General features: G+C 44.6%; 5 protein-coding genes across 10 annotated transcripts; 1 reads left to right on the top strand and 4 right to left on the bottom strand.

Annotated features, from left to right (window-relative positions):
* Positions 1-6,968: 6,968 nt before the first annotated feature.
* Positions 6,969-13,838, bottom strand: LOC118943890 (cold shock domain-containing protein C2-like). 2 transcript variants are annotated; one of them, XM_036960605.1, is made up of 4 exons: positions 13,242-13,838; positions 11,171-11,576; positions 8,558-8,680; positions 6,969-8,246 (listed from the first exon to the last, which is right to left on the bottom strand). In XM_036960605.1, the coding sequence occupies exons 2-4, from the start codon at positions 11,359-11,361 to the stop codon at positions 8,084-8,086; spliced, it is 477 nt and encodes a 158-aa protein (XP_036816500.1). In that variant the 5' UTR covers positions 11,362-11,576; positions 13,242-13,838; the 3' UTR covers positions 6,969-8,083. The 2 variants fall into 2 exon arrangements, with proteins under 2 accessions (XP_036816500.1, XP_036816501.1); XM_036960606.1 differs by having other exon boundaries at positions 13,361-13,835.
* A 1,329-nt stretch (positions 13,839-15,167) lies between these two features.
* On the bottom strand, positions 15,168-37,513 carry LOC110502871 (aconitate hydratase, mitochondrial). Of its 2 annotated transcripts, XM_021581214.2 has the most exons (17): positions 37,394-37,513; positions 35,965-36,107; positions 35,468-35,726; positions 35,017-35,109; positions 34,619-34,777; positions 34,355-34,505; positions 34,039-34,143; positions 33,710-33,801; positions 33,516-33,621; positions 33,128-33,285; positions 32,553-32,626; positions 32,211-32,322; positions 27,294-27,575; positions 26,965-27,156; positions 24,942-25,074; positions 17,173-17,294; positions 15,168-16,985 (listed from the first exon to the last, which is right to left on the bottom strand). In XM_021581214.2, the coding sequence occupies exons 1-17, from the start codon at positions 37,427-37,429 to the stop codon at positions 16,854-16,856; spliced, it is 2,349 nt and encodes a 782-aa protein (XP_021436889.1). In that variant the 5' UTR covers positions 37,430-37,513; the 3' UTR covers positions 15,168-16,853. The 2 variants fall into 2 exon arrangements, 1 of the variants encoding a protein (XP_021436889.1); XR_005039218.1 differs by lacking the exon at positions 24,942-25,074 and having other exon boundaries at positions 37,394-37,497.
* Positions 37,514-37,862: 349 nt separating this feature from the next.
* LOC110502870 (PHD finger-like domain-containing protein 5A) lies at positions 37,863-49,779 on the top strand. Of its 2 annotated transcripts, none has more exons than XM_021581211.2 (4): positions 37,863-37,969; positions 48,902-48,925; positions 49,113-49,279; positions 49,573-49,779. In XM_021581211.2, the coding sequence occupies exons 1-4, from the start codon at positions 37,918-37,920 to the stop codon at positions 49,660-49,662; spliced, it is 333 nt and encodes a 110-aa protein (XP_021436886.1). In that variant the 5' UTR covers positions 37,863-37,917; the 3' UTR covers positions 49,663-49,779. The 2 variants fall into 2 exon arrangements, with proteins under 2 accessions (XP_021436886.1, XP_021436888.1); XM_021581213.2 differs by lacking the exon at positions 37,863-37,969 and adding an exon at positions 48,497-48,624.
* Positions 49,780-54,252: 4,473 nt separating this feature from the next.
* LOC110502868 (thyrotroph embryonic factor) lies at positions 54,253-67,181 on the bottom strand. 2 transcript variants are annotated; one of them, XM_021581210.2, is made up of 5 exons: positions 66,884-67,181; positions 58,039-58,413; positions 57,252-57,472; positions 56,698-56,909; positions 54,253-56,459 (listed from the first exon to the last, which is right to left on the bottom strand). In XM_021581210.2, exons 1-5 carry the CDS (start codon positions 66,960-66,962, stop codon positions 56,438-56,440), a joined length of 909 nt encoding a protein of 302 aa, XP_021436885.2. In that variant the 5' UTR covers positions 66,963-67,181; the 3' UTR covers positions 54,253-56,437. The 2 variants fall into 2 exon arrangements, with proteins under 2 accessions (XP_021436885.2, XP_021436884.2); XM_021581209.2 differs by lacking the exon at positions 66,884-67,181 and adding an exon at positions 59,162-59,563.
* Positions 67,182-80,604: 13,423 nt separating this feature from the next.
* Positions 80,605-99,486, bottom strand: zc3h7bb (zinc finger CCCH-type containing 7Bb). Of its 2 annotated transcripts, none has more exons than XM_021581207.2 (22): positions 99,243-99,486; positions 98,405-98,465; positions 98,263-98,299; positions 97,896-98,093; positions 97,266-97,424; positions 96,999-97,079; positions 96,834-96,893; positions 96,577-96,619; positions 96,199-96,461; positions 93,391-93,691; positions 93,035-93,093; positions 92,692-92,791; positions 92,334-92,495; positions 91,960-92,165; positions 91,771-91,871; positions 91,407-91,588; positions 91,224-91,300; positions 90,907-91,133; positions 90,515-90,620; positions 85,037-85,145; positions 84,790-84,923; positions 80,605-84,696 (listed from the first exon to the last, which is right to left on the bottom strand). In XM_021581207.2, exons 2-22 carry the CDS (start codon positions 98,461-98,463, stop codon positions 84,661-84,663), a joined length of 2,700 nt encoding a protein of 899 aa, XP_021436882.2. In that variant the 5' UTR covers positions 98,464-98,465; positions 99,243-99,486; the 3' UTR covers positions 80,605-84,660. The 2 variants fall into 2 exon arrangements, with proteins under 2 accessions (XP_021436882.2, XP_021436883.2); XM_021581208.2 differs by having other exon boundaries at positions 96,199-96,434.
* Between the last annotated feature and the right edge of the window lie 5,908 nt (positions 99,487-105,394).

The following is a 105,394-nucleotide window of genomic DNA, read 5'->3' as shown; positions in this document are numbered from 1 at the left end:
ACTCCTGAGATCCAATTTTGTGAAAAAACGTGCCCCGTGCATTAACTCAATAATCGTATTGATCAGAGGTAGCGGGTAACTATATTTCACTGTGATTTTATTAAGACCTCGATAATCAACGCACGGGCGTAAACCGCCATCCTTTTTTTTCACAAAAAAGAAACTCGAAGAGACGGGTGAAATGGATGGCTGAATGAACCCCTGATGCAGGGATTCAGAGATATATGTCTCCATAGCCTCCGTCTCCGCTTGCGACAGGGGATACACGTGACTCTTGGGATATGCAGCGTCTACCAGGAGATCTATCGCACAATCCCCCAGTCGATGGGGTGGTAATTGAGTCGCCTTCTTTTTACAGAAGGCGAGAGCCAAATCGGCATATTCGGGGGGAATGCGCACGGTGGAGACCTGGTCTGGACTTTCCACCGTAGTAGCACCAACGGAAACCCCTAAACACCTACCTGAGCATTCTCGCGACCACCCTGTGAGAGCCCTCTGTGGCCAAGAAACAGTGGGGTTATGACAAACTAACCAGGGTAGGCCTAGCACCACAGAATACGCAGGAGAATCAATAAGGAAAAGACTAATCTTCTCCTTGTGACCCTCCTGCGTTATCATACACAAAGGTGCGGTTACCTCCCTGATAAACCCTGACCCTAATGGTCGACTATCTAAGGCATGAATAGGGAAAGGCATATCCACAGGAACAATAGGGATCCCTAAACTATGAGCTAGACTTTTATTAATGAAATTTCCAGCCGCACCCGAATCTACTAGCGCCTTATACTGGGAATGCAGTGAAAAGTCAGGAAAAGAGACAGAGACAAACATTAGTGCAGCAGAGGGCTCTGGATGAGAATGGTGCCTACTCACCTGGGGTGACGCCAGAATGCCCTGCATGCCCTCTCTATTCCCAGAGGAACCAACCCGGCACCGACCAGCAGTGTGCTCTCTGCGACCTTGAATGGTGCTCGAGCGGGAACCCCCTCCGGTCTCCCTGCGCACCATCCCTCCCAATTCCATAGGTTCGGGAGAGAGGGTGCGGGAGGATGGAACAACCAGACCCCGATCTAGACGTCCACGAGTAGCCAGCATGTTGTCCAGCCTGATGGACATGTCCACCAGCTGGTCGAAGGTGAGGGTGGTGTCTCTACAGGCCAGCTCCCGACGGACGTCCTCGCGTAGACTACAACGGTAATGGTCGATCAGGGCCCTGTCGCTCCATCCAGCGCCGGCAGCCAAGGTCCTAAACTCCAAGGCAAAATCCTGTGCACTCCTCGTCTCCTGCCTCAGATGATAGAGAAGCTCACCCGCTGCTTTGCCTTCAGGTGGGTGATCGAATACTATCCGGAATTGGCGGGTGAACTCCTCAAAATGGTCCAGCGCCGCAACCTCCCTACTACACACAGCGCTGGCCCATTCCAGGGCTTTCCCGGTGAGGCATGAGACGAGGGCGTAACTCTTCTCACGGTCAGATGGTACTGGGGAGGCCGTGGCTAGATACAAGTTCAGTTTAAGGAGGAAACCCTGGCAGCCGGCAGTATCTCCGTTGTATCCCGTAGGTAGGGATAAATGGATCCTCGATTCCGGAGAGGAAAAATCGTTCACGGGAGATTCCGGTTGTGGTGGTGGTGGCGCTGGAGAAACTCCCTGTCTCTCCCAGCGATCCATTTTCATGGCAATGTGATCCATGACGGAGCTGATAACGTCAATCTCCCTAGCTTGTTCCTGAACGCGTTCCTCCAGCTCCATGGGCATAGTGTCCTCTCCTGCTGACTTCATATATTTGGTCAGAGATTCTGTCATGCGTAGATGTAATAGGTGGCAGGGAAGTTTGTTTGAATGCTAAATGACGAGACAGAGGCATTGATGCGAGTAACCAGTCTTGTTCAGTACATCACAACCCATCCGGGTATCTCAAGCACCCCGGTAAAACACAAGAGTTGCAGTAATGAACATTTACCAACAGATGGCATCACTGTGCCATCTTACACCCATAACATCTTCCCTTTAATAAAATAGGACAGGAGGTGTCAATTCACTAACAAAACAAACCTAGTAACAATTTCCAACATGAACAGTTTAGTATTTTTTTTTTTTTTTTTTTTTTTTTTCAGAACAACAACACATTTTGATATTCTCTTCACTTTTATCTCTGTCAACAATCCCTGATGGGAAACCTACAGATTAAGTCTTTTTGGTGGCTGGGACAGACGCCCGCATCGTGAAAAGACAGGGGGCTTGTCTGCGAGGACTGCGGGTTCCCGCACAGGCGTGTCACCTGAATGTCTAAGGGGAGAATTGATGGGTGAGGGAGCGGCCGACCTGTGATCCCCTGGCTCTTCGCCCAGTGCCTCAGGCCCCATGTGACTTGCTGGGGTTCTGTCTTTTGTCATGCGACCCCTTTGACCATCAGGGTTCTGAGTAGGTGCTGGCTCAGCAATCCGAAGGTCAACCCTGTTACGACGGTACAGTGATCCATTCACTTCGACCAAGTAGGAGCGTGGTGCCACTTTCTGTACACAGGATCCGAGTCTCCAGAGGCCTGCCCGGTCCCCTGGTAGTGGCTTCATTCGCACCGTTTCACCCACCCTGAGCTCAGGTAAGTCTTTTGCTGATTTGTCGTAGATTAACTTGGAGACCTGTCTTCTGTGACGTAGCTTCACCAGCACGTCTGTCACCACACATGGCTCCAGGAGAGTGCTGGCTACTGGCAGAGCTGCTTTTAAGCGCCGTGCCATGAGGCGCTGTGCCGGGCTGCTGTCCATGCCTTCTGTCGGGGTATTGCGCCACTGCAGGATTGCTTTCCAGGCATCTTTGCCCTCTTGCAGAGCCTTTTTGCAGAGGTTCTTTGCGATTTTTACTGCGGACTCTGCCTTCCCATTAGCTTTTGGGTGTCGTGGTGATGAAGTGACGTGCTCGAATTCCCATCCTGCAGCAAATTTTCGGAACTCAACTCCTGAGAATTGGGGTCCATTGTCTGAAATTACCCTATCTGGCTGTCCATAGCGGGCAAACTGAGCCTTGCAGCGTTTGATCGTTGTCTCTGCTGAGAGGTCGGGGAGGAGGTCGATCTCCCAAAAGTCTGAGTAATGATCGACTACCAGCAGAAAGTCTTTGCCACTGTGCTGGAAGAGATCTAGACTTACTATCTGCCAGGGGCGCATCGGTAGCTCGTGGGACATCATCGTCTCTCTCTGTTGCTCAATGGCATATTCATTGCAGATTGTGCATTTACTGACATAGTCTTTAATTTCACTCTGCATTCCTGGCCAATACAGTGTGTCACGTGCTTGTCTGTAACAGGCCTCACCTCCTATGTGACTTGAGTGCACGCGTGCCAACATCTCAGGGCGCAGAGACCGGGGAATAACGACTCTCTGACTCTTGAATATCACTCCGTTTTGAACACTGAGCTCCTCTTTGATTGGCCAATATTCTCTGACGGCTAAAGCAGTTTCTTCCCTGCAGTCGGGCCAGCCCATCAGAATCACAGACCTCAATGCCTGGAGTTGCCCGTCCCTGTCTGTGTGCTGTCTGATTTGTATAAAGCGCTGGTCCGTAACATTAAGGTAGTCAGCCTGGTTGATGTGTTCAACATCCACTTGCTCTGTTTGCAAGCTGCACACTGCGTGTTGTTCATGCATGGAGCGTGTGTGAGTGCCTGATGCAGTAGCCCTGCTGAGCGTGTCACTCACATACATCTCTGGCCCTGGCTTATACACCACCTTGAGGTTGTAGTTTTGTAGGGCCAGTAGCATGCTCTGCAGTCGTTTTGGGGCATTCAGGAGAGGCTTGCTGAATATAGCAATAAGGGGCTTGTGATCGGTCTCTGCGGTAATATTGTCGCGCCCGTACAGGTAGTGGTGGAAGCGTTGGCATGCAAACACAATGCTGAGGCACTCCTTCTCTATCTGGGCATAGTTCTGCTCTGTTGGGGTGAGTGCCCTAGAGGCGAATGCCACAGGCTGGCCCTCCTGCATGAGGCAACAGCCAAGTCCATACTGGCTTGAGTCACTCTGAATCGTGACAGGTTTTGACACATTGTAGTATCGCAGTACAGGTGTCTGGGTGACCAGTTGTTTTATTTCCCTCACCGCTGCGTCATGTTTTGGGAGCCAATGCCAGATGGTGTCCTTGTCCATGAGCCTCCTCAGTGGCTCACACACTTCAGAGAGCCGCGGTAGGAATTTGGCCAGGTAGGTGACGAATCCGACGAAGCGCTGCACTCCCTTCACGTCAGATGGGTGGGGCATTTCCAAGACAGCCTTCACTTTTTCAGGATCCGCCTTCAATCCGGTGGAGGACAAGATGTGCCCATGAAAGCGGACCTCTGGCACTTTAAACTGAAGCTTTTTTATGCTTAGCCTTAGCTTGACCTGTCTGCATCTGACCATCAGGGCCAGCAGCTTGGCGTCATGGTCACATTCTGCCTCCTCATCACTGTCCCCACAGCCCACTACGAGAATGTCATCTGCTATGGGTTCCACGCCACTAAGTCCCATCAACAGCTCATGCTGTTTCCGCTGATACACCTCTGGAGCCACGGAGACACCAAACGGAAGCTTCAACCACCTCTTCCTGCCCCAGGGTGTCCAAAAGGTGGTCATGTAGCTGCTGGGCTCGTCGAGCTTGCACTGCAGAAAGGCATCTCTGGCATCCACGAGCGTGAAGACTCTGGCCTTTGGGAGCTTGTAAAGAACATCCTCCAACGTGGGCATAATGTAATGTGAACGTCGCAGAGCCCGGTTGAGGTGTTTAGGATCAATGCATATCCGTAGCTTGTCTGGTTTCTTGACGATAACCATATTACTTATCCAGTCCGTAGGCTCGGTGACGGATATGATGTGGCCATCTGCTTCGTATTTGTCAAGCTGAGCCTTCGTAGCTGCTTTCATGGCCACTGGTACATTGCGGGGTGCACACTGGACAGGCTGGATTTCTGCGTCCAACTCAAAGTGGACTTCCCCAGGAACTGACTCGACCGGTGCGTTGAAGACATCATGGTACTTGCTTAGGAGTGTCTCCTTGCTCAGGGGCCCAGCCTGGACTTTGTCTATAATGTTAAGATCAGCTGGGATGGTGAAGTTAATAAGTCCAAGGCGCTCGCATGTAGAACCTGACAGTAATGGCTGTTGACTAGCCTCAACTATTTCAAACTCAAGGGTGTATTTCTGGCCACGTAAAACACACTCTGTCACAAACAGGCCTAAAGAGGTCATGAACTGGCCTGAATACAGTTTCAGCTTGGTGCTACTCTGTGTGAGTTTGTCTCTGGGCGCAAGCCTCCTTTTGTCTTTAAGGCTCATAACGTTGCATGTGGCCCCTGAATCTAGCTGGCATTGCTGTGGTTTATTATTAAGTAGCAGAGTGACAAACCACTTTTGTCCTTTTGCCCTCACTGCCCCTATGCACTCGCTAGCATATACATCCTCTGTGCTGTCGTTCCCTTCATCTGTGTTTGTTTCCATGGAGTGCACTTTACCCTCCTTTCTCTTGCTTTTCATGCAGACCCTTGCGAAGTGATTAGCTGTACCACAGGATTTGCATATTTTTCCATAGGCTGGGCAGTGTTCTTTTCCTCGTCCATGAGAAATGCCACAATATCGGCATGTATTGGGGTTGTCTACTGCAGAGTTGGCTGTAGTATTAGCATTAGCTGTGGCAAAGGGGAATTTCTTTACTGGCTGCCTGAATGTAGCATTTACATTGTCCGTATGTTGCCTTTCTAGCTCCATGGACCTCATCCGTATATCAGTAAGCTCTGCTGCACGGCATGTCTCCACTGCCAAGGCCAGCGTCAGGTCACGTTCTCTCAGCAAACGTCTGCGGGTGCCCTCATCCGTTATGCCAAGCACAATCGTATCTCTGATCAGTTCATCTCTTAAAGCACCATAGTCACATGTAGCTGCCTTTTCCCTTAACCTAGTGACAAAGCTGTCAATGGACTCCCCGTCCTCCTGTTTGCAACGACCGAAAACATAACGCTCGTAGATGACGTTCTTTGCTGGCGTAAAGTAATGTTCAAGAGCATCAAGAATAGCTATAGCGTTACCTTGCTGTGCTGCTGTTAGGTTCAGGTTGTGTTTGTATACGTGTCGGCATTCAGTTCCCATTATAGTCCTCAAAGTGGCAGCCACTACCTCATCTTCCTTTTCCAGAAGTCCCGTTGCTAGCGCATAGTCCTCCCATTCACCTCTAAACGTATCCCAGTTCCAATCCAATCCCCGCTGAGCTTCATAACGGCGGGAGGGGGAATGTTCGCTGCCATGTCTAACCGGTGCTAACAACACTGAAGCTAACTAGCAAACTCACTCTAGCTTAAGGCCAATTCCTGGCGAAATTTTACACAAATAAGCATTTGTTTGTAAACCAGAGCAGGTGACTCTAATTTGCGGAAAGCATGGTTAGTTATCCCACTTCTGACACCATGTTTGAATGCTAAATGACGAGACAGAGGCATTGATGCGAGTAACCAGTCTTGTTCAGTACATCACAACCCATCCGGGTATCTCAAGCACCCCGGTAAAACACAAGAGTTGCAGTAATGAACATTTACCAACAGATGGCATCACTGTGCCATCTTACACCCATAACAGAAGTCAGGCGCAGGAGAGTCAAATGGAGTGTAAAATGGAGTCTTTTAATAAAGTCCACGGAGTATGCTCCATAACACTAAATGTACATAAACATGGGTACAAGGACCCGACGCACACCTATACAACAATCACACTACACTGACAATAAAACAATCTCTGACAAAGACATGAGGGGAAACAGAGGGTTAAATACACAACAGGTAATGAATGGGATTGAAAACAGGTGTATGGGAAGACAAGACAAAACCAATGGAAAATGAAAAAAGGATCAATGATGGCTAGAAGACCGGTGACGTCGAACGCCGAGCACCGCCCGAACAAGGAGAGGCAACGACTTCGGCAGCAGTCGTGACAATAGCATTGGTTTTAATGATAAAAAGACATGTCTGTTAATCTGGATAGCATTGGTTTTAATGATAAAAAGACGTGTCTGTTAATCTGGATAGCATTGGTTTTAATGATAAAAAGACGTCTGTTAATCTGGATAGCATTGGTTTTAATGATAAAAAGACATGTCTGTTAATCTGGATAGCATTGGTTTTAATGATAAAAAGACGTGTCTGTTAATCTGGATAGCATTGGTTTTAATGATAAAAAGACGTGTCTGTTAATCTGGATAGCATTGGTTTTAATGATAAAAAGTGGGGTTTGAACCACATATAGCAATCATCAGTAACTCTGTTACAAATATGAATAAATGGTCATTGGTCAACATTAGACTGAATGAGTAGGTGTTACCAGGGCAGTATCATCAGAGTGAATTGTGTAATGGGTTAGACCAGGTATACATTGGCACAAAAACACACATTTATAAATAATCTGATCAACAACATCTACCTCACCTGTCATAACAAATGGAAAATAAATAAGTCAATCAATCAAAAGTATGAATAAAAACAATACAATTTAGGAAGGTTTGATGCTCTGTTTCACGTTTTCCCTACAACAGTGATTTATTAAACTTACTCGACTCCCGCTATTTTAAATTGTCTTAAATAAACCATCAACCTTTAATCTTAAATCAAAGTTAACCTTGATATTTTTTCTTAAAATTAAATCATTTACTTTTCCTCATTCACATTCCAACTGAAACCTACGTAAAACCATCTTAAGCCTTATACCACATTCCAACCCCTTTACTTATTCACTCCTTCCTCTGCTCCCCTTGCCCGTTTACCTCTCTAGGCTCCTTCCTTCCCTGCCTTCTCTCCCTACCCTGGACTCCACTTCTCCCTCTTCCCTCCCCTTTACCTATCCAGGCTCCTTCCTTCCCTGCCTTCTCTCCCTACCCTGGACTCCACTTCTCCCTCTTCCCTCCCCTTTACCTATCCAGGCTCCTTCCTTCCCTGCCTTCTCTCCCTACCCTGGACTCCACTTCTCCCTCTTCCCTCCCCTTTACCTATCCAGGCTCCTTCCCACCTTCCCTCCCCAACCCCACCCTCCACTCTTCCCCACACCGCCTCTCTGAAGGTGCAGGTGGAGGTCTAGGAGCTGATGATCTGTCCAGACCAGGTCTCATGCTTGGTTCCTGGGGCCAGGTGGGTGATGATCACTTCCACCGCCTGCATCTTCTGGTTCTTGGGGGGGATGGAACAGACTTTGTACGTGACCTCGTCGCCTTCCATCGGAACATATTCCCCATCGATACTAACGAGGGAGATAATTTTTATGAGAGACTGCAGACCTCTCTAGGTCTCGGACATTCTAGGTTCAATTATAATCTACAGCAAAACACTTTAGGACTGACAATTATAATCTACACCAAAACACTTTAGGACTGAAAATTATAATCTACACCAAAACCCTTTAGAACTGACAATTATAATCTACACTAAAACACTTTAGGACTGACAAGTGTTATACCGCTATGCGCTGTACATAATATCAGATATTATAATCACAATATACCTTATTGCTTTATCATACAATTATAAACTTAATGCTTCAGAACCACTCACTCAGAGATGTGTACAAAGATATCCTCTCCACCGTTGGAGGGCTTTATAAAGCCATGACCCTGGCACCTGTAGAAGGTCCTGCACACGCCCTTATACACTGGGCCTGATCTGGCCCGCACCGTCCTGAGACACACAGCAGAAAAACAACATACATTAACCCTTGCAGAATATTCTCAGACCTCCCTAACATTATCCCCTGCAGACTGTTCTCAGGCCTCCCTAACATTATCCCCTGCAGACTGTTCCCAGGCCTCCCTAACATTATCCCTTGCAGACTGTTCCCAGGCCTCCCTAACATTATCCCCTGCAGACTGTTCTCAGGCCTCCCTAACATTATCCCTTGCAGACTGTTCCCAGGCCTCCCTAACATTATCCCCTGCAGACTGTTCTCAGGCCTCCCTAACATTATCCCCTGCAGGCTATTCTCAGACCTCCCTAACATTATCCCCTGCAGACTATTCTCAGGCCTCCCTAACATTAACCCCCGCAGGCTATTCTCAGACCTCCCTAACATTAACCCCCGCAGGCTATTCTCAGGCCTCCCTAACATTATCCCCTGCAGGCTATTCTCAGGCCTCCCTAACATTATCCCCTACAGGCTATTCTCAGGCCTCCCTAACATTATCCCCTGCAGGCTATTCTCAGGCCTCCCTAACATTAACCCCCGCAGGCTATTCTCAGACCTCCCTAACATTAACCACTGCAGGCTATTCTCAGGCCTCCCTAACATTATCCCCTGCAGGCTATTCTCAGGCCTCCCTAACATTATCCCCTGTAGGCTATTCTCAGGCCTCCCTAACATTATCCCCTGCTGACTATTCTCAGGCCTCCCTAACATTAACCCCTGCAGAATATTCTCAGGGCTTGCATCCAAAATGGCTCCTTAATCCCCAATAGTGACCAGGTCACTCTCAAGGTCATGCACACACACACACAATCACATACACTACTACTTACAGTGCCGTGCGAAAGTATTCGGCCCCCTTGAACTTTGCAACCTTTTGCCACATTTCAGGCTTCAAACATAAAGATATAAAACTGTATTTTTTTGTGAAGAATCAACAACAAGTGGGACACAATCATGAAGTGGAACGACATTTATTGGATATTTCAAACTTTTTTAACAAATCAAAAACTGAAAAATTGGGCGTGCAAAATTATTCAGCCCCCTTAAGTTAATACTTTGTAGCGCCACCTTTTGCTGCGATTACAGCTGTAAGTAGCTTGGGGTATGTCTCTATCAGTTTTGCACATCGAGAGACTGACATTTTTTTCCCATTCCTCCTTGCAAAACAGCTCGAGCTCAGTGAGGTTGGATGGAGAGCATTTGTGAACAGCAGTTTTCAGTTCTTTCCACAGATTCTCGATTGGATTCAGGTCTGGACTTTGACTTGGCCATTCTAACACCTGGATATGTTTATTTTTGAACCATTCCATTGTAGATTTTGCTTTATGTTTTGGATCATTGTCTTGTTGGAAGACAAATCTCCATCCCAGTCTCAGGTCTTTTGCAGACTCCATCAGGTTTTCTTCCAGAATGGTCCTGTATTTGGCTCCATCCATCTTCCCATCAATTTTAACCATCTTCCCTGTCCCTGCTGAAGAAAAGCAGGCCCAAACCATGATGCTGCCACCACCATGTTTGACAGTGGGGATGGTGTGTTCAGGGTGATGAGCTGTGTTGCTTTTACGCCAAACATAACGTTTTGCATTGTTGCCAAAAAGTTCAATTTTGGTTTCATCTGACCAGAGCACCTTCTTCCACATGTTTGGTGTGTCTCCCAGGTGGCTTGTGGCAAACTTTAAACAACACTTTGTATGGATATCTTTAAGAAATGGCTTTCTTCTTGCCACTCTTCCATAAAGGCCAGATTTGTGCAATATACGACTGATTGTTGTCCTATGGACAGTCTCCCACCTCAGCTGTAGATCTCTGCAGTTCATCCAGAGTGATCATGGGCCTCTTGGCTGCATCTCTGATCAGTCTTCTCCTTGAATGAGCTGAAAGTTTAGAGGGACGGCCAGGTCTTGGTAGATTTGCAGTGGTCTGATACTCCTTCCATTTCAATATTATCGCTTGCACAGTGCTCCTTGGGATGTTTAAAGCTTGGGAAATCTTTTTGTATCCAAATCCGGCTTTAAACTTCTTCACAACAGTATCTCGGACCTGCCTGGTGTGTTCCTTGTTCTTCATGATGCTCTCTGCGCTTTTAACGGACCTCTGAGACTATCACAGTGCAGGTGCATTTATACGGAGACTTGATTACACACAGGTGGATTGTATTTATCATCATTAGTCATTTAGGTCAACATTGGATCATTCAGAGATCCTCACTGAACTTCTGGAGAGAGTTTGCTGCACTGAAAGTAAAGGGGCTGAATAATTTTGCACGCCCAATTTTTCAGTTTTTGATTTGTTAAAAAAGTTTGAAATATCCAATAAATGTCGTTCCACTTCATGATTGTGTCCCACTTGTTGTTGATTCTTCACAAAAAAATACAGTTTTATATCTTTATGTTTGAAGCCTGAAATGTGGCAAAAGGTCGCAAAGTTCAATGGGGCCGAATACTTTCGCAAGGCACTGTATACCACCACAGATTATTACTACTCACGCTGAGTATGTGCGGGTGCGTTTGGTGGGCAGAGGGCTGGGTAGCTCGCCTGGCATCAAGGGGGGTTTCCTCTCCCTTTCCCACACCCGACTTCCCTGCCTGAGGAAGGGGAAGGACAGGGAGAGGGGAGTACGGGGGGAGCTCAGAGGCTGTGGTGGGTCGGAGGGGGACGAGGGGTCGGAATCAGCCATCTCTGTGGTGGTTCCCCTGGGGGTGTGGAGCTCCGTGGGAGAAGCTGCCTCAGTCTCGAGTGGGACACAGCTTGGGAGACAGGCCTAGACTGCCAGCATGATAAGGGTGATGTTGGCGTGTCAGTGGTGGAGGTGGTGATGGTGGTAGTGGAGGTGGTGGTATTACTGTTAGGATGCGTCTGGAAAGCGGGACAATGGAGGAGCTTGGAGGTTTCCTGGAAAGAGATGAAGAGAGAAAGAAAAAAAGTGTAAGAAATAGAGAGATAAATATATGAATAAATCCTCAAAGACTGCAAAACAAGGAGGGACGACAACACAACAACACGCTCAGTGAAATAACAATAACACAGTGATTTGGTTTGAAGCACCAACACTGACCTCAATGTTTTCAAAATATCTGTCTATACAACCCAGCCTCGCCGAGTAGAGCCTTAGCTCCAATATTGAATACATTATTATAATACCAAACCCCCTATTCACATAGAGCTGGGTAGCATTACGTTACTGCTCTTATACTGTATTTTGTATTCAGACGTCAAATCAAATGTGTAGCAGACCACATCCCTAGGGCTTCTCCATGTTTCTATGTGACAAGTGGCACCATCTAAATATGGCTGCCTGCATGGTGGAGTAGAGTCTGCCCCATTATTGACTGGAGGGTCAGGGTGGAGACAGGGTGGATACCAGGGTTTAGGGAGGAGGGTTTAGTGTGGTAGAGATCAATAATGATCCAATAACGAGGAATGGGCATCCTTTATTGTTTATTAAGTAAGTAAGAGGTGTTCTGTTTTATCCCAAAACTCATTTAAGGGAAAGGGATTAATCAAATGTCCCTCATCCATGTGTCAAAGAAAGATGGCAGGTTTTATTCTGATGACAACATCACATAGGCTGGTGCAATGTTGACTTGAAGGTGTACACATATCTGTCACAATTTGGCACAGAAAAAAGACACCGTTTGAAAACTATTATTGACTTGAATTATTAGCTACTAAATGACACATCATGATATATTGATAACAACTACCTTAATATAACAATACAGTTTATCTAATCGTATGTGTCTCATGAGGAACATTTTATATATTCCCGCTTGTAAAAGTAGTGAGAGTGACTGTAAACCTATCAAAGAGATAATGGGATTATAGGTGAGAGTGACTGTAAACCTATCAAAGAGATAATGGGATTATAGGTGAGAGTGACTGTAAACCTATCAAAGAGATAATGGGATTATAGGTGAGAGTGACTGTAAACCTATCAAAGAGATAATGGGATTATAGGCAGTACGCTGATATTTGGGTCGTTTTGGAGCACTGGAAACCCCAAGGCGGACCAGAGTGGCTTCAACTAGACAGAAAGGCTGTCCCAACTAGCCTTGCGCCTCCCAAAATCAGAAGGGCACTGTGGCTGCTTGTCATTAGCATCATCAGCATGGGAGACACGTAAATATTCAGTACACTACACACACAGACAGTGACACTCACGACGCTGCTCTTTTCCTTTCTGGACGCCTTTAATTTGTCTAATCCTTTTTAATTTGTCAAATAGCGGTTCCAAATATAATGTTGTCTAGATTCTCACTGGCTCCCAAAATTAATCCCACTGGCATCTTGATTCCAGAACATTCTCATGTGTAGCATACCAGCTGAGACAACAGGAGAATACATTGATCACTCAAAATAAGGTACAAGCGGCACAAAAAAAAAAAAAAAATGTAAAGGCTAGTCTACTCATCATAAAAGATTCATCAAGATAACAGTTTACATAGAATATAAATATTTAACCCGGGTGGTAAATTGTATATAAATAGGACCGATAAGAAAATATATAGCCTAAAGCGCACTTTCAAACTAAAGGCTATTGATTTATCGAGCTCTTACCGTAAAATGTCAAGCTGTTTTCGGTCAAACGTGCAGATGTCTTGACTCTTAACTGTTATATAACGATAATTATATAATTAAATAAAAAATAAACCTGCACAGACATGTGGAGAGAATACCTATTGCTTGTGGCTGGCTGGCGGCGCGGCACAAGCTGGTCTGTCTGGATGATTAGGGAGCAGAAAGAGAAGGGTACAGGGGTTCCTGTGCCGACAAAATGAAGACTGCAGGTGCGTTTATGTTTTGTATATTGTAATAGGCCAGGCGACTATAAATTCCTAGTAGTCCTAATCATAGAAGTGGGCTAACAATTGTGAACATCGGTGAGCTCTGATCAAATAAATATTGTTGAAAAATAACATAAAACTGTATGAGAGCAGTCAGATAAGATTCTGATATAGTCACTGTGAGTGAAAAAAATATAACATGATAGGTCTAATAGACCATAAGGACTTCTAGAGCAGAGAGTCAAATTAATTTTGCATTCGGGCTTCAACGAGGCCCGGATGGAGGGCCGCTCTGACAATGTGTTCTATTTCCTCGACATCAAAATCTGCAAAACAAATTGCCCTCTATCCATCGGTTTTTAAATGTTCGATTCTCCCTGACTGTCTAGCTTTTATTATGGTGATTATTAGCGAGCTGGAGAACTGTGAATGTCGGTCCATTATCATTTCTACAGTTTCGATTTTGTTTTTGTGTTCCCAGAACACATATTTTATGTTCTTTAAATGTTTCATTGGGTTGTGGCAAATGTTCTCATAACATAAACACTGTCCAGTCTGCTGATGATTATACAATGTTTGTATAAACCATTCACTTGATGTTGCAAGAATGTTCCCAGAACACATCTCGTCTGTTCTTTAAAGGTTCCCAGAATGTTTCATTAGGTTGTGGGAACATTGGGTCAAGGACATAGAGAGGCAGGTGTTACCCAGACTAGTATTCTAGGCCCACTACAGGGTGATATAGACACTACATTTTAATTTTATTCATAGGACATTTGACCAGCATTTAATCATACAAACATATGGACATATACAACAAAAAAGGTCAATTGAAAAAAGGTCAAATGAAACACAGCTTATTTGCAGTCTTTCCAGCTTCAATTTGAAGTGATTGTGCTACTGTAGCTGTGTTGTTGGCTAGCTCCTCTGAACAACAGCGTTCTGATGAGAGAGCACATTCTCTATGCCAGGCGAAATCGCACCTTATTAGCTCATTGTTATGGATGTATCCAAATAAATGTCACTAGAAAAGAGCTTAAACAATTGCAAACGCAGTTACTTTGCTGTTATTCTGGCTGAACTTTTTGACATGACTAAGTTAGCCGTAGTTGCCTAGCTAGCAAGCAAGGGATAAGAACGATGCCTCGACTTCGTCTCAGGCCTAATTACCTGTGCCAATATCCTCCAAGCACCGGCTTCTGAGGCATTATCACGTAATTGTATACCCAGTGTGTTCTAGGAACGTTCTTGCAACATCAGGCAAAAGTTTTATACAAACATTCTATAATCATCAGCACGACTGGGCAGTTTTGGTGTTATGAAAACATTTGCCGCAACCTAACGAATGTTCAGGGAATTTTTGCAGAACAAATGTTGGTTTGCTGGGTTCTCGCTCAACCCCACATGTAACAGTATAATTTTAGACCGTCCCCTCGCCCATACCCGGGTGCGAACCAGGGACCTTCTGCACATATCAACAGTCACCCTCGAAGCATCGTTACCCATCGCTCCACAAAAGCCGCGGCCCTTGCACTGCAAGGGGAACTACTACTTCAAGGTCTCAGAGCAAGTGACGTCACTGATTGAAACGCTATTTAGCGCCCACGCTAACTAAGCTAGCCGTTTCACATCCGTTACACACACACAAATGAACAAAGGAAAACTCCAGACAACACAACTTAACCCACAGAAGCAGTGGTCTATATTCATTGAAATGTCAGTTTATTTTACAACCCACCGTGACTGAATAACACTCATTTATTCAACATCAGAGAAAAAAAACAGGAAAACCAAAAATATTTAAATATACATGATCCAGACACGTTCAATACTGTAGACAGGAGGGGAGTGGTGATGGTATACAATGGAGATTATTACAAAGCAGAACACACCACAACAGACTCAGAAAGTTGCTGCCCTTGGTCACAATTTTAATGCTGTTGGAGTCAATGTTTCAATGTGGTTAATAACTTGACAGAAATTCATAATTCATTGTTGAAATGTTTCTAGGCAGAGTTAGCTAGTGTGTTTGAGAGAGTTCCCATTCACTGCCAAGCAATGGGAGTTGTGCAGTGGTTTCTAACCTTTTTCGGTTACTGTACCACCAACTGAATCTCTCTCTGCCTGGAGTACCCCTGGTTGGGAACTACTGGTCCAGCAGTATCTAGCTTTGACACAGGGGTTCACTTCTGTGATAAAGACACAATGAAAAACACATAAGGGCCAGGAGTTATTCCCTGACCAGGACAAACTCTGCACCCCCCCAAAAAAAAAGAAAAAAAGAAAAGGCACTCAAATACACAGGACAGCAGGAAAGAGTCTGGTAGTCCAAATAACGTTTCTCCAGAGGAGACCGAAATACAAAACGAGCAAAACACCACTTTAATGCACATCCAAGCTTTTAGAGGAAAAATACATAAGTAATCACTCTAAAATATTGGAAGCTTTGACCAGTGTGGTAATATTCAGTAAGATCCAAAAGCACAGGGGTGTTATGGAGATTGGCTGTTGTTACGAAGAGTTAACGCATACACACTAATTAATATATAGACAACACATACATACACAGATGTCCGTTTGCTGTGTGTTAACCAGTCTCTGTGTATTCTAGTCTGTGAGACTACAAGAAAATGAACAGCAGCTTACAGGGTGTGGATGGAGCTGAAAGGACAAAGCAAACACTCCATCACACAATCACTAAAGCAGATATCTCATGCAGCCTGTGACAGATACAGCGTTAGACTCAGAGACCAGGTGAGCGACTACAGTTTGGATGGACTGTTTGAACAGCTGTGATAACTGGAGGAGCTGCAGTTGGCAGTGTGTTAGGTTACCGTTCCACTCAAAGAAGAACGTGTTGGTGTGTCTCAAAAGCAGTAAGCCTTCCTTTGCATACAGTATCTGAGTCTACTACAGCAATTCACACTACCTTAAACTGTACAGTAGTACTGGTCTGTGTCTACGCACTCCTGTCGTCTGTACTGCGAGGTTAAACATGTCTCTTACATATGAGAAGTTGTTGGACTCTACGGTGTGGGCAGTGGATGACACATGCAGTGGTTGATGATTGGACTGGACCGGAAGCTTCATATAATCTGAGGGGGTGTGGCTTTTATTCTTTACCATGGCCAAGTCTCAATACTCTTTAAATAGTTTCCTCTCCTCCTTTCCCTACTTATCACTGATTGGTTAAATGGAGCAGATAGTCATTAAAATGTACCTTCAGATCAGGGTAACGAACATAAGGAGAGGAGGAAAGGAAGCCGTTCAAGATTGAAACACATCCCATGTGTTTAAACACTGAAAACCTGCCCCCATCTCTGCCTAACCAGTGTCCCCCATCTTCTCCACGCCTCCCCCTGTATCTGTAGATCTCCCTCTCCAGTTACTGGAGTTCCTTCATCCTGTTGAGGGCGGAGCCAGCCTGGAACCACTCGATCTGTGTCTCGTTGAAGGTGTGGTTCAGCTGGAAGTCATCTTTGCTGCCGTCACTGTGCTTCACTACTGCAGACAGGGGCTGGAGGGGGCAGCAACACAAAGTTAGACAGACATACATGGTGAACCTTATCTGGAAACAAACTTCAAGCCTAAACACTGGACACTGGAGCTGGCTGGTTCGGATCTTGTCTAATTTAGACCATGATTAGTTAAATCAGATGTGATCATGAAACTAAAGCCTACAGATTGGCATTTACACCACTCACTTTTCCTGGGGTGAAGTTTGCGAGTCCTTTGATGGAGATCTTGTCGTCTGGTCGGATCTTGTCGTAGTCAGCAGGGATCTGGAAGGTCAGGGGCAGCATACCCTGTTTCTTCAGATTAGTCTCTGCAGATAGAAGAAAGAAAAAAAGGTTAGCTTCAGGAAAGCAAACTGGTGAGGATCCCCCCCAAAATTAAACTTTTTCCCCAGTACAGAAACACAAATTCATTGTGAAGTGCAAGAAAATCCATTTCAGAGAATAATTACGTGTGTATTATGCATTTGTTAATCTGAATACTCCTAACTTTCCAACTCACAAGACAGAAAAATTGTGTCATGGGGGGGGGGGGGGGGGGGGGGGGAAATCAGCGCTTAAGTTTAAATATTTTTTTATATATTTGTACATTACCCCCTTTTGCTCCCCAATTGGTAGTTACAGTCCTGTCCCATCGCTGCAACTCCCGTACGGACTCGGGAGAGGCGAAGGTCGAGAGCCGTGTGTCCTCCAAAACACAACCCAGCCAGCCCGCACTGCGTTTTGACACAATGCCCGCTTAACCCGGACACCAGCCGCACAGCTTTTTAACACAATGCCCGCTTAATCCAGAAGCCAGCCACACCAATGTGACGGAGGAAACACCGTACACCTGGTGACCATGTCAGTGTGCACTGCGCCCGGCACGCCACAGGAGTCGCTAGTGCACGATGGGACAAGGACATCCCTGCATGCCAAACCCTCCCCTAACCTGGACAATGCTGGGCCAATTGAGAGTCGCGCCATGGATCTCCTGGTCGCGGCTGTTTGCAACAGAGCCTAGACTCGATCCAGGATCTCTAGTGGCACAGCTAGCACTGCGATAGTGCCTTCGACCACTGTGCCACTCAGGAGGCCTAGGCGCTTAAAGGTTTATCATGACATGAAATTATGTCTCCACCAACAGGATGACATAGGGAACTATAAAATCTTTGTTGCCAAATTAGTTTTTTCTCCTTCAGGTTTTCAAAACAAAACAAAAAAAAGGTAGAAAAACTAAATTGGATGTTCTAAGTCCACAACAATGTTTAAACCACAAAGGGAGACATTTTGAGATCTGGGGATGGGAGAGTCTACAAAACAAAAGCCCACCAGATTCATAATGATATCATTCTGCCAGGTAGGCCTACTTTGTAGTCAACGTTTAATTGAGAAGGTTCTGGAAAAGCCGTTAGAAATGACTTTTTAGGCATACCAACTGCTTACACATCATACGGTACCAGTCAAAAGTTTGGACACACCGACTCATTCAAGGGTTTCTTTATTTTTACTATTGTATACATTTTAGAATAATAGTGAAGACATCACAACTATGAAATATCACATATGGAATCACATAGTAACCAAAAGTGTTAAGCAAATCAAAATATATTTAATATTCTTCAGATTAGCCACCCTTTGACTTGATGACAGCTTTGCACACTCTAGGCAGTCGCTCAACCAGAATGCATTTCAATTTACAGGTGTGCCTTGTTAAAAGTGAATTTGTGGAATTTCTTTCCTTCTTGATGGTTTGAGACAATCAGTTGTGTTGTGACAAGGTAAAGGGTGGTATACAGAAGATAGCCCTATTTGGTAAAAGACCAAGTCCATATTATGGCAAGAACAGCTCAAATAAGCAAACAGCTCAAATAAGCGAAGGTCAGTCAATCTGGAAAATGTCAAGAACTTTGAAAGTTTCTTCAAGTGCAGTCACAAAAACCATCAAGTTCTATGAGGAAACTGGCTATCATGAGTACCACCACAGGAAAGGAAGACCCGGAGTTATCTCTGTAGCAGAGGATAAGTTCATCAGAGTTACTAGTCTCAGAAATTGCAACCCAAATAAATGCATCAGAGCTGTGTTAAGAAGCAGTGGGTTGTGTATCGGAGGACGCATGACTTTCAACCTTCGTCTCTCCCGAGCCCGTACGGGAGTTGTAGCGATGAGACAAGATAGTAGCTACTACAACAATTAGATACCACGAAACTTGCTTGGGCCAAGTGGAAAGCTGTCCTTTGGTCTGGTGAGTCCAAATTAGAGATTTTTGGTTCCAACCGCCGTGTCTTTGTGAGTAGGTGAACAGTGGTGAACTGTTCCCACTGTGAAGCATGGAGGAGGAGGTGTGATGGGGCTTTACTGTCTCTAATTTAGAATTCAAGGCACATTTAACCAGCATTCTGTAGCGACTATCATTTGTTTTTCAACAGGACAATGTCCCAAAACACCTGTGTACGGGCTATTTGACCAAGGAGTGTGATGGCACTGCATCAGATGACCTGGACTCCAATCACCTGACCTCAACCCAATTGAGATGGTTTGGGATGATTTGGACCGCAGAGTGAAGGAAAAGCAGGCAAAAAGTGCTCAGCATATGTGGGAACTCCTTCAAGAGAGTTGGAAAAGCATTCCTCATGAAGCTGGTTGAGAAAATGCCAAGAGTGTGCAAAGCTGTCATCAAGGCAAAGGGTGCTACTTTGAAGAAACTCATATTTTGATTGGTTTAATACTTTTTTGGTTACTACATGCTTCCACGTGTTATTTCAGTTTTGCTGTCTTCACTCCTATTATACAATGTAAAAAATAGTAAAAATAAAGAAAAATCCTTGAATGAGTAGGTGTGTCCAAACTTTTGACTGGTACTGTAGGTGCAAATAAACAGGCATTACTTCAGAAAGTAGCATGTTATGATAAACGGTACAATTAATGTTCCATACATCTAACTTTCTGTGCCGAGCCCAGAGGCTCAGTCAATGATTTCGATATGAGACACGCCCCCTCCCCTTCAGATCTACACGATTCACTTGGATGGTCTATTTTGAGATCAAACCGGTGAATATCGCCAAAAAGCAATGACTTTGCATCCCTGTATTTGGGTGGATGTTGGGAAGGAAGCAATGTACACTGCTCAAAAAAAGGGAACACTTAAACAACACAATGTAACTCCAAGTCAATCACACTTCTGTGAAATCAAACTGTCCACTTAGGAAGCAACACTGATTGACAAATTTCACATGCTGTTGTGCAAATTATAGGCAATTAGCAAGACACCCCCAATAAAGGAGTGGTTCTGCAGGTGGTGACCACAGACCACTTCTCAGTTCCTATGCTTCCTGGCTGATGTTTTGGTCACTTTTGAATGCTGGCGGTGCTTTCACTTTAGTGGTAGCATGAGACGGAGTCTACAACCCACACAAGTGGCTCAGGTAGTGCAGCTCATCCAGGATGGCACATCAATACGAGCTGTGGCAAGAAGGTTTGCTGTGTCTGTCAGCGTAGTGTCCAGAGCATGGAGGCGCTACCAGGAGACAGGCCAGTACATCAGGAGATGTGGAGGAGGCCGTAGGAGGGCAACAACCCAGCAGCAGGACCGCTAACTCCGCCTTTGTGCAAGGAGGAGCACTGCCAGAGCCCTGCAAAATGACCTCCAGCAGGCCACAAATGTGCATGCGTCTGCTCAAATGGTCAGAAACAGACTCCATGAGGGTGGTATGAGGGCCCGACATCCACAGGTGGGGGTTGTGCTTACAGCCCAACACCGTGCAGGACGTTTGGCATTTGCCAGAGAACACCAAGATTGGCAAATTCGCCACTGGCGCCCTGTGCTCTTCACCGATGAAAGCAGGTTCACACTGAGCACGTGACAGACGTGACAGAGTCTGGAGACGCCGTGGAGAACGTTCTGCTGCCTGCAACATCCTCCAGCATGACCGGTTTTGTGGTGGGTCTGTCATGGTGTGGGGTGGCATTTCTTTGGGGGGCCGCACAGCCCTCCGTGTGCTCGCCAGAGGTAGCCTGACTGCCATGAGATCCGAGATGAGATCCTCAGACCCCTTGTGAGACCATTTGCTGGTGCGGTTGGCCCTGGGTTCCTCCTAATGCAAGACAATGCCAGACCTCATGTGGCTGGAGTGTGTCAGCAGTTCCTGCAAGAGGAAGTCATTGTAGCTATGGACTGGCCCGCCCGTTCCCCAGACCTGAATCCAATTGAGCACATCTGGGACTTCATGTCTCGCTCCATCCACCAACGGCGGATGCTTTAGTCCAGGTCTGGGAGGAGATCCCTCAGGAGACCATCCGCCACCTCATGAGGAGCATGCCCATGCATTGTAGGGAGGTCATACAGTGGAGTGGCTCGATCATCCTATTTTTCTAACTTAATTGAGGAAAATAAGAACAATCCGAAATTCCTTTTTGGTACTGTCGCAAAGCTAACTAAAAAGCAGCATTCCCCAAGAGAGGATGGCTTTCACTTTAGCAGTGATCAATTCATGAACTTCTTTGAGGAAAAGATCATGATTATTAGAAAGCAAATTACGGACTCCTCTTTAAATCTGCGTATTCCTTCAAAGCTCAGTTGTCCTGAGTCTGCACAACTCTGCCAGGACCTAGGATCAAGAGAGACGCTCAAGTGTTTTAGTACTATATCTCTTGACACAATGATGAAAATAATCAGGGCCTTTAAACCTTCAAGCTGCATACTGGACCCTATTCCAACTAAACTACTGAAAGAGCTGCTTCCTGTGCTTGGCCCTTCTATGTTGAACATAATAAACGGCTCAATATCCACCGGATGTGTACCAAACTCACTAAAAGTGGCAGTAATAAAGCCTCTCTTGAAAAAGCCAAACCTTGACCCAGAAAATATAAAAAACTAATCGGCCTATATCGAATCTTCCATTCCTCTCAAATTTTAGAAAAGGCTGTTGCGCAGCAACTCACTGCCTTCCTGAAGACAAACAATGTATACGAAATGCTTCAGTCTGGTTTTAGACCCCATCATAGCACTGAGACGGCACTTGTGAAGGTGGTAAATGACCTTTTAATGGCATCAGACCGAGGCTCTGCATCTGTCCTCGTGCTCCTAGACCTTAGTGCTGCTTTTGATACCATCGATCACCACATTCTTTTGGAGAGATTGGAATCCCAAATTGGTCTACACGGACAAGTTCTGGCCTGGTTTAGATCTTATCTGTCGGAAAGATATCAGTTTGTCTCTGAATGGTTTGTCCTCTGACAAATCAACTGTAAATTCCTATGTTCCTCAAGGTTCCGTTTTAGGACCACTATTGTTTTCACTATATATTTTACCTCATGGGGATGTCATTCGAAAACATAGTGTTAACTTTCACTGCTATGTGGATGACACACAGCTGTACATTTCAATGAAACATGGTGAAGCCCCAAAATTGCCCTCGCTAGAAGCATGTGTTTCAGACATAAGGAAGTGGATGGCTGCAAACTTTCTACTTTTAAACTCGGACAAAACAGAGATGCTTGTTCTAGGTCCCAAGAAACAGAGACTACTGCAATGCTCTACTTTCCGGCTACCCGGATAAAGCACTAAATAAACTTCAGTTAGTGCTAAATACGGCTGCTAGAATCCTGACTAGAACCAAAAAATGTGATCATATTACTCCAGTACTAGCCTCCCTACACTGGCTTCCTGTCAAAGCAAGGGCTGATTTCAAGGTTTTACTTCTAACCTACAAAGCATTACATGGGCTTGCTCCTACCTATCTCTCTGATTTGGTCCTGCCGTACAAACCTACACGTACGCTACGGTCACAAGACGCAGGCCTCCTAATTCCCTAGAATATCTAAGCAAACAGCTGGAGGCAGGGCTTTCTCCTATAGAGCTCCATTTTTATGGAACGGTCTGCCTACCCATGTCAGAGAATCAAACTCGGTCTCAACCTTTAAGTCTTTACTGAAGACTCATCTCTTCAGTGGGTCATATGATTGAGTGTAGTCTGGCCCAGGAGTGGGAAGGTGAACGGAAAGGCTCTGGAGCAACGAACCGCCCTTGCTGTCTCTGCCTGGCCGGTTCCCCTCTTTCCACTGGGATTCTCTGCCTCTAACCCTATTACAGGGGCTGAGTCACTGGCTTACTGGGGCTCTCTCATACCGTCCCTGGGAGGGGTGCGTCACCTGAGTGGGTTGAGTCACTGATGTGATCGTCTTGTCTGGGTTGGCGCCCCCTCCTTGGGTTGTGCCGTGGCGGAAATATTTGTGGGCTATACTCAGCCTTGTCTCAGGATGGTAAGTTGGTGGATGAAGATATCCCTCTAGTGGTGTGGGGGCTGTGCTTTGGCAAAGTGGGGAGGTTATATCCTTCCTGTTTGGCCCTGTCCGGGGGTGTCCTCGGATGGGGCCACAGTGTCTCCTGACCCCTCCTGTCTCAGCCTCCAGTATTTATGCTGCAGTAGTTTATGTGTCAGGGGGCTAGGGTCACTTTGTTATATCTGGAGTACTTCTCCTGTCCTATTCGGTGTCCTGTGTGAATTTAAGTGTGCTCTCTCTAATTCTCTTTCTTTCTCTCTCTCTCTCTCGGATGACCTGAGCCCTAGGACCATGCCTCAGGACTACCTGACATGATGACTCCTTGCTGTCCCCAGTCTGCTGCTGCTCCAGTTTCAACTGTTCTGCCTTATTATTATTATTGGACCATGCTGGTCATTTATGAACATTTGAACATCTTGGCCATGTTCTGTTATAATCTCCACCCGGCACAGCCAGAAGAGGACTGGCCACCCCACATAGCCTGGTTCCTCTCTAGGTTTCTTCCTAGGTTTTGGCCTTTCTAGGGAGTTTTTCCTAGCCACCGTGCTTCTACACCTGCATTGCTTGCTGTTTGGGGTTTTAGGCTGGGTTCTGTACAGCACTTTGAGATATCAGCTGATGTACGAAGGGCTATATAAATACATTTGATTTTATTTTGATTTGATACAGGCACGTGGAGGCCACACACACTACTGAGCCTCATTTTGACTTGTTTTAAGGACATTACATCAAATTTGGATCAGCCTGTAGTGTGGTTTTCCACTTTGATTTGGAGTGTGACTCCAAATCCAGACCTCCATGGGTTAATAAATGTGATTTCCATTGATCATTTGTGTGTGATTTTGTTGTCAGCACATTCAACTAAGTAAAGAAAAAAGTATTTAATAAGAATATTTCATTCATTCAGATCTAGGATGTGTTATTTTAGTGTTCCCTTTATTTTTTTGACAGCCCTCCATGTGCTCGCCAGAGGTAGCCTGACTGCCATTAGGTACCGAGATGAGATCCTCAGACCCCTTGTGAGACCATATGCTGGTGCGGTTGGCCCTGGGTTCCTCCTAATGCAAGACAATGCTAGACCTCATGTGGCTGGAGTGTGTCAGCAGTTCCTGCAAGAGGAAGGCATTGATGCTATGGACTGGCCTGCCCGTTCCCCAGACCTGAATCCAATTGAGCACATCTGGGACATCATGTCTCGCTCCATCCACCAACGCCACGTTGCACCACACTGTCCAGGAGTTGGCGGATGCTTTAGTCCAGGTCTGGGAGGAGATCCCTCAGGAGACCATCCGCCACCTCATCAGGAGCATGCCCAGGCGTTGTAGGGAGGTCATACAGGCACGTGGAGGCCACACACACTACTGAGCCTCATTTTGACTTGTTTTAAGGACATTACATCAAAGTTGGATCAGCCTGTAGTGTGGTTTTCCACTTTAATGTTGAGTGTGACTCCAAATCCAGACCTCCATGGGTTGATAAATGTGATTTCCATTGATCATTTGTGTGTGATTTTGTTGTCAGCACATTCAACTAAGTAAAGAAAAAAGTATTTAATAAGAATATTTCATTCATTCAGATCTAGGATGTGTTATTTTAGTGTTCCCTTTATTTTTTTGAGCAGTGTAGTTGCAATGTTCTAAAGACGTGCACACATACACAACACCCACGGTCCCTTTTGGCCTGTGCTTAATGTTACCGTGGATCCTGGCGAAACTTTTGACGATAATGCATCTTCCTCCCAGGTGTCTGGGCTCCAGGGCGGCATGCTCTCGGCTGGATCCCTCACCGTAGTTGTCATCTCCCACAACCACCCACGACAGACCGTTGGCCTGGGAGAGATCAAACACATCAGGGAAACTATTAACCCTCCTGTTGTGTTCCGGTCAAATTGGACCGAAGTTCTCTCTGAAAAATGTAGTTCAATTCATCTGATTGCCATAAGGTTCCATGACTTTGTTCACGCAGGGCATCTGAACACACTAAATTTAGGATTTTCATTTTAAAAAAGTTTTTAAAATGATTCAACTTTTGTACACCTGTGGTGTTCCTGGTCAAAAATGACCAGTCATAAGAAATCAATGGGTGAGACTACATTTAGTGAATAAAATTGAGTTCAGGCACATGCCCATTCATCAGATGGACACACTTCCTCTCCCAGACCCCCACATGCATGTGTGTTTGAGCACACACACACACTCAGATTAAATATATTGGTTTCCATGGCAACCCCCACGGGAACCTTTCCCCAATTGAATCTTTCCCCCACGGGAACCACACGTTGGCATTCTCACAAATAATTGCAACATAGTTTTATATAGAACTTTTGTCGCAGCTCAGGTATATAAAGATTTTAAGGCCTTGCTCACAATTCATTCTGTGGCAGCACAATGACCAAACGATATACTGTATGCGAGGCTCTTGAGCATATCTTTGATCATGACACTGGTGAGGAGAGAATCCTTGTTAAACTTTGACACAAAACAGTCTGTGATAAATAGCACAATATATTTAATCTGAGTATTTGTTATAGTCAAAATAATCCATAAATTACACTTTTTTTTTTACTCAAAAACAAGTTGTATGAGCTCAGGTTAATTAGGCCTACAGGCCATAAATAGAAGTTCAAAACTTGTAATGTTCACAAGAACTTAAGTTGATAAAAAGATCTAACACAACATTAGGTGATAATATATGTATTATTATGGATTTATAATCAGCTAAGGAGCGGAAACACAGAATGAATTAACATGAAACAAACAACAGGAGGATGAAAGTCACTCATTGCTATTTCCTACACTGATGGCCAAATGTTTATGGGTATTCTGTATCTATAAAAAGCGCACCGCATACTTTCAAAAGGGAAATTTAAATCAAAACATTTGGATACCTCGAAAGGGCTAAATTGGTAGTTACAGTCTTGTCCCATCGCTGCCTCTTCCGAGTCCGTACGGGAGTTGCAAAGGTCGAGAGCCATGCATCCTCCATGCATCCGCACTACTTTTTGACACAATGCCCGCTTAACCTGGAGGAAACACAATACACCTGTTGACCGTGTCAGCGTGCATGCGCCCGCCACAGGAGTCGCTAGAGCGCGATGGGACAAGCCAAACCCTCCCTTAACCCGGACGATGCTAGGCCATGGGTCTCCCGGTCGCGACAGAGCTTGGACTCGAACCAGGATCTCTAATGGCACACTGCGATGTGCCTTACACCACTGCGTCACTCAGGAGGGTACACTTTTTAATTTTATTTTCAATTTTACCCCTTTTTCGTGGTATTGTTTTAGTAGCTACTATCTTGTCTCATCATTACAACTCCCATACGGGGTTGAAGGTTGAAAGTCATGCGTCCTCCGATACACAACCCAACCAAGCCACACTGCTTCTTAACACAGCGTGCATCCAACCCGGAAGCCAGCCGCACCAATGTGTCGGAGGAAACACCGTGCACCTGGCAACCTTGGTTAGCGCGCATTGTGCCCGGCCCGCCACAGGATTTGCTGGTGCGCGATGAGACAAGCCCTCCTTAACCCGGACGACGCTAGGTCAATTGTGCGTCGCCCCACAGACCTCCCGGTTGCGGACAGTTACACAGCTGGCGCTGCAGTACAGCGCCCTTAATCACTGTGCCACCTGGAAGGCCCCCGAGGGTACACTTTTAATCTCAAGTGAGGATGTTGTTTGAGCCAGGGGTCAAGGTTCATCATCCGGAGAGCTAACCTTGTAATGGCGGGCGACGTCGGGAACACCGCCATACTCTCCCGTCAGCTGGTTCTTGATCTTGTTGATGCCGTCGTTCTCTATGTTGACTGCTCCGATCAGCATGTTGTTAGAGATGTTGTCAAGGTGACCACGGAACTTTAGCCAGGGGCCGGCAGCACTGATGTGGTCTGTGGTGCACTTCCCCTTCACCTGGATGGACAGAGAGAGCGAGCATGGGGGGATGCAAGAAAGAGTAAGTTTGACCAGAAATATATTTTTAAATCAGAAAGATATGCAACTTTGCACCCTCCTGAACAGACCCTAGTTTTCCCCCTTTGACCCCTGACCTTGATGAGGACTTGTAGGTCCTCCAGATCTCCGCCTGCCCACTTGTCAAAGGGCTCCAGCAGCTGCAGCCGGGTGCTAGTGGGGCTGACGTCCACCCTCAGCTTGGATCCACCCTCTGCAGGGGGGTGCTGGTAGGTGTCCTGACCAGGGTCAAAGTCCAACTTGGGCAGCTCGTCTGCGCTGGGAGGCTCCAGCTTGAACTTCTCTCCGTTGGCGGCAGTGAGGTAGTCAACCTCGGGGTTGAAATCCAGGGTTCCTGCTATTGCCAGGGCTGTGACGATCTGGAGGAGGAGAGGACAAAGTAGTTGGTGGTGTGTAGTGTTTACCGGTGAGAGCAAGTGTACAATATCTATCATGGGAGTGAGTGAGAACAGTATGAAGGCGAATCAGCAAAGAAGCAGTGTGTGTGTGTGTGTGTGTGTGTCAAGGTATCTATTAGCTGGTAATAAAAAAAACAGATAAATACAACAGGACAACGGCCCTAACTGGCGCCGGCCAGAAAAAAAAGAAACACATTACAAAATAATGCTTTTTAGCCTATTCATTGATGGAAATACATATAACATGTAATGCTTATCGATCTATAGGTTGCATGATTTTGTGGAATTAAATTGGCTCGTGTCTATTTTTGTTAGTGGTTGTGTTTATCACACGCGCACAGCATAAAGATAGATTTTTTATTTCACCTTTATTTAACCAGGTAGGCTAGTTGAGAACAAGTTCTCATTTACAACTGCGACCTGGCCAAGATAAAGCAAAACAGTGTGACAGACAACAACACAGATTTATACATGGAATAAACAAGCGTACAGTCAATGACACAATAAACAAGTCAAATGACACAGCAGAAAAAAGAAAGTCTATATACAGTGTGTGCAAAAGGCATGAGGTGGTAGGCAATAAATAGGCCATTGGAGCGAATAATTACAATTTAGCAGATTAACACTGGAGCGATAAATTAGCAGATGATGATGTGTAAGTAGAGATACTGGTGTGCAAAAGAGCAGAGAAGTAAATACAATTTAAAAAAACAGTATGGGGATGAGGTAGGTAGATTGGGTGGGCTATTTACAGATGGACTATGTACAGCTGCAGCGGTTGGTTAGCTGCTCAGATAGTTGATGTTTAAAGTTGGTGAGGGAAATGAAAGTCTCCAACTTCAGCAATTTTTGCAATTTGTTCCAGTCACTGGCAGCAGAGAACTGGAAGGAAAGGAGACCAAATGAGGTGTTGGCTTTGAGGATGATCAATGAGATATACCTGCTGGAACATGTGCTATGGGTGGGTGTTGTTATCGTGACCAGTGAACTGAGATAAGGCGGAGCTTTACCTAACATAGACGTATAGATGACCTGGAGCCAGTGGGTCTGGCGACAAATATGTAGCGAGGGCCAGCTGACTAGAGCATACAGGTCACAGTGGTGGGTGGTATAAGGTGATTTGGTAACAAAACGGATGGCACTGTGATAGCAAACTGGATGCAGTCTGAGTAGAATGTTGGAAGCTATTTTGTAGATGACATCGCCGAAGTCGAGGAAGATAGAGCCTATGAGTGGAAAATCTGTCAGACAGCTACAGCTTCTCAAACAGCTCATTTCCTTCTGCTGTTGTGTTTGGGGGGGGGGGGGTGATATTTAACCATTTTAGAGTGATTATTTTTTTAATATGAATTGTCAGTACATTATGTAAATGTTTTGCTGATACAGAGGTTCAGTGTGAGTGAGTGAGTGTGTTAAAATACAGTTGAAGTCCAATCATTGCATAACAATTCTAATTGCAAATCACCTGTTTTTTATTTATCAACTGGTAATTGAAGCATGCTTCCCAGTCGCCATTCAAGTGCATATAGGTAGGCAGGCTTCAGCTTCACACCACTTTGCAATGAGCTGGAGACCGTAGGCATTTTGAAAACACAGTGCATTCGGGAAGTATTTCAGACCCCTTCCCTTTTCCAAATGTTGGATTAAATAAAAGTCCTCACTCTACACACAATACCCCATAATGACAAAGCAAAAATAGGTTACTTTTTTGAGCACAGGTGCATCCTGTTTACATTGATCATCCTTGATTGGAGTCCACTTGTGGTAAATTCAATTGATTGGACATGATTTGGAAAAAGGCACACACCTGTCTATATAAGGCTCTACAGGAATTGTCCGGAGAGCTCCGAGACAGGATTGTGTCAAGACACAGATCTGGGGATGGGCACCAAAACATTTTTGCAGCATTGAAGGTCCAAGAGCACAATGGCCTCCATCATTATTAAATGGAAGAAGTTTGGAACCACGAGCTGGCCGCCCGGCCAAACTGAGCAAACAGGGGAGAATGGCCTTGGTCAGGGAGGTGACCAAGAACTTTATGGTCATTCTGACAGAGCTCCTGAATTCCTCTGTGGAGATGGGAGAACCTTCTGGAGGAAACCTGGCACCATCCCTGCAGTGAAGCACAGTGGTGGCAGCATCATGCTGTGGGGATGTTTTTCAGCGGCAGGGAATGGGAGACTAGTCAGGATCAAGTGAAAGATGAACGAAGCAAAGTACAGAGAGATCCTTGATGAAAACCTGCTCCAAAGCACTCAGGACCTCATACTGGGGCGAAGGTTCACCTTCCAACAGGACAACGTCCCTAAGTAGGGGACGAGACGGCCTACAGGGAGGAGCTGAGGGCCCTCGGAGTGTGGTGTCAGGAAAATAACCTCACACTCAACGTCAACAAAACTAAGGAGATGATTGTGGACTTCAGGAAACAGCAGAGGGAACACCCCCCTATCCACATTGATGGGACAGTAGTGGAGAGGGTAGTAAGTTTTAAGTTCCTCGGCGTACACATCACAGACAAACTGAATTGGTCCACCCACACAGACAGCATTGTGAAGAAGGCGCAGCAGCGCCTCTTCAACCTCAGGAGGCTGAAGAAATTTGTCTTGTCACCAAAAGCACTCACAAACTTCTACAGATGCACAATCGAGAGCACCCTGTCGGGCTGCATCACCGCCTGGTACGGCAACTGCTCCGCCCACAACCGTAAAGCTCTCCAGAGGGTAGTGAGGTCTGCACAACGCATCACCGGGGGCAAACTACCTGCCCTCCAGGACACCTACACCACCCGATGTCACAGGAAGGCCATAAAGATCATCAAGGACAACAACCACCTGAGCCACTGCCTGTTCACCCCGCTATCATCCAGAAGGCGAGGTCAGTACAGGTGCATCAAAGCTGGGACCAAGAGACTGAAAAACAGCTTCTATCTCAAGGCCATCAGACTGTTAAACAGCCACCACTAACATTGAGTGGCTGCTGCCAACACACTGACTCAACTCCAGCCACTTTAATAATGGGAATTGATGTAAAATATATCACTAGCCACTTTAAACAATGCTACTTAATATAATGTTTACATACCCTACATTATTCATCTCATATGTATATGTATATACTGTACTCTATCATCTACTGCATCTTTATGTAATACATGTATCACTAGCCACTTTAACTATGCCACTTTGTTTACATACTCATCTCATATGTATATACTGTACTCGATACCATCTACTGCATCTTGCCTATGCCGCTCTGTACCATCACTCATTCATATATCTGTATGTACATATTCTTCATCCCTTTACACTTGTGTGTGTATAAGGTAGTAGTTTTGGAATTGTTAGTTAGATTACTCGTTGGTTATTACTGCATTGTCGGAACTAGAAGCACAAGCATTTCGCTACACTCGCATTAACATCTGCTAACCATGTGTATGTGACAAATACATTTGATTTGAAGTACACAGCCAAGATAACACAGGAGTGGCTTCGGGACAGATCTCTGAATATCCTTGAGTGGCCCAGGCAGAGCCGGGACTTGAACCGGATCATACATCTCTGTAGAGACCTGAAAATAGCTGTGCAGCGACGCTCCCTGTCCAACCTGAGAAAGCTTGAGAGGATCTGCAGAGAAGATTGGGAGAAACTCCCCAAATACAGGTGTGCCAAGCTTGTAGCGTCATACCCAAGAAGACTCGAGGCTGTAATAGCTGCCAAAGTTGCTTCAACAAAGTACCGAGTAAAGGGTTGAATACTTATGTAAATGTGATTTATTTTTTAGGGAAAAAAACAATTTAATCAATTTTAGGAATTGCAATCCCCCAATAGAAGACTTTCAAATATGTGCGTATTTAAAAAAAAATATATGGAATCATTCTGTCAAAGAGAGAACTTGCTTTCGTTATATTCTTGTAACATAAAATTCAAGGGGTCTGAATACTTTCCGAATGCACTGTATCATCCCACAAATGTCCCAGAGTGTTTGGAATAAGCTATTTCTTTCTCACACAGAATGATAACTAACCAATAGAATAGGTAAACTTTTCTACTATGGGGGATTCACATAGTCTAGTGATTTTGCAGTTCAAATTCATTTGGGGCGGCAGGGTAGCCTAGTGGTTAGAGCGTTGGACTAGTAACCGGAAGGTTGCGTGTTCAAACCCCCGAGCTGACAAGGTACAAATCTGTCGTTCTGCCCCTGAACAGGCAGTTAACCCACTGTTCCCAGGCCGTCATTGAAAATAAGAATTTGTTCTTAACTGACTTGCCTGGTTAAATAAAGGTAAAATAAATTTTTTTTAAATTAGTCGTCTTTTTTTACTCATTTTTTACTCATGAGGAAAAGTGCGCATTGGAATTTGGTAAGAAGGACACACACCCTTCCGTCCTCGAGTTCGATGTTCTGTTAAGAGGAATAACCCTAATCTTAATGTGATTTCTGTCATTCTGAGCACCATAAATTGATGCCCTAATCAGGTTACGCTCCCAATGTAAATTTCTCAAATGTCCGTTAAATTAAAATGCTGCCAGTCAAATGTCCAGTGCCACATTTCCTTAACGGAAACCCTGGTGTTTGTGTATTCAGTCTTAACAGTACCTCAGGGGAGGCGACGAAGGCGTGTGTGGCTGGGTTGGCATCATTCCTAGCGGTGAAGTTCCTGTTGTAAGACGTGACGATGGTGTTTTTCTCTCCTTTCTTCACGTCACGCCTGAACAGAAACAACAACTTACCACGGTCCAAATAGCACCCTACTCCATATAGAGTGCACTACTTTTGACCAGAGCCCTTGGGCCATGGTCAAAAGCACTGCTCTAGATATGGAATAGGGTGCCATTTGATACACAGGCAATATCTTAAGACACTTTTAATAGAAGACTTTCAACTTCAAAATGAATGTCAACAGAATGAACATGAATGAGTAAGTCAACTGACTATTACCTGTCCCACTGTCCAATGCAGGGTCCACAGGCGTTGGCCAGGACCATTCCACCAACATCACCGAGGATCTTGGACTACAGAACAACATACATACATCTTCAGTCAGGAGGAGCTAGCAGTAGGCCAGCCAGGAGGAGCTAGCAGTAGGCCAGCCAGGAGGAGCTAGCAGTAGGCCAGCCAGGAGGAGCTAGCAGTAGGCCAGCCAGGAGGAGCTAGCAGTAGGCCAGCCAGGAGGAGCTAGCAGTAGGCCAGTCAGGAGGAGCTAGCAGTAGGCCAGTCAGGAGGAGCTAGCAGTAGGCCAGTCAGGAGGAGCCCAGGACACAGCAGTATCCTCCTGCTGAGGAACTCAACATCCAGAGCTCCAATTACAAACCCCCTACTTGCGATGCCCTTAAAATAGAGAGCAGAGCTGGGCCAATGTTAACATCCTTGATACTTAGGAGGATGTCAACAATATTTTACAACTGTTATCCTGTTGCCCTGATTTATTGGGTGGAGAGATCAGCACCCCAGACACCCCTGCAGTTCGAACCCTGGTCATATCCCCTTCCCATCTACTGGTACCAGGGACTCACATATCCGTCTCTCTCGATGGTGGCGCGGATCTGTTCAGACCCGGGGGTGATGGTAAATGCGGCCTTGCACTTCAGCCCTTTGTCCAAGGCCTGTTTGGCCACGGAGGCAGAGCGGCCCATGTCCTCATAACTGGAGTTGGTGCAGCTGCCAATCAGACCTGAGGGGAGGGGACAGATTAAGCAGCCACCCACTGCATGTCTACTTTCTCATATTGAATAGAACAGCTATACATCTGTGTATAAGGCTAAAGACAGATAAAGTATATATAGTAATATCACAGTTATAGCCAATTAATATTAAGGTCTGAACAGAGACACATGGTGGTGAGTGGCCAGTGAGTGGCAGTGGCCAGCTGAGAGGTCAAAAAGATCTGAAGACTGCACTGACCTACTTTGACCTCCAGGGGCCAGCCATTCTTCGCTGCCGTGGCCCCAATGTCTGCCATGGGGTGAGCCAGGTCGGGGGTGAAGGGCCCGTTGATGTGGGGCTTCAGCTAGGAAGGACAGAGAAAGATAGCACGGGTCAGGTTGGATGTATGTGTGTGTGTATGTGAGAGAGAAAGAGCAGGGGAGGGGATTCACCTCATCCAGGTTGATCTCGACAATCGAGTCATATTCACAGCCCGGGTCTGGAACCAGCAGGTCAGCATAATCGTCAGCCAGGGCAGCAATGTCTGAGAGGGGTGGGAGTGCAACGGGGTCGGATAAATGGATCAAGCATCTCTTATAAAGAAATGTCAAACCTTCCGGGGGGGCGTCCCAAATGGCACCCTATTCCCTTTATAGTGCACTATGTAGGGTGCCTTCTGGGATGCTGTCCCAGAACTTCACAAAAACATATTCAGCACATCACCTGACAGATCCTTGCACATCACGCACACAGACAGGCTTGTTTGATGACATGGACTGACCTCCGCGGCCAGTCTTCTCCAGGTAGGTCTTCATGCGGTGGTTGTAAGGGAACACAGAGGTGGTGGCTCCAATCTCAGCCCCCATGTTGCAGATTGTGGCCATTCCTAAAACACACAATATGCTGGGGGTTTCTATGGGCATTCCTACAAACACAAAATGTCCTACAATGTCGCTTGATAGTGAACACTGTCGATTGATGATTGTGCTCCTCACACCATAAATAGAAAAACAGAAGTACATTAGACCAAAGAGCAGCGGTGGTCAGCTGGTCACCATCCTAGTTAGATAATGACAGTAATACAGTGTGCAGTAGACCTGTGCAGGAGATGGAATCCACCCCAGGTCCGTGGTACTCCACAATGGCTCCAGTACCCCCCTTCACGGTCAGAATCCCAGCCACCTTCAGGATCACGTCCTTGGGGGACGTCCACCCTGACAGCTTGCCTGTCAGTTTCACCCCAATCACCTGAGTGGGAGGAGAACATCGTTTAGTGAGGTTTATGTAGTATCATACTGTACTACATTACTGGGACTGGGGAAAAATAAATGTGTTCAATATAAACTGGGAATCCCACTTACCTTTGGACATTTGAGCTCCCAGGGGATGCCAGCCATGACATCAACAGCATCAGCCCCTCCCACTCCAATGCAGATGGAGCCCAGTCCACCACCATTGGGTGTGTGAGAGTCTGTGCCAATCAGCAACACCCCTGGGTAGGCATAGTTCTCCAGGATTATCTGAATGGGTGAGATATAAGAGTCAGTTATGGCACTTACCACTATAAACAGATAGCTCTGCTCTTCATTATAAAAAGGTGCAATATCTTATGTGAATAAGTAATGAAATTCATATCAACATTTTTAGGAACTTAATTCTATAAAGACAGCTTATCTATTATCAAGTGAGTGCACTGCCAGCAATTAACACCAGGGAAATGAGGCTTCAGTGTCATTTCAGAGTAGCCTTGTTACAGTACCTGATGGATGATGCCAGAGCCTGGTTTCCAGAATCCCACTCCATATTTGGCTCCAGCACTGGCCAGGAAGTTATACACCTCTGCATTAATGTCCTAAGGACCAAGAGAAAAGGCCAAATATTATTATGGGTACATTATTCCCTATTCCTGTATCCAGCCACCAGGACTGACGACCTTGTCCTGGGGCTCCCGAGTCACGCAGCGGTCTAAGGCACTGCATCTCAGTGCTAGAGGCGTCACCACAGACACCCTGGTTCAAATCCAGGCTGTATCACAACCGGACGTAATTGGGAGTCCCATAGGGCGGAGCACAATTGGCCCAGCGTCATCCGGGTTTGGCCGGTGTAGGCCGTCATTGTAAATAAGAGTTTGTTCTTAACTGACTTGCCTAGTTAAATAATATATTTTTTTTTTAATCCATCCCCTGCTCAGGCCTTCCCTGACCTTTCACCTTTGCTCTCGCTAGGTCCTTGGCTCCGCCGATCTGGGCCTCGATTAGATGATCACAGTGGATAGTGGAGGGCACAGCCACACGAGGCAGGCCACTGCTAATGAACTGCAGCATGGCCATCTGGGCCGTGGCATCCTGCATGGCCACGCGGTCCGGCCGCAGACGTAGGTACGTATGCCCCCTGGCGATGTCCTGACCCACAGGGTCATCCAGATGGCCGTAGACTATCTTCTCAGAGAGAGTGAGGGGACGGTTGAGTCTGGAAGGGAGGAAGGCAGAGAAGGTGCTAAGTTAATATAAAGGCCAAGTGCTACAAATAGCTTTAATTGTAAAGCTGACACTGAACAGAAAAAAACTTGGGTTACAGTCCCATCATTGCCTTGGCAAGACAATGAAGTCAGAAACAGACTGGCACCCTGGCCTGTTGGCCATCTCACTATAAGCATGGAATGAAACAGGGACACATGCTAATGTAAACGGTGGAGGGGTAAACTGACCTTTTGCGCACAATGTTGACGTTCTCATTGAGCTTCTCATAGCTGACGTAGTTGCTGGGCTCAAAGCGGCTCATTGAAACTTTGGCCTTGGCATTGAAGGCTGCAGACACATGCAGACGCCGCACACCCTGGCCCAGGGCAAGCTGACAACAGAGTTAATTCAACATGAACAAAAAACAACAACATGTACATCAAAATAATTTGGGCCTAGATTTAGATAAGTCTTTGGTTGCAGTACTGTAGCCCACCCTGGATGGCAAAGAGCACCTGCACCAGCAACAAGACAATAAATGAAGCATGAAGAGTGGGTTTATTACAGGAAGTTATGCACAAGCGTGTGTACAGAGTGCAGTATGTGAATGGGACTGTCCAATATATTTTAGTCTTTTAGCAGGCGGCAGACACGCTTATTCAGAGCGACTTCCAGTTAGTGCATTCATCTTATGATAGCTAGGTGGGGCTACCAAAAATCACAGTAAGTACATTTTTCCTCAATAAAGCAGCTATCAGCAAAGTCAGAGTTATTAACAGAAAAAAAGTATAGTACGAATGTCAGTAAAAACAGAAAGATTTTCTTGTTGAGCACATAAAGAATGATTTTAACTCGAGGTGAAACAGATTATAAATATAAAATATCAGGCAGAAAATTATCTGGCAAATTCAGATGTTTAGTCAATAATCAGCCCTAAATGGGTCCTTCAATGAAAAACCCTGACTACAACAGCAGAGACATACATCATTGAAATTGTATTTTGCCTTTCCGTGTCGACAAGGAGGTGATGTCACTCAAAGGTATGGGGAGGAAACCATATTAGGAACAGCAAACACCTATTAAATATCCATAACATATCAAAATAGACGTAAAAAGAGCCGACGAAGTTTAGCATAAGGCCAATCACTCCCTTTGGGCTTTGAGAGCAAAAAAAAAAACCCAGTTAAGACTCGTATGACAAACTGTTTCAATGACACCTCTATGGGGGACACTATTCTAGTGGTGTTGTTTTGGTCACTGGCCAGACTGCGTCGTGCATGCCAGCGCCCTGTGTGGTTGCTATGTATCCTAACCTTGCGTTAACCTTGCAATCAATAAACGTGTCCTCGGTTGAAATAACATAGAGAGCGATAACATCTTAAAGTTGAGCATATTCATCAAACTGTACACAATACAAGTGTCTTTAAATAGCCATAGTTGTGTGTCAATGACAAACTTGAGCTCCTTGACTAAGCTAGCTAGCGAGCGAGCTTCGTGGTAACCCAGGACACGATGACCTGGGTCAGTGGCCGACAAGAATTTGATCGTACTCTCTCAAACAAACATCATATCTATACATAAGATTCACAAACAATGTGCTTTCACTTGTATTTAAGAGTAAATTCTCACATCGATGGCGTTTAAATTCAATTAAACTAGTGAAAAACTGTCGCTTACCTGGAGCCGAGCAACGGTAAGACAGTAGGTCGCCATTTTGTTCACTGACAAAGATGTGTCGAGCAGAGGTGACGTCAGATTTCGCAGCTGTCAAAGTCGCGTGTCTTTGCAGGAAAATAGAACGGACGTGTAAAGTTGTTTTAGAAATAGAGATGTTATAGATCCTACTCGAATTTTTAATTCAGAGATGTATATAGAATATACTGTTCTTAACTAATATGCCATATGACTGCCACAAGTGAAACCCTGAAATGTCTAATCTAATATTTTGTTAATGTAGCTAAAATGACCACGGGATGAATTCTGTGCGTTTCATATGTAATATTCACTCTTTGAATTTAGCTGGATTAATTCACTGACATGTCCATAGCAATAGTCATTTTAACTAACGTGAAATAAACAAAAATGATATGGTCCGAAAAACAAACTAAACTTAAATTAAATACAAAGTTCAAATGTCACGTGTTTCTGTGGGTCAAAGTTAAAAGTTCAAAATAACTATCGTATTCCCTCCGTTCGCGAGAATGGCTAAACATCATCCAGATTTGATATTTTGTAGAAAACAAGCTGGTGTTGGTAAGGTGTTTATTTGATGCATATCATTGCATTAGTACTTACTTCTAATAAGCAATGATAAGTGCCGAGCTCTTGCCCTTTGTTGAAAGTGTCTGGCTAGATAAGATAGCTTGCTAGAAACAGTTAGCACATTCATTTGCTAATTGTATTGGTCGCATACACATATTTAGAATATTTCATTGCGGGTGTAGCGAAATGCTTGTGTTCATGACCATAACCTGCTTCTTCACCCACCCATTAACGTTATTGCATCCGCCCATGCTATCAGCATGTCATATGCAGTGTTGCCAACTAATTTTCAGGGTAAGTTGCTAGAGGCAGGTTGACTTGTTGCTAAATGACGTTGTGATGTCATTGCGTGATAACGTAAAACTGCGCCATTACGTTACACAAATTGACTGGCCATCTAAAAAATAAGTGGCCACATTCTTGACCAACTATATTCATTGGGTTTGGCTTGTCGAACCCCTACTGCTGTTGCAGTCAGCCAACAATGATTTGCAATTTGCTGAAATTGCTGCAGGCCTTCTGCTGCCGTGCACGAGCTGAGCGCCTGCTGCTGACGTCACTCACAATGCTCTTTTGCAGCCAGGCACGTGTGTTGTGACTGAGTGTGTGACAGAGAAAGTCGTTATTGTGTCATTTAGAGGGAACATTTTAGCGTTTAAGTCACTTTTTAAAAGTTGCAAATCCATTTTTTTAAAGTGGTTAAATTTGTTGCCACGTATTGTTTGAAAAAAAAGTTGCCAGGGTAATCTGAAAAGTTGCTCAACAGAATTGCTAAATTGGCATCACTGGTCACATGTGCAACCAGAGGGGGAAAAAAACTCTAGACCACCTTTACTCCACACACAAAGATCCATACAAAGCTCTCCTCCGCCCTCCATTTGGCAAATCTGACCATATTTCTATCCTTACAATAAAAAAAACTAAAGCAGGATGTACCAGTGACTCGCTCAAAACGGAAGTGGTCAGATGACGCGGATGCTACGCTACAGGACTGTTTTGCAAACACAGACTGGAATATGTTCCCAGGATTCATCCAATGATATTGAGGAGTATACCACCTCAGTTACCGGCTTCGTCAATAAGTGCATCGACCAGAAGCCATGGTTTACAGGCAACATCCGCACCGAGCTAAAGGCTAGAGCTGCCGCTTTCAAGGAGCGGGACACTTTTTCCCCCACCTTTTATTTAACCAAGTAGGCCAGTTGAGAACAAGTTCTCATTTACAACTGTGACCTCGCCAAGATAAAGCAAAGCACAGAGTTACACATGGAATAAACAAAAATAGTCAATAACACAATAAAAAAATCTGTATACAGTGTGTGCAAATTAAGGAGGTAAGGCAATAAATAGGCCAATAGTGGCAAAATAATTACAATTTAGCAATTTACACTGTAGTGATTTATGTGCAGATGAGGATGTGCAAGTAGAAATACTAGTGTGCAAAAGAGCAGAAAAACAAAACACATGGGGTGAGGGATGTAGTTGGTTGGATGGGCTATTTACAGATGGGCTGTGTACAGCTGCAGCAATCGGTAAGCTGCTCTGACAGCTGACGCTTAAAGTTCGTGAGGGAGATATGTCTCCAACTTCAGTGATTTTTGCAATTTGTTCCAGTCATTGTGAGCAGAGAACTGTAAGGAAAGGCGGCCAAAGGAGGTGTTGGCTTTGGGGATGACCAGTGAAATATACCTGCTGGAGCGTGTGCTACGGGTGGGTGTTGCTATGGTGACCAGTGAGCTGCGATAAGGCGGCGCTTTACCTAGCAAAGACTTATAGATGACCTGGAGCCAGTGGGTTTGGCGACGACCATGTAGTGCGGACCAGCCAACGAGAGCATACGGGTCGCAGTGGTGGGTAGTATATGGGGCTTTGGTGGCACTGTGATAGACTGCATTCAATTGGCTGAGTGGAGTGTTGGAGGCTATTTTGTAAATGACATCGCCGAAGTCATGGATTGGTAGGGTAGTCAGTTTTACGAGGGTATGTTTGGCAGCGTGAGTGAAGGAGGCTTTGTTGAGAAATAGGAAGCCGATTCTAGATTTAACTTTGGATTGGAGATGCTTAATGTGAGTCTGGAAGGAGAGTTTACAGTCTAGCCATACACCTAGGTATTTATAGTTATAAATGATTTTAACGCCGATACCGATTGGAGGACCAAAAAAGTCGATACCGATTTTAATCTACCAATTTAAAAATAAAATAATAAATAAAAATAAAATTATTTTTATTTTTTGTAATAATGACAATTACAACAATACTGAATGAAAACTTATTTTAACTTAATATAATACATCAATAAAATCAATTTAGCCTCAAGTAAATAATGAAACATGCTTCAATTTGGTTTAAATAATGCAAAAACAAAGTGTTGGAGAAGCAAGTAAAAGTGCAATATGTGCTATGTAAGAAAGCTAACGTTTCAGTTCCTTGCTCAGAACATGAGAACATATGAAAGCTGGTGGTTCCTTTTAACATGAGTCTTCAGTATTCCCAGGTAAGGAGTTTTAGGTTGTAGTTATTATAGGAATTATAGGACTATTTCCCTCTTACCATTTGTATTTCATTAACCTTTGACGATTGGATGTTCTTATAGGCACTTTAGTATTGCCAGTGTAACAGTATAGCTTCCGTCCCTCTCCTCGCTCCTACCTGGGCTCGAACCAGGAACACATCGACAACAGCCACACTCGAAGCAGCGTTACCCATGCAGAGCAAGGGAAACAACCACAGGCTCAGAGCGAGTGACGTTTGAAACGCCATTAGCGCGCGCTAACTAGCTAGCCATTTCACATCGGTTAAACCAGCCTCATCTCGGGAGTTGATAGGCTTGAAGTCATAAACAGTGCAATGCTTGCCTACCACCGCTCAGTCAGATACTTAGATGCTTGTATGCTCAGTCAGATTATATGCAACGCAGGACACGCTAGATAATATCTAGTAATATCATCAACCATGTGTAGTTAACTAGTGATTATGATTGATTGTTTTTTATAAGGTAAGTTTAATGCTAGCTAGCAACTTACCTTGGCTTACTGCATTTGCGTAACAGGCAGTCTCCTTGTGGAGTGCAACGAGAGAGATGCAGGTTGTTATTGCGTTGGATTAGTTAACTGTAAGGTTGCAAGATTAGATCCCCCCCGAGCTGACAAGGTGAAAATCTGTCGTTCTGCCCCTGAACGAGGCAGTTAACCCACTGTTCCTAGGCCGTCATTGAATATAAGAATGTGTTCTTAACTTACTTGCCTAGTTAAATAAAGCTATATAAAAAAATCGGCGCCCAAAAATACAGATTTCCGATTTGTTATGAAAACTTGAAATCAGCCCTAATTAATCGGCCATTCCGATTAATCGGTCGACCTCTAGTCCACATATTCTAAGTCAGAACCGTCCAGAGTAGTGATGCTAGGAGGGTGCGGGCAGCGATCGGTTGAAGAGCATGCATTTTGTTTTACTAGCATTTAAGAGCAGTTGGAGGCCACAGAAGGAGGGTTTGTATGGCATTGAAGCTCGTTTGGAGGTTTGTTAACACAGTGTCCAAAGAAGGGCCAGATGTATACAGAATGGTGTCGTCTGCTTAGAGGTGGATCAAAGAATCACTAGCAGCAAGAGCGACATCATTGGTATATACAGAGAAAAGAGTCGGCCCGAGAATTGATCCCTTTGGCACCCCCATAGACTGGCAGAGGTCAGGACAACAGGCCCTCTGAATAACACACTGAACTCTATCTGAGAAGTAGTTAGTGAACCAGAGGAGGCAGTCATTAGAGAAACCAAGGCTGTTGAGTCTGCTGATTTAGAATACAATTATTGACAGAGTTGAAAGCCTTGGCCAGGTCGATGAAGACGGCTGCACAGGACTGTCTTTTATCGATGGCGGTTATGATATCATTTAGGACCTTGGGTGTGGCTGAGGTGCACCAGTGACCAGCTTGGAAACCAGATTGCATAGAGGAGAAGGTACGTGGGGTTCGAAATGGTTGGTGTTCTGTTTGTTCATCTGGCTTTCGAAGACACTAATCCGGACACTAATAAGAAATCCCACAAGGCCCTCAGACAAACCATAAAACAGGCAAAGTGTCAATTCAGGACTAAGATAGCGCCGATGTAGTATGATTCAAACGGTCGTCAGAATGTGGCAGGGCTTGAAAACTATGACGCACTAGAAAGGTAAACACAGCCGCGAGCTGCCCAGTGACGCGAGCCTACCAGATGAGCTAAATGCCTTTTATGCTTGCTTTGAGGCAAGCAAAACTGAAGCATCCATGTAAGCCCCAGCTGTTCTGTATGACTGTGTGATCACGCTCTCCATAGTCGATGTGAGCAAAACCTTTGGACAGGTCAACATTCACAAAGCCACGGGTTCAGACAGATTACCAGGACGTGTACTCAAAGCATGCGCAAACCAACTGGCAAGTGTCTTCACTGACATTTTCAATCTCTCCCTGATTGAGTCTGTAATACCTACATTTTTCAAACAGACCACCATAGTCCCTGTGCCCAAGGAAGCGAAGGTAATTTGCCTAAATGATTACCGCATCGTAGAACTCACGTCTGTAGCCATAAAGTGCTTTGAACGGCTGGTCATGGCTCACATCAACAACAACATGCCAGAAACCCTAGACCCACTCCAATTTGCATACCACCCCAACAGATCCACAGATGACGCAGTCTCAATCGCACTCCACACTACCCTTTTCCACCTGGACAAAAGGAACACCTATGTGAGAATGCTGTTCATTGACTGCAGCTCAGCGTTCAACACCATAGTGCCCACAAAGCTCATCACTAAGCTAAGGACCCTGGGACTTAGGGCTAGGCGACATGGCCAAAATATTATATCACAGTATTTAAATTTTAAAAAAGAGACTATTTTTAGTTTCTGAATAATAAACGTAATATATTTGCTTTATGAGTAGTGTGTGACCCTAGGGTGGCAACACATATATTCTAAGTGATTTCAATGAGTCTTTCTCCATTCTGATTGTGTTATACTGTTCAATTCAACTTCAACCAAAACAAATTTCAGCACTTTTATCATTTCTGCATTTACTGCACTCAATTGCACTGGTAGAAAAAGTACCCAATTGTCATACTTGAGTAAAAGTAAAGATACCTTTTTAATAGAAAATTACTCAAGTGAAAGTGAAAGCCACCCAGTAAAATACTACTTGAGTAAAAGTCTAGAAGTATTTGTTTTTAAATGTACTTAAGTATCAAAAGTAAGTAAATTTTATACATTTAAGTATCAAAAAGTGTGAATTTATATTGAGCAAACCAAATTGCACCATTTTCTTTTTTAATTTACGGATAGCCAGGGGCACACTCCAATACTCAGACATAATTTACAAACAAAGCATTTGTTTAGTGAGTCCTCCAGATCAGAGGCAGTAGATGACCAGAGATGTTCTCTTGACAAGTGTGTGAATTGGACCATTTTCCTGTCCTGCTAAGCATTCAAAATGTAATGAGTACTTTTAGGTGTCAGGTAAAATGTATGGAGTAAAAAGTACAGTATTTTCTTTAGGAATGTAGTGAAGTAAAAATACAATTTGGTCTACACCATCACTTGTATTAGCTAGCTACTTTTGCTCTTACTCAGTACATTTATTAGCTAGCTATTAGCATTAGCGGCTAACAATTAGGGTCTCACAAGATTTAGGGCAACTTGCTAAAAAAATACAAACTTGCTGATGTAAGAAACACAAACTAATAGTAACATTCTAGAACGCTAGTGGATTTATATTAAGAAGCAAAGTGAAAACAGCATTGTTGTCATCAACATTGTTGCATGTGCTGCATTGACCATGCAGACTGAACACAAGTGTCTCGTAGTTGAGGAACATCAAATGCGCTCCTTAAGTGACTTAAGAAGTCTGTGTGGAAAGTGGCACAGAGAGAGAACTGAGAGAGGTGACTCAAGTAGCGAAGTAAACTATATTGACATTACACATGGCGTATCACATTTAACAAATCAAACATTCAAATACCGGTATAGAAGGTAAAGTAAAAACCCTAACCGGTCCCTGCATAAATACCGGTATATCATAAAATGCTGTATACCGCCCAGCCCTACTGGGAATAAACACCACCTTCTGCAACTGGATCCTGGACAGGCTGGCCCCAGGTGGTAAGGGTAGCAACAACAACACATCTGCCACGCTAATCCTCAATACTGGGGCCCCTCAGGGGTGCGTGCTTAGTCCGCTCCTGTACTCCCTGTTCACCCATGACTGCGTGGCCAAGCATGACTCCAACACCATCATTAAGTTTTCTTAATCACTGATGAGGCAGCTTATAGGGAGAAGGTCAGAGACCTGGTGCCAGCACAACTCTCTTTCAATGTGACCAAGGCAAACAAGCTGATCGTGGACTACAGGAAAAGGAGGGCCGAACAGGCCTCCATTAAATCGACGGGACTGAAGTGGAGCGGGTCGAGAGTTTCAAGTTCCTTGGTGTCGAAGTTATACAGCTGCACCATTGAGAGCATTCTGACTGGTTGCATCCCAAAAAAGTGTCAGACTCCAGTCACCCAAGTCATAAACTGTTTTCTCTGCTACCGCACGGCAAGGGGTACCGGAGCACCAAGTCTAGGACCAAATAAAGAAGACTACTGAATATCCTGAACTAATGAAATGGCCACCCGGACTATTTACATTTGTAAACGCAGCAAAAAAATAAACATCCCTTTTTCAGGACCCTGTCTTTCAAAGATAATTCGTATAAATCCAAATAATTTCACAAATCTTCATTGTAAAGGGTTTTAACACTGTTTCCCATGCTGGTTCAATGAACCATAAACAATTCATGGACATGCACCTGTGGAATGGTCTTTAAGACACTAACAGCTTACAGACGGTAGGTGATTTAAAGTCACAGTTATGAAAACTTAGGACACTAAAGAGGTCTTTCTACTGACTCTGAAAAACACCAAGTAAGATGCCCAGAGTCCCTGCTCATCTGCATGAACGTGCCTTAGGCATGCTGCAAGGAGGCATGAGGACTGCAGATGTGGCTAGGGCAATAAATTGCAATGTCCGTACAGTGAGACGCCTAAGACAGCGCTACAGGGAGACAGGACGGACAGCTGATCGTCCTTGCCGTGGAAGACCACATATAACAACACCTGCACAGGATCGGTACATCCAAACATCACACCTGCGGAACAGGTACAGGATGGAAACAACAACTGCCCGAGTTACACCAGGAATGCACAATCCCTCCATCAGTGCTCAGACTGTCCGCAATAGGCTGAGAGAGGCTTGTAAAAGCCTGTTGTAAGCCTGTTGTAAGGCTTAGGGCCTGAGGGCTTGTAAGCCTGTTGTAAGGCAGGTCCTCACCAGACATCACCGGCAACAACGTCGCCTATGGGTACAAACCCACCGCCGCTGGACCAGACAGGACTGGCAAAAAGTGCTCTTCACTGACGAGTCGCAGTTTTGTCTCACCAGGGGTGATGGTCGGGTTCGCGGTTATCTTTGAACGGAATGAGTGTTACACTGAGGCCTGTACTCTGGAGCGGGATGGATTTGGAGGTGGATGGTCCGTCATGGTCTGGGGCGGTGTGTCACAGCATCATTGGACTGGGCTTGTTGTCATTGCAGGCAATCTCAACGCTGTGTGTTACAGGGAAGACAACATCCTCCCTCATGTGGTACCCTTCCTTACATGACCCTCTAGCATGACAATACCACCAGCCATACTGCTCGTTCTGTGCGTGACTTCCTGCAAGACAGGAATGTCCGTGTTCTGCCATGGCCAGCGAAGACCCCGGATCTGAAGCCCATTGAGCATGTCTGGGGCCTGTTGGATTGGAGGGTAAGGGCTAGGGTCATTCACCCCAGAAATGTCTGGGAACTTGCAGGTGCCTTGGTGGAAGAGTGGGGTAACATCTCACACCAAGAACGGGCAAATCTGGTGCAGAGGAGGAGATGCATTGCAATACTTAATGCAGCTGGTGGCCACACAAAATACTGACTGTTACTTTTTGTTCAGTGACACATTATTCCATTTCTGTTAGTCACATGTCTGTGGAACTTGTTCAGTTTGTCTCAGTTGTTGAATCTTGTTATGTTCATACAAATATTTACACATGGTAAGTTTGGGTCAGTCATGGTGTGGGGTGGCATTTCTTTGGGGGGCCGCACAGCCCTCCATGTGCTCGCCAGAGGTAGCCTGACTGCCATTAGGTACCGAGATGAGATCCTCAGACCCCTTGTGAGACCATATGCTGGTGCGGTTGGCCCTGGGTTCCTCCTAATGCAAGACAATGCTAGACCTCATGTGGCTGGAGTGTGTCAGCAGTTCCTGCAAGAGGAAGGCATTGATGCTATGGACTGGCCTGCCCGTTCCCCAGACCTGAATCCAATTGAGCACATCTGGGACATCATGTCTCGCTCCATCCACCAACGCCACGTTGCACCACACTGTCCAGGAGTTGGCGGATGCTTTAGTCCAGGTCTGGGAGGACATCCCTCAGGAGACCATCCGCCACCTCATCAGGAGCATGCCCAGGCGTTGTAGGGAGGTCATACAGGCACGTGGAGGCCACACACACTACTGAGCCTCATTTTGACTTGTTTTAAGGACATTACATCAAAGTTGGATCAGCCTGTAGTGTGGTTTTCCACTTTAATGTTGAGTGTGACTCCAAATCCAGACCTCCATGGGTTGATAAATGTGATTTCCATTGATCATTTTTGTGATTTTGTTGTCAGCACATTCAACTATGTAAAGAAAAAAGTATTTAATAAGAATATTTCATTCATTCAGATCTAGGATGTGTTATTTTAGTGTTCCCTTTTATTTTTTTGAGAAGTGTATTTATTATGGATCCCCATTAGCAGCAGCTACTCTTCCTGGGGTCCAGCAAAAATTAAGGCAGTTTATACAATTGTAAAACATTACAATACATTCACAGATTTCACAACACACTGTGTGCCCTCAGGCCCCTACCCCACCACTACCACACATCTGCAGTACTAAATCCATGTGTACGTGTGTGTATAGTGCGTATGTTATCGTGTCTGTGCCTATGTTTGTGTTGCTTCACAGTCCCCGCTGTTCCATAAGGTGTTTTTTTTATCTAATTTTACTGCTTGCGTCAGTTACTTGATGTGGAATAGAGTTCCATGTAGTCATGGCTCTATGTAGTACTGTGTGCCTCCCATAGTCTGTTCTGGACTTGGACTGTGAAGAGACCTCTTGTGGCATGCCTTGTGGGGTATGCATGGGTGTCCGAGCTGTGTGCCAGTAGTTTAGACAGACAGCCCGGTGCATTCAACATGTCAATACCTCTCATAAATAAAAGTAGTCATGAAGTCAATCTCTCCTCCACTTTGAGCCAGGAGAGATTGACATGCATATTTTTAATATTAGCTCTCTGTGAACACCCAAAGGCCAGCTGTGCTGCCCTGTTCTGAGCCAATTGCAATTGCAAGTCTTTTTTTCTGGCACCTGACCACATGACTGAACAGTAGTCAAGGTGTGACAAAACTAGTTGGAACTGCATTGTTGATAGTGTTAAGAAGGCAGAGCATCACTTTATTATAGACAGACTTTTCCCCATCTTAGCTACGACTGCATCAATATGTTTTGACCATGACAGTTTACAATCTAGTGTTACTCCAAGCAGTTTAGTCATCTCAACTTGCTCAATTTCCACAATTATTTATTACAAGATTTAGTTGAGGTCTAGGGTTTAGTGAATGATTTGTCCCAAATACAATCCTTTTAGTTTTAGAAATATTTGGGGCTTATTCCTTGCCACCCACTCAAACTAACTGCATATATTTGAGTGTTGCAGTCATTTCAGTCGTTGTAGCTGACGAGTATAGTGTTGAGTCATGCCCATACATGAAACTCTGGCTTTACTCAGTCAGTGGCATGTCGTTAGTAAAAACTGAAAAAAGCAAGGGGCCGAAACAGCTACCCTAGTGAATTTATCTATGCATTTACCTATGCATACCTGTACACCCGCACATTGACTCAGTACCAGTATGACCTCGTTGCTGTTATGTATTGTTACTTTTTTATTGATTGGATTATTTAAAACTTTTGTTTATTTAGTAATTTTTATTAACTCTATTTCTTGAAGTGCATTGTTAATGGCTTGTAGTAAGAGTTTCACGGTAAGGTAACACCTGTTGTGTTCGGCGCATGTGACAAAACATTTGATTTGAACGTTATAGCTATGTGATGCTGGTTAAGTAGACTAGCTAGTAAGATAATAGCTCTTGATCATGTCTCTCAGTTCCATTAAACATGAGTCATTGGACAAAGGCATCTTCTGTAGTGGGGAGTTTTGTTAAGATCCCCGACGCTCGGTCTGAACATTTAAGTTAACATGCATCGCTTGTGGAATGGTTTTGGAAGCATAAGGAACTTATCAGCGAGAAACGCTGAAGAAGAAAAAAAGTCTACACACCTTGATAGGGTTAGTGTTCTCACACTGCCGTATCTCCATGTTAGACGCATGTCTATGTTAGGCGAGGCCACCACCTGTGCTAATTAACTATCTAGCATGCTCCTCCGAACACCTGTGTGTGTGTAAGTGTGAATCGGGAAGTGTAGTTTTGTTGGATGTATCTGTGAAACACGTAGCAGTTTTTATTTTAAAAAATAGTGCGTTTCTTTCTCACTGATGGAAGGTAATAAGCGTTATATGTTTCGAAAGTCGTATAGCAAGCGGTGATTATTGATGTTTCTAAATGTTAAAAACCGCGTCGGGATTGTAGTTCACATGAGGCAGTTGTGGGCGAAGCTAATGGCTAATAACTAGGGAGAAGGCGGTAAGCCCCTTGAGTTTTTGAGAGCTTGTAAGATGTCTTATTGAGTGCATAACCCTTAGCTTTATGGAGCAATGCTTTGTTGGCTGGCTACATTATTAATGTTCACTCACTGTTTGTTCTATTGTTTACGTTTCAGCTATTGGAAGATTGTGCGAGAAATGTAAGTTTCAAAAACATGTTTTACATAATGTCCCTTTCTCCCATACAGGGTGTATTTGCTGACCTTTAATTTACCCTCATAACTCCTAGAGTAGATCGTCAACACATGGTTTACTTTTATATTGAATTACCCCAGTTCAAAATGCCACGGCATTAAAGTCTTATCCCCCTCTTCCCTCCTCTCCTAGGTGATGGAAAGTGTGTGATCTGTGACTCGTATGTGAGGCCTTGCACACTGGTGCGCATCTGTGACGAGTGCAACTACGGGTCGTACCAGGGGCGCTGTGTCATATGTGGAGGTCCCGGGGTGTCTGATGCTTACTACTGCAAAGAGTGCACCATCCAGGAGAAAGACGTTAGTTACCTGCTCTCTCTCTCGTAAAAGGTGTAGAAAAACCTTCACACCATTCAATGCTCCTGTATGCAATGTTTCCAATAAACTATACAGAATCATTCAATATTGTGCTTCTTCAACATATTCCGTTCTTGATCAATGTCGTGTGAAAAATGGAAAGGTGTCTGAGATGCTGAGTAATGATATGTGGTTGTACAAGTAATGTGTGGTTGTAATAGTCATTTTGAACAATCTCAATGTAATGTGAGAATACACCAACAAGATATTTTTTCTACTCCTCTCCTCTGTGACAGCGAGATGGATGCCCCAAGATTGTGAACTTGGGCAGTTCAAAGACTGACCTTTTCTATGAACGGAAGAAGTATGGCTTCAAGAAGAGGTGAAGACAGGCCTGTTCAACGAGTGCTTTGCTTCTGTTTTTTTGTATGAACGTTTTTACCTTTGTGTGTGAACATGTTTTGACAATACAATAAAGCTTTATTTTACATTATTGCAATGCACATGATTGCATTTTCCCTGTAGTTTTGGGTTAATTATCTAGTGTTCATAATTTTATGAGATGAACTGAGTTTTACACATGAATGAAATCTAATTTCATATAATGAAACTAGAACTGGGAAGAATTACCATCAGGAAAGATTGGCAATAGTTTCCCACAAATCTCTATTCCCCCAAACAATGAACTGGAGTGCCTCTCGTTGTTTAAGGAAGATTTTCAGGGATGGTTCCATCACTTGCAAATCTAATACACCTCTGCATGTTAATTTGTTAAAAGCATGTGCTTCCACAATGCTGTATTCTACTGTGTTATCGGTTTAATGGTGGAGTTAGACGACCCGTTTAGTTTTTACATGCCAAAGTGATTGCTTTTTGTAAAAATGCTTTATCTGCCTTCACAATGGAAACTACTTCGTAAATTTGAACATATTTTATGGAAAATATTGTAAAAACTATTGGTCGCTAAATCCGGGAAAATGACGGACCATGTAAAAACAAAACTGTTGATCACTAAATACGGTTAGAAGGACCACGTAAAAACGATTGGCTGGTATGCCTTCACCTGTTTGAGCAGTAAATGCCCTCACCCGCTATATACTTAACGTATGGGTTGGTTCTGTCCTCAATAGTGCTGTCCAGTTAGAACATGATGTTGAGGCCCATCACTGTACTCATGATAGTCACCACCACACACAGACCCAGCTGTTTCCTTTGAAGATGTTTATATGGTTTTGGTAATCCGAATGACTTGGAATCTTATTGTTATGGCTATTTTGATGCACACACAACATTCAGACATTCGTGTTACTGTCGACAATAAACAGTCCTAAGGAACATGTCTTCTCCCTTCGGATAACGCTGACCTGAGTGGGCGGGTGCAGTGTTCAGTTGTGCATTTCCAATCGCTCTGATTGGTTGGGAATGGCAGGTCTATGATGGTTGAGGGATAACTAAGGTAGGCTGAGTAGCCAAACTAACGGGTCTTTAGCGAAACTGAAGGGACTGTGAGGGGAAGTTAGGCAGTAGTGGGAAAAAGTACCCAGTTGTTATACTTCAGTAAAAGTAAAGATACCTTAATAGAAAATTACTCAAGTGAAAGTCACCCAGTAAATACTAGAGTAAAAGTCTAAAAGTATTTGGTTTAAAATATACTTAAGTATCAAAAGTAAATGTAATTGCTAAAATATACTTAAGTATCAAAAGTATAAATCATTTCAAATTCCTTATTTAGCAAAACAGCACCATTTTCTGTTTTTTTTTGTTTTGTTACGGAGACCCAGCGGCACGATCCAACACAACACATTTACAAACAAATAATTTGTATTTAGTGAGTCCGTCAGATCAGAGGTAGTAGGGGTGTTCTCTTGAAAAGTGCATGAATTTCACAGTGTTCCTGTCCTGCTAAGCATTCAAAATGTAACGAGTACTTGTGGGTGTTAGGGAAAATGAATGGGGTAAAAAGTACATTATTTTCTTTAGGAATGTAGTGAAGTAAAAGTAGACAAAAAATATAAGTAGTAAAGTAAAGAACAGATACCCCCAAAAACTACTTAAGTAGTACTTTACACCACTGAAGTTAGGATGTCTTCAAATGTAGTTGTATGTAAAATGGCTTTAAGCTATATCACCGCCATCTAGTGGCCACAAATGAGTGACACAAGATGTGATTCAGGACTCCAGCACTGCGGGTCACGGTAAATCACCATTTTAACCTTTATGCTTTTTTTCAACACAAAATAAGAATATTGACTTCTTCAAAACGGAGATGGCCTCAATGGCAAGTATGGGTAACTGCATTCGTGGAATATTGCTGCGTTCAAAACAACTCAAGAAAAAAAAATGAGCTCTGACTGGGGGAAAAAATAAGAGGTTTTGAACGGTCATTCAACTCGAAATTCCAAGTCAGGAACTTGGGCCTATTTCTAGAGCTCTAACATTCTGACCTGAAGATGACTGACGTCATGATTTGAACTTTTTTCTACAAGTTCACAGTTAACTTAAAAGCACCATGTGGCCTCCTGAGTGGCGCAGCGGTCTAGAGGCGTCACTACAGATCGGGGTTCGATCCCAGTCTGTGTCACAGCCGGCCGCGACCTGGAGACCCATTAGGTGGCATACAATTGGCCCAGCGTCGTCTGGGTTAGGGAGGGTTTGGCCGGCTGAGATGTCCTTGTCCCATCGCGCTCTAGCACCTCCTTGTGGCGGCCGGGCACATGCACGCTGACGAGGACGTCAACTGTAGGGTGTTTCCTCTGACACGTTGGTGTGGCTGGCTTCTGGGTTAAGCAAGCAGTGTGTCAAGAAGCAGTGCGGCTTGGCGGGGTCGTGTTTTGGAGGTCGCATGGCTCTCAACCTTCGCCTCTCCTGACTCCGTACAGGAGTTGCAGCGATGGGACAAAACTGTAACTACCAATTTGGATATCATAAAAAGGGGGTAAAAAAAATAAAAGCACTATGTGTCTAAAAGTGGGCATTGCGAAATAAGTGGGAGGGTCAACATATGGAAACAACAGCAAATTGGGCAGATTGGTTGCAACGCAAGACAAATAAAATTGTATTTGTTGCGTACACAGTTTAGCGGGTGCAGCGAAATGCTCATGTTCCCAGTTCCTATCAATCAATGCAGTAAATGTCCACAAGCACACAATAATCCAAAATGTGAAAGAGAGCGACCCGGCTTTAAGTATTTTACTGGTTTGTGACTAACTGACACCGCCCCCGGTTAGAGGGGCATAAAGCAGTCCAAGAGTTAATACACCCCGGAACTTTATTCAATCACAGTAGAAGATGAACATGGGATGCAAAGTGTGAGAGATAGTGGAATAGTAGTGGAATGGTAGTGGTTCTGTAACAGGAGAAACAGAGTCATAATCCAGTCCAATGTACACAATACTATAACTGAGAGTACAAGTAGAGCAATAAGGCTATTAACAAGAGAAGGACTGTATGCAAATGTATATGCTACCTGCAGGGTAGAGTACCCAGTGGTAGCCGGCTGGTGAATGAGGGGCAGAGTACTGGGTGGAGGCCGTCTAGCAGTGGGTGTTGAACAGTTTGATGGCCTAGGGATAGAAGCTGGGTATCAGTCTCTCGTTCCCAGCTTTGATGCACCTGTACTGTCTCCGCCTTCTAGATGGTAGTGGTGTGAACAGGCCGTGGCTCAGGTGGCTGAGGTTCTTGATGATCTTCTTGGCCTTCTTCTGACACCGGGTGCTGTTGATGTCCTGGAGGGCAGGCAGTGTGCCCCCGATAGTGTTTTGGGCTGACCACACCACTCACTGGTGTTTAGTTGTGGACGGTGCAATACAGCCCGACAGTATGCTCTCAATGGTGCATCTGTAGAAGTTTGTGAGGGACTTTGGGTCTGCTTGCTGTTTTCTTGTAGCATTTTAGCTAAACTGGTTAGGATTATTAACGTGGGAGGTTAGGAGAAGAGTTAGGCTTAGCTAAAATGCTATGAGGAAGTAACAAAACAGACTCGAGTATCAACCAATCTGTCCAATTAGCTATTATGTTTCCATACACCCACGTATGTTGTTCCTCCCAATTATTTTGCAACACCACTTTCAGAAACACTCCACATATGCAGTTATTTATGACTCCTCTATAGTCCTGCCTATGCTGTCAGACACCATAATGAGACAAATATAAAGATGAGTCGTCTAACTAACTCTATGGTTGGTCCCATCGCATAACCTCATGGACTACCCACTGGGCAGATGTCAGTTCAACGTCTAGTTTAGATTTAAACCTTTGGTTGAGTTAAATTCAGCGTTTCGTGGTTTCTCCCAGTCTCAGAGAGACTTATACAACAGTGACTGAATGTGTTACAACACCTGGCATGGCCAGAGGTTTCTTTTAAGCCCAGTAAAATGCCATAAATGCCCTAATGTTGACTTTTTGCAAGTTCAATCAGTTTGCCATGTTGATTCAACGTCACAATGATTTTTTTGGTATGGAAATAACATGGATTCAACCAGGTAAAACATCATGTTTCATGGGTCAATTATGACTGACTGACTTGACCTACAATAAGTAATGAGTAGTTATTTATGATGCAAGGTTCGTTGTAGATCTGTCAGTCGATAGTCGGCTGCAATTTCAATCAAGCCCTATAACTTGCTGGTCTTGGCCAGTTCCTCATAATTTCTTCCTACCTATCTCCCCCAACAGATGGCATCGTTTCAGAGGCTTATACAACAGTGACTGAATGCGTTACACAACACCTGGCACGGACAGAAGTTTCTTTTAAGGCCAAGTAAAATGCCAAAAAAGAGCCAATGGATAAACTCTGTCCTGAAAGGCTATTCATGGTGTGTTCCTTTGTCTGGCTGGTTTCTTCTAAAGACTCATGTCTGTCAGCTTTTACCCAGTGCCTCATGAAAGTAGATAGTACTGCAGCGAGACAGGGTGTCATATTACACTTAAAACACAGACATGTCATTTAGCCACAAAACAACACCTTCACTGTGCGCTCAGTTTTCAACAATGCTTTATTCATATACAGGGCATACGTTATCCACACATAAAATGCCACAAAATGTGTATACAACGTAAAAAAAAAGATTAGATCATTCTCCAACAGTTCTAAACATTTTCCCTGCACCAGTTGTATAACATATGTGCACATTTTCTTAAAATGTTGTAGCACACTTTTTTCCCCAAAAAATATTGAACATGTCAGGAAGTGTGCTAATGTTTAGCGGTAACCCAATCAAGTCAGTGTTTTACTGACATTGTTTACTGGTTTATGGAAATCAAGATATTATCTTATGTTTTATAAAACTTACATCGTCTACCAACTTTTCCAAATCAAAATCTTGAACGCTTTCCTACATTATTAATGAAAGCCCTAATGATGCTACACATCATTTTGTGCAGATATTAGCTTTGAGCACTGATCTAGAGCTATAGTGGATTATAACAGCCAACGGAATTCATATAGAAGAGCAGAAAATACTGGTTATTTAAGCCAGGGTAATAATGACTTTAGTTGGAAACTGACCCTAGAGAAGTCTAAAGACTGGAAGACCTCTAACACACAAAGGGTTGTCTTATCTTGTCCAGATTTAGCAAACAACCAATAAATGAATCTTTCAATTTGAATGAGGTTCTCATCTGTTAACACACACAAAACAAACTATCAAATATCTTTACAAAAATAAAATCCAGACTACTTTCCAAAAGGTAAATCTTCAAAAGAATTTCCCAAACATGAGCTGGAAGCACTGTATTCACCTATTTTCCTCTTATTACATCAGCAGGTATTAGGAACGTGACAAGCGGGCTTGGTAACACGGAAAAACACAGGCCAAAGGGCAAAACCCAGGAGACAGAAACCCTGAAAAGAGACTTGAGTTTTGGGGTCTGATATGGTCATGTAAACAGACAATGGGCATCGCAATGAGTCGGCTGAAGACAATTGGAGGTCCTTGTTGAAACTGAGGCCCAGTTCAAACTACATCGATGAGTTGAGAAACCTGGCTTTACCAAAAGGAATTTCAAAAACAGTAACATTTATCAAAAGCTATTTTAAAAACCGTCAACATACACAAACTTAACCAAATTTCAGGTGTAGACTGTTTACCGGTTTCATTTGAGGTAACTAAAATGTATTCTACCCATTGCAGATGGAGCACAAGCACAATAACATTTCACCTTTTTACATTGAGTGTGGTAACTGTCCATATCTGTAGGTCTGTAGAAGATCAAGGTCCCAGAGAAGTTGGATAAACTGCTTTCCAAGCATTCCAAAGTAGTAAACAGGAGCAAGGTTGGAGTTTTACTTTTGGTTGAACACATACTCTAACTGCAGAAAACTCATAAATTGCACAGTTATGTCATAGATACTGTAAGTCAACTGGTTTATAATGTTTTTGTATCGAGTTATACTTCGAACTAAGGAAAAGGTCTGGAAAATATAGCTCTGCTACTATTTACATTTTTTCGTGGGTTCTATACTGTACACCACTTTTCAAAGCATTTCTTAATAAAAACCACAAAACACAGAACCTGAAGAGTGAATCAATTTCCTTGAAATTACAAGGATCCAAGAGCAGTGGACAATAGACTGAAGACAGAGAGACTTTGAAATATTACAAATCATTATATACAGTTTGGAGCAAGTTTTAACATGTAATTGTACAGGAAGAGATTTATATTGAAGGTCTTCCTAACATGGTTTTAAAACTACTACCAAGCAGTAATAGTCCCCTGATTAACTTGAGTTATTGTATTTGAAGGTTATTTATGCATTTTATTTAGCTGTTTTTCTTTTGCAGGGGAAGTCCCATTGAGACCAAAGTTCACAGTAAAAGTATAAGCCATGCTAGTTTAGACTAAAACCCTAAAATATAAAAATCCTTTTCAGTTTACTAAGTAAAATATCACCCACCCTCACCCCACCAATTTCAATCCCTCAAAATTTGAACACAATTATCTTTTTACTGGCCAATGGTGTACAAAACATGACCAAAAATACACTCATTGTCGTGCATTGAAATAAGCACTTAAATATGAAAATCTACTCACACAAGTTTTAAAAACAATAAGCAGGGGTCTTCCACATTCCTCCTCCTCCTGTTCTTCTTCATCATCTGATCCATCAATCCATTCGACTCATTTATTCACTGTTTCACCACAAATAAAATCACTAGTAGCCTACTTGTCTTCCAGCGGTACACTTGAAAGAAAAGAGAAAAAGTAAATGATTTACCAGGAGAGGAAGAGGAGTTAACATGAGGTGAAGAGGGGAGGGTTAACTTTCATTATCACATGAAGCGCAACAGTGGGTATTCACAACTGATTCCTGACCACAATAAACTAAGGATGTTACTACTTAGTGACCTGACCAAAATGAAGTGACTGGCTGATGCAATCTGTGTGCACCGGCCAGCAGTTGTCTGTGTTTGGTCCCTTACAGCTCTCCGAATTTGGCCGCGTATTGGGCCACGACATTCTTGCTGCGGGCAAAGTCCTTCCGTAGCTCGCCCACTTCCTGTCGTAGCGCCGTGTTCTCGCGCTCCAGGAATGCCGCCCGCACTGTGATCTGGTTCTCCTTGAGTCGCCGCGCGTCCCGCGAACGCTTCGCCGCCACATTGTTCTTCTTCCTCCTCTGCCAGTACTTTTCATCCTGGTGAGGAGATAGAGGTGTAGAGGGAGAAAGAGCAGAGAGTACCAGGAGAAAGAGAACAAGGTTTTTATTGAAAGCGATCTTGATGCTGAGAGCATGCTTTCAATTCAATGTCGCTGCTAAGTTATTGAAAGCGTCCTTGAAAAGCAAACTCTTGTTTTCCCTCACTGATGATAAGTAATTTAAAGCGACCTTCAAAATGGCTGAATGCTCTATGAACTAACTGATGGTACTGTAATACAAAATGTTTATAAACAATTCCTCTTCTTGGAATTAGAAAAAGCTGTGTACACCTACCTACATACCAAACCCACATTTCCAGCCTCCATGTCTCTGATTTACCTTAGAATCCTCAGGTACATACACCTTCTTGGCCTTCTTGATCATCGGTTGAGGTTTGAGTTCCTCCTCTGAGAACTTGTGTTTGCGTGGGTTGAACAGCGCTCCTCCAGGAACACTGGACAGGACCAGGTCGGTAGGATCTGGGTCAAAGTTCACGTCCACCTCAATCTCCTCTGGGTCGGTGGGTTCAGGGGTCAGCCTGTCCTTGTCTGTCACAACCTCTGTGGGGAGACACAGGTGACCAAGCATTAGGGTTCAAGTATACTGTTTGGGTTAATGTGAAAATGCTACTATCAGTTTTACGGGTTGGTAAATAAATGCTCCTGGTGTAAATGAGGCATTATTTTATGTGAGACTGCAAGTCCTGTTCCAGAACCATATATTTGGCTATATCCTGTTTATATCCTGAACTGGAGTAGATTAGAATAAATCCAGTGACTCAAATTGGCAGACATCAAGTTAAAGACTTCTACATTTGATAAGGATGGCCTCCACGGAGCCCAGCCCACATCTGTTGGTCAGCATAGCTACGATCTATTTTCTCTACCATCTACGGCAGCGACAGTGTTTCCCTGTACATGTGTCGTGTGTCCTTGGTGCTCAGATTATCTGACTGTCTATAGCAGAACCGAGAACAACTTACTTGATTTACTTTGATCTTTAATGCATTTTTTTCTCACTTGTTGTATTACTTACACATTATACCATGTAACTACCAGTGTAACAACACTAACATACTAATATTTAAATGTATAAGGCCCTAAAGGTCTCACAGATGTCGGCCTACCTGTCTCATCTGCGATATCAATACTGTTGAGGGTGATGGTGACCCCTTCTTCCTCACACTGATCCAGCTCCAGGATGGGCAGCAGGGAAATGGGGGCGGCTGGGGCTCTCTTGGGCTTGGCTGCCATGGTGGTGGGCATCTCTGTCTTCCCTGCATTCTCCATGTTGAGAGCATCGTCCAGGGATGAGGGTGAGGTGGAGATGCCGTTCTCCATGAGGAACTCCTCCAGGTCCATGTACTCCAGGTGGAAGGTCTCCCCATTGTACGGGATAGTCTTATCCCAGATGGCAGGGGTCAGGGCGGCCGACGGACCCATCCCACTCCCTCCTTCAAGGTCCACATTGTCCCCCATAAGCAGCTTCTCCTTGTCATTGTCTGTGGCAGTAAAACAGAAAAGCAATGGTTAATTTTATGAGTTATGGCAGGGTGGATAAAACAAATGGAGGAGAAGACAATCATTGGAAAAGGGTTTATTTGACATGGTCATTCAGTAGATTGTAAATGGCTGTGGATAAAACACTCAGGACACACACACATGCATAAATAAATAAAGTGGTCCATGTGACAATCTAGCCCACAAGTTTGATCATGCAGGCTTCATGTTTCAAACAATGGAGGAAATATGATGAAATACTACATCAGAATTTGGTAGAAAAGTGGACCTTGACACTAGGAGACAGAAAAATGTGACCTACTAATAGTGGTTCCAGTAAAGTTACGGAGTTGTGATGAGGTTTAGAGAGGAGTTTACTGTCAACTAGCCTTATGCTATTTTTAGTGCTACATTGATATTGCTTACTCCATTGTTGTTGGCGCTTGCAAGAAAGGCATTTCACTGTACTTGACATTAAAAATGGTGTGCTGTCTGCGAACCCCAGAATTTAAGTGTAGCTACCCAATTGTAGTTTAAATTCAGATGAAGGGATAGCTGAATTCTTATAGATAATAACACTATAAAAACAACAGACAGAAAGGGTGTGATTCTGTGTACCAATTTCCTGCATTGCATACGTTGTATTCGCATTCGGCTTTCTCCGGCACAATTCGGCCTCTTCTCAGTTATTTTCCTAGAACAAACGATGCATTCAAACCCCACACAGAGAAGCATCTAGAGTAGACTTACCATCGTCGCCCTCGAGTAAATTCGGTGGGGGCATTTCCATTATTTTCTTCAATACCACGGGAAAAGCACCCGGTGACCCCATGAAGGTTTCCAGTGTGGTGGTGATCGGCTCTTCTGACATTTTTTACGGAATTACGCAAAAACAAATTTTAAGATAGGCTCCTTCAACAATGAAGCATAGGCGAATGTAACAGAATATCCTCTCCGTAAAACAAAAGTATCCGTTAGTGAAACTGCAATTTGGCTAAATGTTACAATGTAACAGCGAACAACACGACATTAGACTACCTCTTCAGAGTATGAACTGACTCTACAAATAACGCAACAAAAAACGTTTTGTTGGTCAACAGAAACCACACCTCTTGAGTAGAAAATATATAATAGCCCTGTTCTGATTGGTGTTTTTCTTCTCTAACCTTATGAATATTAACATTCTCGGAGCAACGTAGGCAAGGTGTGATATACCATTGGCTGACCGAATTATATATCTGTTGTAACTCTGCATAAATTAGAGGAAAACGTGTTGGGAGGGTGGAACAACCTCAATGATATATATATCCATACTTTAGACTTAGGAAAGCAAATGTTGGTACAGTTGGTGTGTAGTGACAGTACCTTAGGCATGCATTGTCAAAATGTACTTTGACAATTGCCCCAATTTCTTTAGGAACAAATGTGTTTTTAGGTCTATTTATTTGACCAGCTATTATGGGCATCAAACAATAATCTATAGGCTCCTTTGTGAGAAAATAACATTTGTTTTATTGTCTAGCCTATGCCATATAACATAGCAATTGTGAGTCACAAATTGCCCGGTTTCCCAAAATCATTTAAAGCCTAAAATAAAAGGAAACCGAGCCCTGGTTCATTCGCTTCGTTCTCACATGGCAACACGTGCCATCATCGTAGCTAAAAAAAAAAAAAAAAACACGGAGAACCAATGAAGACTGCGCAGTGATCGCCTACTATTCAAATTGAGTACAAGTGATGGACCGGTCTGCTCTGCTGCATTGCCAGGGGGAGGTGCGGAGCTATGCGATTTGAGACAGGTGTCGCTATTTTACTGGCATTTTACCTTGACACATTTTTTTCAGTCACTGTATTTATGGACATATCTCCGTACGATATTGTGCCAGTCACTCACATTAAGCATGACACTTTACTATACACACACTACACTTATTTAGACACTAAACAGCCAACATATATTCAGACATGGGCTAGTCCAGACGGCTGCGCACAATTGGCCCAGCGTCGTCCGGGTTTGGCCGATGTAGGCCCATCATAGTAAATAAGAATTTGTTCTTAACTGACTTGCCTAGTTAAATAAAGGTTAAATAAAAATAATAATATGCATATACACCAGTGGAGGCTGCTGTGGGGAGGATGACTCATAATAATGGCCAGAATGGAGCAAATGGAATGGCATCAAACACATGGTTTTAATGTGTTTGAAACCATTCCATTTATTCCATTATACTCAATTCCAGCCATTATTATGCCCAATAATATTTTTTCCATGTTTTGTTCTCTTGCCATGTTGTTGCCATGTTTTGTTGATATCATGTTGTGTTGCTACATTGCTGTGTTGCCATGTGTTGCTATGTGTTGCTATGTTGTTGTCTTAGGTCTCTCTTTATGTAGCGTTGGTGTCTTGTCCTGATGTGTGTTTTATCCTATATTTTAATTTTCTTTATTTTTTAATTGTTCTGCAACTGACTTGCCTCGCTAAATACAGGTTAAGTAAAACATGTAACATTTTCATTTATGAGCCTTCCTCCCCTCAGCAGTCTCCACTGATATACACCATGAAAACCAAATGCACAAGCCCTTACTAAAAACATTATTCTAAATTGCGAGTTGTCAAACATTTATTTTCAAACTGATCAAGCAAAGGCAAGGACAGCATTCATGTATTGTAGTTGTTTTTAAGAGTAGAGTTAGCTGTACTGTCAGTATAGCATAGCTCTTCCCACCAGCCTCCTCTGACACAGAACTAGTCCAGCATCCACACCACTGCACAAGAAGAGAAAACAGAGATGCTGTCCACTGCTATGTCTTTATGACACCTTCATAAATCCTTTACAAGGCCTTCATAGATGCTCCACAAATTATTGAAAAGCTGTTAATAGTCCTAATATACAGTATAAAATTACGCCGGAGAGGACGGCTGACGTTTTACATGCTCCTAACCAATTGTGCTATTTTGTTAGTTTTTTTGCGTTGTTCGTAACTTATTTTGTACATAATGTTGCTGCTACCATCTCTTATGACCGAAAATAACTTCTGGACATCAGTGATTACTCACCACGAACTGGAAGGATATACTGCTCTCCCGGGAACAGGCTCAAATCCACGTCATTTGCATGATGAAAAGACGGAGGAAAAGAGGACGCAGATCAGGCTGCCTTCTGAGAATCCATAGGCAAGCGAGTAAACTCCCACTGCCATCCTCCCTATTTGCTAACATGCTAACATGGAAAATAAAATGTATGACCTACGATTAATGATTATCCTACCAACGGAGCATTAAGAACTGTAATATCTTATGTTTCACCGAGTCATGGCTGAATGACGACACGGCTAATATAGAGCTGGCGGGATTTTCCTTGCACCGGCAGAACAGAGAAGCTACGTCTGGTAAGACGAGGGGTGGGGGTGTGTGTCTTTTTGTAAATAACAGCTGGTGCGCAATGTCTAATATTAAAGAAGTCTCAAGGTATTGCTCGCCTGAGGTAGAGTACCTTATGATAAGCTGTAGACCACACTATCTACCTAGAGAGTTCTCATCTATATTTTTCGTAGCCGTCTATTTACCTCCACTAAGACCACACTTACTAACTCTATAAGGCCATAAGCAAACCAGAAATTGCTCATCCAGAAGCAGCGCTCCTAGTAGCCGGGGACTTTAATGCAGGGAAACTTAAATCAGTTTTACCACATTTTTACCAGCATGTCACATGTGCAACCAGAGGGAAAAAAAACCTCTAGACCACCTTTACTCCACACACACAGAGATGCATACAAAGCTCTCCCCCGCCTTCCATTTGGCAAATCTTACCATAATTCTATCCTGATTCCTGCTTACAAGCAAAAACCTAAAGCAGGAAGTACCAGTGACTAGATCAATACGGAAGTGGTCAGATGATGCAGATGTTAGGCTATAGGAATGTTGAATCAGTGCTCAATGTTTTGCTAGCACAGACTGGAATATGTTCCAGGATTCCTACGACAGCATTGATTCATCCAAAGGCACTGAGGAGTATACCACCTCAGTCATCGGCTTCATCAATAAGCGTATCGACGACGTCACCCCCACAGTGACCGTACGTACATATCCAAACCAGAAGCCATGGATTACAAGCAACATCCACATCGAGCTAAAGGCTAGAGCTGCCGCTTTCAAGGAGCGGGACTCTAACCTGGAAGCTTATAAGAAATCCCGCTATGCCCTCCGACGAACCATCAAACAGGCAAGAGTCAATACAGGACTAAGATCTACACCGGCTCTGACGCTAGTCGGATGTGGCAGGGCTTGAAAACTATTCAAGGGCAACCCAGACGCGAGCTGCCCAGTGACGCCAGCCTACCAGACAAGCTAAATTCCTTTTACGCTCATTTCAAGGCAAGCAACCCTGAAGCATGCACGAGAGCACCAGCTATTCTGGATGACTGTGTGATAACGCTCTCGGTAGCCGATGTCAGCAAGACCTTTAAACACAGGTCAACATTCACAAAGCTGCGGGGCCAGATGTATTACCTGGACATGTACTCAAAGCATACGCGGACCAACTGGCAAGTGTCTTCACTGATATTTTCAACCTCTCCCTGACTGAGTCTGTAAAACCTACATGTTTCAAGCAGACCACCATAGTCCCTGTGCCTAAGGAAACGAACTTAACCTGCCTAAATGATTACCACCCCTCGGAGCACTCACGTAGGAAAGCCATGAAATGCTTTGAAAGGCTGATCATGGATCACATCAACAGCATCCTCCCAGAAACCCTAGACCCACTCCAATTCGCATTCCGCCCCAACAGCTCCACAGATGATGCAATCTTTATTGCACTCCACACAGCCCTTTCCCACCTGGACAAAAGGAAAACCTACGTGAGAATGCTGTTCATTGACTACAGCTCTGCGTTCAACACCATAGTACCCATGAAGCTCATCACTAAGCTAAGGACCCTTGGACTAAACACCTCCCTCTGCAACTGGATCCTGGACTTCCTGATGGGCCGCCCCCAGGTGGTAAGGGTAGGCAACAATGCGTCTGCCACACTGATCCTTATCACTGGGGCCCCTCAGGGGTGTGTACTTAGTCCCCTCCTGTACTCCCCGTTCACCCACAACTGCGTGGCCAAACACGACTCCAACACCATCATTAAGTTTGCTGACGACACAACAGTGGTAGGCCTGATCACTGACAATGATGAGACAGCCTATAGTGAGGAGGTCAGAGAACTGGCAGTGTGGTGCCAGCACAACAACCTCTCCCTCAATGTGAGCAAGACAGAGGAGCTAATTGTGGACTACAGGAAAAGGGGGGCCAAACAGGCCCCCATTAATGTCAACAGGACTGTAGTGGAGTGGGTCGAGAGTTTCAAGTTCCTTGGTGTCCATATCATCAACAAACTATCATGGTCCAAACACACCAAGACAAGAAGGCACAACAAAACCTTTTCCCTCTCAGGAGACTGAAAAGATTTGGCAATGGTCCTCAGATCCTCAAAAAGTTCTACAGATGCACCATTGAGAGCATCCTGACCGGTTGCATCACCACCTGGTATTGCAACTGCTCGGCATCTGACTAAGTTGCTACAGAGGGTGGTGCATCCAGGACCTAAATAATAGGCGGTGTCAGAGGAAAGCCCATAAATTTGTCAGAGACTCCAGTCACCCAAGCCATAGACTGTTTTCTCTGCTACCACACGGCAAGCCTAGGACCAAAAGGCTACCGGAGCGCCAAGTCTAGGACAAAAAGGGTCCTTAACAGCTTCTACCCCCAAGCCATAAGACTGCTGAACAACTAAACTAATCAAATGGCCACCCGGATTATTTACATTTGTAAACTCAGCAAAAAAAGAAACGGCCCTTTTTCAAGACCCTGTCTTTCAAAGATAATTTGTAAAAATCCTAAAAACTTCACAGATCTTCATTGTAAAGGGTTTAAAACACTGTTTCTCATGCTTGTTCAATGAACCATAAACAATTAATGAACATGCACATGTGGAATGGTCGTTAAGACACTAACAGCTTACAGACCGTAGGCAATTAAAGTCACAGTTATGAAAACTTAGGACACTAAAGAGGCCTTTCTACTGACTCTGAAAAACACCAAAAGAAAGATGCCCAGGATCCCTGCTCATCTGTGTGAACCTGCTGCAAGGAGACATGAGGACTGCAGATGGGGCCAATAAATTGCCAAGTCCGTACTGTGAGACGCCTAAGACAGCGCTACAAGGAGACAGGACGGACAGATGATCGTCCTCGCAGTGGCAGACCATGTGTAACAGCACCTGCACAGGATCGGAGCATCCGAACATCACACCTGCGAGACAGGTACAGGATGGCAACAACAACTGCCCGAGTTACACCAGGAACGCACAATCCCTCCATCAGTGCTCAGACTATCCGCAATAGGCTGAGAGAGGCTGGACTGAGGGCTTGTAAGCCTGTTGTAAGGCAGGTCCTCACCAGACATCACCGGCACAAACCCACCGCCGCTGGACCAGACAGGACTGGCAAAAAGTGCTCTTCACTGACAAGTCGCAGTTTTGTCTCACCAGTGGTGATGGTCGGATTCGCGTTTATCGTCAAAGGATGAGTGTTACACCGAGGCCTGTACTCTGGAGCGGGATCAATTTGGAGGTGGAGGGTCCGTCATGGTCTGGGGCGGTGTGTCACAGCATCATCGGACTGAGCTCGTTGTCATTGCTGGTAACCTTAACGCTGTGTGTTCCAGGGAAGACGTCCTCCTCCCTCATGTGGTACCCTTCCTGCAGGCTCATCCTGACATGACCTTCCAGCATGACAATGCCATCAGCCATACTGCTCGTTCTGTGCGTGACTTCCTGCAAGACAGGAATGTCAGTGTTCTGCTATGGCCAGCGAAGAGCCCAGATCTCAATCCCATTGAGCACATCTGGGACCTGTTGGATTGGGGGGTGAGGGCTAGGGCCATTCCCCCCAGAAATGTTTGAACTTGCAGGTGCCTTGGTGGAAGAGTGGGTAACATCTCACAGCAAGAACTGGCAAATCTGGGGCAGTCCACGAGGAGATGTACTGCAGTACTTAATGCAGATGGTGGCCACACCAGGTAAAAATATTTATCGCAAGACAACCATTTTCAGGTCTTGCCATAGATTTTCAAACAGATTAATTCAAAACTGTAAATCGGCCACTCAGGAACATAACCTGTCTTCTTGGTAAACAACTCCAATGTAGATTTGGCCTCCTGTTTTCGATCATTGTCCAGCTGAAAGGGGAATTAATCTCAAAGTGTCTGGTGAAAAACAGATTGAACCAGGTTTTCCCTCCAGGATTTTGCCTGTATTTAGCTCCGTTCCATGTATTTTTTATCCTAAAAAACTCCCCAGTCCTTAACGACTACAAGCATAGACATAAATTGAAGCAGCCACCACTATGCTTGAAAATATGGAGTGGTACTCAGTAATGTGTTGTATTGACAAAAAGTAAATTGCCTTGCCACATTTTTTTTTGCAGTATTACTTTAGTGCCTTGTTGCAAACAGGATGCATGTTTTGGAAAATACATATCCCACCTCGCACTGCCTGGCAGTTGAGCTGTGTGCAATGAATTAAGTGCTGATAGATTCATTTTTGGAGGCGCTGCGCACAGTTAGCTATTTAGCTGACAACTGTGGCTAGCCAAAAATGAATCATTTTGAAAGTTAGATAATCTTTGAGGCTTTAAATTAATAAATTATGCTTTTGAACATTCAAAGCAACTGGGAAACGTCCATGGTAGGTATTGTTGTCACCTTAGCTTTCTATATAACTTCTCAGTGATAGAAAGCACGAGCACCACCAATTAGCCTACACACACTAACTAATGTAGCCATGTCATCAAACGACTGCTGTTTGAAAACACACACATCCGATTTGGTGTTTGAACAGTCAGTAGTCCAAAACTGATTTGAGCGTTAAGGCCTGCTGTGTGAACAAGGCTATAAGTCAATTGCACAACTTCCTCTGAATCAAAGAGGTGCAGGTGCTGCCTTAATCGACATCCACACAAGGGGAGCAGTGGTTTGGTTAACTGCCTTGGTCAAGAACAGGGTAGATTGTTCCACTTTGCCGGCTAAGGGATTTGAACCAGCAATCTGTCTTTTACTGGACCAATGCTCTGAACCTATAGCCACCGTTCGGTTACTGGCCCAACGCCCCTACACACTAGGCTAATCTAGTCGTTCTAGTAACCACTGTCAAAATGGCACCAGGATTTTATTGATGTTACGCAATATATAGGATTCGCAGTGAGAAATCACTCCAAAATATTGTATTTATAGTCGAAGAGACTGTTAAGATACATTTATTGAAAACAAACGTACTGTATCAAATATGTTTTGAGTTGCAACATTGTCGCACGTGGATTCATTTACTACAGCGCTGGGAAAACATTATTCCTGATCATTCAGTCACAATGCAATTTATTGACAATTTGCACACAAAAAAATACGATTATTTCGCTTCTTCTTACCGTTGTAATCAAGGGTAGGAATAGTGAAGGGATCCTCAAGCAGAGCTTTGAACATCTCCGGAATCTCAAAATAAGACATATTTCTCGACTTTTCTAAACGCTTGTAAAGATGATCTGGTCTGACTATCAATTAAAAGCTGGAGCAGATATATGAAGGTGACAAAGTTTGTCAACGCTTCCAAGTTCCTCAGAAGACAAAAAAAATCACATATAGAACGAAATGTTGATGAACTGAGAAAATTGAAACTTTTTTTCACGACTGGTTTGTATGTCCCGCCCCTTATAGCGCCTTGTTTTTCCATAGTTTTTTTCCCCAATCCTGGCTGATCTAGCCAATTACTGCCAGGTATTCACACACAATTATAATACCAACGACGGAAAGATTCGTGATGGTGTCTGCTTTTGTCTGATAAAATGGAAAGCCAATTTGAAGCGTTTTCCATATTACCCAAAGAAAATAAGCACAGATATATGGGGCTCCCGAGTGGCGCAGCGGTGTAAGGCACAGTATCTCAGTACTTGAGGTGTCACGACAGACGCCTTGGTTACTATCCAGGCTGTATTACAACTGGCCGTAGTTGGGAGTCCCAAAGCGTGGCGCACAATGTACCCAGCGTCGTCCGAGTATTGGCCCAGCGTCGCTCGATACATAGCTTCCTGTCAGCTTGATTGTAGCCATACTACCATCGAAGTCGCTCCTTTTATCATTATCTCTGTAAATTAATATAATCATATTTCTATAGCGTTTTTGTATAATTCTTGTTGAAAATTCTGTTTATCCATTCAGTTAGTGATTTTTGTAATTCAATTATTGTGTTCTGTGTCTTTTTTTTGTCTCTTAGCTAGCTAGCTAGCTAGCTATTAACGCGCTAACTAGTAAGGTGGCTGGCAATTACCAACCATGGCACTGTTTTACTCAAGGCGCTTGCAAGAGCTGCCAAAGACTACAGTGAAGGTTGTACATCGTCTGTCCAAGACAAATAGCAAAGCACCGACCTCCATGTGGAAAAAAGGATTCAAACGTTGTCTCCAGTTACCTTTTCAACTATGTATAGCCAAGTTGCCTATCAGACCAGACAAAGATATATACTGAAAGCTGTAATGTAGCTTAAGACATGCCTTTTACAGTAGCTAGCTAACATGATTGCTCATTATTTTTATTCCAAACAGTTTCGAACAGGGACAAAGTGACAGGAGAGGTCAGCATAAGGGTTTTCCGCTACAGGTCCACGAGGAAAAATGAGAAACCACACAGTTTGAGTGTAGGGTGAAAAGTCAGCTGTTTGTCACACTACAGGTGTGGCCAAAAGTTTTGAGAATGACAAAACATATACATTTTCACAAAGTATACTGCCTCAGTTTGTATGATGGCAATTTGCATATACTCCAGAATGTTATGAAGAGTGATCAGATTAATTGCAAAGTCCCTCTTTGCCATGCAAATGAACTGAATCCCCCAAAAACATTTCCACTGCATTTCAGCCCTGCCACAAAAGGACCAGCTGACATCATGTCAGAGATTCTCTCGTTAACACAGGTGTGAGTGTTGACGAGGACAAGACTGGAGATCACTGTCATGCTGATATGAGTTCGAATAACAGACAGGAAGCTTCAAAAAGAGGGTGGTGCTTGGAATCATTGTTCTTCCTCTGTCAACCATGGTTACCTGCAAGGAAACACGTGCCGTCATCATTGCTTTGCACAAAAAGGGCTTCACAGGCAAGGATATTGCTGCCAGTAAGATTGCACCTAAATCAACCATTTATTGGATCATCAAGAACTTCAAGGAGAGCGGTTCAATTGTTGTGAAGAAGGCTTCAGGGCGCCCAAGAAAGTCCAGCAAGGGCCAGGACCGTCTCCTAAAGTTGATTCAGCTGCGGGATCGGGGCACCACCAGTACAGAGCTTGCTCAGGAATGGCAGCAGGCAGGTGTGAGTGCATCTGCACGCACAGTGAGGCAAAGACTTTTGGAGGATGGCCTGGTGTCAAGAAGAGCAGCAAAGAAGCCACTTCTCTCCAGGAAAAACATCAGAGACAGACTGATATTCTGCAAAGGGTACATGAATTGGACTGCTGAGGACTGGGGTAAAGTCATCTTCTCTGATGAATCCCCCCTTGTTTGTGGCATCTGGAAAAAAGCTTGTCCGGAAGAAGACAAGGTGAGTGCTGCCATCAGTCCTGTCATGTCAACAGTAAAGCATCCTGAGACCATTCATGTGTGGGGTTGCTTCTCAGCCAAGGGAGTGGGCTCACTCACAATTTTGCCTAAGAACACAGCCATGAATAAAGAATGGTACCAACACATCCTCCGAGAGCAACTTCTCCCAACCATCCCGGAACAGTTTGGAGATGAACAATGCCTTTTCCAGCATGATGGAGCACCTTGCCATAAGGCAAAAGTGATAACTAAGTGGCTCGGGGAATAAAACATTGATATTTTGGGTCCATGGCCAGAACTCCCCAGACCTTAATCCCATTGAGAACTTGTGGTCAATCCTCAAGAGGCGGGTGGACAAACAAAAACCCACAAATTCTAACAAACTCCAAGCATTGATTATGCAAGAATGGGCTGCCATCAGTCAGGATGTGGCCCAGAAGTTAATTGACAGCATGCCAGGGCGGATTGCAGAGGTCTTGAAAAAGAAGGGTCAACACTGCAAATATTGACTCTGCATCAACTTCATGTAATTGTCAATAAAAGCCTTTGACACTTATGAAATGCTTGTAATTATACTTCAATATTCCATAGTAACATCTGACAAAAATATTTAAAGACACTGAAGCAGCAAACTTGGTGGAAATTAATATTTGTGTCATTTTCAAAATTTAGTGGCTGTTGCATGTTGTGTCAGTCAATGTCTGTTTGCTGGTCAACATGACACATGTTGAGTGATTTTATTGTCAAATCATTTTATTTTTATATCCCCACGTAGGTTGTACTGAAGCACTCTGAGCCAGTAACAATGACAACATCACTGTTCATGTGTTTCTGGCACTGCACTATGCAACCACACAGTTGCATTACTATTCCTAGATGGGAACATCAGTCGTCCCACCTGTGCACAGCTGCACAAAGGCCGAGCAGCAGTGGCATAAGCCAAGGACTATGGTATGTTTTAAAAGCTATACCACATATTAACATCATATGTTTATCATCACATCATAATAATCACAGCGGCTGCTAATAAATTATTTAATGAAAACTTAAATCGTCTCATGATTCAATTTAGAATAGTGCCCTTGTACTGTCTTTTTACAAGGTCTACAACCTGGGCCCATAGGCAAAATGACCATCACCAAGCCCATCAAAAATCACATGGCAGAAGGAGGGATTAGGTGAGTATTCCCTAATAGCCAGTATAGTAGGTAGTAGCTGGTCATATCCTATTACACTTTGACAATATAAAATTATTTAATTTCAGGTGGTTTCAAGTACATGGTTTAGATTGGCTAACCACAGTGGCTGCTGTGCAGCACTCTAAACTCTACAGAGCCATTTTGGAATGCTCCTGAAGAGACATCCAAGAACTTTGACCCTCAATCCAAGCCATTGATCTGCAGCATGGGGATGTCTGCTGAAAAGCTTTTAGTCGACTCCCACTTTGTAAAGGTACAGGTGGGGAGCCTCCTGTCTTACCAGCAGCCTCCAATCACAATGTAACACATAGTTCACCATATGGAGACACCACCATTCCCTTCACTGCCCCTGGGTGGCTACAGGCTGTATAGCAACTTTCAAGGCTGCACATTTGTAGTCATTGAAGAAGACCAGCTTCACATTGTCTCTTCAGGTGAGAGAATACATAGAGACCCAGTGGTGTTCTCACTAATTAGAGAGACGGGTGACTGGTACTACTTATGTGTACATGCAAAAGTTCTTTGGCAGAAAATACTAAATAACAAGGGTCAGCGTCCTTTATCTTTCAATGAAAGAGAAACAAATCTGTCTGTGCAATTAATAATTTAAAATAATTCAGTTACATTTTTCTGTTCTCTTGTCACTGTAAATAAACTCTTTATAATATTTTGTTTGGAGTAGAAGCAGAGGTGTTTATTAACAATAAATTGACTACAGGGTGTTAGACAATGTGGATGGTCACAGCAAAAAAAAGGAAAGATGCATTGCAGTAGTAGCTCATTGCTCCTTGGCCCACACCTTCACAAGAGGCCCACACTGGTAGTTTTGTGAGGCGAGCCACAGCCCAGATGCAGTTGATACTTCCCATCAGTGACATGGTAATATTCCACTGGAATAGCAACGGTACTGCTCCATTGTTCTTCAGATGTCGAAGCCCACTAGAAGGTTCAATGAAATCTTATTCATTTCTTAACTTTCAATAAAGATGCCGTACCAATTAATAACGTTAACGTTGTTTGCATTAGCGTTAGCTAGATACTGATAGCTAACGTTTTCTAGATAGAGACAAAAAACACACAGAACACGATAGAATTACAAAAATCACTAACTGAACGGATAAACAACATTTTCAACAAGAATTACACTGCTCAAAAAAATAAAGGGAACACTTTAACAACACAATGTAACTCCAAGTCAATCACACTTCTGTGAAATCAAACTGTCCACTTAGGAAGCAACACTGATTGACAATAAATTTCACATGCTGTTGTGCAAATGGAATAGACAACAGGTGGAAATTATAGGCATTTAGCAAGACTCCCCAATAAAGGAGTGGTTCTGCAGGTGGTGACCACAGACCACTTCTCAGTTCCTATGCTTCCTGGCTGATGTTTTGGTCACTTTTGAATGCTGGCGGTGCTTTCACTCTAGTGGTAGCATGAGACGGAGTCTACAACCCACACAAGTGGCTCAGGTAGTGCAGCTCATCCAAGATGGCACATCAATGCGAGCTGTGGCAAGAAGGTTTGCTGTGTCTATCAGCGTAGTGTCCAGAGCATGGAGGCGCTACCAGGAGACAGGCCAGTACATCAGGAGATGTGGAGGAGGCCGTAGGAGGGTAACAACCCAGCAGCAGGACAGCTACCTCCGCCTTTGTGCAAGGAGGAGCAGGAGGAGGACTGCCAGAGCCCTGCAAAATGACCTCCAGCAGGCCACAAATCTGCATGTGTCTGCTCAAACGGTCAGAAACAGACTCCATGAGGGTGGTATGAGGGCCCGACGTCCACAGGTGGGGGTTGTGCTTACAGCCCAACACCGTGCAGGACGTTTGGCATTTGCCAGAGAACACCAAGATTGGAAAATTCGTCACTGGCGCCCTGTGCTCTTCACAGATGAAAGCAGGTTCACACTGAGCACGTGACAGAGTCTGGAGACGCCGTGGAGAACGTTCTGCTGCCTGCAACATCCTCCAGCATGACCGGTTTTGCGGTGGGTCAGTCATGGTGTGGGGTGGCATTTCTTTGGGGGGCCGCACAGCCCTCCATGTGCTCGCCAGAGGTAGCCTGACTGCCATTAGGTACCGAGATGAGATCCTCAGACCCCTTTTGAGAACATATGCTGGTGCGGTTGGCCCTGGGTTCCTCCTAATGCAAGACAATGCATTAGGAGGAACCCAGACCTCATGTGGCTGGAGTGTGTCAGCAGTTCCTGCAAGAGGAAGGCATTGATGCTATGGACTGGCCCGCCCGTTCCCCAGACCTGAATCCAATTGAGCACATCTGGGACATCATGTCTCGCTCCATCCACCAACGCCACGTTGCACCACAGACTGTCCAGGAGTTGGCGGATGCTTTAGTCCAGGTCTGGGAGGAGACCCCTCAGGAGACCATCCGCCACCTCATCAGGAGCATGCCCAGGCGTTGTAGGGAGGTCATACAGGCACGTGGAGGCCACACACACTACTGAGCCTCATTTTGACTTGTTTTAAGGACATTACATCAAAGTTGGATCAGCCTGTAGTGTGGTTTTCCACTTTAATTTTGAGTGTGACTCCAAATCCAGACCTCCATGGGTTGATAAATGTGATTTCCATTGATCATTTTTGTGTGATTTTGTTGTCAGCACATTCAACTATGTAAAGAAAAAAGTATTTAATAAGAATATTTCATTCATTCAGATCTAGGATGTGTTATTTTAGTGTTCCCTTTATTTTTTTGAGCAGTGTATAATATTATAATATATTGATGTACTGAGGTAATGTTAAAACGAGCGACTTCTAAGCTAGTATGGGTACAATCAGGCTGTATCGGGTAGGAAGTTGAGCGGAAGTGGGCGTTGCTACGTTGCGCAAAAGGTCTATTGACAAGCATCCGGTTGGCGTTTCCACTCACTACCAAATATGGTCATCCAGTGGCCGGCAGTTGGAGACGATGTGGCGAGATGGATTTTTGCAGATATTATACTAATTGTCTCATCAATTAAACGTTTGATCTCAAAACAGTTTCCTGTTCCCAAAACGAAATTCTGTTATGAACAGAGTTAATTAAGTTTTGTAGATTTTACCCTTTGCAAAAGTAAAAAACAAATGGGTTGTTTAGAAGGAGGGAAAGGGTGAATTGATGTATTGCACTTCAGAGTAGGTGTTGCCTAATGGAAATATGCAAATATGTGGTAGAACGTGCCAATAGGCTCTCGCTAGAATGTGCTTGGCCCTGCCCCTGTCCTTGCTTGTTATGCCCACTGTGACTAATTTGTTTCTATTGGAAATGACAGGCTCTGTTCTATCTTGGGATAGTTATCAAAACTTGTATGTGCTCTACAAAAAACCTCTGAAGTTGCCTACTGCTGCAGTTAGTATACTGAACAAAAATGTAAAAGCAACATGTAGTGTTAGTCCCATGTTTCATGAGCTGAAATTAAAGATCCCAGAATTGTTACATATGCACAAAAAGCTTAGTCTCAAATTTTGTGCACAAATTTGTTTACATTCCTGTTAGTGAGCATTTCTCCTTTGACAAGGTAATCCATCCACATGACAGGTGTGGCATCAATCAATCAACCAATCAATCAATCAATCACATTTATTTATAAAGCCCTTTTTACATCAGCTGATGTCACAAAGTGCTGTACAGGCATATCAAGACCCTGATTACACAGCATGATCTTTAAACCGGTGCACCTTGTGCTTGAGGACAATGAAAAGTAACAAAGGTGCCAGAGAAGAAGGATGATGTCCACAACCGATTGTGTTATTTTGTTTGTTTATTTGCGTTGTATGTAACTTATTTTGTACATAATGTTGCCGCTACCGTCTCTTATGACCCCAAATAACTTCTGGACATCAGGACTGTGATTACTCACCACGGACAGTCTGTGGTGAAAAAGGGGCCAGAGGGCAGGCTGCCTTCTGAGAATTAGTAGGCGATCGAATAAACCTCCACCTCTTTCGATTCTGCTAGCAAACGTGCAATCTTTGGAGAATTAAATAGATGACCTACACAAAAGATTAAACTACTAACGGGACATTGAAAACTAATATCTTATACTTCACGGAATCGTGGCTGAACGACGACACTATCAACATTCAGTTGGCTGGTTATACACTGTACCAGCAGGATAGAACAGCGGCGTCTGGTAAGACAAGGGGCGGCGGACTATGTATTTTTTGTAAATAACAGCTGGTGCATGATATCTAAGGAAGTCTCGAGCTATTGCTCGCCTGAGGTAGAGTATCTCATGATACGCTGTAGACCACACTATCTACCTAGATAGTTTTCATCTATATTTTTCGTAGCTGTTTTACATACCACCACAGACTGAGGTTGGCACTAAGACAGCATTGAATGAGCTGTATTCCGCCAAAAGCAAACAAGAAAACGTTCACCCAGAGGCGGCGCTCCTAGTAGCCAGGGACTTTAATGCAGGGAAACGTAAATCCGTTTGACAACATTTCTATCAGCATGTCACATGTGCAACCAGAGGGAAAAAAACTCTGGACCACCTTTACTCCACACACAGAGACGCATACAAAGCTCTCCCTCGCCCTCCATTTGGCAAATATGACCATAATTCTATCCTCCTGATTCCTGCTTACAAGCAAAAAATTTAAGCAGGAAGCACCAGTGACTAGATGAATAAAAAAGTGGTCAGATGAAGCAGATGCTAAGCTACAGGACTGTTTTGCTATCACAGACTGGAATATGTTCCAGGATTCCTACGACGGCATTGAAGAGTACACCACATCATTCACTGGCTTCATCAATCAGTGCATCGATGACGTCGTCCCCACAGTGTCCGACGTACATACCCCAACCAGAAGCCATGGATTACAGGCAACATCCTCATTGAGCTAAAGGCTAGAGCTGCCGTTTTCAAGGAGCGGGACTTTAACCCAGAAGCTTATAAGAAATACCGCTCTAAACCCTCCGACGAACCATCAAACAGGCAAAGCGTCAATACAGGACAAAGATCAAATCATACTACACCGGCTCTGACGCTCGTCGGATGTGGCAAGGCTTGCAAACTATTACAGACTACAAAGGGAAGCACAGTCGAGAGCTGCCCAGTGACACAAGCCTACCAGACGAGCTGAATAACTTATATGCTCACTTCGAGGCAAATAACACTGAAACATGCATGAGAGCTGGAACCAGCTGTTCCGGAAGACTGTGTGATCACGCTCTCCGCATCCAATGTGAGTAAGACCTTTAAACAGGTGAACATTCACAAGGCCGCGGGGCCAGATGGATTACCTGGACGTGCAATGCGAGCATGCGCGGACCAACTGGCAAGTGTCTTCACTGACATTTTCAACCTCTCCTTGACTGAGTCTGTAAAACCTACATGTTTCAAGCAGACCACCATAGTCCCTGTGCCTAAGGAAGCAAAGTTAACCTGTCTAAATGACCACCATAGTCCCTGTGCCTAAGGAAGCAAAGTTAACCTGCCTTAACCTGCCTAAATGATTACCGCCCTGTAGCACTCACGTAGGAAAGCCATGAAATGCTTTGAAAGGCTGGTCATGGCTCACATCAACACCATACCCTAGACCCACTCCAATTTGCATACCGCCCCAACAGATCCACAGATAATGCAATCGCTATTGCACTCCACACAGCCCTTTCCCACCTGGACAAAATGAACACCTATGTGAGAATGCTATTCATTGACTACAGCTCAGCGTTCAACACCACAGTGCCCTCGAAGCTCATCACTAAGCTAAGGACCCTGGGACTTAACACCTCCTTCTGCAACTGGATCCTGGACTTCCTGATGGGCCGACCCCAGGTGGTGAGGGTAGGTAACAACACATCCGCCACGCTGATCCTCAACATAGGGGCCCCTCAGGAGTGTGTGCTCAGTCCTCTCCTGTACTCCCTGTTCACTCATGACTGCACGGCCAGGCACAACTCCAACACCATCATTAAGTTTGCCGATGACACAACAGTGGTAGGCCTGATCACCGACAGCCTCTCCCTCAATGTGATAAAGACAAAGGAGATGATTGTGGACTACAGGAAAAAGAGGACCGACCACACCACCATTCTCATCAACGGGCTGCAGTGGAGCAGGTTGAGAGCTTCAAGTTCCTTGGTGTCCACATCATCAACAAACTAACATGGTTCAAACACATCAAGACAGTCGTGAAGAGGGCACAACAAAACCCATTCCCCCTCAGGAGACTGAAAAGATTTGGCATGGGTCCTCAGATCCTCAAAAGGTTCTTCAGCGGCACCTGGTATGGCAAATGCTCAGCCTCTGACCGCAAGGCACTACAGAGGGTAGTGCATACGGCCCAGTACCTCACTGGGGCCAAGCTTTCTGCCATCCAGGACCTCTATACCAGGCAGTGTCATAGGAAGGCCGAAAATTTGTCAGACTCCAGCCACCATAGTCATAGACTGTTCTCTCAGCTAGCGCACGGCAAGCGGTACCGGAGCCCCAAGTCTAGGTCCAAGAGGCTTCTAAACAGCTTCTAGCCCCAAGCCATAATACTCCTGAACATCTAATCAAACGGCTAACCAGACTATTTCCATTGCCCCCGCCCTCTTTTACACCGCTGCTACTCTCTGCTGTTTTCATCTATGCATAGGCACTTTAACAACTCTACCTACATGTACATATTACCTCACTAACCGGTGACCCCGCACATTGTCTCTGTACCGGTACCCACCTGTATATAGTCTCGCTATTGTTATTTTACTGCTGCTCTTAAATTACTTGTTACTTTTATTTCTTATTCTTGTGTGTATTTTTAAAAAATGCATTGTTGGTTAGGGGCTCGTAAGTAAGCATTTCACTGTTAGGTCTACACCTGTTGTATTCGGTGCATGTGACTAATGCAATTTGATTTTAACTAACGGCCACTCTAAAATGTGCCGTTTTGTCACACAACACAATGCCACAGAGGTCCCAACTTTTGAAAGAGCATGCAATTGGCATGCTGACTGCAGGAATGTCCTCTAGAGCTGTTGCCAGAGAATTGAATGTTAATATCTCTACCATAAACCACTTCCAACATCGGTTTAGAGAATTTGATAGTACATCCAACCGGCCTCCACATCCGGCTTCTTCACCTACAGGATCGTCTGAGAACAGCCACCCGAACAGCCATCCGAACAGCTGATGAAACTGAGGAGTTTTTCTACCTTTAATAAAGCCCTTTTGTGAGGGTTGACTCATTCTGATTGGCTGGGCATGGCTCCCCAGTGGGTGGGCCTATGTCCTCCCAGGCCCACCCATGTCTGCACCCCTGCCCAGTCGTGAAATCCATAGGCTAGGGCCTAATGAATTGATTTCAATTGACTGATTTCCTTATATGGACTGTAACTCAGTAAAATTGTCGAAATTGTTGCATGTTGCGTTTATATTTTTGTTCAGTATATTTTCTAAATACAGTAGGTCACTCATCTATGTGTATACTGACATAAAATGGGAAAACTGTTCTCTGCACAGAAAATAGGATTATGCATATTAGATAGAAGTAGTATTCCATTTATTCCTTTGAGGTAAAGTAGGGCAATATACAGTACCAGTCAAAAGTTTGGACACACCTACTCATTCAAGGGTTTTTCTTTATTTTTACTATTTTCTACATTGTACAATAATAGTGAAGACATCAACTATGAAATAACACATATGGAATCATGTAGTAACCAAAAAAGTGTTCAACAAATCAAAATATATTTTATAATCTTCAAAGTAGCCACCCTTTGCCTTGATGACAGCTTTGCACACTCTAGGCATTCTCTCAACCAGCTTAATGAGGAACTCACCTGGAATGCATTTCAAATAACAGGTGTGCTTTGTTAAAAGTTAATTTGTGGAATTTCTTTCCTTCTTAATGCGTTTGAGCCAATCAGTTGTGTTGTGACAAGGTAGGGGTGGTATACAGAAGATAAACCTATTTGGTAAAAGACCAAGTCCATATTATAGCAAGAACAGCTCAAATAAGCAAAGAGAAACGACAGTCCATCGTTACTTTAAGACATGAAGGTCAGTCAATGTGGAACATTTCAAGAACTTTTAAAGTTTCAAGTGCAGTCACAAAAACCATCAAGGGCTATGATGAAACTGACTCTCATGAGAACCGCCGCAGGAAAGGAAGACCCAGTTACCTCTGCTGCAGAGGATACGTTCATTAGAGTTACCAGCCTCAGAAATTGCAGCCCAAATAAATACTTCATAGAGTTCAAGAAACAGACACATCTCAACATCAACTGTTCAGTGGAGACTGTGTTAATCAGGCCTTCATGGTCAAATTCCTGCAAAGAAACCACTACTAAAGGACACCAATAAAAAGAAGAGACTTGCTTGGGCCAAGAAACACGAGCAATGGACATTAGACTGGTGGAAATCTGTCCTTTGGTCTGATGAGTCCAAATGTGATATTTTTGGGTCCAACTGCTGTGTCTTTGTGAGACGCAGAGTAGGTGAACGGATGATCTCTGCATGTGTGGTTCCCGCCGTGAAGCATGGAGGAGGAGGTGTAATGGTGTGGAGGTGCTTTGCTGGTGAAACTGTCAGTGATTTATTTATAATTCAAGGCACAGCATGCCTACCACAGCATTCTGCAGCAATACGCCACCCCATCTGGTTTGCGCTTCGTGGGACTGTCATTTTTTTTTCAACAGGACAATGACCCAACACACCTCCAGGCTGTGTAAGGGCTATTTGACCAAGGAGAGTGGTGGAGTGCTGCATTAGATGACCTGACCTCCAATCACCCGACCTCAATCCAATTGAGATGATTTGGGATGAGTTGGAACGCAGAGTGAAGAAAAAGCAGCCAACAAGTGCTCAGCATATGCGGGAACTCCAAGACTGTTAGAAAATAATTCCAGGTGAAGCTGGTTGAGAGAATGCCAATAATGTGCAAAGCTGTCATCAAGCAAAAGGGTGTCTACTTTGAAGAATCTCAAATATAAAATATATTTTGATTTGTTTAACACTTTTTAGGTTACTACATATGTGTGTTATTTCATAGTTAGGATAGCCTAGTGGTTAGAGCGTTGGACTAGTAACCGGAACGTTGCAAGTTCAAACCCGAGCTGACAAGGTACAAATCTATCGTTCTGCCCCTGAACAGGCAGTTAACCCACTGTTCCTAGGCCGTCATTGAAAATAAGAATTTGTTCTTAACTGACTTGCCTAGTTAAATAAAGGTAAAATACTAGAAAATAATCCAAATCAAGAAAAACCCTTGAATGAGTAGGTGTCCAAACTTTTGACTGGTACTGTGTAAGAAACCTGTGTTTCTTGTCTAGTTTGACAAATAAAGGGATTTCTTCAAATCAAGAAATATGTGGGATTGAAGGTCTTCTCTCTGGTCCACACCCAGACAGTTAATTTTATATGATCAACATTCTATTTATATTGTTACATATACCGGATAGGTGTAGTGAAATGTGTTAATGTGTTAATAGCCCATAAATCTACCTCATCCCCATACGTAGTTATTTATCTTGCTCCTTTGCACCCCAGTATCTCAACTTGCACATTCATCATCTGCACATCCTACCATTCCAGTGTTTAATTGCTATATTGTAATTACTTCGCCACCATGGCCTATTTATTGCCTTACCTCTCTTATCCTACCTCATTTGCACATGCTGTATATAGATTGTCCTACTGTATTATTGATTGTATGTTTGTTTATTCCATGTGTAACTCTGTGTTGTTGTATGTGTCGAACCACTTTGCTTTATCTTGGCCAGGTCGCAGTTGCAAATGAGAACTTGTTCTCAACTACCCTACCTGGTTAAATAAAGGTGAAATAAATAAAAATGTAGAGGGTCAGCCTGCCATAGTAGTACAGCACCCCTGGAAAAAATTAGGATTAAATGCCTTGCTCAAGGGCACAGACAAATTTATTCGAACCGGCGCCCTTTCAGTTACTGGCCCAACACTCTAACCACTAGGTTACCTGTCGCCCTCATCCTGGTTCATACACACGTGAAGCGTCCTGACAACCTGACCTATCTCGGGCACGTGCAAAACACTGATCACTTCAGTCAACCTCAGCCAGGTTATAGTAGTACTGTCCTATAACAATGGAAGACCTTGCAAGTTCATTCTTCTAGGCTGGGATCTGAGTCTGGATCAGAATCCTAGGATCATTGTGGATTCAGTAGATCAGGTTTTGTTTTTGTTTTTTTGGAGACATTAACTCACCAGTAACTAGAATCTCAGAACTACTGGCAGCCTATTGAGTCCAATAAATGTCTCCGGTCCCTCTCAAACTTTGCGAGTATAGAAACAAATACAACAGATGACAGATTTCAGATAAACATTTATCAATAATCCATTCATACTTTCACTAAACTGAACATTTGGGGAGAATAATAAAAACAAAGTCACACCATCTCTCTAAAACACCCTGTTTATTGTTAAACACCTTCAAGAGATTTGGTCCATTTATCATTGTAATTCACTTCCAACCAGGGAGGGAAAAATAGAGAAAATAAAGACAAAACAGAGTTAACACAAATAGAGGCCTTGTTTTTTTCACTTAAAACTCTGGTTCCTATTCCAGATAGTTGAAAATAATCCAATAACTCCGAATGCTAATGTAAATTAATATCAGCTCATTGTGGCTATGGGTGGGTGTGGCTGGGTGAGTGTCAATTCACATAAGTGTATCTCTTTTTTTTAATACAGGGAATGCCTGTGTGGCGCAATAATGAACATGGAGTGAACCAAGGTTTACAAGAGTGTCTTCAGCCTTCTACTTGGAAAGACAACAGGAGAAATAAACCTCTGACTGTAAGCTTTTTGGGGTCAAAGCCTCTTCTTAAACCAAGACGAATCAGTCAGTCTCATGATCGAATGCAGTTCTCTCTGGTGGGTTTGGATACAGTCTGGTCTGACCACTTTTCGGTTCCTCCAGTCCCCTCTAAGCACAAAGCCTGAGATTATTATTGACCCTTCTGATATAACTGTTTGTTTACAACCATGAGTCAGTTAAAACAAAGGCTGTTGATTGAACACTTCTAAAATGCCAGCCTGTCTCTGACCCCTTTGTTTGGTAACAGCACACTGTGATGATGACAAAGGAGGCCCCTAAAAACCTAGTAACAGAGCAGATACAAGGATTTATGTAGTACGGTGTGCACGGTGCACATAACCAATGAAATCAGACTATGACCTTTTCAAACAACCAGAGAAAACCAGAACCGCTTATCTAAATTAATTATACAGGTGTCTAAGTATAATTATAGTTATATGTATCATAGAAAGTAGGATTATATGATAGGGGTATGTATACTTTTATATAGGTATATATTGAATAAGGTGCTATACTGATGTATACAGACGTCAATGTATGCTTGGAGTTGTTCCAGCAGGGTTAATGACTAAATAAATGATACTAGAGTATTATTGATTATATAATCTCACTCGGTAGCAGTCAGGTAGCAATCATTAGCGATTTACATGGCTTTTGGAAATTCGAAGTGTCACTAGCACATTCCATTGGACTGACTGACCAACCTTATCTTCCATACAATCTCAACTCCCCTATAATCCACTAACCTCAAGCAACCAAGACTATATCAAATCAGATCTTCAGCAACAACCTGGTCCAGTAACCTGTCTGCTGTTATCTAGGGTGCCCTGTGAACACTGATGCTATGTTACGTAACCAACTTGCGGGGAGTGAGGTCACAGTCAGCAAGTATGTTAAAACTAAACCGAGTTGTTCTTCGTACCAGTTTGAACAAGGTAAACTATGAACTCTTCCCTGTCTGGCCTGCCTGCTGGACAGTCCTGTTTAACATACACATACGTCTGTTTACAGTAAAGTATTATAATCATACATGGATACATTTATAAAGAGAGTTATACATAGCAATTAACATATATACGTATATCAATAGCATATAGGAGAATAGAAATAGTCATAATGGCAATCATTATCGTCATCATAATTCATCATCATCATAATAGTAGTAGTAGCAGTAGTAATACGTTCCCTCAGTTAAGCAAATACCTGGGTCATTCCAGAAGAAGCCTCTCCCACCTCTTGTTACTCCTCTAAAACTGATTGGACAGTTTATTGACCTACTCTACTATCTAGGTGAATCTGTTAAATCACTGATGTTTATAGAAGGGAGTACCTTGGCATTCTATTGTTTATTGATCAACGGGAAAAACTGATTAGATCAAAAACTGTTTCCAATTAGGTAACACTTTCCCTACCAGACCCATTACTTCCACATAGATCAAATCTCTCATCAGATGGCAAGTACACACCATACGTTGTCTGGGTTCTGAGATGATCATGTCCCTCATGTTGTCATTTAACCCAACCAATCCCCTTTCTTTTGGCTTAGCTAAAACCATTCAATTCATATCCTGTTATGAGAATCAGTCAACCTTGCTCCTACAGACATCTCTGGAATGACCCTCACAGAAGCAATAAAATCACTAGTCATCTAGTTCAGCGATACATGTCATATAGCATAGCTCAATAACAAGAGGTTCTATGTAATCAATACAAGTTTTAGGTTATATTTAATTAAGCTTAACTGCTAAGTTATCAATTATCTTTAGTAGTATACCAATATCTGTAAATATGTATATATAATGTATATGAATAGAGACATACCTCCATTACATAATGTCTGGTGCGGGTATAAGGGAACGAGATGCTGGCCATATGGGAAAAACCTGTCCCTGCATTATGGGTAGTCAGCCTACATTATAGATAGTCAGTCTTCTTTAGCCTACATTATGGGTAGTCATTTTCCTTTTAATTGACTTTTTATGTATTCATCATTGCTTCCATAATGCCCTCCCTCTCTCACAATACCCGAGCCTGTCAGCCACCAACCCACCCTAGGATCAAGCTACCTGTCCAGTGCCCACCCACCCCAGGATCCAGCTACCTGTCCAGTGCCCATCCCCTAACCTGACCACCCATGTGACCAAGCCACCATACTCCAGGATCCATTCAAGCTCCATCCTGCTGTACTACCCTACAATCCCTCCCCTTTCTTGTGGAATCCCTTATTGGAATCCCTAATGTTCTGTCATATGCATCTTAACCCCATGTATTGTCCCTGTACTCAGTCTTTGGGATTTGGAGCTTATCTTTTCTCCCTGGCTAAATCAGCATAGGTTTACATTGGAGGGCTAACAGGGCAAAGGTAACCTCACTTGATCCTGGTTAAACTGGTGGTAGACATGCCAGATGAAGTCACGTCACCTGACCCGGATAACATCTGGAGCCTTGTTATAGTCATGTAGTCCGTGAAAACTCCAGGTTTTAAGCATACGGTACAGTATGTTGTTTGACTGGGTCTGAGTGAAGAGTCTGCAGTCACTCCCTATAGCCCTGCAATGCAATATTATGAAACTGCTCCATTCTGACCCAACTCAGTGTGTATGTGAATGTGTATACGTGTCGTTGCTGGCCACAGGTAGGGCTGCCTAGCTTGCTTACAGTATATAACCAAGACTACTGTGCCATTTCTATTAATAAAAGGGGGAATAGGGGGTCATTTTAAATGTTATATAAGATTTGTCTTGGGTATTCCGAATACATTCCACAACCATAATTATTTTTATGACTTCCTCATAACGACTGGCTTTACATTCATACTCTACCAATATGGCAGACGAATAGAGTGAAGCACCAACTCCCATGGACAAACAAAATGGCGTACAAACCATTTCTGTCCGATTTCTCTCTCCCTCTTTCTACATTCCCACAAGGGAAGGAGGGTAGGATTTGGTTGTAGACATTTGCCCCTAGCTACATAGATAAGGGGCTTATTTTTAAGGTTGATGCTGCACGACCGAATCCAACCACCCCATTATGCCCATGTACTGCCCCCCTGGCCGCCTCATTCCCAGAGCTAAACAACCGAATCACGTTCTGCGCATTTGCCTCATATTTCTGAACAGCTGAAATGTAAAAAAACTAGGGCGATTTGAACAAACTTCAAAATACGTTTTTTTAAATATATATTATGCAGGCTAATTTGTTCGGTTGTTTAGTCACCAGGAAGAAGTATCGGCCACACAGCCACTCCGTATTCGTTAGAAGGGGCGACTTTGGGGCCTTTTCTTTTTGCTGACAATTCGATATTTGCCTTCAATGGTAATATAATGGACACATATAAAGTACATTGACATCTGCAGCGTGTTAGAGATACACTGAGGTTCAGATTGAAGTTAACTGCCAAACCCTTCAGATTATGGGCGTGAATGTTCTTATACACAACTTTCTGTGTGTGTGCGTCACACGAGTTGGTGCCTGTTGCAACAGCAATTTGTTGTACTGTAAGATGTGTATGTGTGTTTGCATTCAGACTGATGTCACAGGCGGTAGGTACTGTAGCTGGTCTCTGGTGTAGTGGGAGCGGGGTCTCCTATCCACGTCTCCAGGGCCAGCTCCTCCTCAGCACGACAACACTCACATATCTCCTCCTTCTGACAACCGCTGCCCTGACTGACACAGAGACAAATCAAATGGTCTTTCCATTTCAAACAACACAAAAAGCCGCTCGTCTTTAATGAAACTCATGACTTGAAAGCCCCTCACCAATGACTCGGTGTAGTCGGTTGTCATCGAAACCTGTTTCTCCTCCGGAGGAGGGGTCATGAGGCTTCTGTCAGTGCGTCTGTTCTGATTGGTCATCGTGAGCCACATGTCATACATCTGCTGCATGTCCCTCACTGTGGACAGGACGGGGGTTAGCATTTCCAACAGATACACTGTAAATACATTATTTGCTTGGCACACAAAAAGAGAGGAACATAATGAGAGGAAAAGCAACAGAAAATCTTACAGCTGTTGTCCTTCATGTACGTCCAGACGTCCCTCTCCTCCAGACTGTGGGCGAAGGAACAATTTCCGATGTAGTGGCACTTCTTCTGCTTCATCACATGGACACACATCTAGGGAGACACTGCTTTATTACTACCATACTACTGCCGCTGCACTACTGCTGCACTACTACTGCCGCTGCACTACAGCCGCACTGCCGCACTACTACTGCACTACTCCTGCCGCCGCACTACTACTGCAATACTACTGCCGCTGCACTACAGCCGCACTGCCGCACTACTACTGCACTACTCCTGCCGCCGCACTACTCCTGCCGCCGCACTACTCCTGCCGCCGCACTACTCCTGCCGCCGCACTACTCCTGCCGCCGCACTACTCCTGCCGCCGCACTACTCCTGCCGTTGCACTACTCCTGCCGTTGCACTACTCCTGCCGTTGCACTACTCCTGCCGTTGCACTACTCCTGCCGCTGCACTACTCCTGCCGTTGCACTACAGCCGCACTACAGCCGCACTGCACTACTGCCGCCGCACTACTACTGCCGCCGCACTACTACTGCACTACTGCCGCCGCACTACTACTGCACTACTCCTGCCGCCGCACTACTCCTGCCGCCGCACTACTCCTGCCGCCGCACTACTCCTGCCGTTGCACTACTCCTGCCGCCGCACTACTCCTGCCGTTGCACTACTCCTGCCGTTGCACTACTCCTGCCGTTGCACTACTCCTGCCGTTGCACTACTCCTGCCGTTGCACTACTCCTGCCGCTGCACTACTCCTGCCGTTGCACTACAGCCGCACTACAGCCGCACTGCCGCCGCACTGCACTACTGCCGCCGCACTACTACTGCCGCCGCACTACTACTGCACTACTGCCGCCGCCGCACTACTACTGCACTACCGCCGCACTGCACTACTGCCGCCGCACTACTGCCGCCGCCGCACTACTACTGCACTACTGCCGCCGACGCACTACTACTGCACTACTGCCGCCGCCGCACTACCGCCGCCGCCGCACTACTACCGCCGCCGCACTACTACCGCCGCCGCCGCACTACTACCGCCGCCGCCGCCGCCGCACTACTACCGCCGCCGCCGCACTACTACCGCCGCCGCCGCACTACTACCGCCGCCGCCGCACTACTACCGCCGCCGCCGCACTACTACCGCTGCCGCCGCCGCACCACTACCGCCGCCGCACTACTACCGCCGCCGCACTATTACCGCCGCCGCACTACTACCGCCGCCGCACTACTACTGCCGCCGCCGCACTACTACTGCCGCCGCCGCACTACTACTGCCGCCGCCGCCGCACTACTACTGCCGCCGCCGCCGCACTACTACTGCCGCCGCCGCCGCACTACTACTGCACTACCGCCGCCGCCGCACTACTACTGCCGCCGCCGCCGCACTACTACTGCACTACTGCCGCCGCCGCACTACTACTGCCGCCGCCGCACTACTACTGCACTACTGCCGCCGCCGCACTACTACTGCACTACTGCCGCACTACTACTGCACTACTGCCGCCGCCGCACTACTACTGCCGCCGCCGCACTACTGCCGCACTACTACTGCCGCCGCCGCACTACTACTGCACTACTACTGCACTACTACTGCACTACTGCCGCCGCCGCACTACTACTGCCGCCGCCGCCGCACTACTACTGCCGCCGCCGCCGCACTACTACTGCCGCCGCCGCCGCACTACTACTGCCGCCGCACTACTACTGCCGCCGCCGCCGCACTACTACTGCCGCCGCCGCACTACTACTGCCGCCGCCGCACTACTACTGCACTACTGCCGCCGCCGCACTACTACTGCACTACTACTGCCGCACTACTACTGCACTACTGCCGCCGCCGCACTACTACTGCACTACTGCCGCACTACTACTGCACTACTGCCGCACTACTGCCGCACTACTACTGCACTACTGCCGCACTACTGCCGCACTACTGCCGCACTACTACTGCACTACTGCCGCACTACTACTGCACTACTGCCGCACTACTACTGCACTACTGCCGCCGCCGCACTACTACTGCCGCCGCCGCACTACTACTGCACTACTGCCGCCGCCGCACTACTACTGCACTACTGCCGCCGCCGCACTACTACTGCACTACTGCCGCCGCCGCACTACTACTGCCGCCGCCGCACTACTACTGCCGCCGCCGCCGCACTACTACTGCCGCCGCCGCCGCACTACTACTGCACTACTGCCGCACTACTACTGCACTACTGCCGCCGCCGCACTACTACTGCCGCCGCCGCACTACTACTGCACTACTGCCGCCGCCGCACTACTACTGCACTACTGCCGCCGCCGCACTACTACTGCACTACTGCCGCCGCCGCACTACTACTGCCGCCGCCGCACTACTACTGCCGCCGCCGCCGCACTACTACTGCCGCCGCCGCCGCACTACTACTGCACTACTGCCGCACTACTACTGCACTACTGCCGCACTACTACTGCACTACTGCCGCCGCCGCACTACTACTGCCGCCGCCGCACTACTACTGCACTACTGCCGCCGCCGCACTACTACTGCACTACTGCCGCACTACTACTGCACTACTGCCGCCGCCGCACTACTGCCGCCGCCGCACTACTACTGCACTACTGCCGCCGCCGCACTACTACTGCACTACTACTGCACTACTGCCGCACTACTACTGCCGCACTGCCACTGCACTACTGCCGCCGCCGCACTACTACTGCACTACTGCCGCCGCCGCACTACTACTGCACTACTGCCGCACTACTACTGCACTACTGCCGCCGCCGCACTACTACCACTGCACTACTGCCGCCGCACTACTGCCGCCACACTTGTTTTACTCCATGTGTAACTCTGTGTCGTTGTATCTGTCGAACTGCTTTGCTTTATCTTGGCCAGGTCGCAATTGTAAATGAGAACTTGTTCTCAACTTGCCTACCTGGTTAAATAAAGGTGAAATAAAAAAATTAAATAAAACTACTACCACCGCACTACTACTGCCGCTGCACTACTACTGCCGCTGCACTACTACTGCACTACTACTGCACTACTACTGCCGCTGCACTACTACTGCAGCTGCACTACTACTGCACTACTACTGCCGCTGCACTACTGCACTACTACTGCCGCTGCACTACTACTGCCGCTGCACTACTACTGCACTACTACTGCCGCTGCACTACTACTGCACTACTACTGCCGCTGCACTACTACTGCACTACTACTGCCGCTGCACTACTACTGCACTACTACTGCCGCCGCACTACTACTGCACTACTACTGCCGCCGCACTACTACTGCACTACTGCTGCCGCCGCACTACTACTGCACTACTGCTGCCGCTGCCTTAAATAACGGTTCATATAGTTCCTTTTCGTAAAATGTTTTAACATGTGAAATCAACAGTTTTTACATTTAGCTCATTAATTTACTCCACCAATTAGCAAGCTGTTCTACCTGCGCTGTTTGATTGGTCAGATAAGTGCAGGCGCGAGATGCAACAAATTTCACAGGCGGGGAGAGAACAAGAGGGCACTGAATATCATGACGTGGATTTGAATGTGTTTAGGCTATCACTAGCATCATAACTAAATTACAGAATTACAGTGCATTTGGAAAGTATTCAGACCTCTTGACTTTTCCACATTTTATTTTAACTACACACAATGCTTTACTACTACTGCAAATGTATTAAAAATGAAAAACAGAAATAGCTTATTTACATAAGTATTCAGAAATTGAGTTCTGCTTCCATTGATCATCCTTGGAGATGTTTCTACAACTTGATTGGAGTCCACTGGTGGTAAATTCAATTGATTGGACATGATTTGGAAAGGCGCACACCTGTCTATAGAAGGTCCCACAGTTGACAGTGCATGTCAGAGCAAAAACCAAGCCATGATGTTGAACAGATTGTCCGTATAGCTCCGAGACAGGATTGTGTCGAGTCACAGATCTGGGGAAGGGTACCAAAACATTTCTGCAGCACTGAAGGTCCCCAAGAACACAGTGGCCTCCATCATTCTTAAATGGAAGAGGTTTGGAACCACCAAGACTCTTCCTAGAGCTGGCTGCCCGGCCAAACTGAGCAATCGGGGGAGAAGGGCCTTGGTCAGGTAGAGTGCCCAGATGGAAGCCACTCCTCAGTAAAAGGCACATGAAAGCCCGCTTGGAATTTGCCAAAAGGCACCTAAAGACCATTAGATACATTATTGTCTAGTCTGATGAAACCAAGATTGAACTCTTTAGCCTGAATGCCAAGCGTCATGTCTAGAGGAAACCTGGCACCATCCCTACGGTGAAGCATGGTGGTGGCAGCATCATGCTGTGGGGATGTTTTACAGCAGCAGGGACTGGGAGACTAGTCAGGGTCGAGGGAAAGATGAACGGAGCAAAGTACAGAGAGATCCTTGATGAAGTCCCGAGCGCTCTGGAGCAGGTTCCCAGACTGAGGTGAACGTTCACCTTCCAACAGGAGAACAACCTTAAGCACACAGACAAAACAGCACAAGAGATGCTTCGGGACAAGTCTCTCTCAATGTCCTTGAGTGTCCCAGCCAGAGCACGGACTTGAACCCGATTGAACATCTCTGGAGAGACCTGAAAATAGCTGTGCAGTGACGCTCCCGATCCAACCTGACAGATCTTGAGCAGATCTGCAGAGAAGAATGGGAGAAACTCCCCAAATACAGGTATGCCAAGCTTGTAGTGTCATACCCAAGAAGACTCAAGGCTGTAATCGCTGCCAAAGGTGCTTCAACAAAGTACTGAGTAAATGTGACTTTTTAAACTAATACATTTGAACAAATTTTGGAAAAACTGTTTTTGTTTTGTCATTGTGGGGTATTTTAGAATACGGCTGTAACATAAAATGAGGAAAAGGGGTCTGAATACTTCCCGAATGCACTGTATATACTAGCCATTTTTAGAACAAACAAAAAATAACATAAGTGGTATTCAAGATTAGAAAAATAACGGTTCTGTTCTGGAACACTACAGATCACTTTCATTCCCGGATCTGATTCTGTTCCTTAAAAAAAAAAGAAACCTGGTTTTCAGTTTTGTTCCCTGAACCGGTTCCAACCCCTGCTTTCCTGTGATTTTATTGTGTTTTTATTTGAAACCGAAACCCTTTTCCTTCACAAGTATTAGCAAGAAATAGCTAACCTATTGTGGAAAAAAGGTAAAAATGCTTATTAGGTAAACACTATATGCAGGCAATGTTATAGGGGATGAGAGGGTTGCTGAAACACTAGGAGGTAAATGGGAGATTGGATAAGGTGGGCTGTAGAAAGTCAGCTGTACTCAGCATGTGAGAGGTCTCCTGGATCTGACTGACTGGAGAGATTAAAAACAGACCCAGAGAGAAGGGAGGGATGGAGAAAAGGAGGGGTGACTCAGGTCATACTTATGTGGCTGTGTATGAGAGAGGGGGAAGAAAAGAGGGAGTGAAGGAGGGGGAGACACTTACGTCGTACTGCTGTGGGTATGTACGGGAGAAGGGAAGCGGCCGCACAACGACCCACTTCTTCTTCTCAAAGGATTTCACAAGCAATACCCGACGCTCCTTAGTCCAGCTGGAGAGAGGGGGAAAGAGGAAGAGAGGGAGGAGATATGGGCAAAAGAATATTAGAGTTATTTTTTCCCCCCATCAAATTAGTGAAATCGACCATTCAGAGCGAGGTATTTTGTATTTCTATAGAGTTAATCCTTTAATGGGCCTATTTCATTAACATTCCTTTGATCCAATAAATATCAGTTCAGGCCTGGTCATAAATCAGATGGTAGCCCCTGCAGCCTTATATTGACAAGAGAAGTGCAGATGTCAGTTTGATATGGCCCCAGGCCGCCCTAGTCTCTCACCTGTGCCTTGCTTTAGCAGTGCAGTACTTGAGGGCCTTGTCTGGTTCATTGACCTGTCCGTCCCGCCAACACTGGCCACAGACAAACTTCATCTTCAGGTTCAGCCCTCTGCCTCTCCCTCCTCCTCCAACTCCTCCACCTCCGGAGCCAACCCCTCCACCCCCGAGATTGTCTCCCCCTCCTATTCCCCCCACCCCACCACAGCTCTGGTGTGGGACATGCATAGGCTGAAAGAGAGAGGGACATTTTGTAAATCAGGCCCTTAAAATAACTAAAATTATGTATTTATTAGGGCATGGTGCCCATCTCACGCTCACCTTCTGTCTCTGAGCATTTTGCTCTAGCCTGTACCAGTGCCTCTTGGACTCCTGTACCATCTCCTCGTGGGTGATACCTGAGAGACAAAGTAACAGATGATAGAATGAACTTTGGTTATTTTGCAGCAATCCTTTGTAGTGTGTGTGTGTGTGTCTATATATAAACATGTGTACTTCGTGTACCTGTGTCCTGCTGCAGTACCCAGCACTTGAGTTCTATGACGGAGTGGGCGAAGGAGCAGCTGTCCTCGCGCTGGCAGCCGTAACGCACCTCGTGGCGACACACGTCAAACTGGCAGAGGGGGTGCAGCGGGCGCACCTTACTGTAGCGCACGTTGGCCGAACGCACCACATGCACTAGGCACCTGAGGAGACGTGGAAGAGAGAAATTAGATGGATAAAAAGAGAGAAGGAGAGGGCAAGAAGAACATAGAAGGGGCCAGGGTGGAAGTAGCTGACTGTAATATTGTCTGAGGGAAATTGGATTATGCTAAGGCAAACTGCTGGATCTGATACACTCAAGGACAGAAAGTTCTAGAAGACACACTTGTTATCATCGAAGGGATGTCGGGCGGTGAGGTTTGAGCAGACAGCCAAGTTCTCTTTGCTGCGTTTGCTGATAATGCGAGGCTTACTGTCAAAACATTCCTGCAGAAGAGGAAAGAGTGTGAATGTTCTGTACATACTGAATTCTTCAAAGTTCTCCATGTGGAGGTCTGTGTGTATTACACCCTACCTCACAGAGGAACATGAACATGCCCATGTGTAGCTGCAGCAGGCGTGTGACGCTGAGTGCCCGTCTCTCGGTGCTTCCCAGCGGGTCAAACAGCAGCTCCCTGCTCAGAGCCCCCTTCCTCTCCTGGGTCCACACGTCTATTTCCTCCTGGCAGTATGCAAACGTGCAGTTCTCCCCATACTGGCACTCCTGGCGCTCCTGGACCTCTTCAGGGAGACAGAGGAGGAAGGTAGAGAGTGGATCATCTTTAATATCACTGATGGGCAGCAGGCATTAAAAAACACTACTGCCAGAATTCTGCAGTGAGAGATGACGTTCAACCATCAGTGCTTATTTGAGTGAGTGAACACACCTACGTACACACACACACGTACCTTTGCAGAGGACAAAGGCCCCGAGGAAGTTGTTTCTAGCGGGACGAGGCCTGACTCTCTTCCATGTGGGGTCGTCTGTGTTTTTAAAGCGACACAGCAGGACGTCCCTCTTACAGCGGTGAGCCGCCTCTGGCTGGTACTGGTAGTCAATCACCCGTGGACCTGCAGAGAGAAGATTAGGGGGGCATTCAACTGCAGCACTCAATTCAATATACTTGATTTATCCCACAAGGGTCAATTATGTAAGCATTGATGTAACAGACAATATTGACTTAATACTGCTCAGTATAAAAGAAAGAAATCATTAACGTAACATATTCTGGAGTGGGAACAGAAAGGTGAATGTATCAGTGTGTACCTATGCGGCTGTAACAGGCATGGCAGGCCTGTCTGAACTCGTGGGTGGCAGCCAGTGGGTTCCGGGAGAGCAGGGAGAGGTTAGTACCTGCTGGGACATTCTGAGGGGGGAAGACAAGCCAATCCATCAACAGATTTAAGTGTCTTATCAAAAAACGCAACTTACTCCTAGTTCCGTTAACTTGCATGTATCTCAACAGCGAGAAATAACAACGGAATAATTGTAATCTGGGGCCTGCAGAACACAAGCAGAGTAAGAAGAGAGAGACATCCACGTCATGATAAAAGAGGAGAAAGAAGTTGAGTATCCATCGTGGTGTTCAGGCGTTGTGCTGCTGTCTTACCGTGTGAGTGGAGCTGTGGTTGCAGATCCCAGGGATGAAGCTGTGAGAGATTCTTCCCCCTGGAGAACAGCAACACAAGGACACAGATATCAGACACCATATGGCCTTACAGCAGTGCTGCTGACACGGACTAGCTTCAACAACAACTAACGCCCCGAGGACTGTTCAGGGTCGCTGGGCAGTCCCAGTGAAGGTTTAAGAAACAGCCAACGCACATTTAAACTGTATGGTTGTAAAAGACTGGATAATGGCCAAAAAGCCTGCTACAATGGCTTTACTGTTTTGATGGAATTGACATTCCCAAACACACACACACCCTGACCCATACACCTTGTTCATATGTCTCATCCACTCACCAGGCAAAGTGTACTCAGAGAGTGAGTCCAGGCCTCCAATTCCAACCCCTCCTTTACCCTCCATGTCCCCTGTCCCCAGGGAGAAGGCCCCCAGGGCGTCCAGCGCCTGTGTGGAGGTCTGGTCCCTCTGGCCCAGTGAGGGGTAAGGCTCCAATGAGGGCATCTGGCTGACCGAGGAGCTGAAGAAGGCAGGGGGGAGCTGGGGCGAGGGGGCGGGGAGGCTGGAGGAGTATGGAGGGTGCAGACCCATAGCTGTGTTGGGGAGGTTGGTGGGGATAGCACCCTGGACTGGGCTTTGTGACTGAGGGAGAGAGACAGAGACATGACATTATCCATCTTATTCTAAATCTCCTTCTAGACCAGAAATACACACAGTGGGGCAAAAAAGTATTTAGTCAGCCCCCAATTGTGCAAGTTCTCCCACTTAAAAAGATGAGGCCTGTAATTTTCATCATAGGTACACTTCAACTATGACAGACAAAATTAGAAGAAAAAAAATCCAGAAAATCACATTGTAGGAATTTTTATGAATTTATTTACAAATTATGGTGGAAAATAAGTATTTGGTCACCTACAAACAAGCAAGATTTCTGGCTCTCACAGACCTGTAACTTCTTCTTTAAGAGGCTCCTCTGTCCTCCACTCGTTACCTGTATTAATGGCACCTGTTTGAACTTGTTATCAGTATAAAAGACACCTGTCCACAACCTCAAACAGTCACACTCCAAACTCCACTATGGCCAAGACCAAAGAGCTGTCAAAGGACACCAGAAACAACATTGTAGACCTGCACCAGGCTGGGAAGACTGAATCTGGAATAGGTAAGCAGCTTGGTTTGAAGAAATCAACTGTGGGAGCAATTATTAGGAAATGGAAGACATACAAGACCAATGATAATCTCCCTCGATCTGGGGCTCCACGCAAGATCTCAAGAACGGTGAGCAAAAATCCCAGACCTAGTGAATGACCTGCAGAGAGCTGGGACCAAAGTAACAAAGCCTACCATCAGTAACACACTACGCCGCCAGGGACTCAAATCCTGCAGTGCCAGACGTGTCCCCCTGCTTAAGCCAGTACATGTCCAGGCCCGTCTGAAGTTTGCTAGAGAGCATTTGGATGATCCAGAAGAAGATTGGGAGAATGTCATATGGTCAGATGAAACCAAAATATAACTTTTTGATAAAAACTCAACTCGTCGTGTTTGGAGGACAAAGAATGCCGAGTTGCATCCAAAGAACACCATACCTACTGTGAAGCATGGGGGTGGAAACATCATGCTTTGGGGCTGTTTTTCTGCAAAGGGACCAAGACGACTGATCCGTGTAAAGGAAAGAATGAATGGGGCCATGTATCGTGAGATTGAGTGAAAAACTCCTTCCATCAGCAAGGGCATTGAAGATGAAACGTGGCTGGGTCTTTCAGCATGACAATGATCCCAAACACACCGCCCAGGCAACGAAGGAGTGGCTTCGTAAGAAGCATTTCAAGGTCCTGGAGTGGCCTAGCCAGTCTCCAGATCTCAACCCCATAGAAAATCTTTGGAGGGAGTTGAATGTCCGTGTTGCCCAGCAACAGCCCCAAAACATCACTGCTCTAGAGGAGATCTGCATGGAGGAATGGGCCAAAATACCAGCAACTGTGTGAAATCGTTGTGAAGACTTAGAAAACATTTGACCTCTGTCATTGCCAACAAAGGGTATATATCAAAGTATTGAGAAACTTTTGTTATTGACCAAATACTTATTTTCCACCATAATTTGCAAATAAATTCATTAAAAATCCTACAATGTGATTTTCTGGATTTTTTTTTTCTCTCATTTTGTCTATCATAGTTGAAGTCTACCTATGATGAAAATTACAGGTTCTCCCACTTAAAAAGATGAGAGGCTTGCACAATTGGTGGCTGACTAAATACTTTTTTGACCCACTGTAACTCTGTGCTCCGTGTAATGTACTTGTGTGCAGTGGTGGAAGTTAGCGAAGAAGACTGCTTTTTTACAACCAAATCTATTTTGGTTGTAAATGGGATGTTATTGAATAGTCCCAGACACTTTTTTTGCGATTTCACTTGTTTTTTAAAAACTTACCCCAAACCAGCGATTGACTTCCTCATTCTCGGGGTGCAGTATGGGGGATCTGAAAAAACATGAACAAAAGCTCAAAAAACACCCAAATATGTTGTTTTAGAAACAGGAAAGCTCTCAGTATAGTGATGCAGGTCTTTAGATGTCGTACACATGAAATTGTATCATTCCAAACATTATATTACATTTTGTAGCAACTCCTCTCCAGCCACTCTAGCAGCAGGCTACACAGAGAATGGAACAGCTGCATAGGGGAAACAGCTTGGGTCGCACAAAATTGAATATAACGTACAGAATGGAACAATTTCATGTGTACAACATCTAAAGACCTGCATCACTATATGGAGAGCTTTCCTGTTTTACAAACCACATATTTGGGTGTTTTTAGAGCTTTTGTTCATGTTTTTTCAGAGCCCACATACTACACAACGAGGAAGTGAATCTCTGGTTTGGGGTAAGTTTCTCAAAAAAGTGAAATAAAATTTGTAAAAATATCTGGACCCTTCTATAACATGCCATTTACATCAAAACTAGAGATTAGGTTGTAAAAAAGCAGACTTCTCCTTTAAACCACTAAAATGTGCACCCTTGGTCAGCCAAGTCACAGAGATACTTTCTTAAATATTCATACAGTGTTGTCGGTACATCCTCTCCCGTCAACAGAGGGAGGGCACAGCACAACCAGCATCCTGCCTTGGAGTGATCCTAGTAGCAACCCTCTCACCTCGCTAACTTTCTTGGAGATGCAGTCCCCCAGCAGGCTGTCCAGATCGTCAGCGATCACGCTGCACTCCTCCATGTGCTCCGACACGGGAACGGAATAGGGCATGGGCGGTAGGACCGTACTGGGGCTCTCTGATAGGTCAGCACAGGGCATGGCCACTGGGCTCGAGGGCTCATCGCTGACAGGGATGGGCGTGGCCAGCGGGGCAGGGATACACTGGGCACTGGACAGATCAGCTGGAACGGAGGAGGGACGAATAAAAACTAGAAATTAAGAAATAGGACCATAGAGAGAAGGGAATTTTAGAGAAGAACAATAATGACAAATAAATCATTCAAGTTAAACGTGATGTTACGTTTTCATGTTATGCTGCCATACCTGATGCAATGTCAGTCAAAGATTCTAGCCCGTTGGCGGATGTCTAAATAAAAAGAGACAAGGCTTGGTAAACATGTTTTTAACCTTTATTTAACTAGGCAAGTCAGTTAAGAACAAATTCTTATTTACAATGACGGCCTACCCCGGCCAAACCCTAATGACCCTGGGACAATTAAAACAACCATTCATCCCATTAGCCCTTAATAATAAAATGGCAATGAGAAGAAGAAAAAAATCCAAGACAACCAGACACTCACCTCTCCTGTGGGTGAAGAATTCTCTCTATTGCTCTCCCTCCCTGACGTTGAGGACTCCACCTGTGAAGACAACAGTAACATTTATATTGACCGTGGCAGATATCGTTTTGATCTTTGAGGGGCGCATTCCTATTATTGATAAGAGTCAGACGTGTCTGAACTCACCTGAGAGCTGATGTAGGCCTTACGAACCTTCAGGCCCAGTTTATTAGCCAGGTCCTGGGCCAGTTCACCCACCTGCCTGTCCTGTATGACACAGAAAGTACATTCCATAAACAATAAGACTAACTGACATGACACATTAAAGAAATGTGAGTAACTAAAATGATGTAGTGAAATAAATTGGTGATCCCATATGAACCCTACAAGGATTCATCATTTTATTTTAACTACAGTTCAAGTGCCCTTGGGTGCCATGTGGCCTTGACTTACATGTGGGGCAGTGAGCAGGCACCCGGTGCCACACTCATAGGCCTCCCTGAGTCTGCCCAGCTCTCTCAGACATAGAGCTTTCCTGTAGAGAGCCCTGCGACTGCCCTCACACACGCACAGCGCGCTATCGCAGTCCTGTACACCCCGCTCAAACTCCCCCTGGGGAAGAGAGACAGACAGAGAAAGAGAGACAAACAGAAAGAGGGGAGGTGGAAAGGGAGAGAGAAGATGGGGACTGGGTGTAAGAACTGACTTAAATGTGGGATCCATTATGTATAGACAAATGCTTGACCTGATATAATTAAGCAATAAGGCCAATATACCACGGCTAAGGGCTGTTCTTATCCACGACGCAACGAGGAGGGCCTGGACACAGCCCTTAGTCGTGGTATTTTGGCCATATACCACAACCCCCTGAGGTGCCTTATTGCTATTATAAACTGGTTACCAATGTAATTAGAGCAGTAAAAATAAATGTTTTGTCATACCTGTGGTATACGGTCTGATATACCACAGCTTTCAGCCAATCAGCATTCAAGGGCTTGAACCACCCAGTTTATAATTACTGCTTTAACAACTTTTGAGAATATGTTAATCATTTCAATATTGTTAAGTGTGTGTATGTCTTACAAACTGAGAGTGTGCCGCTGCCCTGTTGACATAGAGGCTCTCCAGAAGCTCAGGCGGAATGACCAGTGCCTCTGCCTGAGCATAGCGGGCCACGTTGACTCCCTCACTGTAATGCTGCGCTGCCTGCCTCCATTCCCCATCCCGAAACACGGTGTTTCCCTCGTCCAGCAAGTTACACACCAACTGGGTCAAAAAAGCCTGAAGAATAGGAGGTGGCAGGGGGGAGAGAGATCATGAGGATGATAAAAGATCATTCAGAACTGAGATAAAGTGCAGATTTGTGGAAGGATACAATTGATGACAGGCAGGTGGTTTGACCAATTTGGGTCAGGCAAGAGAATAAACATTGTAAGCAACACATAGGTACCGCATAATTCTCAGGCTCTGGGAAAGGCAAGGAGGACCTGTAGAGAAAATGTGAGATACATTAATCAGTGCCACCTCACGTACGTTCTTCGTGTTTATGTGTACCGACTATATAGAAAAAGAAAAACATTAAGATGTCTTACTGAATAAAGCCCATAGCTTTCTGGATTTCCTCCCTTCGTTTCTGTCGTTCCATATCCATGGCTAAAGAATAGATCAAGTTTATTGTTATATTATTTTTGAATGAAATTACAATATGTTCATGATTGACAAAGTACGCTGTTGTCAGAACTAAAAAGCCACAGACAACAAGTACAGAGTACATCAGACATGACAAACCGCAACACCTTCTTCCATTTTGAGGCCTTCTAATAATAACCTGCATGTCTATCCTCGCGCTTGCCTAAAAATAACTCGGATGAGAGTAACGCGTTAGCTGCAAATACAGTACCGAACCAAAATAACTAGTTAGCTAGCTGATGAACTACGTATAATGCATGTTTAGGAAATGCTCAATTGCAAGTATTGGATAGCAAGAAACAATTACAAACGATTTGGGGATGAAAGTTTCAGGATAACTTCAAGTGGCTAGCTATCGACTTAGGTTAGTTAACTAACTTTAGCTTGTAGCTAGCTAATCCACTGTCAACTCTTTGGTTTGTCTCAGGCTCCGACTTCAACCGGCAGTGACACTATATCATCCATTACCTAACCAGTGAATATAGAAAATGCATAACAGTAGCTAGCTATATCAGCTGGCAAATCAACTTATTACAGAACGTATGTTATATATTTATTATGGAGAGAAAACTTGCTGGTGGCAGGGACAGCATCTGAACACCAGGGCTAACTAGCTAGGTCAATTCAACATAAGTAGCAAATGACTGACATAGAGATATTTATACACAGCTTCGTATTTTGTAAATTCGTCTTGTGGTAGTTGACAGTGCAATAGCATACTAGCAAACGTTAGCTACTCACCGAAAACAACACCTTGTTCTTCTCCAAAGACTGCTTTACCAGAATAAATAGGACTAAATTGTGAATATCTACTTATATAAGGACCTTCAAAATATTAATCATCCAGACACATATTTATTTGTTCACTTTCCCGGTAACGGGTTGCAGTATCTGGACAGAACATGTGAGAGTTTTCACCCAAAATTCTGCACAGTCAAAGCTAACTAGCTAGATACAGTACTTCTCCAAATTGCGCTCAAGATTATGAGACGCTTGGTCCTAAAGAGCTGTGGGTTGGTTGAGTGTGGTTATATTCAATGTGACCGCTAGGAGGGGGCATTGACGAGCACGCAGTCAGAGTTGACAGAGATTGAAAAGAAATGTTTATAATTTTCATAAAATCCATTTTGATCATTGAACAGATTTTGAAGTGATCTGTCAAAAAGTGTTGATATTGCTCAACACGTGGCAGACTATTGGCCTGGTGATGCAGGCAGCACAGTAGCTACATCATTTTGGTACAGATAACCCCTTTGAATAGATTATAAAATATTATGTTTACATTTTAGTCATTTAGCAGACACTCTTACATCTAGAGCAATGTATTGTTTTTACCCCTTTTTCGTGGTATCCAATTGGTAGTTACAGTCTTGTCTCATCGCTGTAACTCCCGTACAGACTCAGGAGAGGCGAAGGTCGAGAGCCATGCGTCCTCCGAAACACAACCCAACCAAGCCACACTACACGCTTAACCCAGAAGCCAGCCACACCAATGTGTCGGAGGAAACACCGTACACCTGGCGACCATGTCAGCATACATGTGCCTGGCCCGCCACAGGAGTCGCTAGAGCGTGATGGGACAAGGACATCCCTGCCAGCCAAACCCTCCCCGAACCCAGACGACGCTGGGCCAATTGTGTGCTGCCCCGTGGTTCTCCCGGTCAGGGCCAGCTGCAATAGAGACTGGACTCAAATCAAATCAAATATATTTATATAGCCCTTCTTACATCAGCTGACATCTCAAAGTGCTGTACAGAAACCCAGACTAAAACTCCAAACAGCAAGCAATGCAGGTGTAGAAGCACGGTGGCTAGGAAAAACTCCCTAGAAAGGCCAAAATATAGGAAGAAACCTAGAGAGGAACCAGGCTATGAGGGGTGGCCAGTCTTCATCTGGCTGTGCATGGTGGAGATTATAACAGAACATGGCCAAGATGTTCAAATGTTCATAAATGACCAGCATGGTCAAATAATAATAATCACAGTAGTTGTCGAGGGTGCAACAAGTCAGCACCTCAGGAGTAAATGTCAGTTGGCTTTTCATAACCGATCATTGAGAGTATCTCTACCACTCCTGCTGTCTCTAGAGAGTTGAAAACAGCAGGTCTGGGACAGTTAGCACGTCCATTGAACAGGTCAGTGTTCCATAGCCGCAGGCAGAACAGTTGAAACTGGAGCAGCAGCACGGCCAGGTGGACTGGGGACAGCAAGGAGTCATCATGCCGGGTAGTCCTGAGGCATGGTCCTAGGGCTCAGGTCTTCCGAGAGAGAGAAAGAAAGAAAGAAAGAGAGAATTAGAGAGAGCATACTTAAATTCACACAGGACACCGGATAAGACAGGAGAAGTATTCCAGATATAACAGACTGACCTTAGCCCCCCAAGACATAAACTACTGCAGCATAAATACTGGAGGCTGAGACAGGAGGGGTCAGGAGACACTGTGGCCCCATCCGATGATACCCCCGGACAGGGCCAAACAGACAGGATATAACCCCACCCACTTTGCCAAAGCACAACCCCCACACCACTAGAGGGATATCTCCAACCACCAACCTACCATCCTGAGACAAGGCCGAGTATGGCCCACAAAGATCTCCGCCACGGCACAACCCAAGGGGGGGCGCCAACCCAGACAGGAAGATCACTTCAGTGACTCAACCCACTCAAGTGAAACACCCCTCCTAGGGACAGCATGGAAGAGCACCAGTAAGCCAGTGACTCAGCCCCTGTAATAGGGTTAGAGGCAGAGAATCCCAGTGGAGAGAGGTGAACCGGCCAGGTAGAGACAGCAAGGGCGGTCCGTTGCTCCAGAGCCTTTCCGTTCACCTTCACACCCCTGGGCCCGACTACACTCAATCATATGACCTGCTGAAGAGATGAGACCGAGTCTGCGTCTCTCACATGGGTAGGCAGACCATTCCATAAAAATTGAGCTCTTTAGGAGAAAGCCCTGCCTCCAGCTGTTTGCTTAGAAATTCTAGGGACAATTAGGAGGCCTGCATCTTGTGATTGTGGAGGTATGTACGGCAGGACCAAATCGGGAAGATAGGTAGGAGCAAGCCCATGTAATGCTTTGTAGGTTAGCAGTAAAACCTTGAAATCAGCCCTTGCCTTAACAGGAAGCCAGTGTAGGGAGGCTAGCACTGGAGTAATATGATCACATTTTTGGGTTCTAGTCAGGATTCTAGCAGACGTATTTAGCACTAACTGAAGTTTATTTAGTGCTTTATCCGGGTAGCCGGAAAGTAGAGCATTGCAGTAGTCTAACCTAGAAGTGACAAAAGCATGGATTCAGTTTTCTGCATCATTTTTGGACAGAAAGTTTCTGATTTTTGCAATGTTAAGTAGATGGAAAAATCTGTCCTTGAAACAGTCTTGATATGTTCGTCAAAAGAGAGATCAGGGTCCAGAGTAATGCCGAGGTTCTTCACAGTTTTATTTGAGACGACTGTACAACCATCAAGATTAATTGTCAGATTCAACAGAAGATCTCTTTGTTTCTTGGGACCTAGAACAAGCATCTCTGTTTTGTCCAAGTATAAAAGTAGAAAGTTTGCAGCCATCCACTACATAGCAGTGAAAGTTAACATTATGTTTTCGAATAACATCCCCAAGAGGTAAAATATTAAGTGAAAACAATAATGGTCCTAAAACAGAACCTTGAGGAACACCGAAATTTACAGTTGATTTGTCAGAGGACAGACCATTCACAGAGACAAACTGTTATCTTTCCGAAAGATAAGATCTAAACCAAGCCAGAACTTGTCTGTGTAGAGCAATTTGGGTTTCCAATCTCTCCAAAAGAATGTGGTAATCGATGGTATCAAAAGCAGCATTAAGGTCTAGGAGCACGAGGACAGATGCAGAGCCTCGGTCTGATGCCATGAAAAGTTAATTTACCACCTTCACAAGTGCAGTCTCAGTGCTATGATGGGGTCTAAAACCAGACTGAAGCATTTCGTATACATTGTTTGTCTTCAGGAAGGCAGTGAGTTGCTGCGCAACAGCTTTTTCTAACATTTTTGAGAGGAATGGAAGATTCGATATAGGCCGATAGTTTTTTTATATTTTCTGGGTCAAGGTTTGGCTTTTTCAAGAGAGGCTTTATTATTGCCACTTTTAGTCAGTTTGGTACACATCCGGTGGATAGAGAGCCGTTTATTATGTTCAACATAGGAGGGCCAAGCACAGGAAGCAGCTCTTTCAGTAGTTTAGTTGGAATAGGGTCCAGTATGCAGCTTGAAGGTTTAAAGGCCCTGATTATTTTCATCATTGTGTCAAGAGATATAGTGCTAAAACACTTGAGTGTCTCCCTTGATCCTAGGTCCTGGCAGAGTTGTGCAGACTCAGGACAGCTGAGCTTTGGAGGAATATGCAGATTTGAAGAGGAGTCCGTAATTTGCTTTCTAATGATCATGATCTTTTCCTCAAAGAAGTTCATGAATTTATTACTGCTGAATTGAAAGCCATCCTCTCTTGGGGAATGCTGCTTTTTAGTTAGCTTTGTAACAGCATCAAAAATACATTTTGGATTGTTCTTATTTTCCTCAATTAAGTTGGAAAAATAAGATGATCGAGCAGCAGTGAGGGCTCTTCGATACTGCACAGTACTGTCTTTCCAAGCTAGTCGGAAGACTTCCAGTTTGGTGTGGTGCCATTTCAGTTCCAATTTTCTGGAAGAATTGCTTCAGAGCTCGGGTATTTTCTGTATAACAGGGATCTAGTTTCTTATGACAAATGTTTTTAGTTTTTAGGGGTGCAACTGCATCTAGAGTATTGTGCAAGGTTAAATTTAGTTTCTCAGTTAGGTGGTTAACTGATTTTTGTCCTCTGACGTCCTTGGGTAGGCAGAGGGAGTCTGGAAGGGCATCAAGGAATCTTTGGGTTGTCTGAGAATTTATAGCACGACTTTTGATGGTTGGGGTCTGAGCAGATTATTTGTTGCGATTGCAAACGTAATAAAATGGTGGTCCGATAGTCCAGGATTATGAGGAAAAACATTAAGATCCACAACATTTATTCCATGGGACAAAACTAGGTCCAGAGACAAACCAGAATCTCTAGTGGCACAGCTGGCAACTGCAATGCAGTGCCTTAGACCACTGCGCCACTCGGGAGACCTTCCAGAGCAGTTAGTGTGTTCATCTTAAGAACAGTACCAGTCAAACGTTTAGACACACCTACTCTTTCATTTACTCTTAGTAAATTTAGGTCTTAACTCTTCTTTTTCTTAAAACTACATTGTGGGTTAAGGGCTTGTAAGGTGTGCACCTGTTGTATTCGGCACGTGACAAATAAAATTTGTTTTGATTTGGGGCGGCAGGGTAGCCTAGTGGTTAGAGCGTTGGGCTAGTAACTAGAAGGTTGCAAGTACAAATCCCCGAGCTGACAATCTGTCATTCTTCCCCTGAACAGGCAGTTTAACCCACTGTTCCTAGGCCGTCATTGAAAATAAGAATTTGTTCTTAACTGACTTGCCTAGTTAAATAAAGGTAAAAAATTAAATTCACTTGATCCACCACTAAACTGTGCAGCAATTGCTAATGTAAATACTATGGTCATAGGTACTGTACCAGTCAAAAGTTTCGACACCTACTCATTCAAGGGTTTTTCTTGATTTTGACTATTTTCTACATTGTAGAATAACAATAGTGACCAAAAAAGTGTTAAACAAATCAAAATATATTTTGATTCTTCAAAGTAGCCACCCTTTTCCTTGATGACAGCTTTGCACATTTTGGCATTCTCTCAACCAGCTTCACCTGGAATTATTTTCTAACAGTCTTGCAGTTCCCGCATATGCTGAGCACTTGTTGGCTGCTTTTCCTTCACTCTGTGGTCCAACTCATCTCAAATAATCTCAATTGGGTTGAGGTCGGTGATTGGAGGCCAGGTCATCTATTGCAGCACTCCATCACTCTCCTTGGTCAAATAGCCCTTACACAGCCTGGAGGTGTGTTGGGTAATTGTCCTGTTGAAAAAACAAATGACAGTCCCACGAAGCGCAAACCAGATGTTATGGCGTATCACTGCAGAATGCTGTAGTAGGCATGCTGGTTATGTGTCCCTTGAATTATAAATAAATCACAGACAGTGTCACCAGCAAAGCACCCCACACATTACACCTCCTCTTCCATGCTTCACGGTGGGAACCACACATGCAGAGATCTTCCGTTCACCTACTCTGTGTCTCACAAAGACACATTGGTTGGAACCAAACATCTAAAATTTGGACTCACCAGACCAAAGGACAGATTTCCAATGGTCTTATGTCCATTGCTTGTGTTTCTTGGCCCAAGCAAGTCTCTTCTTCTGATTGGTGTCCTTTAGTGGTTTCTTTGCAGCAATTTGACCATGAAGGCCTGATTCACTCAGACTCCACTAAACAGTTGATGTTGAGATGTGTCTGTTACTTGAACTCTGTGAAACATTTATTGGGCTGCAATTGCTGAGGCTGTTAACTACTGAACTTTAACTCTAATGAACAATGCACACCTGTTAATTGAAATCCATTCCAGGTGACTACCTCATGAAGCTGGTTGAGAGAATGCCAAGTGTGCAAAGCGGTCATCAAGGCTAAGGGTGGCTACTTTGAAGAATCTAAAATCTAAAATATATTTTGATTTGTTTAACACTTTTTTGGTTACTACATGATTCCATATGTGGGGGACAGAGTGGCGCATCGGTCGAAAGCACTGCATCACAGTGCTAGACCCGGGTTCGATCCTGGGCTGTATCACAACCGTAAAATAACTGTAAAATAAGAATTTGTTCTTATGTGACTCTCAAAATTACATTTTGTTGGTTACTACATAATTCCATGTGTTATTTCATGGTTTTGATTGCTTCACTATTATTCTACAACGTAGAAAATAGTAAAAATAATGAAAAAG

Source organism: Oncorhynchus mykiss, chromosome 23 (genome assembly GCF_013265735.2).
Source record: "Oncorhynchus mykiss isolate Arlee chromosome 23, USDA_OmykA_1.1, whole genome shotgun sequence".
NCBI classification, from domain to species: domain Eukaryota; kingdom Metazoa; phylum Chordata; class Actinopteri; order Salmoniformes; family Salmonidae; genus Oncorhynchus; species Oncorhynchus mykiss.
This window is presented reverse-complemented; position numbering and strand designations above follow the sequence as displayed.

Coding starts and splice junctions, on each gene's coding strand:
- LOC118943890 (XM_036960605.1), bottom strand. CDS start 11,361: ATGGCTGATTCCGACCCCTCGTCCCCCTCCGACCCACCACAGCCTCTG. Junction 8,681..11,170: donor CGCACCCGCACATACTCAGC/GTGAGTAGTAAT, acceptor TGTGTGTCTCAG/GACGGTGCGGGCCAGATCAG. Junction 8,247..8,557: donor ATCTTTGTACACATCTCTGA/GTGAGTGGTTCT, acceptor CTCCCTCGTTAG/TATCGATGGGGAATATGTTC.
- LOC110502871 (XM_021581214.2), bottom strand. CDS start 37,429: ATGGCGACCTACTGTCTTACCGTTGCTCGGCTCCAG. Junction 33,622..33,709: donor TCGAGATCAACCTGGATGAG/GTGAATCCCCTC, acceptor TGTCCTTCCTAG/CTGAAGCCCCACATCAACGG. Junction 25,075..26,964: donor ACGTCGCCCGCCATTACAAG/GTTAGCTCTCCG, acceptor GATCTCTCCCAG/GCCAACGGTCTGTCGTGGGT.
- LOC110502870 (XM_021581211.2), top strand. CDS start 37,918: ATGGCTAAACATCATCCAGATTTGATATTTTGTAGAAAACAAGCTGGT. Junction 48,926..49,112: donor TGGAAGATTGTGCGAGAAAT/GTAAGTTTCAAA, acceptor CTCCTCTCCTAG/GTGATGGAAAGTGTGTGATC. Junction 49,280..49,572: donor GCACCATCCAGGAGAAAGAC/GTTAGTTACCTG, acceptor CCTCTGTGACAG/CGAGATGGATGCCCCAAGAT.
- LOC110502868 (XM_021581209.2), bottom strand. CDS start 59,282: ATGTCAGAAGAGCCGATCACCACCACACTGGAAACCTTCATGGGGTCA. Junction 57,473..58,038: donor TGATATCGCAGATGAGACAG/GTAGGCCGACAT, acceptor GTCTCCCCACAG/AGGTTGTGACAGACAAGGAC. Junction 56,910..57,251: donor ATGTACCTGAGGATTCTAAG/GTAAATCAGAGA, acceptor TCTCCTCACCAG/GATGAAAAGTACTGGCAGAG.
- zc3h7bb (XM_021581207.2), bottom strand. CDS start 98,463: ATGGATATGGAACGACAGAAACGAAGGGAGGAAATCCAGAAAGCTATG. Junction 98,300..98,404: donor AAAGCTATGGGCTTTATTCA/GTAAGACATCTT, acceptor TTTTCTCTACAG/GTCCTCCTTGCCTTTCCCAG. Junction 84,697..84,789: donor CCGACTACACCGAGTCATTG/GTGAGGGGCTTT, acceptor TCTCTGTGTCAG/TCAGGGCAGCGGTTGTCAGA.